General features: G+C 37.8%; 1 long non-coding RNA gene across 1 annotated transcript; it reads left to right on the top strand.

Moving 5' to 3' along the window:
- The first annotated feature begins 12228 nt into the window (after positions 1–12228).
- LOC147997987 (uncharacterized) lies at positions 12229–99955 on the top strand. Its single transcript, XR_015647433.1, has 4 exons — positions 12229–12371; positions 67826–67880; positions 92596–92734; positions 99723–99955. It is a non-coding gene; the product is annotated as an uncharacterized LOC147997987 (long non-coding RNA).
- The last annotated feature ends 44224 nt before the right edge of the window (positions 99956–144179 follow it).

Consider the following 144179-nt stretch of genomic DNA (forward strand, 5'->3'; position numbering starts at 1 on the left):
ATCTCTGTCTGTTTCTTCCCCATGATACGTCTGTACTTCAGTTTGACAACTTAATTGCTCATTCCAAGATTGACCCATCATGCTTTCTCTGAGTGTTTGCTTTTGATGACTCAAATTACACCTGTCTTAATCAATGCACCTGTAGCCAGAACTGTGTACCACTTGTCTCATAACAACCAGCCTCATGGCTAAAATAAGTAGTTTTCGAGGCTCTGAAGGAAGTTTTAACAGAATGTATGTTTTCTGTATTTTTTACCCCCTATCCAATCTGGTGTATACTGTGGATCTTCCCCAGGTCTTTGCTTAATTGTATTTATCTATGTACATGGCCTACTGGGAAGCCATCAACCCAAATTACCAATATTACTTAGCAGGTGGAGTAGATGAAGAATTTGGATAAATTACTCATTGAGCTACAGAAGATGTCCCCTGAGATGGATTAACTGTGTTGAATCATCAAATCACTGACAAACAGTCTGAACTATGTTTTCAGTTTACTTTCTTCTTTGTCATTTTGAGTGTGCTACCGAAGGTGAGGGCAAAAATTTGTGGGCTATGTTTGAAAATTGAGTCTTCTCTCTTCATGCATGAATGTGGTAAAAAATACAATAGATCAGTGATATCTCTGGGTAAGAAGGGACAGTGATAGAAAGTCTTCCCTTGTGTCTCAGGCAAAGATCCTTGAAAGGGCAACTTGGCTTGTTTATTTGGATAAGATCTAGTTAATGGGTAGTTTTGTGCTGTTGAAGGGGACTCTCGTCTGGATACTCTAATGTATGCTGGAAATTCCACGATATTCTCTGTGATGTCTCTAGTGTAATGGAAACAGAAACTGCCCTTCTGGCATTTAGTAAGTACTTATTGGTTTACCCACAAAAATGTTTTTCAGGATGATCAAGCTATTTACAGAGAAAACAGAGAGCATGGAGGGGCAAAAGAGAGAGGAAGAATAAATTAAGATACTTTCTTGTTATAGAAGTGAACACATAAATTATCTGGTGGAAAAGGGAGAGGGAGAGCAGTGGACTGGTTCTTAGGAGCTTCCTAGAGGAGGTGTTCTTGCCTCAGGCCTTCTAGGAGTAGGACTTATGACCTGAAGGCTCTGGATTCCTAAAGAAGAGACCCAGAGTCAGGAATATCTAATGAATTTTTGGCAGAGAGCCAGGAATTGTCAATCATGCAGCTGGTCTACTATGAGTTCCTTAATTTCATTCTAAATGAGGAAGAATACCAATAAGATATACAGGGATAAAAGCTTTGCCTCTCAGGGTACAGTATTAAATTTTATCTTCAGAGGATTTCTGGACATGCCTTTGGAATATTATGACAAGGGCTACTTCTCCTGACATGCATCAAGGTCTCTGACTCTTTGTCTTTAACATGCATGATTAAGTCTTGGTGGTTCCAAACACTATGGACTCCAGGACTTACCTGCATCCCATCAGATAAGAACTTAAAATGTCCTCAATTTCTTCATGTCTTGGACTGATTTTGTTGTTAAGTGCCAGGGGGACTGCAGAAAGGAGTGAGTCATATGTCTATCGATCATGGTTGGGAGAAAGAAAATAGCTAGTAGGTCAGCTTGAAGAGAGCTTTCCTCCTCCTTCAGCGCTTCAAGTGTCTGTAGATTTCCTCTTTCATCAGGCTTCATTGGGGGACTCAGCATATTCTCTCCTTTGTGTGGGCCTTTGCTGTGCATGTTCCCTGTGTTTATCTACATGATCTGCAGGAAAGCTATCATTCCAAACTTCCACCATCAATGAGCAAGTACAACAGATTAAGAAGTAGGAGAAACTGACTATTGAGCTCCAAAAGATGAACTGTGAGTTGCAAAACTCCCATGTATACTGAACAATTGCACGAACAGCATTTGGATTTAAGTTAGTCATTATGCCCACTTCTTTGTATACAGTCCTGACACCTCTGTGTTAACCTCAGTTTTCTCACACCACAGGAAAATTCAACTGTAATGTCCTCATGTACAAACTAATTTTATTATGTGCCTCTCAGAGCCAGGACATGAAGAGAGGATAGGGGTGTGATAAGAAGCTATTTAATTTCTCATAAAAGCAGAAGCTGTGTTTTGAATAACAGCCTAGGAATATGGCAAGTAATGTGTGAGCTCTCATCATGGATTTTAATAGACATGGAACACATTTTCTGTCCTCAGAGGAACACAAAAAGCTGGTCAGCTAAAGAAGCACAGTACTTAAACATAGATAAGTAAACTTTTATTTATTTCTCTTTAAAGATTTTTATTATTTGATTTTTGATTATTCTGTAACTTTCAGACACAACAGAAGTGGGCATCAGATGCCGTTATACATGGTTGTATGCCACGATGCTTTTGCTGGAAATTAAACTCTGACCTATGGAAAAGCAGTCAGTTCTCTTAAATACTGAATCATCTTACCAGCCTAAATTACTTTTGATGGTGATGGTGATTTTATTGATGATGCTGATGTTATTGATGATGATGATGGTGATGGTGATGATGATGATGATGATTAATATTATTATTATACTGCAACTCTAAATAGATCCAAACTTACCCTCCTCCCATGCTCTTCCCCCTATCCTGTCTCAAGAAGAATCTACAATAAGGAAGACACCATCAGAGCTGCCCATCCCCCCAGCACTAAAGAAAGAAAAGATTTTCTTTGACTTGGTTATGGAGATTTTCTTGTTGACTGGGCTCATAACTTCAGACCTGAAGTCAGGTAAACTATGGAAATGGGAGCTCTTTTGGAGGAATCTGTTTATCTTGGAGTAACTGAGAAATAATGAGTAAGCATAAGATGTTGGTCCACCACCTATCCCTTCCTGAGAATAAAGTCTCCTGAGAACTGGGTAAGCAGGGTAAGTACGCATGGTTAACAAGTCAATCCAGGTGGGTAAACGTTTGTCCATTAGGTATACAGGGGGAGCATTTCCTTGACTAAGCTCAATGTATCTCCTGTCCACTATGTCTAATCCCAAGAAAGGAAAGTATTGTTGATTTTGTCTATCCTGTGGCCCAGCAAGTGTTTTTCACATTCTGTGTGCAGTTTCTTCACTGATATGAACCTTGTGAGAATGGAGGGAGTCAAGGAAAGACACAGACAACAACATTCTACATTCTAGAATGTCTAGGCCTTCTCATACTTTCTTGTAGCTGTGAATTCACCAGGGAGGAAAATTACAACCACCCTCTGATCATGCTGCATAAAAATTAGCATGAGATAGAAAAAGGACTTAAAAATGAGTCAGATCTCTGATACATAGCAAGAAGTGGTCCCGGACAGTGTCACAAATAACATGAAGGTTATTTTATTGAGCAAGAGTTACTCTCCTGGAGTCCTCAAATGTTCATATGTGCTTGGAAATCTGTCACGGAAGATTGTATTGATATCATACTCTAATCCAGAGAGACCATACCCAAAAGTATATTATTTCTTCTGCAGTACTGGGTTAAAATTAATTCACTTCACACATTTGTATTTGAGGCTGAAATTAATGTTCTAAATAGATAAAAGCATTATCTCAATACTTGTCTTAGTAATTTGTTTTGTTTTGTTTTGTTTTGGTTTTTTTTTAATTTGGAAAACGACTGAGTATTCTTCAGTTCCACAACTGAACTGTAGTGACTGTCATAACCTTAGACGGTATACATAGAGGACATCTGAGTAGTAGCTGACATTTTTAGTCGGCACGTCTCCCCATGGATATATTTGGGCCTGAATAAGCATGCATAGACTTTTTTCAGTTACAGGATTCATGTAGTATCCAAAACATTACATAATCTGTCTGCTGTAAATATTTTCTTTTACACAGGTGAAGGAAGGTGTATCAAAGGCTGTGTATCAAGGGTTGTAGATATGACACCATCAATAGAAGATAATATATCAAGAAGAATTCTGTAGGACTACACAGATTGATCTAAGTATCCCCACCCAATTCTAAGCCAGGACGGAGAGAAAACACTGCATGTAGAAACTTAAAATAATCTGATGCTATGGTATGTGGACTGTTAATAGACAAAGAAAAATTTAAAAATTATCCGGAGGAATGCAAACTTCTAAAGCAACTTTAGAAATCAGTATGATGTTTCTTCATGAATGTAGAAATGGATACACCTAAAGGTATACCTCGAGGACATATATCTAAATGTTGATTTATTCTAGTATAGAGACACTTGATAATTTGGAAATATTCAAGTTGTTCTTTAACTTATGAATGCATAAGGAAAATATAGTGCATTGACAGACTGGAAGAGGAAAGCATGTAATTTTTTGGACAGTGACTGGATCTTGTGAAAGTCATCATTGATGACTTAACCCAGATCAAAAAGGTAAAATGGGATACTTATTCACTTGAACCATAATGTTAATTCAGAAGACTGTGTATCTGTGTGATCAGTTTAGTGCCCGCTGTCCTCATTTTGGGAAGTACCAGTGTACTTATGTATTGCTGAGGGACACTGTCAGGAACACGAATATCAAATGTGAAGAGAGAGAAGAGGGCGACAATGGAGGGAATATAGAGATGTACAACTAAAAGTGCGAGAAATTTGAGTCAGAGAATGGAAAGCAAATTGAGTAGAAATACTTTTTTTATAGTTTTATAAAGGTTAATAACAATTTATTATAGGTACAGGGACAGAGAATAAAATATTGATTGGTTTTATTTATGTAAATTTTCAATAATAAGTACATCTCAAAAATTATGGATTTCAGCTTTCAGTAAACCTGTAGTACAGATAATGACTGTACAGTCCTTAAGGAGTGAGATGTGAATGTCTCTGTTGGAAACATATATGTATTATATTATAAACACTATATGCGTACAATAAACTATTCATTTGTTTACATTTCAAATGTCATTTCCCCAATTTGTCTTTCTTTATTGAATCACCCAAGCAATTCTGATCCTCTCTGTTTCTAAGATGGTACTCCCCCATCTAATTGTCCACTTCCACTTTAGTCCTCTACCATCCCCCTTCTCTGGGATATGACGTCGCACAGGACCAATTGACTCCCTTCCCAGATATGGGAGATGAGGCAGTTGTCTTCTCCATATGCTCTATGATCTATGTAGTAGAAGCCATGGACTGACCCAAGTATGCACTTGTCTGTGGTAAATTTCCTGAACCTCTGAAAGGTAAACTTAATTGATAGTGTTGTTCTTCATATTGGGCTCCAATCCCCTTCAGATCCTTCAGACAATCCCCTAACCATTCTTTTCTGGGTCTCAGTTTCTGGCAAATGGTTATCTGTATGTGAAGCTGTCACTGTCAGTTGATGGCAGAGCACCTCAGAGGACAGACATATTAGAGTCTTATCTGCAAGCACATCTTGATATCAGGAATAGTCTGAGGATTTGGAGTCTGTGGATGAAATTGTTTTTCTGGTTGGTTGGTCTCTGGATTGCCTTTCCTTCATTCTCTGCCTCTTTTTTTGTCTTTGCAATTTTTTTGGACTTTGAACATTTATAGGTTAAAGATTTTGAACTGTGTGGGCATCACCTGGTCTTCACAGGTGGGCATGTCTAGCGACCGGAGGCAGACTCTTGTGGTTCTATTTCTTTGCTGCTTATTATTTCAACTACCATCATCCCAATAAATTTATGGGACCCTTTTGCATCCCTGGCATCTGTGACTTTCCTGGCAATACCCAAGTTCACCACCCACCACTGTTGCTTATTGTTATTTATTCCAATTTTCCTCCAGATTTCTCTCTTTTCTCTTTATATTGTTTCTACTCCCCCTATTTTGTCCATCCTTCTCTACTTCTAGCAAAGTCCCTCCATCCCTCTGTATTCCATTACCATTTTGTTCTCACTTCTTAGTGGGTTGCAAGAATCCACAGTTTGGCCTTCTAACATTTTGCCCTCCATGTGATAAATGATTTGTGTATTGGGTATACTGATCTTTGGGGCTAACATCTACTTCTCACTAAGTACATCCCATGTTATGTCCTTTTCGATCTCTGTTACTTCACTAATTTCCAGGTCCATCCCTTTGCTTAAAAATTTTTTGGTTTCCTCATTTTTAATACCCGAGTAGTATTTCATTCTTTAAATATAGCACACCTTCTGTATTTATTCCTCAATTGATTTGACATATATCACGATTTTTCCAGTATTTGACTAAAAAAAGTAAGGCTGTCCTGAACATGTTCAACCCCATGTCACTGATATATGTGGATCATGTTTGAGTATTTGCATTGAAGTGAGTGGTAAGGCCGGGTTTTCAGGCAATGCTATTTGCAATATTCTCAGAACCTTCACACTGACATACAAAGTGGCTGTATAGATACCAATCCCACCAGAAGTGGAGGAGTGTTCCACTTTCTCTACATCCTAGCCTACTCTGCTACTGCATTAGTTTTTTGTCTTAGTCACACTGGTGTAATGTAGACTCTCAAGTTCATTTCTCTTTGCATTTTTCTGATAACTAAGGATGTTGAACATTTTATGATGTGTTTCTCAGCTATTGAGATACCTCAGTTGAGAATACTAGGTTAGCTCTCTAACCCATTTTAAGAGTTGGGTTACTTGGTTGTGTGGGAGTTTACCTTTCTGAATTATTTCTACATTTTTATTATGCCACACTACCAGATATAGGGTTGGTTAAAGTCTTTTCCAAATATGTAGATTTCTGTTTTGACCTATTGGCAGTGTACTTTGCTTAAAGAAAATGTTCAGATTGATGAGATTTCATATATTGACTGCTGATCTTAGAGCTTGAACCATTGGTATTTTTTCTGAATTTTTTCTCCTGTGCAAATGTGTTTTAGGCACTTTCTGACACTTTGCCTTCTGTTGGTTTCTGCATATATGGTTTTATATAGGTTTCTTTGATGCACTTGGACTTAAACTTTTAAGAAAGATATAGAAATGGATCAATTGGAACTCAGCTATATACAGAACAAAAGCTAGGGTAGCATCATTTCTTAAAATGCTTTCTGTTATGTTCAACATACTTAGTCATCAGGTAAATGCAAATCAAAATAACTCTGAGATTCCACCTTACATTAGTTAGAATGGCTAAGATAAAAACTCAGGTGATAGCAGATGCAGGAGAGGATATGGAGAAAGAGGAACATTCCTCCATTGTTGTTGGGATTGCAAACTGGTACAACCTCTCTGTAAATCTGTCATGAGTTTCCTCAACAATTGGACATTGCACTGACTGAGGACCAAGCTTTAACTCCCCTGGGCATATACCCAAAAATGCTCCAACATACAACAAACAATCATGTTACACTATGTTCATATCAGTCTTATTCATAATATTCAGAAGGTGGAAAGAACCCAGATGTCCTTCACCAGAGGAATGGATACAGAAAATGACATATATTTTCAGAAAGCACTACTACTCCGCTATTAAAAACAATGAGTGCATGTAATTCATAGTCAAATGGATGGACCTAGAAAATATCATCCTGAGTGAGGTTTCCCAATCACAGAAAAACACACAAGGCATGCACTCATTGATAGGTCGATATTACTCCAAATCCTCAAATTACCTGGCATACAATGCCCAGACCAAATGAAACTCAAAGAGGTCCAAGATGGAGATGATTCACTCCTTCATTAAAAGGGTAACTAAAATGTCCATAATAGGTGTATGGCGGCATTGTTTTAGGAGACTGAAGGAATGGCCATTCAGAGTCTGCTGGACATGTGCAGGATATATATATATATATATATATATATATATATATATATATATATATATATATATATATATGTCAAAACTTGATAAGGTTGATGAAGCTAAGAAGTGCATGCTGGCAGGTACTGTTTATAGATCTCTCCTTAGAGACACAGCCAGAGCATTTGAAACACAGAGATGAATGTCAGCAGCAAATCACTGAACTAAACATAGGACCCCTTTGGAGGAATTAAAGGAAGGACTGAAGGAGCTAAGGGACTTGCAACCTCAAAAAAAAAAAAAAAACTGCCAGCTAACCAGATATTCCAGGTACTAAACCACAACCCAAAGACTATACATGATCTGATCCGGGGCTCCAACTGCATATGTAGTCCTTTTGGGGCACCATTGTGAAGCCCTTGGTCCTATTAATGTTGGACCCTTCATGTAGGGGAAAGTACAGATGGGTGCTTTAAGGAAGGGAATGGATGTGGAGAGTACAACCACATTATAGAAGGGGAGGGGGAGAGGATAAGGCTGATGGCCTGGAACCACAGAAAAGGAATAAAATTTGAAATGTATATAGTAAATACCCAATTTAATAAAAATGGGAAAAAAAAGGTGTAATCTTAAACGTCAAAAATCTTACTCAAATAAATATAGCTTTTGCGATTTTAACACATTAATTTCCTATGGAGATTAGTATTGTGTATGCACATGGAATACAAGTGATCAGCACTATATTAGCTAGTTATATGGAGCCTGAGAGTTGATCTCAGATATTCTAGAAATAAATTTCAGAATAATTTTAAAAAGTTTTTTAATTATTTCTACATTTATCTGACACTTCTTTATTGACTGTATCCAATTGCTATTTTAAAGATACAGAAAAGTACTTATTCTTATTACAAACATTATTACACATATTCCAGCACTGACTCAATGTTAATTAGGGTCGATATTATAAGGTATTATTTACCTACTGTCTTCCTATAAAAGTAAATTCTGTAACTATTTATTTATTGGATCTTTGATTTTTTTATTGTATGAAATATCAAAATCTACATTTGCATGCCATTGTCATTTACAAAGAATATTAAATTAATTGATTGTAATATGACCCACATGTAGTGGACTATGGGAGAAATGTAAGGATTGCTGAAGAGCGTACAGTCTGCTCTTTGTTAAGCTTGGTATGTATCAAAATCAGAAAAGTAAAGTGATTGATATTGATATGTAAAAACGAAGTAATTACATATGGTGTCTTATGCTGTTAAAATGATAAGCAAGCACAATATTCAAGATTTTTAATATTTAAAGGAAACAAAGTTGTGTTAGATTGCTTTTAATGGATATCCTTCTGAGGAGATAATGGGCATAAATAAGAAATGCCCACAAATATGATACACTGCTATGTTATTATTTTAAATTTATAATACCTGGAGGAGGCAAATGCTATATGAAGTTTCATCCACTATACCCCCGTTTAGAGATTGGATATGTCAGAGATGAAAAGGGTTATCTTCGGTTCCTTATTGAATTTTATTTAATTAAATAAATGTACTTAAAAAGAAATATTAATATAGTTTTCTCACTCCGTGAATTTCACTATAGAGTCAAGAAATTTTGTTAGTATATATGAGTCATTCATCAAATTTTTCATCCACTAACCTTCAGCATGTTCAAATTAACAACATCAATATTGAAACCTGTACCAACTTTAACTTTATTTCCTTTTCTGCCCTATTACTATTTGTTGCCATTTTTCTAGTATTTACCATGGATTTGTAAATAAACATATTTATGTAGTCCACTCAGAATCACTTGTAAATATTTTTCAACAACTTTCACTCTATATAAAAGTTCAGGTCTTTTACATTTTTTGTTTACAATTGCTTGACGCACTTCCCTGCATGAGGTCTTATACAAGCTCTGCTTTCTCTTCCAGAAGTGTTCTTCCTATTCTTCCTGTCACATGAAGCTATCTTCCACTCCACCCTCATTCTACCAGACCTCTCCACTCCCTGGGGTCTCAAGTCCCTTGACAGTTAAGATGCACTTGTTGTGTCCAGAACAAGCACCCCAGTTTTAGGGGCTTCATATTAGCTGGTGCATGATGCCGCATTGGTGGCTCAGTGTCTGAAAAATCACTGAGGTCCAGGTTAGTTAACACTGCTGGTCCTCCTACAGGGCTGCTCCCCTACTCAGCTTCGTCCAGTTTTTCCCTAGATTGACCACAGGGCTTAGCAGCTTCTGTTCAATGGCTGAGTGTAATTGTCTGCATGTGACTCTTTCAGCTGCTTGTTGGGTCTTTCAGAAGGCAGTCATGACAGGTCCGTTGTAGGAATATTGCAAAGCATGAGTAATAGTGTCAGGCTTTAGGGGCCTCTACTTAATCTGTTTCCCACATATGGACGGTCACTGGAATTTCTTTTATTCATGCTCTTCTCTGGTTTTGTCCCTGAAGTTCTTTCAGAGAGGAAGAAATATGGGTCAGAGTTTTGATTTGTGGATGGCAACCTTATCCCTCACTTGATGCTCTCTCTTCCCATGGAGGTAGTCTCTACAAGTTCCCTCTCACCACTCCTGGACATTTCACTGAGACCTGATAGTCTGTTACCTCTCAGGTCTCTGGAATATTCTAGAGATACCACCCACCCCCAACCTTTTAGTTCCTGAAGTTGCCTTTTTCCATTCATTCTGCTGGCACTCAAGGCTTCAGTCCTACTCCCCATCCATACCTGACCATGTTCTCCTCTTTCCCTTACTGTCTCCTTTCTCACCCAGGTCCCTCACTCTTCTCTCCTGGGATTTATTTCTTCTCCCTCTCATGTGGGATTGAGATTCGTCACTTTGGCTCTTCAGCTTGTTAAACTTTTATTTTTCCTGTTATAAAAATTGGATATTTTTGTTTAATTTCAAATATTATTCACTTTCCCAGTTTTCCAGTCATAAGACTCCTATCCCTTCCCCCACCAGTTCCTCTATAAAGGTGTTCCCCCTCAACAACTACTCCCTTTCCCAGCATCCCCTGACATTCCCCTACACTGGGGGTCCAGCTTTGGTAGGCCTAATTGCTTCTCTGCCCATTGATGTCCAAACAGGCCATTCTCTGCTACATATGCAGTTGGAGCCATAGAACTGTCTATGTACAGTGTTTGAATATTAGTTTAGTACCAGAAAGCTATAGGTCATTGTCATTGTGTTCCTATGGGCTTGAAAGCCCATTCAGTCCTGGTAATTCTTTCTCCAAATTTACTAACAAGAGGTCCGTTTGCATTCCAATGGTTTGCCAATAACCTTCACTTCTGTAATTGGCATGCTCTACCTGGGTCTCTCAGAAAAGATCTATATCCTTTTCCTGGCAGCATCCACTTCTTAGCGTCATCAATTTCATGTAGTTTTGTGGCAGATCTATCTATCTATCTATCTATCTATCTATCTATCTATCTATCTATCTATCTATCTATCTCTATCTCAATTTCCAATTTCTATATCTTTATCTATATCTTTATCTATATCTATATCTATATCTTTATCTATATCTATATCTTTATCTATATCTATATATGTATATATTTGGTGGGTCCTACAGCTATGTGGTTATGTGGAATTTTAGGATGGATTCTGTGCAAATGGGTAAAAATGTAGAATCAGCAAAGGCCAATGCCAATGAGACTCCCTCCTGTTATTATGAACCTATTAAATGTGAGGATTCTCTGGACATCAAGCCATTTCTCTTCCTGCTCATCCCCCTGAGTCTTGTGTTTGGCCTGAAGAAAGAATCATGGTAAAACCTCCAAAATCTTTAAGTCTGGCCCTTTGAACATAGGAAGGTAGATATTATAGAACTGATATCTAATGAGACTAGAGACCTGCATTCTATAGTCCATGATGTCCTTTGCTTTACTGATGTCTCATAAATTTTGGGTAAAATAAGGATTTAAGAGTTTATCTTTTGAATTAGGTATACAATATTTACACTGTTATATTCACTCTATTGCTAATTCATTTCAAAAAATGGAATTGCAAAACAGAATTTTTGAGTACATATTCAGGAAAAAAAATATATATACATATAGTCTATAAAGGAAAGGACAATGCAAAAATGAAATACTATTCAATCAATTAAAGGTCTGTAGGGAGAACACTGGACTTTTGGAAAGAGAGAAAACCTAGGAAACTGAAGTGTATGTCACAGGAATGGACCAGGGAATAGAATTATTATCCAGAATAAACTCCTCCTCCCCATGTTCCTAGATCTTTTCTACCTATGGCAAGTGCTTGAATAACTTTTCAGAGCATGAAACCACTAATGAAGCAAGAAGAAGTCTCTAGCTTTAGAGTGATGGAGTATGTAAAGTTTTCCCCTGTGTCACGGGAGACACTCCTGGAAAAGGCACTCTCAAAACTGGCCAATGTAAGGAAAGCTTTTAAGCAAGTAGGACAAGGCAGTTCTCAGAGACATCATCATTAGGCCTTCCTGAAAAATCTCTTTTAACCTGGAGATCCCTATCTTCTGTGATGTCACAAGTGTTGTCCTGACAGCAACTGCCTCTCAGATATTCCTTCAGAACCTCTAGGGTTTACTAATTGGCCTCTAATTCAGAGTAAACATCAATTTGGGAGGGTGAACAAAGAGGATGAAGAGATGAGAAATGGGGAGAATGAAGGAAGCTGGCCTTCTGTCTTGGTATAAAAAAAGGAAGAAATATGTGGTCCTTGGCACAGCTCAGTGAGTACTTGGTAGGGATTTAGTGGGATTGCTAAAGGAATAGCCTTGATCTGAGCCTCCCACCTATGGGAATCAGGAACTTGGAGTCTCTCAGAAGCATCTGGACTTCCCTGTTCTTACGGTTTCTGGAAATCAGAGAGTTTATATCATTAATTTCTTTACTCCAAAAGCCAAGTGTTGGGAAGGGCACAGTTGTTTTCCTGAGAGCTCATGGCCGTTACACTTTTTGAGAAGAAGAAAAAGGTCCTAAGGAAAAAGGGAGAGACCAGTATTGTGTCCATAGCTCAGAGTAAACTCTTCCATATTTTGGGTATCTATAGTACAGTCTGGGAAGCAGCAGTATTATTAGTTGTGACTTCATCATTTCAGTCTTTCAACTAATATTTCCACTGACTAACACTTTACTTTTCTGAGTCAATAGGTATGATTAGCTGTCAGTTTCTCTTCTTTCATTTCTTTCATTTTTTTATGTTTTAGCAATTTTTATTGCTTTTTTAACTTGACGTTTCTATATTTACCTTTAATGTTATTTAATTTCCCATTTTAATACCCATAAGATTCCTAACCGTATCCTTCTCCTTCTCTAACCCCCCTGACTGTGCCTTCACATTCCCTTGAACTGGGAGACAAACCTAGAGAGGAACAATAGCTTCTTCTTCCATTTGTGATGAACAATGTCATCCTGTGCTACATGCAGTTTGAGCCATAGCTCTGTCAGAGTACATTCATTGAATATTGGTCTAGTACCAGAAAACATTGACATCATTGTTCTTATGGGATTTAAAGCTCCTTTACCTCTTGAAATTCTTTCTCAAAATCTGCCAACAAGAGGTCTGTTTCAGTTCACTGGTTTGCCACTAGCATTAATTTCTGTAGTTGACATGATCTACCTGTCTCTCTCAGGAAATACCTATATCTGGTTGCTGGCAGAATGCACTTTTTAGCTACATCAATCTTATCTTATTTTGGTGGCTGATGTACATATATATTTCTGGTGGCTCCTACACCTATGTGATTAGGTGGAATGGTAACATGGATACTGAGCAACTAGGACAAGAATGTGGAGTTCAGAAATGACAATGCCAAATAGACTCCCTCAAGTTCTTATGAACCTATTGAAGTTGAGGTTTCACTGCTCCGCAAGCCATTCTTCTTTCTTCTCGTCCTCCAGTATATTATGTTTGTCCTTCAGAGAGAATCATGGTAAAACATCTGACCTTCAAGTCTAGCAATGGGAACCAGGAAGGTAGATAGTGTAGTACTGATACCAAATAGGACTAGAACTGAATTCTATAGTCATTTTGTCCTTTGCTTTGGTGAAAATGGAATTGGAAACAGAATTTTTGAGTACACATACAGGAATATTAATAAAGTCTCATATCATGGAATGTACAATGAGAAAGTGAAATACAATATTCTTTCAGTTAAGGTCTGTAGGCAAAATACTGTCCTATGGGAAACAGAGAAAAACTGGGATATTGAACTGTATGTCACAGGAATGAACCTGGGAATAAAATGTTATCTAGAAGAATCTCCTCCACTCTATGTTCCTAAATCTTTTCTAGCCATGCTAAGCACCTGACTAACTTTGTCCATTCAGAGCATGTAACCACTAATGAAGCAAAGAGAAAACTCTAGCTTTAGAGAAACATAATATGTAAATGACTCCACTGTTTCACAGGAGACACTCCTGGAAAGGGCACCCTCAAATCTGGTCAATGTAAGGAAAGCTGTTTAGCAGTTAGGCCATGGAAGTTCTCAGTGACATCATCATTAGGCCTCTCTGAAAAATTTCTTGTATCTTGGAGAGCCCTAGCTTCCTCTGTGATGTCACAAGTGTTGTCCTGACTGCAACTGCCTTTAAGATATTCCTTCAGTACTTCTAGGATTTACTAATTGGCCTCTAATGCCGAGGAAACAGTCATTTGGGAGGGAGAACACAGAGGATGAAGTGATTAGACATGGGATGTAGGAAGCTGGCCCTTTGTCTTGGTATAAAAATGAAGAAATTTGTGGTCAATGGGAAAGCTCCTTGAGTCTTGGGTAGGGGTTTAGTAGGTTCACTGAAGAGTTAGCCTTGATCTGAGTCTTCCACGTATGGGAATCAGGTATTGGGATCCTCTCAGAATCTTCTGGACTTCCCTGCTTATCATTTATCTTGGACGTCAGATAGTTTATATAATTCATATCTTTATCCCAAAAGCCAGGTGTTGGGAAGGGCACTATAATTTTTTCTGAGAGCTCATAGCTTTTACCCTTTTGCCAAGAAGGAAAAGGTCCTAAGGAAGAAAGGTAAGACAAGTAATGTGTCCTCAGCACAGAGTAAACTCCTCCATGCATTGGATTCTAATAAAGCAGTTCATGTATGGTACTGATATCGGAGACAGAGAAGTGCTTATAGATGACACTTCATCATCTCAGTCTTTCCACAAGTAATACTCTGACTACCATTCCCTGACAGCGACCCCTTAAAATTCTGAGTCAATAGGTGTGGTTGGCTGGTAGATTTCTTTTCTTTTATTACTTTCATTTTTTTAATTTTTAATAAATTTTATTGCTTTTTTAGTTGTATATTTCTTTTTTTTATTAACTTGAGTATTTCTTATATACATTTCAAGTGTTATTCCCTTTCCCGGTTTCCGGACAAACATCACCCTCCCCCCTCCCCTTCCTTATGGGTGTTCCCCTCCCAACCCTCCCCCCATTGCCGCCCTCCCCCCATAGTCTAGTTCACTGGGGGTTCAGTCTTAGCAGGACCCAGGGCTTCCCCTTCCACTGGTGCTCTTACTAGGATATTCATTGCTACCTATGGGGTCAGAGTCCAGGGTCAGTCCATGTATAGTCTTTAGGTAGTGGCTTAGTCCCTGGAAGCTCTGGTTGCTTGACATTGTTGTACTTTTGGGGTCTCGAGCACCTTCAAACTCTTCAGTTCTTTCTCAGATTCCTTCAACGGGGGACCTGTTCTCTGCTCAGTGGTTTGCTGCTGGCATTCGCCTCTGTATTTGCTGTATTCTGGCTGTGTCTCTCAGGAGCGATCTACATCCGGCTCCTGTCGGTCTGCACTTCTTTGCTTCATCCATCTTGTCTAATTGGGTGGCTGTATATGTATGGGCCACATGTGGGGCAGGCTCTGAATGGGTGTTCCTTCAGTCTCTGTTTTAATCTTTGCCTCTCCCTTCCCTGCCAAGGGTATTCTTTTTCCTCATTTAAAGAAGGAGTGAAGCATTCACATTTTGATCATCTGTCTTGAGTTTCGTTTGTTCTAGGGATCTAGGGTAATTCAAGCATTTGGGCTAATAGCCACTTATCAATGAGTGCATACCATGTATGTCTTTCTGTGATTGGGTTAGCTCACTCAGGATGATATTTTCCAGTTCCAACCATTTGCCTACAAATTTCATAAACTCGTTGTTTTTGATAGCTGAGTAATATTCCATTGTGTAGATGTACCACATTTTTTGTATCCATTCCTCTGTTGAAGGGCATCTGGGTTCTTTCCAGTTTCTGGCTATTATAAATAAGGCTGCGATGAACATAGTGGAGCACGTGTTTCTTTTATATGTTGAGGCATCTTTTGGGTATATGCCCAAGAGAGGTATAGCTGGATCCTCAGGCAGTTCAATGTCCAATTTTCTGAAGAACCTCCAGACTGATTTCCAGAATGGTTTTACCAGTCTGCAATCCCACCAACAATGGAGGAGTGTTCCTCTTTCTCCACATCCTCGCCAGCATCTGCTGTCACCTGAGTTTTTGATCTTAGCCATTCTCACTGGTGTGAGGTGAAATCTCAGGGTTGTTTTGATTTGCATTTCCCTTATGACTAAAGATGTTGAACATTTCTTTAGGTGTTACTCAGCCATTCGGCATTCCTCAGCTGTGAATTCTTTGTTTAGCTCTGAACCCCATTTTTTAATAGGGTTATTTGTTTCCCTGCGGTCTAACTTCTTGAGTTCTTTGTATATTTTGGATATAAGGCCTCTATCTGTTGTAGTATTGGTAAAGATCTTTTCCCAATCTGTTGGTTGCTGTTTTATCCTAACCACAGTGTCCTTTGCCTTACAGAAGCTTTGCAGTTTTGAAAGATCCCATTTGTCGATTCTTGATCTTAGAGCATAAGCCATTGGTGTTTTGTTCAGGAAATTTTTTCCAGTGCCCATGTGTTCCAGATGCTTCCCTAGTTTTTCTTTTTTTATTATTTTTTTTTCATATCTTTTTTTTTATTTTTTATTTTTTTATTATCTTGAGTATTTCTTATATACATTTCAAGTGTTATTCCCTTTCCCGGTTTCCGGACAGACATCACCCTCCCCCCTCCCCTTCCTTGTGGGTGTTCCCCTCCCAAACCTCCCCCCATTGCCACCCTCCCCGCATAGTCTAGTTCACTGGGGGTTCAGTCTTAGCAGGACCCAGGGCTTCCCCTTCCACTGGTGCTCTTACTAGGATATTCATTGCTACCTATGGGGACAGAGTCCAGGGTCAGTCCATGTATAGTCTTTAGGTAGTGGCTTAGTCCCTGGAAGCTCTGGTTGCTTGACATTGTTGTACTTTTGGGGTCTCGAGCACCTTCAAGCTCTTCAGTTCTTTCTCTGATTCCTTCAACGGGGGACCTATTCTCAGTTCGGTGGTTTCCTGCTGGCATTCGCCTCTGTATTTGCTGTATTCTGGCTGTGTCTCTCAGGAGCGATCTACATCCGGCTCCTGTCGGTCTGCACTTCTTTGCTTCATCCATCTTGTCTAATTGGGTGGCTGTATATGTATGGGCCACCTGTGGGGCAGGCTCTGAATGGGTGTTCCTTCAGTCTCTGTTTTAATCTTTGCCTCTCCCTTCCCTGCCAAGGGTATTCTTTTTCCTCATTTAAAGAAGGAGTGAAGCATTCACATTTTGATCATCCGTCTTGAGTTTCCTTTGTTCTAGGGATCTAGGGTAATTCAAGCATTTGGGCTAATAGCCACTTATCAATGAGTGCATACCATGTATGTCTTTCTGTGAGTGGGTTAGCTCACTCAGGATGATATTTTCCAGTTCCAACCATTTGCATACGAATTTCATAAACTCTTTGTTTTTGATAGCTGAGTAATATTCCATTGTGTAGATGTACCACATTTTCTGTATCCATTCCTCTATTAAAGGGCATCTGGGTTCTTTCCAGTTTCTGGCTATTATAAATAAGGCTGCGATGAACATAGTGGAGCACGTGTCTCTTTTATATGTTGAGGCATCTTTTGTGTATATGCCCAAGAGAGGTATGGCTGGATCCTCAGGCAGTTCAATGTCCAATTTTCTGAGGAACCTCCAGACTGATTTCCAGAATGGTTTTACCAGTCTGCAATCCCACCAACAATGGAGGAGTGTTCCTCTTTCTCCACATCCTCGCCAGCATCTGCTGTCACCTGAGTTTTTGATCTTAGCCATTCTCACTGGTGTGAGGTGAAATCTCAGGGTTGTTTTGATTTGCATTTCCCTTATGACTAAAGATGTTGAACATTTCTTTAGGTGTTTCTCAGCCATTCGGCATTCCTCAGCTGTGAATTCTTTGTTCAGCTCTGAACCCCATTTTTTAATAGGGTTATTTGTTTCCCTGCGGTCTAACTTCTTGAGTTCTTTGTATATTTTGGATATAAGGCCTCTATCTGTTATAGGATTGGTAAAGATCTTTTCCCAATCTGTTGGTTGTCGTTTTGTCCTAACCACAGTGTCCTTTGCCTTACAGAAGCTTTGCAGTTTTATGAGATCCCATTTGTCGATTCTTGATCTTAGAGCATAAGCCATTGGTGTTTTGTTCAGGAAATTTTTTCCAGTGCCCATGTGTTCCAGATGCTTCCCTAGTTTTTCTTCTATTAGTTTGAGTGTGTCTGGTTTGATGTGGAGGTCCTTATTCCACTTGGACTTAAGCTTTGTACAGGGTGATAAGCATGGATCGATCTGCATTCTTCTACATGTTGCCCTCCAGTTGAACCAGCACCATTTGCTGAAAATGCTATCTTTTTTCCATTGGATGGTTTTGGCTCCTTTGTCAAAAATCAAGTGACCATAGGTGTGTGGGTTCATTTCTGGGTCTTCAATTCTATTCCATTGGTCTATCTGTCTGTCTCTGTACCAATACCATGCAGTTTTTATCACTATTGCTCTGTAATACTGCTTGAGTTCAGGGATAGTGATTCGCCCTGAAGTCCTCTTATTGTTGAGGATAGCTTTAGCTATCCTGGGTTTTTTGTTATTCCAGATGAATTTGCAAATTGTTCTGTCTAACTCTTTGAAGAATTGGATTGGTATTTTGATGGGGATTGCATTGAATCTGTAGATTGCTTTTGGTAAAATGGCCATTTTTACTATATTAATCCTGCCAATCCATGAGCATGGGAGATCTTTCCATCTTCTGAGGTCTTCTTCAATTTCTTTCCTCAGTGTCTTGAAGTTCTTATTGTACAGATCTTTTACTTGCTTGGTTAAAGTCACACCGAGGTACTTTATATTATTTGGGTCTATTATGAAGGGTGTCGTTTCCCTAATTTCTTTCTCGGCTTGTTTCTCTTTTGTATAGAGGAAGGCAACTGATTTATTTGAGTTAATTTTATACCCAGCCACTTTGCTGAAGTTGTTTATCAGCTTTAGTAGTTCTCTGGTGGAACTTTTGGGATCACTTAAATATACTATCATGTCGTCTGCAAATAGTGACATTTTGACCTCTTCTTTTCCGATCTGTATCCCCTTGATCTCCTTTTGTTGTCTGATTGCTCTGGCTAGAACTTCAAGAACTATATTGAATAAGTAGGGAGAGAGTGGGCAGCCTTGTCTAGTCCCTGATTTTAGTGGGATTACTTCAAGTTTCTCTCCATTTAGTTTAATGTTAGCAACTGGTTTGCTGTATATGGCTTTTACTATGTTTAGGTATGGGCCTTGAATACCTATTCTTTCCAGGACTTTTATCATGAAGGGGTGTTGAATTTTGTCAAATGCTTTCTCAGCATCTAATGAAATGATCATGTGGTTCTGTTCTTTCAGTTTGTTTATATGATGGATCACGTTGATGGTTTTCCTTATATTAAACCATCCCTGCATGCCTGGGATGAAGCCTACTTGATCATGGTGGATGATTGTTTTGATGTGCTCTTGAATTCGGTTTGCCAGAATTTTATTGAGTATTTTTGCGTCGATATTCATAAGGGAAATTGGTCTGAAGTTCTCTTTCTTTGTTGGGTCTTTGTGTGGTTTAGGTATAAGACTAATTGTGGCTTCATAGAAGGAATTCGGTAGGGCTCCATCTGTTTCAATTTTGTGGAATAGTTTGGATAATATTGGTATAAGGTCTTCTATGAAGGTTTGATAGAATTCTGCACTAAACCCGTCTGGACCTGGGCTCTTTTTGGTTGGGAGACCTTTAATGACTGCTTCTATTTCCTTAGGAGTTATGGGGTTGTTTAACTGGTTTACCTGTTCCTGATTTAACTTCGATACGTGGTATCTGTCTAGGAAATTGTCCATTTCCTGAAGATTTTCAAGTTTTGTTGAATATACGTTTTTATAGTAAGATCTGATGATTTTTTGAATTTCCTCTGAATCTGTAGTTATGTCTCCCTTTTCATTTCTGATTTTGTTAATTTGGACGCACTCTCTGTGTCCTCTCGTTAGTCTGGCTAAGGGTTTATCTATCTTGTTGATTTTCTCAAAGAACCAACTTTTGGTTCTGTTGATTCTTTCTATGGTCCTTTTTGTTTCTACTTGGTTGATTTCAGCTCTGAGTTTGATTATTTCCTGCCTTCTACTCCTCCTGGGTGTATTTGCTTCTTTTTGTTCTAGAGCTTTTAGGTGTGCTGTCAAGCTGCTGACATATGCTCTTTCCTGTTTCTTTCTGCAGGCACTCAGCCATATGAGTTTTCCTCTTAGCACAGCTTTCATTGTGTCCCATAAGTTTGGGTATGTTGTACCTTCATTTTCATTAAATTCTAAAAAGTTTTTAATTTCTTTCTTTATTTCTTCCTTGACCAGCTTATCATTGAGTAGAGCATTGTTCAATTTCCACGTATATGTGGGCATTCTTCCCTTATTGTTATTGAAGACCAGTTTTAGGCCGTGGTGGTCCGATAGCACGCATGGGATTATTTCTATCTTTCTGTACCTGTTGAGGCCCGTTTTTTGACCAATTATATGGTCAATTTTGGAGAAAGTACCATGAGGAGCTGAGAAGAAGGTATATCCTTTTGCTTTAGGATAGAATGTTCTATAAATATCCGTTAAGTCCATTTGGCTCATGACTTCTCTTAGTCTGTCTACATCTCTGTTTAATTTCTGTTTCCATGATCTGTCCATTGATGAGAGTGGGGTGTTGAAATCTCCCACTATTATTGTGTGAGGTGCAATGTGTGTTTTGAGCTTTAGTAAGGTTTCTTTTACATATGTAGGTGCCCTTGTATTTGGGGCATAGATATTTACGATTGAGAGTTCATCTTGGTGGATTATTCCTTTGATGAATATGAAGTGTCCTTCCTTATCTTTTTTGATGACTTTTAGTTGAAAATTGATTTTATTTGATATTAGAATGGCGACTCCAGCTTGCTTCTTCTGACCATTTGCTTGGAAAATTGTTTTCCAGCCTTTCACTCTGAGGTAATGTCTGTCTTTGTCTCTGAGGTGTGTTTCCTGTAGGCAGCAGAATGCAGGGTCCTCGTTGCGTATCCAGTTTGTTAATCTATGTCTTTTTATTGGGGAGTTGAGGCCATTGATATTGAGAGATATTAAGGAATAGTGATTATTGCTTCCTGTTATATTCATATTTGGAAGTGAGGTTATGTTTGTGTGCTTTCATTCTCTTTGTTTTGTTGCCAAGATGATTAGTTTCTTGCTTCTAGGGTATAGCTTGCCTCCTTATGTTGGGCTTTACCCTTTATTATCCTTTGTAGTGCTGGACTTGTAGAAAGACATTGTGTAAATTTGGTTTTGTCATGGAATATCTTGGTTTCTCCATCTATGTTCATTGAGAGTTTTGCAGGATACAGTAACCTGGGCTGGCATTTGTGTTCTCTTAGGGTCTGTATGACATCTGTCCAGGATCTTCTGGCCTTCATAGTTTCTGGCGAAAAGTCTGGTGTGATTCTGATAGGTCTGCCTTTATATGTTACTTGACCTTTTTCCCTTACTGCTTTTAATATTCTTTCTTTATTTTGTGCGTTTGGTGTTTTGACAATTATGTGACGGGAGGTGTTTCTTTTCTGGTCCAATCAATTTGGAGTTCTGTAGGCTTCTTGTATGCCTATGGGTATCTCTTTTTTTAGGTTAGGGAAGTTTTCTTCTATGATTTTGTTGAAGATATTTACTGGTCCTTTGAGCTGGGAGTCTTCACTCTCTTCTATACCTATTATCCTTAGGTTTGATCTTCTCATTGAGTCCTGGATTTCCTGTATGTTTTGGACCAGTAGCTTTTTCCGCTTTACATTATCTTTGACAGTTGAGTCAATGATTTCTATGGAATCTTCTGCTCCCGAGATTCTCTCTTCCATCTCTTGAATTCTGTTGGTGAAGCTTGTATCTACAGCTCCTTGTCTTTTCTTTTGATTTTCTATGTCCAGGGTTGTTTCCATGTGTTCTTTCTTGATTGCTTATATTTCTATTTTTAATTCCTTCAACTGTTTGATTGTGTTTTCCTGGAATTCTTTCAGGGATTTTTGCGATTCCTCTCTGTAGGCTTCTACTTGTTCTCTAAGGGAGTTCTTTATGTCTTTCTTGAAGTCCTCCAGCATCATGATCAAATATGATTTTGAAACTAGGTCTTGCTTTTCTGGTGTGTTTGGATATTCCGTGTTTGCTTTGGTGGGAGAATTGGGCTCCGATGATGGCATGTAGTCTTGGTTTCTGTTGCTTGGGTTCCTGCGCTTGCCTCTCGCCATCAGATTATCTCTAGTGTTACTTTGTTCTGCTATTTCTGACAGTGGCTAGACTGTCCTATAACCTGTGTGTCAGGAGTGCTGTAGACCTGTTTTCCTGTTTTCTTTCAGCCAGTTATGGGGACAGAGTGTTCTGCTTTCGGGCGTGTAGTTTTTCCTCTCTACAGGTCTTCAGCTGTTCCTGTGGGCCTGTGTCTTGAGTTCACCAGGCAGGTTTCTTGCAGGGGAAAAGTTGGTCCTACCTGTGGTTCCAAGGCTCAAGTTTGCTCGTGGGGTACTGCCTAAGTCCTCTCCGCTGTGGCAGCAACCGGGAAAATCTGTGCCGCTCCTTCCGGGAGCCTCCGTGCACCAGGGTTTCAGATGACGTTTGGTGTTTTTCTCTGGCGCCTGGATGTGCACAGAGTGCAGTCTCTTCTGGTTTCCCAGGCGTGTCCGCCTGTCTGAAGGTTCAGCTCTCCCTCCCACGGGATTTGGTTGCAGAGAACTGTTTATCTGGTCTGTTTCCTTCAGGTTCCGGCAGTGTCTCAGGCGCAGGGGTCCTGCCGCTCCCGGGCCCTCCCCTATGGGAACCCAGAGGCCTTATACAGTTGCCTCTTGGGCCAGGGATGTGGGCAGGGGTGGGCAGTGTTGGTGGTCTCCTCCGCTCTGCAGCCTCAGGAGTGCCCACCTGATCAGGCAGTGAGGTCTCTCTCCCACGGGGTTTGGGAGCAGAGAGCTGCTGCGGTCCGGGATCCGCCGGTGTGGGACTTCCGGTAAACACAGGAAGTGCCCGGCCTTAGAGGAATTTTGCCTCTGTGTGTCCTGAGTTCACCAGGCAGGTTTCTTGCAGGGGAAAAGTTGGTCCTACCTGCAGTTCCAAGGCTCAAGTTTGCTCGTGGGGTACTGCCTAAGTCCTCTCCACTGTGGCAGCAACCGGGAAGATCTGCGCCGCTCTCTCCAGGAGCCTCCGTGCACCAGGGTTCCAGATGGCGTTTGGTGTTTTCCTCTGGCGCCTGGATGTGCACAGAGTGCAGTCTCTTCTGGTTTCCCAGGCGTGTCTGCCTCTCTGAAGGTTCAGCTCTCCCTCCCACGGGATTTGGGTGCAGAGAACTGTTTATCCGGTCTGTTTCCTTCAGGTTCCGGCAGTGTCTCAGGCGCAGGGGTCCTGCTGCTCCTGGGCCCTCCCCTACGGGAACCCAGAGGCCTTATACAGTTGCCACTTGGGCCAGGGATGTGGGTAGGGGTGGGCAGTGTTGGCGGTCTCCTCCGCTCTGCAGCCTGAGGAGTGCCCACCTGATCAGGCGGTGAGGTCTCTCCCACACGGGGTTTCTAGTTGTATATTTCTAAATTTACATTTAAAATATTATTTCCTTTTCTAGTTTCCTGATTATAAGATCCATTACCAGTCCCCTTATTCTTCTCTTATAAACCCCCTTACTGACCCTTGACATTCCCTTGAACTGGGAGTCAAACCTAGGCAGGACCAAGGGTTCTCCTTCCACTGTTGCCCAAGAAGGCCATCTTCTGCAACACATGCAATCGGTGTCATAGGTCTCTTCATGTACATTCTTTGAATATTGGTCTATTACCAGAAAGCTCTGTTTCGTTGGCATTGTTGCTCTTATGGGGTTGAAATCACCTTCACCTCATCTAATCATTTCTCAAAATCGACCAACAACAGGTTCGTTTTCAGTTCACTGGTTTGCCACTAGGGTTCATGTTGTGATTTGCCCTGAAGTTATCTGTGTTTGATGCTAATTCCACTACCCCAAGGTCAGCTACATAGTTCTCTATTCAGAACTCAGGTGAATTCACCAGAACCACCTCCCCATTGAATTTGTAAAGTATATGTGAGTGGAAGGAATAGGATAGAAGGACGGTTATCATGGAGGAGAAGGAAGAATGGGCAGGAGAGATATTTGAAGGAAGAGGAAGAGACAAGAGGAAAAAAAGAGAAAAAGGAATGTGACAGAGTGAGAAGCCATGGTAGGTGAATTTAAGATTCTGCTCTGTGTATTTACAGGTCTTTATTAATGTTCCTAAGTGATGGATAGTACCCGACGTTGTATGATTCAGTGGGCAACTATACCTAATCAACTAAATCAAAGATTATTGTGCTGTGTGTTTTTTATTTGAGGGTTTGAGGATAGGAGAGTGTGTGACGGCATGAAACACTCGGTAGCCGAGGAGCAGGGTGGTGTTTCTCCCAAGATATCTAGCAGAGAATTTCAGATTTTCAGTGCCAGAGTTAGCAGGGTAAAACAAAATTTTACTTTTTTTATTTTATTTTTATATTTTTAAAAGAACACATTCAGTTCTGTGTATAATATGCTCTAGCTGTGTCTCTCAGGAAATATCTATATCTGGTTCCTGGCAGAAAGCACTACTTAGCTTCATCAATCTTATCTAGTTTTGGTGAAATATATATATATATTCTTCTGCTACTTGGGTAGGGGGAATTTTCATATGGATTCTGTGTAATTAATTCAAGAATGTAGACTCCACAAAGAACAATGCCAAATCCCTCCTGTTCTTATGAACATATTGAAGTTGAGGTTTCACTGGACGTCAAGTCATTCCTCTCACAGTGTTTCGTCTTGTATCTTATTATTCCTCAGGACAGAATCATGGTAAAATATCCACAAACCTCAAGTCTGGCCACGGGAACACAGTGAGGTAGATAATGCAGAACTGTTATCAAATGGGACTAGAGAATCATTGAATTCCATAGTCCATGTTGTCCTTTGCTGTACTGATGTCTGGTAATTTTGGGATAAAAATAAGGATTTGGGAGTTTATCATTTCAAATAGGTACACAATATTTACACTGTTATACTCATTCTATAGCTGGTCCACATTTGTTGCCAAAATCATTGCAGAAAATGGAATTGGATAACAGAATTTTTGAGTACACATTCAGCAATATTTATAAAGTCCCATATCAATTAATGTACAATAAGAAAGTGAAATACAATATTCATTCAATTGACGGTCTGTAGGGAAAATACTGGCCTTTGGGAAATAGACAAAACCTAAAAAATTGTACTGTATTTTTCAGATTGTACCTGGGAATAAAATTAATATCCAGGAGAATTTCCTCCTTTCCATGTTACAAGATCTTTTCTACCCATTCCAAGCCTTGACTAACTTTTTCCATTCAGAGCATGTAACCATTAATAAAGCAAAGAAAAGTCTCTAGCTTTAGAGAGATGGAGTACATAAAGGTTTCCACTGAATATCAGGAGACATACCAGGAAAGGGCAACCTCAAATCTGGTCAATGTAAGGAAAGGTGTTGAGCAAGTAGGCCATGGCAGTTCTCAGTGACATCATCATTAGGCCCTGCCTGAAAATCTCTTGTAACCTGGAGAGCTTTATCTTCTTCTTTAATGTCTCAAGTATTGTCAAGTCTGCATCTGCCTCTCAGATATTCCTTCAGTACCTCTAGCGTTTAGTAATAGGCATCTAGTCAGAGTAAACCGCCATTTGGAATTTAGAACAAAGAAGATGAAGAGATCAGAAATGGGTAGAAGGAAGCTGCCCTTCTGTCTCGGTCTAAAAAATGGAAGAAATATGTGTGTGTGGGAAAGCCCAGTGAGTCCTTGGTAGGTGTTGACTGGTATTGATGGACAGATACCACTGATATGAGCCTCCCACATATGGAATCAGGAACTGGGGTTCTCTCAGAAGCATCTGGACTTCTCTGTTCTTATGGTTCCTGAAAATCAGAGAGTTAATATCATTAATTTTTTTATTCCAAAGCCATGTGATGGGAAGGGCACTGTTGTTTTCCTGAGAGCACATGGCCTTTATTCTTTTTGACAAGAAGAAAAAGGACCTAAGCAAGAAAGGAAGGAAAAGTATTGTGTCCCTTGCTTAGAGTAATGTCCTCCAAGCTTTATATATCCTTTGGGCAGTTTGTGTCTGACACTGATATCTGGGAGGGAGAAGGAGTTCTAGTAGAAAACTCACCATCTCACTCTTTCCACTATTATATCATTTATTTCTCATATTTTTTTATTTTTTACAAATTTTATTTGTTTTCTTAAACATATAAATTTCTATATTTACATTTAAAATATTATTTCCTGTAAGAGTTTCCACCCATAGGGTCCCTAACGGGTTCCTCTCCACTTCTTCTATAAACCACCTCACTCTCCCTTCACATTTCTTTTAACTGCGAGACAAACCAAGGTAAGACCAAGGCCTTCTACTTCCATTGGTGCCCAACAAGTCTATACTCTGCTACATATTCAGTTGGATGCATAGGTCTGTCCAATAACAGTCTTTGAATATTATTTTAGTCCCAGAAATCACTGTATTTTGGCATTGTTGTTCTTATGGTGATCAAAGCTCCTTCAGCTCTTGTTATCCTTTCTCAGAATCTACCAACAAGAGGTACATTTCAAGTCACTGCTTTGCCGCTAGTATTCACTTCTTGCTTTGCCGCTAGCATTCACTTCTTTATTTGAAATGCTCTAGCTGTGTCTCTCAGGACATATCTATATCTGTTTTCTGGCAGAATACACTTCTTAGCTTCATCAATTTATCTAGTTTGGGTGGCATATATATACATATATATATATATATATATATATGTGTGTGTGTGTGTGTGTGTGTGTGTGTGTGTGTGTGTGTGTGTGTATACTTTTGTTGCCTCCTACAGCTATTTGGTTAGGTGGTTAGGTGGAATGTTAACATGGATTCTGTGCAACGAGATCAAGAATTTAGAATTTACAAATGAAAATATCAAATAGAAATCCCTCCTGTACTTATGAAGGTATTGAAGTTGAGGTTTCACTGTTCCTCAAGCCTTTCTTCTCCCTGCTCATGCTCCTGTTTATTATATTTGGCCTTAAGAAAGAATCATGATAACATATCTAAAACCTTCAAGTGTGGCCATGGGAACACAGGAAGGTAGATAGTGTAGTACAGATATCAAATGTGTCTAGAGATCCGAAATGTATAGTCCATGCAGTCATTTGCTTTATTGATGACTGGTAATCTTTGGATAAAATATGGATTAGGAGTTTATTATTTGAGTAGGTACACAGAATTTACACTGTTATACTCACTCTGTATAACAGCCTATTTCATTGCCAAAATCATTGTGGAAAATGGAATAGGAAAACAGAATTGTTGAGTACACATTCAGGAATATTTATAAAGTCCCCTATCAAGGAATGTACAATAAGAAAGTGAAATACAATATTCATTCACCTAAAGGTCTGTAGGGAATATAGTGGCCTTTACAAAACAGAAAACCTAGAAAATTGAACTGTATATCACAGGAATGGACCTGGGAATAAAAATATTATCCAGAAGAATCTCCTTCACTCCAAGTTCCTAAACCATTTCTACCCATGCCAGGAACCTGACTAACTTTCTCCATTCAGAGCATGCAACAAATATTGAACCAAAGAGAAGTCTCTAGCTTTAGAGAGAAGGAGTACATAAAGGTTTCCCATGTGTTACAGGAGAAACTCCTGGAAAAGGCACTCTCAAAACTGGTCAATGTCAGGAAAGCTGTTTAGAGGTAGGCCTTGGCAGTTCTCAGTTATATCATCATTAGGCCCTCCATGAAAAATCTCTTGTATCCTGGAGAGTCCTAGCTTCTTGTGATGTTACAAGTGTTGTCATGTCTGCAAATGCCTCTCAGATATTACTTCAGTACCTATAGGGTTAACTAATTGGCCTCTAGTTCACAGGAGGCATCAATTTGGAAGTGAGATCAAAGAGGATGAAAGGCTCAGAGTTGGGGAGAAGGAAAATGGCCTTCTGTCTTGGTATAAAAATAAAGAAGAAATATGTCGACCCTGGGAAATCTCACTGAGTCCTTGGTAGGAGCTGAGTAGTTACATTGAAGAGATAGAATTGATATGAGCCTTCAACACATGATATAAGGAGCTCGGGGCCTGTCACAAGCACCTGGACTTCCAAGCTTCTAGTGGTTCCTGTAAGTCAGAGAGTTTATATCATTAATATCTTTATCCCAAAAGTCAAGTGTTTGGAAGGGCACTGTTCTTCCCTTAGAGCTCATGGCTTTTATTTATTTTTTTTTTCGTCCAGAAGAAAAAGGTCCTAAGGAAGAAGAGAAAGACAAGTAATGTGTCCTCAGCTAAGAATAAACTCCTCGATTATTTGAATACCTATAGTGCAGTTTGTGTCTGATACTGGTTTTGGGAGAGAGACGTGTTTCTAATTCATCATATCAGTCTTTCCTCTAGTATTACTCTGACTCCCATTGCCTGATAGTGACCCTTTAGATATCTCAGTCAATGTGTGTGATTAGATGGCAGTTTTCTTATCTTTAACTTATTTTTTTTTATTATTTAGCAATTTTTTAGACCAAGGGCATCTCCTTCCACTGGTGCCGTACAAGGCCATTCTCTGCTACATATGCAGTTGGAGCCATAGGTCTATCCATGTACAATCGTTGAATATTCGTACAGTACCTGAAACCTCTGCTTGGTTGGCATTGTTTTTCTTATTGGATTGAAAGCTCTTTCAGCTGTTATAATCCTTTCTCAAAATCTACGGACAAGAGATCTTTTTTCAGTTCATTGGTTTGCCACTACCATTCACTTCTGTATTTGACATGCTCAAGCTGAGTCTTTCAAGAAAGAGCTATATCCGTTTCTTCTAATCATGGAAGTCTATGCTTCATCTATTTTATCTAGTTTTGGTGGCTGATATATATATATATACATATATATATATATATATATATATATATGTATATATATATATATATATGTATATATATATATATATGTGTGTGTGTGTATTTACATATAACTCTATATCTATTTGTATATCTATATATATACATATACATATACATATACATATACATATATATATATACATATACATATATATATATATATATATATATATATATATATATATGTATCCTATAGATATGAGGTTAAGTGGAATTTTAGCATGGATTCTGGGAAATAAAGTCAAGAAAGTAGAATCCACAAATGACAGTGCCAAATAGACTCCTTCCTCTTCTTATAACCTATTGAATTTGAGGTTTCACTGGACCTCAAGCCATTCTTCTTGCTGCCCACCACCCAGAAACTGATGTTTGTCCTGAAGAAAGAATCATGGTAAAACATCCAAAAACCTCAAGTCTTTCCCTGGGAACACAGGAAGGTCGATATTAGAGAACTGATGTCTAATTGAACTACAAAACCACATTCTATAGTCCATGTTGTCCTTTGCTTAACTGATGTCTGGTAATTTATGGATAAAATAAGGATTTGGGAGTTCATCATTTGAAGGACCTAAACAGTATTTACACTGTTATATTCACTCTATAGCTGGTCCCCGTTTGTATCCAATTTTATTGCATAAAATGGAATTGGGAAAATGAAATTTTGAGTACACATGCAGGAATATACATATATATATATATATATATATATATATATATATATATATATATATAGTCCCTTATCAATGAATGTACATCCAGAAAATGTAGCAGAAAAGCCACTCAATTAAAGGTCTCTAGGGAAAATACTGACACTTGGAAAACGAGAACACCTAGGGAATTGAACATTATGTCACAGGATTGGACCTGGGAATAAAATTAATCTCCAGAAGAATCTCCTTCTCTCCACATTCCTAGATATTTTTTACCCATGCCAAGCACCTGACTAACTTTCTTCTTTCAGAGCATGTAACCACTAATGAAGCAAAGAGGAAGTCTCTAGCTTTAGAGAGATGTAGCTTATAAAGGTTATCACTGTGTCTCAGGAGACATTCCCAGACACGGAACCCTTGAATCTGGTCATTGTAAGGAGATATGTTCAGCAGGTAGGCCATGGCAGTTCTCATTGACCTCATCATTAGGCCCTGCCTAAAAAAACCCTTGTATCTTGGAGAGCCCTAGCTTCTTCTGTGACATCACAAGTGTCATCTTGACAGCCACTGCCTCTCATATATTCCTTCCTTATATCTATGGTTTACTAATTGGCCTCTAATTCAGAGTAAATAGCCATTTGGGAGGGAGAACAAATAGGATGAAGACATCAGAGATACAGAGAAGGAAGCTGGGCCTCTTCTTGGTATAACATTAAAGAAGAAATATGTGGTTCTTAGGAAAATACCCTGGGAAGATGACTTTAGTTCATAAAAATCTAGGTGCACCGAGCTCTTGGAGAAGTTGCTGAATATCCTTAAGACTTTTGGGCAGAAGAAGACTTTTGGTAAAGTTTGTAGATACCCCTTTTTAGATTTCAATTGTCCTGGGGATTGTATGGCTAATGGTAAATGTTTCCCAGGAAGAGTGCTAGAGCCCGATTGATTTTTAGATGTTTTAGAAGACATGTGATTTTTCTAGTATACTTAGGCTAATGGCATAAAGTCCAAATGATTTTCTTTTCGATGTGGACATTCCTTCAGACCTTTGAAAATATAAAAAAGTTTTGAATTTTTGAAGTGTAATTTGCACAATGAAAAAATCACTTTGAGCATCATTGGACGACATGGGATGTCCAGCATTCCCTTGAATTGATTGGTAACTTTTCACATTTCCTTCGTCATTTTTTGAAAATGCAAAGGCCCTTTGGACAGATGGAGAAGGTGTGGGACTGACCTGAAGAGTAGTTGTAGCTTTTGGTGTCTCTTTTGCAGAAGAAGATGGCACAAGATTCCTTTTGGCAGAAGGGGGAAGGTTGAAACTGTCTTCCTTAGAGGAGAAATTTTTCAAGACTCCATCAGAAGGATAAAATCTTCACCCTTTGTTTCTACAAACTGGATGCCTGTGGTCCACTTTGGTTGAGGGAGGATGTCGACTATTTCTCCACAGTGTGAACATGTGAAATAAATCTACTTGGGTAAATGGGGATAGTTGTAAAGAATGCTGTTCAGACTCAGTAGATCCTAAGACATCCTCCTCAGGTGAGGAAGGTCTTAATGTACTGTGTATATGTGGAGAAATCCTGACTGATGTCAGAATGGGGGTTAGGTATTAGAGCTACCTCTGAAGAGCTGACGTCTCCAATAGCATCATGGACATATGTGAGAATTCTGAGAGTCTCATGAGCAAATAAGGATGTTTCTATATATTGTTCTGATATTGAGGAAGTTCCAAGAAAAATTACTTCTGCTGGAAAAGAGGAAACAGACTTTAGTATAAAAGAGTCAGTTTATCTAGCCTGATTGATAGGCAAAACAGGTTCCAAGGCCCCTTCAGGAGATTAGGTAAAATCCAGAGACTTTGAGGTATTTGGCAGATGTTCTGGGTCCCCTTGTGGGTATAAAGAAGGACTGGAAACCCTTTTTGCACATTTGGAAGAGTGTGTAGCATCTTCTGTAGTTGAGGAAATGGCTGATCTTGAGGAGACAAGGAAGTTCCCATATCCTCCTGTGAAATTTGCAGAGGTCGTATGCATTATTTTGCACAAATTTAATCCAAGGAATTGGTTTCCTCAGATGTCGAGGATGCTACAGACACGGGTGTTCGCATATTATGTTCCACCACTACTCTTTCACATATGGTTGGATCCATAATGTTCTCTACAGATGGAATATGTCCAAGAAAATCTTTTGTATAGGTGTCACATCCACAAGCCGTTTCTTAAGATGTGGCTGTAGGAAGAATGCCTTTAGTAGATGTTTCTTGTCCCACAATCTCTTTATGAGATAGAGTACTACTCAGAGTATCCTGCTTAGTTTTGAGAAATTCTAGCATCTCTGATGTATATGTGGAAAATTTTGGAGCCTCTCCTTTTGGACAGAATGACCTAGAGTCCCCTGTGGAGAAAGGGGATATTTATTCTTCTCCATACATTGTGTAAATATGGAGTCTGCATGGCTCATTGACTGTATGTTGTGATACACTTGTCTCTTCCTGGTCTAATGACAAGTCAGGAGGGTCCTTTTGGGTGGTACAGGATATTTGAATGATTCTCTGATGTATATGGACATAGGAAGCACTGGGGGAGCTGGTGAGGGTAGTACATCCCATTTTTTTATATGCACAAGGCACAAGAGACCCTTGGGTAGACTGAGAATTTTCTACCACATCTTGCGTGTTGTGGAAATCTAAAGAGCCCCTTCTAATTGGCAATGGTCCTTGATCTAATGGTGTACATGCAGAAAGGTTTCTCTCTTCTTGGGCTGGCATGTGTCTTATGAGGTTCACTTGGGGATTCGTGACTGCATTTTGTCCCCCTTGGACCATAAGTGATGATTTAAGCCCATTTTTCATAGTGTAGTACATTGAAAGTCCTCTTTGTTTAATAGGAAATTTCTGAAATTCCCTTTGTCAGCAGAATCAGGTTTCAAACTCATTTAACCGAAAGCTGATTGCTTAAGACACTGTGGTGGAGATGGGGGACATCTTAGACTGTCTTTCTGAGTGAACATAGCTCTGCCCTGCTTTGACAGGTGGCAAAGGTATGAAGGTCTCTTGTGGAGAGGGGCAGGAATTAATCCATTTGTGGAATATGAGAAATCACTGAAATTACCTTTAAGAGAAGAACTTTTGCAGGCGTCTTTGTCTGATGGGGCCTGTTGTACCTACCCTTGATTAGAGGGGTCTTCTCCAACACACTATGGAGGAGAATTGGAAAGACTGGAGACCTGCAGGATAGGTAATGAACATTTGAACCTCCTTTGGAAACTCCGTGGGACAGAGAGCTGATCACCCAGAAGAGTGGGCAATATTGAGATCTCAGTGAAGGAGAGACTCCCACTTCTGCGCACCTGTGCCCACATCCCTAGTCCAAGAGGAAACTGCATAGTGCCTCTGGACAGATGAATATAGGAGCAGTCAAGCTGCAGGAGCCTTGCAGTCCAAACTGCTCCTTTATATGAACTGGTCCAAACAGTATTCTACACCCTAATCTCGTGTGGGGTGAGGAAGTCTTAGACCATGAGAGGGGAAGAAACTCCTGAGAACTCTGCTCACTTTCCTGAATCAAGAAAAAGAGACCTAGCTCAGTGTGGGCCTCCTGTGCATAGGGACCTAGGAGCAGTAGAGCCAGAACATTTCTGGTTGCAGCCCTCATGGAATGCTGCAAGTCAGCCCAATGAGCGAATTCAGACCTGCTCAAAGTGAGCTGACTCGTGCGCTCAGGACAAGCAAGAGAAAAACTACCTCGGGACCAGGCACTTCCAGTTTCTAGCTGGCTCCTGAACCTCCGTGATCCCTGCCCAGAGATCCTGATCCTAGATGCTGTGGAAGAGAGAGCTGATCACCCAGGATTTTGGGCAATACCGAGCGTACAAGGCACAGAGACTGCCACTTCTGCCCACCATTGCCCACACCTCTAGCCCAAGACAAAACTGCCTAGTGCCTCTGGACACAGCAATGTAGGAGGAGTAAAGCTAAAAGAGCACCATGTTCAAGACTGTGCCTGGATATGAACTGAACTGGTCAAACAGCTCCCTCTACCAAATCCTGAGTGTGGGGGAACTAGACCTTCAGAGAAGTAGACACTCCTGGGAATCCAGAGAGGACTACACTCTGCCCAGATTCCTGACTAAAGAGGAAAACATTTTGTGCCATCTGTGACCCCATCCTCTACAGAGGGACCTAGGAGAAGTATGGTAATTTTCTTCTGGTTCCCGCCCACAGGGACAGTTGAAAGCCAGTGGACAGGACCACCTACATGCCTGAGAGCAGAATAATCTTTTCCCATAACTAGGTTAAAAAAAAAAAACAGGAAAACAGGTCTACAGCAATCCTGACACACGAGCCTAAAGGGCAGTCAATCACTTTCAGAAAGACCAAGACATGCTAAGTCTAGAACTCTTCTCAGGAACACAAGCAACAGAAACCAAGACTATTTAGGCACAACAGAACCAAATTCTCCCATCAAAACAAACACTGTATATCTAAACACACCAGAAAAGCAAGATCTAGATTTAAATTCACATTTTATTTTAACGATGGACGATGTTAAGAAGGTCATAAATAACTCCCTTAAGAATATACAGGACAATAGAAAATTCAGAAGTAAACAAGTAGAATCCCTGAAAGAGAGTACTCAAAAATACTTTAAAGTACTTCTGGAAAAACAGCAAAACAGGAGAAGGAAATAAATAAAACCATCTAGCAGTTAAAAATAGAATTAGAAACAATAAAGAAAGCACAAGGAAGACAACCATGGAAATGGAAAACCTAGAAAAGAGAACAGGAGTCACAGATGTGAAAATCACCAACAGGATAAAAGAGATAGAAGACATAATCTAAGGAGCAGAGGATTCCATTGAAATCATTGACACAACTGTCAAAGATAATGTAAAATGGAAAAGCAGCTAGCCCAAAACATACAGGAAATCCAGGACACGATGAGAAGATCAAACCTAAGGATAACAGGTATAGAAGAGTGTGAAGACTGTCAACATCAAGGGACAGTAATATCTTCAACAAAATTATACAATAAAACTTCCCTAATCTTAAGAAAGAGATACCCATAAACATACACAAAGCCTACAGAACTCCTAATAGATTGGAACAGAAAAGGAAATCCTCCCATCACATAATAGTCAAAACAACAAAATCGAAAAAATAAATAAAAATATTAAAAGCAGTAAGGGAAGAGGTCAAGTAACATATAAACGTAAACTCATCAGAATTAAACCAGAATTCTCACCTGATACTATGAAAGCCAGAAGATTCTGGACAGATGTCCTACAGACACTAAGAGAACAAAAACGCCATTCCAAGCTACTGTATTCAGCAAAACTGTCAACTGGAGAAAGCAAGATATTCCATGACAAAACCAAATTTGCAGAATATCTTTCTACATATCCAGTCCTACACAGGACACTAATGGCATAACCCAAAAAAAAGAGGCAAGTAAAATTATAGATAAAGCAAGAAATTAATATTTTCAGAACAAAACAATTATAAGAGAAGCAGACAAATATTAACTAACCTCAAATTATGAAAATAAAAGAAAGTGACTGTCACTATTCCGTAATATCCCTCAACATCAATGGACTCAATTCCCCACTAAAAATACACAGATTGACCCACTGGATATGTAATGAGGACCCAGCGTTTTGCACTACAGGAAAGACACTTCAGAGACAAAGACAGACACTACCTCAGAGTAAAAGTCTGGAAAAAACTTTCAAAGGAAATGGTCTGAAGAAGAAGCTGGAGTAGCCATTCTAGTATCATATAAAATTGACATTCAACCAAAAGTCATCAAAAAGCATAAGGAAGGACACTTCATATTCATCAAAGGAAAAATCCACCAAGATGAATTCGAAATCATAAATATATATGCTCCAAATACAAGGGCACCTGCATACTAAAGTTCAAAGAACATATGGCACCGCAAATAATAAGAGTACGAGATTTCAACACCCCATTCCCACCACTGGACAGATCACGGAAAGAGAAATTAAACAGAGACATAGACAGACTACCAGAAGCTATAAACCCAATGGACTTAACAGATATTTAGAGAACAATCTATCCAAAACAAAGAATATACATTCTTCTCACCACCTCATGGCACTTTCTCCAACATTGATCATATAATCAGTCAAAAAGCAGTCCTCAAATGATATAGAAAGATAGAAATAATTCCATGCACTCTATCAGACAACCATGGGCTATCGCTGTTCTTCAATAAAAATTAGGAAGGAACACCTACACATACATGGAAGTTGAGCAATGCTCTACTGAATGATAACTTGGTCAAGGAAATTTTAAAGGAAAAAATTAAAGACTTCTTAGATTGTAATGAAAATGAAGGTACAGTATACCCAAACTCTTGGAACACAAAGAAAGCTGTGCAAAACGAAAACTCATAGCTCTGAGTTTGCAGAAAGAAACAGAAGAGAGCATACATCAGCAGCTTGACAAGACACCTAAAACCTCTAGAACAAAAAGAAGCAGATATATGCAGGAGTAGTAGAAAGCAGGAAATAATCAAACACAGGGCTGAAATCAGCCAAGTAGAAAAAAAGAGACTATACAAAGAATCAACAGAACCAATAACTGGCTCTCTGAGAAAATCAACAGGATACATTAACCCATAAACAGATTAGCCAGAGGTTACAGAGAGTGTGTCCAAATTAAGAAAATCAACTATTAAAAAGGGAGACATAACAGCAGAATCAGAGTAAATTTAAAAAAATATTATTTCACTACAAAAGCCTATGTTCAGCAAAACTTGAAAATCTGGATAGAAAGGAAAATTTTCTAGACAAATACAATGCACCAATGCTAAATCAGGAAAAGATAAACCATTTAAACAACCCAAAACTCACAAAGGAAAACAAGAAATCGTCAAAACTCTCCAAACCAAAAAGAGTCCAGGATCAGAAGGGTGTAGTGCAGAAATCCATCCAAAATTAACTGAAAATTTCATAACAATACTGTCCAAACTATTCCGTAAAATTGTAACAGATGGAGTACTACCAAATTGCTTTCATGAAGGCACAATTACTCTTATAACTAAAACACAGAAAGACCTAACAAAGAAAGAGAACTTCAGACCAATTTCTTTTATCAATATGGACGCAAAAATACTCAAAGAAATTCTTTCAAACCTAGTCCTACAACACATTAAACAATAATCCACTATGATTAAGTAGAATTCATCCCATGCTTGCAGGGATGCTTTAATATACAGAAAAACAACAACCTAATCCACTGCATAAAAAAAACAAAAAGATGAAAACCACATGATCCTTTCATTAGATGCTGAGAAAGATTTTGACAAAATACAACATCCCTTGATGATAAAAGTCCTGGAAAGGACAGGAATTTATGTCCCATACCTAAACATATACAGCAAATCCGTAACTAATATTAAACTAAGTGGAGACAAACTTGAAGCAATCACACTGAAATCAGGAAATAGACTAGGCTGCCCACTCTCTCACAACTTATTCAATATAGTTCTAGACATCTTAGCCACAGCAAGCAGATACTGAAGGAGGTCAAAGGGATATAGATCGGAAAGGAAGAAGTCAGAATAACACTGTTTTTGGTTGATATGATACTATACTTAGTGACCTCAAAAGTACCACCAGAGAATTACTAAGCCTGATAAAAAATTTCAGCAAAGTTGATGGGTATAAAAAAAATCTGCAAAAATGCTAAACAAGTGGAGAAAGAAACTAGGGATATGACACCCTTCATAATAGCCCCAAATAATATAAAATATCTCAGGTGACTTGATCCAAGTTAGTAAAAGATGTGTATGAGCAGAACCTCAAGTCTCTGAAGAAACTGAAGGAGATTTCAGAAGATGGAAAGATCTCCCATGCTCATGGACTGGCAAGATTAATACAGTAAAAATGGCCATTATACCAAAAGCGATCTACAGATTCTTTCCAATCCCCATCAAAATTCCAATCCAATTCTTCATGGAGTTAGACTGATCAATTTATAAATTCATCTGGAATAACAAAAAATACAGAATAGCTAACACTGTCCTCAACAATAAAAGACTTCCTTGGGAATCACTATCCCTGAACTCAAGCAGTATTACAGAGTAACAGTGATAAAGACTGTATGGCATTGAGACAGAGCCAGGCAGATAGACCAGATGAATAGAATTGGAGACCCAGAAATGAACCCATACACCCATGGTCACTTAATTTTTGAGAAAGGAGCCAAAACCATCCAATGGAAAAAAAAAAAAAAGATTTCATTTTCAGCAAATGGTGCTCGTCCAGCTGGGAGTCAGTATGTAGAACACAAATTGATCCACACTTACTGCCCTGTAGAAAGCTTAAGTCCAATTGGATCAAGGACCACCCCATCAAACCAGATACACTCAAAATAACAGAAGAAAAAGTGGGGAAGCATCTCGAACACATGGGCACTGGAGAAAATTTCCTTAACAAAACACCAAAGGCTCATGCTCTAAGATCAAGAATAGACAAATGTGATCTCATAAAACTACAATGCTTCTGGGTGGAAGAGGACACTGTTGTTAGGACAAAATGGAAACCAACAGATTGGAAAAAGACCTTTACCAATCGTACAACAGAGAGAGGGCTAATATCCAAAATATACAAAGAAATCATGAGGTTAGACTAAAGGGAGACAAAAAACCCGATTGAAAAATGCGATTCAGAGCAAAACAAAGAAATCACAGCTGAAGAATTTAGAATGGCAGTGAAACACTTAAAGAAATCTTCACCATCTTTAGTCAAAAGGGAAATGCATATCAAAACAACCCTGAGAATCCACCTTATACCAGTCAGAATTGCTAAGATGAAAACCCAGGTGATAAAAGATGCTGGTGAGGATGTGGAGAAAGAGGAACACTCCTCCATTGTTGGTGGGATTGCAGACTGGTAAAACCATTCTGGAAATCAGTCTGGAGGATCCTCAGAAAATTGGACATTGAACTGCCTGAGGATCCAGCTATACCTCTCTTGGGCATATACCCAAAAGGTGTCCAAACATATAACGAAGACACATGCTCCACTATGTTCATAGCAGCCTTATTTATAATAGACAGAAGCAAGAAAGAACCCAGATTCCTTCAACAAAGTAATGGATACAGAAAATGTGGTACATCTACACAATGGAATATTATTCAGCTATCAAAAACAATGACTCTTCTAAATTTATAGGCAAATGGATGGAACTGGAAAATACCATCCTGAGTGAGGTAACCCAATCACATAAAAACACACATGGTATGCACTCATTGGTAAGTGTTATTAGCTCAAATGGTCGAATTACCCTAGACGCACAGAACACATGAATGTCAAGAAGGATGACCAAAATGTGAATGCTTCACTCTTTCTTTAAAAATGAGACAAGAATACCCTTGTCAGGGAATAGGGTGGCACATTATAGAACAGAGGCAAAAGGAACATCCTCTCAGAGCCTGCCTCAAATGGGGCCCACACATATACCACCACCAAACGAGATAAGATGGATGAAGCAGGAAAGAAGTGCAGGCTCACAGAAACCAGATGTAGATCTCTACTGAGAGACAAATCCAGAATATGGGAAACACTTAGGCAAATGCCAGCAGCAAACCACTGAACTGAGAAATGGATCCCAGGTGAAGGAATCAGAGAAAGGCCTGAAAGAGCTGAAGGGGCTTGAAACCCCATATAAACAAAAATGCCATCCAAGCAGAACTTCCAGAAACTAAGCTAGTACCCAAAGACTGTACATGAACTGACCCTGGACTCCAAATTCATACGTATCAATCAATGCCTATTAGGGGCACCAGTGGAAGGGGATGTCTTTGGTCCTCCCAAGACTGAACACCCCGTGAATGGCATTTTTAGGAGAAAGGCAGTAATGTGGGGAAGGATCGGGAGAGGAACACCCCTATAGAAGAGGAGGGGGAGGGACTAGAAAAATGTTAACGGGGAAACCTGGAAAGGGAATAACATTTGAAATGTCCCAAGTTAATCATTCCCAAGTTAATAATGATTGAAAAAAACCACTCCATCTGGAAGAGGAGAATGTATTATTTTCCGTTCAGGATGTGTGGGAGGAATTTTGGACACCTTGACAAATGTGCAAAAAACCTATAGAACATTGGAAACATTTAGTTATTTCCGGAAAGTCTTGGGTGGGTAGGAACATCTTGGGGAAAAATGGGAGATCCAAGTTCTCCATGTCTAGATAGGGAAGGATGTTGGGAACCTGTAATGTGTGGGGAAATTACCTGTGCCAGTTTTTCAGTAGAAGAGTCAGCAGATGGTGGCCCAGGCACGGGGTGATCTTCTTTGAGACTTTCACTGCTCTCTCCACTACTGTGTTTTGTAGATGTTGCAGGCACTCTGGCTACCAACTCGTCATAGTCCACATGTTCTTCAAACCCAGTAGACATATTCTGCATTTTTTTTTCATCTTCCCAAGAATGGGCACTAAAAATGAGGCCACTCTTTTTCTAGTAGCAGGATGTAAAGCAGATGTTCTGGTATCCCTGGCCAGTGGGTTACTCAGTGATGTGCTATCCTTGGTCAGTGGATTACTCATGCCCTCAGGAACCCTCAAAGGAAGTGGAACTGTCCATTTCTTGTACTCCGTCAGTTCCCTTCTGGGGTTTAGGGCCCTCTTATTGACTGAAGCCTTTATATGATATTTGAGCTTCTGTAGCTTTTCTGTAACACGAGCATCAGGTTTTTTGAATCTCTGGTGTTCATAAGGTTTTGTGCATCTGAACTTGTGCCGAGTCCATCTAAGATGTCCCATAGGTGCAAAGTCCCTCGGGTTTCTGCTGTTCAAGTGTTTCCCCAGTTGGGATAGGATGTTGCAATCTTGTTGGTGGACACTGAAGGGGGTCCAGGCAGCAGTGGATGGGAACCCTTCAAGTGCTTCCACCATTGGAGTCCTACGTTATAATCATCTTGGAGGGCACTGAAGGGGTTCACAGGCTGTGGAGGCTGGGATATAGGCGGTGCCTGGTCTGAGGGTAAAGTCCGGTATGAGGCTCGCTGGCCCCTCTCCACACGTTTGCCCATTGAGTCATTAAGGAAATTGAACAAGAAATGTCAAATGGCCTACTACCCCGTGAAGGGGCAGTGAATGTGCTTTCCAATGGTGAGTCGTGGAGAACATCAGTTAAGCTGCACTCTTTGAGTATGGCTCTCTCTCCCAAGAACCATGGACACTTCCTGAACTGGAAGCAGGCCGAACTCGAGTGTCCATTGATCTCGAGAAACAAGCAAAGCTCGAGAGGGACTGTTCTCGAGACTGCACCGGCCGTCAGGAGCTGCCTCACTTGACAGTTCTGCTTATACTAGCGGGGCGATCATCCAAACTTTCTGAATAAGGGGGAACCCTGTCAACTATCTTCCTTTGAGTTCACCACAGGAGGGATCCGGGTCAACTCATTATTCTACAGGTGTCCTGGCAAGGGGACAAGCCTGCGCATGTGGGATAAACTGATTACTACCAGACAGGACTGGAATTGGGCACCATCTTTATTTTACCGAGCCGCTCCCTACACTGAAGGGTGGTTGAATTTTGACAAATGCTTTCTCAGCATCTAATGAAATGACCATGTGTCCTTATCTTTGAGTTTGTTTACATGTTAGATAACATTGATGGTTGTCTGTATATTAAAACGTCCCTGCATTCCTGATCAAGATGGATGTGATTGTTTTTTAGATTCGGTTCGCAAGAATTATATTGAGTATTTTTGCGTCAATATTCATAAAGGAAATTGGTCTGAAGTTATCTTTGTTGGGTCTTTGTGTGGTTTAGGTATAAGAGTAATTGTGGCTTCATAGAAGCAATTTGGTAGCGCTCCGTTACAATTTTGTGGACTAGTTTGCACAGTATTTGTATGAAGTCTTCTATGAATGTTTAATAAAATTCTGCCCGGAATCCTTCTGGTACTGGGTTTTTTTTTTTTTTTTTTTTTTTTTTTTTTTTTTTTTTTTTTTTTTTTTTTTTTTTTTTTGCTTGGGAGACCTTTAATAACTTTAATAACTGCTTCTATTTCTTTAGGATTCATGGGGTGTTGAGATACTTTATTTGATCCTGATTTAACGTTGCTATCTGTTTTCTGTCTAGAAAATTGTCCATTTCCTCCATATTTTTCAGTTTTCTTGTACATAGACTTTTATAGTGGAATCTCCTGATTTTGGGAATTTCTTCAGATTCTTTTTTCTGGATCCATTTCATTTCTGATTTAGTCAATTTTGATACATTCTCTGTGACCACGGGTTAGTCTGTCTAAGGGTTTATATATCTCAAAGAAACAGCTTCTGGTGTTGTTGATTTTTTTAAAGTCCTTTTTGTTTCTACTTGGTTCATTTCAGCTCTGAGTTTGATTATTTCCTGCCTTCTACACCTCTTGGGTTTACTTTTTTCTTTTTTCTTTTTTTTCTAGAGCTTTTAGGTGTGCTGACAAGCTGCTGATATAGGCTCTCTCCTGTTTCTTCTCCCAAGCATTCAGAGCTATAAGTTTTCCTCTTAGCACTGCTTTCATTGTGTTACATATGTTTGGGACTGTTGAATCTTCATTTTCATTAAGTTCTAAGAAGTCTTTATATTCTTTCTTTATTTCTTCCTTGACCAAGTTGTCATAAAGTAGAGCATTGTTCAATTTCCACATATATGTGAGTTTTCTGACATTATTGTTATTGTTGAAGACCAGTTTTTGTGTGTGGTGATCTGATAAAATCCATGTGATTATTTCTGGCTTCCTGCATATGTTGAGGCCTGTTTAGTGACTGATTATATGGTAAATTTTGGAGAAGGTTCAATGAGATTCTGAAAATAATGTATATCCTTTCATTTTTAGGATGGAATGTTCTATAAATATCTGATAAATAAATTTGGTTCATAACTTCTGTTAATTTCTCTACATCTCTGTCCAATTTCTGTTTTCATGATCTCTCCAGTGATGAGTGGAGTGTTGAAATCTCCTACTATTATCTATCATGAGAAGTCCAATGTATGCTTTGTACTTCAGTAAGGTTTCTTTTATGAATGCAGATCACCTTTCATTTGGAGTATAGATACATACAGTTGAGAGTTCATCTTGGTGGATTTTTCCTTTGATGACTATGATGTCATAATCCTCCTTATCCTCCTTAGAAAGCCATGTCCTTCCTTATCTTTTTCTTAAAGACTTTTAGTTGAAAGTCAATTTTAATTGATATTATAATCTAACTTCAGTTTGCTTATTCAGGCAATTTTCTTGAAATTTGTTTTCCAGTCATGTACTCTGAGGTAGTATCCGTCTTTGTCTCTGAGGTGTGTTTCCTCTCTACAGCAAAATGCTCAATACTCTTTATGTATCCATTCTGCGAGTCTGTGTCTTTTCATTGGCAAATTGAGTTCATTGATGTTGAGAGATAGTTATTTTCCTAGTCAGAGGTAGAATTATGTTTCTTTGTCTCTCTTTTCATTTCATTGCAAGGAAATTATATTCTTGTTTTTGGTATGATGTATTTTCTCTCCTTGTGTTGGAGTTTTCCATGTATTTTCTTTTGTAGGCCTAGATTTGCTGAAAGAGATTTCATAAATTTGGTTTTGTCATGGAATATCTAGGTTTCTCTGTCTATGATACTTGAAAGTTTTACTGGATACAGTAACCTGGTCTGGCAATTGTGCTCTCTTAGGGTCTATTTGAAATCTGCCCAGCATATTCTCACTTTCATTGTCACTAGTGAGAAGTATGGTGTAATTCTTATAGGTCTGACTATATATTTCACTTGGACCTATTTCCCTTACTGCTTTTAATATTCTTTCTTTGCTTTGCACATTTGGAGTTTTGACTATTATGTGATATGAGTAATTTCTCTTCTGCTCCAATATATTTGGAGTTCTGTGGGCTTCTTGTTTGTTTATGGGCATCACTTTCTTTAGGTTAGGGAACTTTTCTTTTTTAATTTGGTTGAATATATTTACTGGCCCTTCAAGTTGGGAGTCTTCTCTTTCTTCTATACCTATTAATGTCAGGTTTGAACTTTCATTTTATCCTAGATTTCCTGTATGTTTTGGGCCAGGAACATTTGTTTTCCATTATCTTCATCAGTTGTGTGGATGATTTCTATGGAATCACCTGTCCATGAGATTCTCTTTTCTATATCTTGCATTCTGCTGGTGATTCTTGTATCTACGGCCCTTTGTCTCCTCCTTTGTTTTCTATCTCCATCTTTGTCAACATTTTACTTTCTCTATTATTTCTATATCTATTTTCAAGTCATCTTCCGGTTTGGTGATGTTTCCTGTAATTCTTTCATGGATTTTTTTTCCTCTTGAAGGGCTTCTACTTGTTCACTTGTGTTCTCCTGCATTTTTCTAAGGGGATTCTTTAGGTTTCCCTCAAAGTCCTCCATCATTATCAACAAATGTGATTGTAAATCTAAGTCTTGCTTTTCTGGTGTGTTTAAATATCCAGTATGTTCTTAGGTGGGGTAACTGGGCTCTGCTGATGACAAGTAGTATTGGTTTTTGTTAGTTAGGTTTCTTCGCCTGCCCCTAATTATTGGGTTGTCTTTGGTGTTCGCTTGCCTTACTGCTTCTGTGAGTAACTTGACCCTGCTGTAGCCCTCTGTGTCAGCACTGTGGTAGAACTCTTTTCTTGTTTTCTTTCAGCCTTTCCTGCGAACAGGTGTTCTGTTCCCATATGTGTAGGCACTCCTGGAGACCTTCTTCCAGCTCTTGGAACAGGCAGGAATCAAATGATCATGACCCTGACTGTTCCTGTATGTACTTACCCTCCATGGGCAAAGTTGGCACTGTGCAAAACCCTCTTGGGTCTTTATGGTGGGAAGCTGGGTATTCTCCTCTGACTTCTCAGGATTATCCACACTCCTGAGGGTCCAGCTCTCTCCCCTAAGGGATTTGCGTACAGGGAACTGTTTGGCCATTCAGTGCAGGCCTTGGTACAGACCAGAATCGTGGGTACTGGTGGCTGACTGTTCCTGTATCCCAGTGTCCAGAAGTACTGTTCAATTTTTCCTTGCATCAGGGATGTGGGCGGAGGTTGGTTTTAATTTAATATTGAGAAATATTTACAGTACATCAAAATAGGTGTGAAATGCATCATAATGGAATCCTCTGCATTCCAGCAATTTTTATATAAGACCAGAGTCCACTGAGAGGTCTGTACAACAGACCTCCTGCTTTATAATTGTCAGAGCTTTAAGTCTGTCTCGTTCTCTACACTTAGATTTTTATAACTTTTGCATGAATGGGTGCAGATCTAATCTAATAGATCTAATAAGCTAGTATACCTGACTAAGTCTCCAGCCCCCATGAGGGACTATGGATTGTTTTGCTTTTTTGTTGTTGTTGTTTGGAGAACTGTGTTTTTCAGTATCCCCAATAGAAAATTAATCTAGTGATGAATTAGTGAATAGAAACGAAAATTATGAATGTTTATGAGGAATTCCCCAAAACAGAGTGAACACAAAGGTAAATCTGAAATGTGTGTGGGTAGACATGCACACATGCTCATGACCCATGTAGCTGACAAGCATTCAACACCAGACCAACTTAAGTGATTTGGGAAATTAACTTATTTCACACACAAGCAAACTCATTGGGAATACATTGTTTTCTCAGTCGCGTCTTTAAGTGACCAAATGGTGAAACAGTATGTAAACAAATACTGTTACCCTGCTTTGTTGTTTATACTAACATTTTAATTCATGTGCAATCTTCATGTGCTCTTTCTTTATTGTGTTTCTCTGTGTCTGTGTTTCTGCATGAATATATAGGAACACATGTGTATGTGGCATACATGTGAGTGTTTGTGCATGTGTGTGTGTATATGTGTGTGCGTGTGTGTGTGTCTTATATGGAATTTGTAAACATAGGTAACATGTGTATTTATAATTTGTAAATACTGAAACTCACATTTGATTTGTTGATCAACCATGCGACTGATCTCCTCACATATCTCTGAAATTCCATTATATCAAGTGAATAGAGAGAGAACTTAATAGGCTTGTGGTATCTCCAACTCTATACTTGTCAGGAAAAAATATTTTTTGGCAACAAAACCCAAACTTCAGCAAACACATATACACCCTACAAAACAGGAAAGATTATGTCATTTAAAGGGAAAAGATATCAGACTGGTATAAAAATGAGTAAGCCACATCTCCAATACTTGAGAGACATGAGATTGAACTTCAGAAGATATAACGGGAAGGGACAGGCAGAATCCCTAAGGAGCCAAAATAAGCTAAACACTGGAGCTTCTCATTACCTGACAGCTCATGGGTTGGTAAGGATGGTAGACCATACTCAGTCTCCATATAAGGCTACAATTTGAACAAGGTGAAAAGTCTACACAGTGCTAACAGCTACTTTACAAGTTACAGTGTGAAAAACAGAATGTAACTGTAGAAAGAAGGGAGGGATGATATCTGAAAAAGACCAGGCTGTGCTGGAATTGAACAGCTTTCCATTTAAGTAACCAAGCAACACAGCAGCTGCCCTATGCAAAAGTGAGCAAAGAGGAATGAACAGTATAGATACTATGTGTATATAAATACAGGCAATTTGGTAGATTTTTAAGATGTTGAGATGAAAGAATAGGAAGAAATTTCTATCAAGCCCGGCACAATGTCTTGCTCTTAGAATACTCACATTTAAGAGACTGAGGGTGAGGAATAAGGAATTTCAGGTTACCCTGGAATACATAACAAGACAACACCTCTTTTTTTCTCTTTTTTAAATTTAAATCACTAGTGTGATTGATAGAATATCATGAACAATTTTAAGAAAACAGAAATGTAATGTCTGTGCAGTGGTACTCTCACTAAGAAAACATGTTCTATAAAGAGACAGGTATTATTAAGTTACAGATAACAGCTGCATTATTGAAGGATGTAGCATGAAGGGTTATGATCCTGTTTGGTTAATCCTTCTTCTCTTTCATGGCTCAGCATCTCTGACCACGTCACTATTGTGCATACATCTAGATGTTCCCTGGCTTTAAATTTATGTATGTAAACCAGTAATCATTTATATATCCAATGATTTTTTGATTTTACTTTATCTTCAAAAACGATGAGTCTTTAGGAAATGATACCTTTATTGTGTGGGTTTGAATATTCATAATTGCAATCAGAGAATAATCTGGGCTCCACACACACACACACACAGGATGGTTGGAGAGACTATACCTGTGGCATCAGGAAAGCATAGAGATGAGTGTTTTGATCAGTTTTTCTGTATAATATTGATGACAGGTTAATGATAAGACTGGGTAAAAAATTGAAATACAGTCAAGGTTTTTTTTTTCCTTCCTTTGATTGATAGCTTGTACAGCATGTGAAACTGAACTTAAACCCAAGGTAAATCTTGTGCCTGAGCCTCATTAGTGGCAGGACTCCATGTTTCCACCTTCTCTTGTAAATATTTGGACACTTGGCTCAATGCTTAGCACACTTTAAAAAATCCCCTGGTGTTAAGAGAGAAAGTATTAGATATGGAATTATGTGAGAAAAAATCTTTTCTAAGCTTTGACTTTTGTTACTGCAGATGAAGACTTTGACTCTGATGTAACTGAGGCTCTAAAATACTAAAAAAAATAATATCTCTCATCTGCAAGAATCCTACTGATTTCTTACTGCTCTGTGTTTCCGGAGATGAGTGTCAATTGTGTCAACTGCTCTTTGTGGCAGGAAAAGGTCTTGTCTTTCAAATGCTTTGCAATTGCCAAGTTCTCTGAGGTCCCTGGAGAATGTTTCCTCCTGTTCGCCCTTATCCTGCTCTCATTGCCTTTGCTATCTGCACCAGTCCATCTCTACGCACCCCATGCACTTCTTTCTGCTCAACTTATGTAACCTGGAAATTGGCTACATGGGCTCTGTCATACCCAAGATATGGAGAGATTTGTCAGTGTGATCTGAGGGCTCTCTTAGGAGGGATGTACCACACAGATGTTTTTCTCCACACTTTTTAGTGTAACTGAGTGCTGTCTATTGGCAGTCATGGCCTTTGGCTACGGTATTGGCCAGATTAACTATGCAATCCAAATGAGTCATGGGGTATGTGTCCATTTATCAATTATTTCATGGTGAATAGGTTCCCTTGTAGGGTTTGGACAAAATTACTTGAGTCCCAAATATAACCACACATCAAGAGTTGATAAACTCTTGGTCTATACAGCAGTGACATCCATGCTGAACCTCATCATCTATAGCATAAGGAACCAAGAAATCAAGGAAGCACTAGGAAGAAATCTGGGTCTGAAAAAATTGTGACAATAATTATGTGCATAGTCTGTGAAAGAAAGAAAACAAAACACTGTGATCTTTCTGGCTGTTTTGAAAGAAACTTTAAGAAACACAACTTTGTTTTAGAGTGTTCTCTATATTCACCACCATTCTTAATTGTAAACAATATTAAAGTTTGCTTGCTATTAAATAACTTTAGTAGATTAGTCCAGTACTTAAAGATTTTCATATGGGCAGAGTTTAAACCACATGCTAATGTCTCAGGGGCCTTGAAAGTCCTCTGTATCCTTTCATACATATTTGGAAATCTTCCAAGAAAATACTTCTAAGTGAGTTCAGCACATTATGTTTCAATTCCAAACCCCTCAGTACATGTAAATTCAGTGCATTCGACTGGAACTGCTAAGTAGTTCTCAGGTCAGTAAATTGTTAGTCTCTGCTTTTTGTACTATTCGGTGAGTCCACATGTCAGATTTGGGCACGCAGGGCCTATTATTTTGGAACAGGAGTAATCTTTCCTCCCTTTTATGATTTCTAACAGGGCGGTGGAAAAGAATTTCAGCCAGGTGATTCTCAAAATCAACATCATTGTTTCAGATGAACACATACACACAAACACACACACACACACACACACACACATACGCACACACTCACACACACACACATACACATGCATTTATCTGCACATTATACAGAAAATTAAGTGGGTTTACAAGTGTCAGATAATTAGATTCTGGTTGTTATTCCCAAATAAAATAAAATAAAATAAAATAAAATAAAATAAAATTAGAATAGTGTATAATGAAAGAAAAATAGAATTCTTTTCAAGTGTGCAGAAAATATGGAAGACTTTAAAATATAAATTACAATGACACTAAATCTAGAGTATTATTTTAGGCATGAGTCACCCATACAGAAAGACAATGATTAGATTCTCCTCAGAATCATTGTTCTCAGTCTACTTACACGCAGTAAGTACCATTAAGGCCAGAGCGTTGAAAAAAAATGACGGAGAAGCTGAAAACAAAGCCTAAAGTTTTGAAGAGACACACAGTCTTTCCATAGTCTTTAAGTACTTCTCCTATAACTTCTATTACTTTAAAAGAAAATATAAAAGAAAAATACATTTAAATATTTTAAACTACAAAAGAAAAATAATTTAAAATAATTTCATTGCTCCTTAATTGGGTGTTATTAAGCTGCCAGTCATCCACCTAACGCTGAACTGAGATAAACAAAGCAGGAAACACTTTTTGGCATCTCTGCCAAGTACATAGAATCTCGACCTAAAAAAGAAAAAACACTAGGCAAATCCAAATTCAGAGACATTCTAGCAAAATAATTATTTCACTTCAAAGTGTAGTCACAGAAGATAAAAATAGTAATGAATTATCACAGAATAGAATAAACAAAGATATGTAATGATTAAGGGTCAACTGGATTTCTGGATTTTATATGGGCATAGAACATGTACAGTAGTAGAACCATTGCTTTTAGGATTTGCTCAAATCACTGTGGTACTTGTAATATGTTAATGTTTTTCAATTATCTGATTTTTGAGAATTACTCATTAGATGGATTATGGAATATAAAATTGAGGAATTAGATTACGATATAAAAGAGTACTGTTTCCTATCAATTAAATTTGATTTTCCTGTACATTTTGACTTCAGCTTTATTTTTGGTATTTATTCATTTTATTAATTTATATCTCAAATGCTGCCTTCCTTCCTGTCTTCCCCTACAGAGTCCTTTACCTCAACCCCCATCCCTTTCTGATTTATTCTTCTAATATGAGAGAACAACAGTAGACATAAGGCATGATTAGTTCCTGATTAGCAATTTTACATGTATTTGAAAATCTACAACAAAGATTGTACAGACATCAGGAAATAATTTCAAAAATGATCTTCAAAAATTAAATATTCTCAATCTATCAGCTATAAGCTATCAGCTTGACAATACTGGAAAGATCCAAGAACATAAGTATCTTTGTTATATACATAGATAAAAATGATCAGACAAGAAGAAAAACATATAGCAACCTTCCTAGATTCAACATAAGAGAGCCTTAACAGAGATTATGGGATAATACCTGGAAATGAACTCCTACAAAAACCAACAAAAAACTAACCACAAACTGCAATATTTATAAAAGTCAAACAAATAGGTGGAAAGTATTATTTTCAGCTCTATATGAGAATATTAATGTTTATTAATTTGTATATTAATAAAATTTTAATTTCATGACTGCAAATTTTTATTGCAAATTTTTAAATCAATTGATTTTAAGTGACTCGTGATCATTAACTTTAGTGGCTTTGATTGCATTATAGATTACTAAAGTGTTTATTTGACTGTGATTATCACTATGAATATTCACAAAAATCAAATTATGTCAAGCAGGAACTGCTCTTCTGTTTTTATACTTTTTGTTCTACATATGTAAGAGTTTTACCTGCTTGTTCACGTGTGCAACTCATCCATGCCTAGTGTCCAGGAGGTTGAAGAGCGTGTGAGTTTCCATGATGCTGAAATTACAGCCACTTGTGAGCTGTCACTCATGAGCTGTATATCGGCACTGGGTTTTCTGGAAGAACAGATAATGCTATTAATCACCCAATCATACCTTCATCTTCAGCAACGCCATTTTTTTCTTAATATAGTGCCTAAACTGTCCTGTCTTCTGCATAGACCACTATTTTCTCAATTGTGATAAGTTAATATTAAACACATAGCCACCTGCTCTTGCCATCATATATATATATATATATATATATATATATATATATATGTGTGTGTGTGTGTGTATGTATATATATATATGTATATGTATATAATATATACACACAGACACACACAGACACATGCACAACTGCTCTTACTTTCAAGTTTACTTATTTACACACATACACAGACACATGCACAACCGCTCTTACCTTCAAATTTACTTACTTACATACACACACACACACACACACACACACACACACACACACACACACCTGCTTCTTACCATCAAGTATACTTAGGTATTTTCAAAGCTATTTGTTTATGTATTCACTTTACATACTGCACACTGCCACCCTACCGTTCAACACCCCTCTCACAATCCTTCCTCTAGCCCTCTCTCCTCTGAGCAGGAGGGGACCTCACAGGTATCTCCTCTGCTCGCATATCTAGTCTCTGTGATCACATCCTCTGCTACAGATGACAGACACAGCAGTCTACATGGATAAGGGTGGTAAGGTAGATGTCATATCCAGAAAGAGGCAAAGAGCTGGGGTAAGAGATGCCCGTGAATCAATGGGTGTTTCCTTAGCTGAGACTCACAGCCTCAGTGATATCTACATGAAGAAGACATCTCCTGTAGCCAGAGATCAAATCAAATGGAATGATAGAGACACCAACTTTTGACCGAAAATTTATTCTGACCACAAGAAATAAAAGGGCAGTGCATAGAGCAGAGAGAGTGGAATGATTAACCAATGGTTAGTGCAGATTGAAAACCACCCCATGGATGAGCCCCAATCCCTGATACTATTAATGACACTCTGTTATGCTTGGAGAAAGGAGTCAAGCATGGCTTCCCTCTGAGAGACTCCACTAAGCTGCTGACTCAGTCAGTAGCAGACATCAACTAGCCAAACTATGGGTGGAGCTTGGAACTCTGATTGAAGAACAGAATGAAAAGGATTATGGCCTCTAAGGGCATAGGCACTCCACAGGCTTTGTCTTCATGTGGGTACCGAACAACTAGAATTGGGCTTTCCCAAACAAGTTGTCTATAGATGAGACATCTGTGTCTTTAAAATTCATTTATTTATTTTCTCACTTTACATCCCATCTTCAGGGTACACCAACACCCATTGTCGGGGGAACCCATAAAAAGAAAAAAAAAAAGCTACACATTTCCTTCCTATGTCCTAAGGGCTGAGGTTCAGTACAAGTTCACTCTCTGGTGGGTGGTTCAGTGTTTGGCAAACCACAAGAGTCCCTGTGAGTTGACTTTATTGGTCTTCCTGTGGAGTCCCTCATAATATCTGGGCCTCAATTCTTCACCTCTTTTTTTAAAGACTCCCCAAGCTCCAGCTAATGTTTGGTGGTGAATCTTTACACTTCTTTCTCTCAGCTGTTGGGTGGAGTCACTCAGAGGACAGTTATGCTAGGATTCTGTATGCAAGCATGATAGAGTATCTGTAATAGTGTCAGCGATCGGTGATTGCCCACGGGGTAGATATCATTCTGTGCTAACCATTGGTTGGACGTACCTACCATGTCTGCTCTATCTATCTTTGTTTCTGAAGGTCTTGTAGGTTGTGTTCATTTTGGACTGAAGGTTTTTTGGTTGTTGTTGTTGTTGTTTTTTTTTTTCTTGTCACATCACTGGTAGTCATGCGTGGCAACAGAAGTGGCATTTTAAGAATCCTTATCCCCATTGCTAGTGTCACCCCAATAGACACCCTGGGGATTTGCCTTTCCCAGGTCTCTGGCACTTCCTAGAGATGCACACCCCACACTTGTGATTTCCATTCCCTTTTCCCTTCATTCTCTATACCTAGTTCCTCCAAACCCACTATATCCAATTCCTCCTACACATTCCCTTCTCTACCTCACCTCCCATTCAGTTTCCTCCTTTCCTCCATCCGCCTCAATATCTATTCTGCTGAATGCATTTTAAAGTCAATATTTAGGAAAAATACTGAGTAAGTATAGGAAGAATTTCAGTAATTGTGGTCGATGTTTAGGCAAGATATGAACATATTAAATTTTATAGAGGCCATAATTACTACATATATTGATATAAGAGTCATTGTCTTTATTACATTCAACTTGAAGGAAAACCATTTATATATTCTATTAAGTTATACAAGGGAATCTGTTAAAAGAGTTACATACATCACACAACTTTATTACTTTGAATGCTCCTTTTATTGCAAATATTTACAAAATGAAAAGTACAACGGTTTAAACTCATGTAAGTGTACTTTGTTGTAAAGTTAAAGTTTATATATATACAGGTTGATGACAACAGTCATCTCAGATTCACAGGAGATAAATACATCAGGGAGTCATCTATTACCTTACCTGTCTTCTTTCATTTATTCCTGATAAAGACTCATCTCATTTGCAGCCCCTCATGTGAGAGATGGATCAGAAAATGCTGAGTGTCTACAACCCAGTATACAACGATAGAAAAGATAAAAGACAGCATCTCCAAATAGTATACACAATTGAAACTTTCTTGTAGACCTTGAAACAAAATGCAAAGAACAAACCCACATCCTAGGATATTACCACATATAGGAAACGGTAGCTGGAGGAAGCATTCTCAGGGTATTTTAAACATTTGCACCTAGGAATGAAACTGGCTCCGTGAACATGAAGATTTACTCCTTTGTCAAGAAAGTCAATCTGTCTCTTGGTAGTCATGTCATCTGTCCATCACTAGAGCGACGGCCATGCTTTATGAATGTGTACAGATAAACACATACTGGTTTCCACGTTTTCAAAGAATTACAAGAAGAACCTGAAAAAGAATAATGTTCCAGAGACGAAATATGGAATTTAAATTAGTCATCATACATATGTTGTTAAATTTTTCAGCCTACTATTATTTAATAATTTTGACTATTCCTGCTATGAATGAAGAGATGGTTATTTAATGTCTACCAATCCCCAAAGCCTGAAACATTGTGAAAAATTGTATTATTTCTCCCTACCTTGGGTCTTTGGTCACCAACCTTTCCATTGCTCGTCCAAATTCTCTTTCTCAAATAGATCAGAGGACTACGTGAGGGTGTCAGTCTCATGAAGAAGACCACAGAACTTTCTGTACTTGCATGTATTTGCTCTAGGGAACATGTAAATAAAACTTTCAGTTTCAAGAACTAAAACATGGCCGTCCATTGGGACCCACATGAACCATAATCTTCCTGGCATCAGTGAATATTAGCAAACTAGTAACAGCGCAGACAATAATATAATGGAATAATTCAGGAATAATAATAATAATAATAATAATAATAATAATAATAATGATATATAATGATAATAGTAATAATAATAATAATAATAATAATAATAATAATAATAATGGAATATTCCCCTCAAGGGATCACAGACTAAGGAAAGTAAATGTAGAGACGTGTTTCTCAAGGGTTATTGTATCCATTAAAGTAATTCTCTCTAGGACAGACTCCTCATACATGAAAATCACTCAACCTGTCATGTCTTCACAGAGAGTTGAGAACCAGGGTGGACTTTTCTTAGGACAAGAGAAAGATTTGCCAACCTTCCAAAAAGAAAAGCAAACCAGACAGTCTGTGTGTAAGGATGGTTAGCTTGTGCATGACTAACACACACACACACACACACACACACACACACACACACGCATGCACACATATACACACACACACAGGCACACACACATGCACACAAACACAAACAGACACACACACGCACACACAAAGTCACAGAGAGAGACACAGACTGATAGACAAACAGAGAGACACACACAGAGACACAGACACAGAGACAGACACACATACACACATATACAGACACACATAAACACAGAGAGACACACAAAGAAACACACACATACAAACTCTCTCACACATAAAAATACACACACAGACACACACACACAGACTCACAGAGAGACACACAGACACACAATCACACACAAACACTCACACACATAAAAATACACACACACAGAAACACACAGTCACAGACACACACACATACACACACACACACACACACACACACACACACACACACACACATCTCTGATGTATGCTTCCTAGAGTGTTTAGGTGCAAAAGGATGAAGTGGCCCCAGGAACTAGTCGGTCAACAGAATATTGGTCAGCCTGCAAGTGAGTTGGGGGTTGCTCCAAGGTATTCAGTGTCACAACTCTCTTAGAAGGTATTCAGGGACGTGCTGTGTGCATATATTTTACTCAGGTTGAACAAGGGCTACACAAATCTTGGAGAGGGGGAAGGGGTTTTCGGGTGCATTTACATCGATAAGAGGCTTAATGTACCAGGAAGGCATCATTTGCTTGAGCTTTTATAATCTCTGTCCCAGCATCCGTCTGTTGTTCAGGGATCTCCATTTGACTTCCTCAGAAACCCACTCGACTGAATGTGACCATCCCCAACCCTGAGGTCCTACTCGCTTGATTTCAAAGGATTGAAGGTTCGGACTCTGCGTTCTCTATCAGATTCCATCCTCGGGAGGTTGCCCTCTAGATGCCGTGAATAAACCAGTTCATCCATCAAGTTTCTGTACTAACCCGTATGTCCCCTAACTCTGGCCGGTTCTCTCTGCACCGTGCTATCTCTCCTTCTTCCCCTCTGACCTTCTGCTCATGTCCTCAGTCGCCCTCACTCATCCACAGAATCTGTTCCAGTTTTCCTTTCAGAAAAGTCAATGCTTTCCCCTCACCGGCCTTCACCTTTCCTGTGACCTCTCTCCATTTGTGGATTGTAGATAGAATAAGATTTATCTCACAGCTTATACTATCTATAGGTAAACGTGCGCCATGTTTGTCTCCCTAGGTCTCAGTTCACTCTCGGGGTGTTTTTTTTTCCTAATTTCAACTATTTTCCATGAAGCTTCATGATATCATGCCGTCATCACGATATCATGCCCCCACCTCCATAAGGTCATGTCCCACTCTCATGATGTCATGTCCCACCCACACGATGTCATGCCCAACACCCATGATTTCACGCCCCCATCCCAGTGATGTCATGCCTGCGCCCCTTGCTTGAATAGTTGCATATATTCAACAGGTAACATTCTGAATGCTGCCCTTTCACCACACTCCTCCAGGCTCCACCCATTTACAGTCCCTCCTTCTATTCACTCCCCTTCTTCTCTGACAGAGTGGAGGACCCCTCTTGGTGCAACCTCTCCCCTGGCACATCAAGTCTCTACAGAACTAGATTCATTGTCTCCCATCAGGTACTGAAAACGCAGCCCGAGTAGGAGAACAGGATCCACAAACAGGCTACAGGTTTAGTGAAGACCATTGTGCTCCTCTACCTCTGTCAGTCCTTCCTTCAGCTCTTCAGTGAGAATCACTGAGCTCCGTCCGATATTTGGCCGTGCGCCTCTGCTTCTGTGTCTGTCGGCTGCTTGGTGGAGCCTTGCTGAGGACATAACGCTACCCTCCCATCTGCAAACACAAGAAAGGACCATTAATAATGTCAGTGTTTGTCGTTTGCCATTAGGATAAGGCTCACATCCGGGCACTTATCCTTTGGCCATTCACTCATTTCCTTTTCTATTTCTGTCCATGTGTTTCTGATGGTGGAGGCAATTTTTGAGTCAAAATTTTGGGGGTGGCTTTGGGTCCTTATCCTTCCACTTTGGGTCCTCTCTGGCTGAAGAAAGTGACCATTTCAGTATCTGTATCCCCACTGTTAAGAGTCTCAGCTAAAGTCACTCTCATGGACGCAGGGGTAGTCTCACCCATCACAGATTGCAGGGAAATCACAGAGATAGCACCCACCCTGCCCAGTCTTTGATTTCAGTTTATTCTCTTGGCCCTCTGTCCCTCTTGCCCGTCTCTCCCAAGAAATGATTCTCAAACCCCATTTCCCTTCCCATCCCCTTAGGCACACAATCTTTTACTTCCATCTGCCTCCTCTCATTAGTTTATTCCTCATTCTGAGTGAAATTAAAGAATTTTTCTTGGCCCTTTCTTCTTGTTTATCCTCTTTGGTTCTGTAGATCTTAGTGTGTGAATTCTGTAGTTTATGGCTAACACCCCTTTAAGTGAATATGTACATGTTACTTTGGGTCTCAGTAACCTCATTCAGGATAATACTTTCTCATTCCATCTACTTGACTGCAGCTTCTCAATGTCCTTATTTTTCATATGTGTGTAGTATTCCATTGTGTAAAGGAACCACATTATCTGTAGCCATTGTTTGGTTGAGGGGCATCTGGCTTATTTCTATTTTCTGTTCATTATGAAGAAATCCACTATGAACATAATGGAGTACATGTCCTTGCGGTATGGCAGAGGTCTTTTCAGATATAAGACAAGATGTAGTATAGCCGGTTCTTTAGGAAGAATATTCCCCATTTTATCAGAATCCACTGGATAGATATGGAAAGCATTATAAGTATTTGCCCTTCCCCCAGCAAAAGCAATTTGTATCCTGATATTTATCTGCTTCCTCAAAGGAGGTTCCCCCCCGACTGGCCCTCTGTCATGGACTCAGGTAATTGCATATGAACCTTCTTCCCATTTTCACCGGTCAGTAAATGCTAGAGCCTATTACTGAGAGCCAGAGGGGAAAGTTGGTACTGGAGGTTTGACTGTGGGGTTAGGTAGAGAGGCAGAAGAGGGTAAGAGGGGAAGGCAGAGGACTGAAGAAAAAGAGGAGGAAGTAATGATGAAAAGAATCCATATGGCCTTGAGAAAGCACATGTAGCAACGTGTTTTCTGGTTGGGGAATACATTATGATAGCGTTAGATCTGCCCAATACACATTTATAGATAGTAATTATAATAACCAGATTGTGTGTTTTCTTTATGGGTTCATTGGGTTCAGAAATTCCAACAAGCTTTCCTCAACAGTATTTCTGGATTAAATTTTCTGTTAATAGAGATCTCCCCTTGTAGGGTCTCTAACCATTGCTCCATAGTCCAGTAGATAAAGTTGTTTCTTCTTCGGTCATGTCTCTTGTAATTTCTATGGATATCTGTGTCTTCAGTGACCCAGGCCCAGTGTTCCCTTTTTTCGAGGTCTTCAATGGTCTCACTCAGAGGAATTTCAGGTTTCTCAACTCGTTCCATCTAGTTGACTGCAGCTTCACAATGTCCTTATTTTTCACAGCTGCATAGTATACCATTTCAAATATTTCCTGATAATAGTGAACCGTAGCGAGCAGGCTAAAATTTCCCAAGAAAACATTAAACATTCAGTCTCTAAATCTAGATCTCCTCATCCAATGATGCTTGGGCTGATTGAATGGCATGGCATGAGCAGTTTGTTCTTACAGACACCAAATCCATTTCCTTCTCCAGTAATGGCTGCCATCCCTCTGTCAGAGATTTTTACCCTGGTTATTTTGGGTGACATATGTGATTTAGAAATTGTGACACCATCTGCATGTTAGAAAGCTAGAGATGTTTCAGGTTGACCCTGCCTCCACAGCCAATGAGGTAACATGTGCTCATTGGGCAACCATGTCACATCCAAATAGCAAGATGTCGTCTTTGACTCCACACATGACTGCAAGATTGCCTCTTGTCCTGCATGCACCTTGGCAACCATGTCACACCTGACAGTGAGATAGCAACTTTGTATCTTCACCCAAAAGTAAGATGGCCTCTTTGATTCTCTTAATCCTACCTGTCCGTGAGCATGGGAGGTCTTTTTGTCTTCTGCTACCTTCCTCAGTTTCTCTCTTCAGAGACTTGGAGTTCACACCAGACATGTTTCTGATGTGCTAAGTTAGAGTTATTTTATATTTCATATATATATATATATATGTATATATACACACATATGCCCATTGTGAATGGCATTGCTTCCCTAATTTCTTCTCAGCCTCTCTGTCATTTGCATGACAGATTATTTTCATTTAATTATTCATCCGTCCACTCGGCTGAAGGTGTTTTTCATATGTAGGTCATTTCTGGTAAATCTTTGGGATCACATATGTTCACTATTATATGATGTGTGAATGGTGATACACTGAGTTCTGATTTTCCAATATCATCCCCTCGACTTCCTTTGGTTGTCGTACTGCTCTAGCTGGGAATTTAAGGACTTTACTGAAAGGATGCTGCGAAATGAGCAGTCTGTTCTCATTCTCCAATTTAGTCGAATTGCCTTTTGTTTCCCCCCCATATTTGGTATTAACTGTTGGACTGCTTTATTTCATTTTATGTAATATTTTTTGTATTTATTTTAGTATTTTATTGCATAATGTATGTGCCTGTCATCCCTGGTCTCCCTGAGACCATAAATAGTGAAGGACGATTTATTCTGTCAAAGGCTTTTTCAGTATCTAAAGAGATAGTCTTGCATTTTTTTCTTTGTTTCTTCAATTCTGCTCCTTCACACCATTGTGTAATAGTGCATATTATAATTCATATTAAATATATTAATAATTAATATATTAATTTTGATATATTAATGTAATATGTAATTTAATTTATTATATCACTATTTATTAATTTAATATTGTAACATAATATATCAATATTAATTATATTTACCATATTAATATAATTTAATGTATAATACAAAATGTTAATATTAATATAATACATTAATATTAGTTATATATTATAATATTAGGATATAACAATTTAATATGTTACTAAATATATATATATTGCATGATATGCAACTACCAAAAAGTAACATCAAAGGAGAGCTCCTACGTTAATGTAAAGTGCTGAGGGCAGAATTTTTTTTTCAGTTCAGTTTGTTAATATGGTGGATCACTTTGATCAGTTTTCATCGACTGATCCACTCCTGCCTCCTCAGGAGCAAGCCTACTAAATGGCGCTGGATGGCGGATTTAAATGTCCTTGGATTTTATTTTCAAGCATTTTACCTAGTCTTTTTTCCACCAATGTTCGTCAGGGAAATTCGTCTGAAATTCTTTCTTTGTTGAGTTGATTTGTGATTTTGGTGTCAGGGCAACAATGCTGTCATGGAATCAGTTTGGCTATTTTCCTTCTGTTTCTGTGTTTAGGCGTAGGTTGAGATATCTTTGAAAATCTGGTAGAAGTCTGCGCTCAATCAATCTGTCCCTGGGAATTTTACAGTGGGGAAACTTTTAATTACTGTTTAAAGGTTAAATTACTCTTTAAGGGTTGTAGAGCTATTCACATAGTTTATCTGACCTCAGTTTACCTGTGGTCAGTGTTATCCTTCGATACAATCATCCATTTAATTCAGAGATTCTAATTTTGCAGACAGCAGGTTTTTGACACCTAATGATTCTGTGACTTTCATCAGTGTCCACCTATGCGGCTCCCTATTCATTTCTGAATTTGTTATTTGGATGCTGTCTTACCTCCTATTACATTATTTGTTTAGGGCTTTGTATGTCTGCTTGATTTTCCCAAGGAACTAGCTCTACTTTTTGTTAATTTTTGTATTCACTTTGTTTCTGATGGATCACTCTCACCCCGAGTCTGATCATTTCTTTCTGTCCCCTCCTTTAATATGTATTTGCTTCTTTTTATTTTAGAGATTTAGGGTACGCTGGGAAGTTGCTAGTGTGCGGTCACTCTGATTTCTTTATGAAAGCTCCCTGTGCTGCATATGCATGTTCCCCTTAACACTGCTTTCTTTACGTCCCTTCAGTTTGGGGAAGCTGGGCCTTCATTTTCATTAAATTCAAGGAATGCTTTTTCTTTTTCTTCTCTTCTCTGAACTTGTGGTTCTTCAGTTTGGAGCTATTGAATTTCAATGGGTTTATATACTTTTTCTTATTGTTGAAATCCAGTTTTAATCCCTGGTAATCTGAGAAGATCCAATGCTTAGCATAGTCTTTCTGTATCCTTTGTGGCTTTTTTAGAGTGGGAGAACAAGGTCAACTTAGGATAAGGTTCCATGAGGTACAGAAAAGAGAGTGTGTACTTTTGTGTTCATGTGAACTATTCTGTAGATATCAGTGTGGTCAATTTAATTGAACCCCGTGTTAGGGACATCATTTATTTATTTATTTATTTTTAGTTTAGGTTTCAATGGTCTGCCCTTAGTGAGAGTGGGACATTGATGGACCCCACTATTAATGTGTGAGCTTCGATGTGATATTTAAACTTCAGCAATATTTCTCTCACCAATATTGCTGCTTTTGTCTTTGTCTTATAGACATCCAGAATCGAGATGCCATTTTGGTGGATATTTCCTCTGATGCATAATAAGTGTCCTTCCCAGTCTCTTTTCATTACTTTTGGTAGAAAGTCTGGTTTGCTGGATGTTACAATGGTTACACCATCTTGTTTCTTGTGTCCATTTGCTTGGAAAAACTTTTCCAACCCCTTGGTCTGAGGTTGTGTCTAGCTCCGTACCTGGATTGTGTTTCTTGGGTGCAACAGAAGGATGTTTCCTCTTTTTAAATCCATTGTGTTATCCTGTGTCCTTTTACTGTTGAGTAGAGGACATTAATGCTTAAAGGTATTAATGACATGTTGAGGAAGCAGGGTTTTTTTGCTTGCATGTTTTTTGGTTTTTGTGTTTTCGATTGGGATGTTTGAGAAGGTATGTGAGTATTACTTCTCTTCAGTGGGGTGCATGTTTTTTTTGTTTGTATTTTTTGTTTTTGTTTTCTGGGGAGCTGTTGGAGTATGCATGTAACTGTGAGATACTTTCTGTAGTTTATGCTGTGTAATTATTAATTTCTAGTGGGAGGCAGGGATGGTTCAATTTCTGAAAATCCATCAATATAATTCACTATAAAATGAAACTGAAAGAGAAAAATCACATGATAATCTCATTATATGCTGAAAAAGCTTGCAAAAATATTCCAACCCCCATTCATGTTAAAAGCATGAGACCAATCAGGGATACGATTCCTATGCAGAAACATAATAGAGGCAATGGACAGCAGGCTGGTACCCAACATCAATCTAAAGGGAAAGAAACGTAAAGCAATTCCATTAAATCAAGGACAATGTAAGGCTGCCCACTCTCCCTATTCTTTATAGTATTTGAAATTCTATCCAGGGTAAAAGCATAGTTCAAAATTGATTCTGACATGGAGTATGGCCAAGGCCTGTGAAGGAGGAATGGCACACAGCTTTAGAACTCCTGGGGTATGTCCCACTCTTCAGCATAGTCTCCTTGGACCTTGGTGAGTCATGAACCCCACGAGAACTTCACACAGAGTGTCACTCAGTTATTGCAATCATTCTCTCTTAATCTAAGAAGTGCATGAAAATCCTCATGGAGCTTCCCACCACTCAGAGGGCAGAGCCATTGGCATTTGCAATAACCGTGGTCCAGGTCCTTTAGCAATTGCCCCTGGGGTAGATCAGTGCTTCTATTGTTGACCAAGGAAATGTAGAATTGTCACAATGCTTAAAAAGGACCACAACCCTTAAAAAGCATTTGGAAAAATAAAATTGATTGTGAAGCTGGCTAAGATCTTTTCCCTACTGCCTCTGTTATAAAAAACAGTGTATGGAACAATTGGTAGTTCAGAAAGGCTGGGACCTTTTAAGGTCAGGGATCAAGAACCATGGTGGCACAGACTAATGGTGTGACTGTCACAAAGGCTGCAGTGTTGATGACTGATTTCTGAACCAGTTTTACCCTCTGCTTCCTGATAGGATTTAATAATGATTCCCAATCACAGATGTGCATTCTGATCATTTGAAGCAGATGACATTTTTATAAAGATGTTTATATTTCTGTTTTTTTAAAGATTCTTATAAGAGTATTTTTGAAGATAAATAATACAATACTTAACCATTTCTCTGTAAATTCAAATTGCTTACTTATGAAGTTATGTTGGCCTTGGGAATAATTTGTTTTATTTAGGTGACTATGTAATATTTGTTCTAATACTGTATTGGGTATCACTTTTTCAACACTATGCAAGAGAAGAAAACTAAAACATGATCACATTTTTGTAATACAATATTCAATAAATTAATGGTCTATAGGGAAAATACTGCCCATTGGGAAACAGAGAAAACCTAGAAAATTTAACTGTATGTCACTGGAATGAACCTGGGAATAAAAATGTTATGTAGAAGAATCTCCTATACTTTATGTTCCTAAGTGATTTCTACCCATGTCAAGTCCCTGACTAACTATCTCCATTCAGAGCATGTAACCACTAATGAAGCCAAGAGAAATCTCTAGATTTAGAGAGATGTAGTATGTAATGGTTTCGACTGTTTCTCAAGAGATTCTTCTGGAAAAGGCACTCTTGAACCTGGTCAATGTAAGGAAATCTGTTCAGCAGGTAGGCCATAGCAAGTCTCAGTGACATCATCATTAGGCCCTCCATTAAAAATCTCTTGTATCCTGGAGAGCCCTAGTTTCTTCTGTGATGTCAAAAGTGTTGTGACATCATCTGCCTCTTAGATATTCCATCAGTACCTCTAGAGTTTACTAATTGATCTGTAATTCAGAATAAACAGCCATTTGGGAGAGAAAAAAAAAGAGGATGAAGAGATCAGAGATGGGGAGAAGGAACCTGGCCTTCTGTCTTGGTATAAAAAAGAAGAAATATGTGGTCCATGGTAAAGCTATGTGAGACCTTTGTAGGGGTTGAGTGGGTTCTCTTAAGAGACAGCCTTGACCTGAGTCTTCCACATATGGGAATAAGGAGCTGGGAAACTCTCAGAAGCATCTGGACTTCCCTGAATATTATGGTTTCTTGAAGTCAGAGATTTTCTATCATTAATTACTTTATTTCAAAAGTCAAGTGTTGGGAAGGGCACAGTTTTCTTTCTGAGAGGTCATGGTTATTATTCTTTTTGACAAGAAGAAAAAGGACCTAAGGAAGAAGGGAAGAACAAGTATTTTGTCCCTAGCTCAAAGTAAACTCCTCCATGCTATTTATATCTATTGTTTAGTTTGTGTCTGACACTGATATTGGGAAAGAGAAGTGTTTCTAGTTGAGACTTCACCATCTCAATCTTTCCAATATTATTTCTCTGACTACCATTCCCTGACAGTGACCCATTAGATTTCTGTGTCAATAGCTGTGTTTAGCTGTCAGTTTTCTTTTCTTTTATATCTTATTTTTTTAATTTTTACAAATTTATTTGTCTTTTTAAATGTTTATTTCTCTATTTACAATTATAATATTATTCCCTTTAAGAGTTTTCTCCCATAAGATCCCTAACCGGTCCTTCTCTACTTCTTCTATAACCACCCCTTACTGTCCCTTCAAATTCTCTTTAAGTGTGAATCAAACCCAGAAAGGACCAAGGGCTTCTTCTTCCACTGGTGCCCAACAAGGTCATTCTCTGCAGTTGGAGACATAGGTCTGTTCACGTACAGTCTTTCAATATTAGTCTCATACCAGAAAACTTTGTTTCATTAGCATTGTTGTTCTTATGGGGTTGAAGGTTCCTTCAGCTCATGTTACCCTTTCTCAAATTCTACCAAAATGAGGTCCATTTTCAGTTCACTGGTTTGGCACTAGCATTCACTTCTTTATTTGACATGCTGTAGTTGTGTCTCTCAAAACATATCTATATCCGTTTTCTGTCAGAATGCACTTCTTAGCTTCATAAATCTTATCTATTACTGGTGACTGATACACACACACTCACACACTTTTGGTGCCTCCTACAGCTATTTGGTTAGGTGGAATGTTAACATGGATTCTGCACAACTAGGTCAAGAATGTACCATTTACAAATGACAATGTTATATAGACTCTCTCCTGTACTTGAAGTTGAGGTTTCCCTGTTCCTCTAGCTTTCTTCCCCCTGCCATCTTCCTGTTTCTTATATTGGCTTTAAGAAAGAATCATGGTAAAATATCTAAAACCTTCAAGTCTGGCAATTAGAATACAGGAAGGTAGATTTTGTAGTACAGATATCAAATGTGACTAGAGAACTGAATTGTGTAGTCCAGGTGGTCCTTTGCTTTATTGATGTCTGGTAATATTAGGATCAAATAAGGATTTGGGAGTTGATCATTTGACGTATGTACACAACATTTCTACTCTTTAGTCACTCTATAGCTGGGCCAAGTTTGTTGTCGAATTCATTGCAAAAAAAATGGAATTGTAAAAATGAAATTTTTTGAGTACACATGCAGGAATATATATAATGTCTCCTGTCAATTAATGTACAATCAGAAAATGTAAAACAATATTCACTCGATTAAAGTTCTGTGGGGAAAATACTAGCATATGGAAAACTGATGAAACCTAGGGAATTGAACTATATGTCACAAGATTGGACCTGGGGAAATAATTAATCTCCAGAAGAATCTCCTTCACTCCTTGTTCCTAGATCTTTTCTACCCATGCCAAGCCCCTAACAAACTATCTCTATTCAGAGCATGTACCCACTAATGAAGCAGAGAGAAGTCTCTAGTTTTAGAGAGATGAATATGTAAAGGTTTCTACTGTGTCACAGGAGACACTCTTGGAAATGGCACCTCCAAATCTGGTCAATGTAAGGAAATCGTTTAGCAGGTAGGCTATGGCAATTCTCAGTGACATCATCATTAGGCCCTCCATGTAAAATCTCTTGTATCCTGGAGAGCCCTAACTTCTTCTGTGATGTCGCAAGTGTTGTGCTGACAGCAACAGACTCTTGTATATTCCTTCAGTACCTCCAAGGTTTCATAAATGGCCTTCAATTCAGAATAAAGAGCCAATTGGGAGTGTATTTGTATAAAAAAAATACTTGGTCCAGTGGAAAGCTCAGTGAGCCCTTTTTAGGGGTTTACTTGGTTTGCTGAAGAGATAGCCTTTATCTGAATCTTAACATAAGGGAATCAGGAACTGAGGGCTTCCCAGAAGCATCTGGACATCCCTGCTTGTTATGTTTCCTTGATGTCAGAGAGTTTATATCATTCATTTCTTTATTCCAAAATCCAGGTGTTGGAAAGGGCCCAGTTGTTCTGTGAGAGCTCATGGCTTTTATCATTTTTCCCAGAAGAGAAAGGTCCTAAGGAAGAAGGGAAAGACAAGTATTGTGTCCTCAGCTCAGAGTACAGTCCTCCTTGCTTTGGATTTCTATAGTGAAGTTTGGGTCTGACACTGATAACTGGGAGAGAGAAGTGCTTCTATTTGAGATTTCATCATCTCAGTCTTTCCACTAGTATTACTCTGACTACCATTCCCTGACAGTTACCATTTAGATTTCTGAGTCAATAGGTATGATTAGCTGGCAGTTAACTTTTCTTTTTTTTTCTGTCATACTTTTTATTTTTTAAGCAATTTTTATTACTTTTCCTAATTGGATATTTTTATATTTACATTTCAAATGTTATTTTTTGTCCCAGGTCCCTGTCCATGAGATCCCTAAACAGTCCCACTAACCTTCTTCTATAACCCCTCTTACTGTACCTTGACATTCCCTTGAATTGGGAGGCAAACCTAGGGAGGAGGAAGGGCTTCTCCTTCCATTGGGGCCCAACAAGACCATACTCTGTTACCTATGCAGTTGGAGCCATAGGTCTGTCTATGCCCAATCTTTGAATATTGGTTTAGTACCAGAAATCTCTACTTAGTTGAATTGTTGTTCTTATGGGGTTGAAAGTCCATTCAGTTGTAATCCTTTCTTATCATCTTAAAAGAAGAGGTCCATTTTCAGTTCTCTGGTTTGCCACTAACATTCACTTCTGTATTTGACATGCTCTAGCTGGTTCTCTCATGAATGATCTATATCCAGTTCCTGGCAGTATGATCTTCTTAGCTTCAATCATCCTATCTAGTTTTGGTGCCTGGTATATCTATATATCTATATCTATCTATATCTATCTATATCTATCTATCTCTATCTCTATCTCTATCTCTATCTCTATCTCTACCTCTACCTCTACCTCTATCTCTATCTCTATCTCTATCTCTATCTTTATCATCTCTATATCTATATCTATATCATCTATATCTATACCTATATATATCTATATCATCTATATCTATAACTATATCTATATCATCTATATCTATATCTATATCTATACCTATTTCTATATCTATCTATACCTATATCTATATCTATATCTATCTATCATATATATACTTTATATATACTTTTATACTTATATATACTTTTGGTGGCTCCTACAACTACGATTTTTGATGGAATATTTACATGGATTGTGCCTAACTACGTCAAGAATATATGATCCACAAATGACAATGCCAAATAGACTCCCTCCTGTTCTCATAACCTACTGAAGTTGAGGTTTCACTGGACCTCAATCCATTCCTCTTGCTGTCCATCACCCAGAAACTAATGTTTGGCCTGAAGAAAGAGTCATGGTAAAACATCCAAAATCCTCAAGTCTTTCCCTGGACAAACAGGAAGGTTGATATTAGAGAAAAGATATATAATAGAACTACAGAACCAAATTCTATAGTCCATGCTGTCCTTTGCTTAACTGATGTCTGGTAATTTATAGATAAAATAAGGATTTGGGAGTTGATCATTTGAAGTAGGTACACTATATTTCCACTCCTATATTCACTCTATAAGTGGGCCCCATTTGTTGACAAATTCATTGCAAAAATGGAATTGGAAAAATGAAATTTTTGAATACACATGCAGGAACATAAATGATGCCCCCGGTCCATGAATTTCCAGTCAGAAAATGTAGCACAATATTCACTCAATTAAAGGTCTGTAGGGAAAATAGTGGCAAGTAGGAAACAGATTAAACCTAGGGAATTGATATTTATGTCAGAAGGTTGGAAATTGGAGTAAATTAAATCTCGAGTAGAATCTCCTTCCTTCCTTGTTCCTAGATCTTTTCTACCCATGACAAACCCCTGAATAACTTTCTTCATTCAGAGCATGTGATCACTAATGAAGAAGAGAGAAGTCTCCAGCTTTAGAGAGATGTAGCATGTAAAGATTTCTACTGTGTCACAGGAAACACTCCTGGAGACGGCACCTCCAAATCTGGTCAATGTAAGGAACGCTGTTCAGCAGGTAGGCCATGCCACTTCTCAGTGACATCATCATTAGGCCCTCCATGAAAAATCTCTTGCATCCTGGAGAACACTAGCTTCCTCTGTGACATCACAAGGTTTATCTTGACAGCAACTACCTCTCAGATATTCCTTCTATATATCTATGGTTTACTATTTGGCCTCTATTTCGGAGTAAAGAGCCATTTGGAAGGGAGAACAGATAGGATGAAGAGATCAGAGATGGGGAGAAGGAAGCTGGACTTCTGTCTTGATATAAAATAAAAGAAGAAATATGTGGTTCTTGGGAAAATACCCTGGGAAGATGACTCTAGTTATTTTGTTCTCTAGGTGCACCAAGCTCTTGGAGAAGTTGCTGAACATCCTAAAGACTTTTGGGCAGATGGTAAAGTTTCTAGATACCACTTTTTAGATTTCAATTGTCCTGGGGATTGTATGGCTGGTGGTCAATGTTTTCCAGGAAGAGTGCTAGAGCCAGATTGATTTTTAGATGCATGGGCTAATGGCATAAGGTCCAAATGATTTTTTTTGATGTGGACATTCCTTCAGACCTTTGGAAATATAAAAGGGTTTTGTATTTTTGAAGTCTAATTTGCACAATAACAAATCACTTTGAGCATCTTTGGACAACATGAGATGTCCAGCACTCCCTTGAAAGGATTGGTAACTTTCCACATTTCCTTCATCATTTTTTGAAAATTCCACGGCCCGTTGGACAGATGGAGAATGTGTGGGACTCACCTGAGGAGTAGTTGTAGCTTTTGGTGTCTCTTTTGCAGAAGAAGATAGCACAAGGTTTCTTTTGGCAGAAGGGGAAGGTTGAAACTGTCTTCCTTACAGGAGAAATTTTTCAAGACTCCATCAGAAGGAACAAACCTTAAACCACTGTTTCTAGAAACTGGATGCCTGTGGTCCATTTTGGTAGAGGGAGAATGTTGAGTATTTCTGCCCAGAGTGGACATGTGAAAGAAATCTATTTGTGTAGATGGGGATAGTTGTAAAGCATGCTGTTCAGATGCAGTAGATCCTAAGACATCCTTCTCAGATGAGGAAGGTCTTATTGTACCTTGTACATGTTTAGAAATCCTGACTGACATCAAAATGGGGTGTAGGTATTAGAGCTACCTCTGAAGATGAGACCTCTCCTACAGCATCATGGGCATATGTGAGAGGGTTGAGAGCCTCATGGGCAGATAAGGATGTTTCTACATATTGTTGACTAATTGAGGAAGTTCCAAGAAAAATTTCTTTTGCTAGAGAAGAGGAAACAGACTTTCGTATAGAAGAGTCAGTTTCCCTAGCCTGCTTGATAGGCAAAACAGGTTCCAAGGCCCCTTCAGAAGGTCAGGAAAAGTGCAGAGCCATTGAAGTATTTTACAGATGTTCTGGGTCTGCTTGTGGGTAGAAAGAAGGACAGGCAACCCTTTCTGCATATTTGGAAGAGTGTGTAGCATCTTCTGTAGTTGGGGAAGATGGCTAATCTTGAGGAGATAAGGAAGTTCTATAGACTCCTGTGAAGTTTGCGGAGGTCATATGCATTCTTTTGCACTAATGGAATCCAAGGAATCCCTTTCCTCAGATGTTGGGGATGCTACAGACACTGGTGTTTGCATATCATGTTCCCCTACTACTGGTTCACATATGGTTCGATCCATAACCTTCTCTACAGATGGAGTATGTCCTAGAACATCTTTTGCACATTTGTCCAATCCACAAGCCAATCCTAAAGATGTGGCTGTGGGTAGAACTCCTTTTGTAGATGTTTCTTGTCTCACAGAATCTTTAGGAGATGGAGTACTACTCAGAGAATACTGCTCAGTTTTGGGAAATTCTAGCATCTCTGATTTATATGTGGAAAATTTTGGAACCTCTCCGTTCAGGACAAAATGACCTAGAGTCCCCTGAGGAGGTAGGAGATGTTTTATCTTCTCTGCACATTTTATAAATATGGAGCCTGCATGGCTCATTGACTGTGTGTTGTGATAAACCTGGCTCTTTTGAGCCTAATGACATGTCACGTGGGTCCTTTTCAGTGGTAGAAGATATTTGAATAATTCTCTGTTGTATAGGGACATTTGCAGTACAAGGGGAAATGGTGAGGGTGCTAGAACATATTTTTTATGTTCGGAAGGCATAAGAGTTCCTTGGGTGGACTCAGAATTTTTTTTTTTGGTTCTTTTTTTCGGAGCTGGGGGACTCAGAATTTTCTAACACATCTTACATGGGTTTGGAATTCTCAAGAGCCCCTTCTGAAACTGGCAGTGGTCCTTGAACTAATGGTGTAAATGCAGAAAATTTTGTCTCTGCTTGGGCTGGTATGTGTGTTATGAGGTTCACTTGGGGATTTTGTCCCCCTTGGACCATAAGTGATTATTTAAGCCCATTTTTAATAGTATAGGACATTGAAAGTCCTCTTGGTTTAATAGGGAAGTTCTGAAATTCCCTTTGTCAGCAGAATCAGGTTTCAAACTCATTTTACCCAAAGCAGATTGCATAAGGCACTTTGTTGGAGATGGGAGGCATCTTTGTCTGTCTTTGTGAGTGGACATGGCTCTGTTCCCTGCTTTGGCAGCTGGCAAGGTAGTAAAGTCTCATGTGGAGACAGGACAGGATTTAATCCATTTGTGGAATATGAGAAATCACAGAGATTACCTTTAAGAGAAGAACTTTTGCAGCCCTCTTTGTCTGATGGGACCTGTTGTACTCCCCTTGAACAGAAGGGTCTTTTCCAATACATTTTGGAGGAGAATTGGAAAGACTGGAGACCTGTAGGATAGGGAATGAACATTTGAAACTCCTTTGGAAACTCTGTGGGACAGAGAGCTGATCACCCAGAAGAGTGGGCAATACTGAGACCACAGGGAAGGAGAGATTGCCACTTCTGACCACCGGTGCACACATTCCTAGCCCAAGAGGAAACTGCAGAGTGCCTCTGGACACATGAATATAGGAGTAGTCAAGCTTAAGGAGCCCTGCAGTCCAAACTGCACCTGGATCTGAACTGGTGTTAACATTATTCTACACCCTAATCTCGTGTGGGTTCAGGAAGTCTTAGACTGTCAGAGGGGCAGAAACCCCTGAGAACTCTGCTCACAGTCCTGAATCAAGAAAAAAACACCTAGCTCTATCTTGGCCTCCTGTTAATAGGGACCTAGGGGCAGTAGGGGCAGAACATTTTTGGTTGCAGCCTTAATGGAAATCTGCAAGTCAGCTCAACGAGCGACTTCAGGCCTGAGACAAGAGGTGAATCAAACTTTCCTGCTCGAAGTGAGCTGAGTGGTGGTCTCAGGACACACAAAGGCAGAACTGCCCTGGGACCAGGCAGTTCCAGTTTCTTGCAGGCTCCTGAACTTCTGTGGTCCTGGCCCAGAGCTCCCTGATTCTAGATGCTGTGGGAGAGAGAGCTGATCACCCAGGAGTTTGGGCAATACCAAGCGTACAAGGAACAGAGACTGCCACTTCTGCCCACCATTGCCCACACCTCTAGCCCAAGACAAAACTGCCTAGTGCCTCTGGACACAGGAATATAGGAGGAGTAAATCTAAAGGAGCACCATGTTCCAGACTGTGCCTGGATCTGAACTGAACTGGTCAAACATCTCCTTGTACCAAAATCCTGAGTGTGGGGGAACTAGACCTTTAGAGAAGCAGACACTCCTGGGAAACCAGAGAGGACTACACTCTGCCAAGATTCCTGACTCAAGAGGAAAACATTTTGTGCCATCAGTGTCCCCACCCTACAGTGGGACCTAGGAGAAGTATGGGAATTTCCTTCTCGTTCCCGCCCACAGGGCAAGATGAAAGGGAGTGGACAGGAGCAACTACATGCCTGAGAACAGAATACTTTGTTCCCATAACTGTGTAAAACAAAACAGGAAAACAGGTCTACAGCAATCCTGACACACAAGCCTACAGGGCGGTCAACCACCGTCAGAAAGACCAAGAGAAGCTAGCTCCAGAGACAATCTGATGGCTAGTCAGGAACACAAGCAACAGAAATCAAGACTACTTAGGCACAACAGAACCCAATTCTCCCATCAAAACAAACAGTGTATATCTAAACAAAAGCAAGATCTAGATTTAAATTCACATTTTATCATGACGGGGGAGTGTGTTAAGAAGGTCATAAATAACTCCTTTAAGGATATAAAGGACAATAGAAAATACAGAAGTAAACAAGTATAATCCCTGAAAGAGTGAACTCAAAAGTACCTTAAAGAACTACTGGAAAAACTGCAAAACAGGAGAAGAAAATATACAAAACCACCCTGGAGTTAAAAATAGAAATAGAAACAATAAAGAAAGCACAAGGAAGACAACCCTGAAAATGGAAAACCTAGGAAAGAGACCAGGAGTCACAGATGCGAGAATCACCAACAGGATAAAAGAGATTGAAGACATAATCTAAGGAGCACAAGATTCCACAGAAATCTTTGACACAACTGTCAAAGATAATTTAAATGGAAAAGCAGCTAGCCCAAAACATAAAGGATATGCGGGGCACAATGTGTAGATCAAACCTAAGCTTACCAGGTATAGAAGAGAGTGAAGACTGTCAACATCAAGGGACAGTAATATATTCAACAAAATTATAGAAAGAAACTTCCCTAATCTAAAGAAAGAGATGCCCATAAACATACACAAAGCCGACAGAACTCCAAATAGATTGGACCAGAAAAGGAAATCATCCCATCACATAATAGTCAAAACACTAAAATCGAAAAACAAATAAAAATATTAAGAGCAGTAACGGAAGAGGTCAAGTAACATATAAAGACAGACCTATCAGAATTAAAACAGAATTCTCAGCAGATACTATGAAAGCCAGAAGATCCTGGACAGATGTCATACAGACACTAAGAGAACAAAAACACCATCCCAGGATACTGTATCCAGCAAAACTCCTAATTAACATAGATGGAGAAACCAAAATATTCCATGACAAAACCAAATTACAGAATATCTTTCTACATATCCAGTCCTACAAAGGACCCTAACTGGCAAACCCCAAAACAAGGAGGCAAGTAAAATCATAGATAAAGCAAGAAATTAATCTTTTCACAACAAAACGAAGATAAGAGAAGCACACAATCATTTTCTAATCTCCAATTATGAAAATTACAGAAAGCGAAGATCACTATTCTTTAATATCTCTCGTCATCAATGGACTCAATAACCCACTAAAAATACACAGATTGACACACTGGATATGTATTGAGGACACAGCGTGTTGCACTTCAGGAAACACACTTCAGAGACAAAGACAGACACTACATCAGAGGAAAAGACTGGAAAAAAACTTTCCAAGGAAATGGTCTGAAGAAGCAAGCTGGAGTAGCCATTCTAATATCATATAAAATCAACTTTCAACCGAAAGTCATCAAAAGCATAAGGAAGGACACTTCATATTTATCAAAGGAAAAATCCACCAAGATGAACTCGAAATCATAAATATCTACGCTCCAAATACGAGGGCACCTATATACAAAGAAGAAACCTTACTAAAGTCAAAGAACATATGGCACCACAAATAATAAGAGTATGAGATTTCAACACCCCATTCTCACCACTGGACAGATCACGGAAAGAGAAATTAAACAGATACATAGAGAGACTAAAAGAAGGTATAAACCAAATGGACTTAACAGATATTTAGAGAACATTCTATCCAAAACAAAAGGAAATACATTCTTCTCACCACCTCATGGCACTTTCTCCAACACTGATCATATAATCAGTCAAAAAGCAGGCCTCAAAGGATACAGAAATATAGCAATAATTCCATGCACTCTACCAGACTTCCATGGGCTAAGGCTGTTCTTCAAAAACGATCGGGAAAGAACACCACATATACATGGAAGTTGAATAATGCACTACTCAATGATAACGTGGTCAAGGAAAAATTAAAGGAAGAAATTAAAGACTTCTTATAATTCAATGAAAATGAAGCTACAATACACCCAAACTCTTGGGACACAATGAAAGCTGTTCTAAGAGGAAAACTCATAGATCTGAGTGCCTGCAGAAAGAAACAGGAGAGAGGATACATCAGCAGCTTGACAGCACACCTAAAACCTCTAGATTAAAAAGAAGCAAATACACCCAGGATTAGTAGAAGTCAGGAAATAATCAAACACAGAGCTGATATCAACCAAGTATAAAAAACGGGACTATACAAAGAATCAACAGAACCAATACCTGGTTCTCTGAGAAAATCAACAGGATATATTAACCCACAGCCAGACTAAACAGAGGATACAGAGAGTGTCCAAATTAACAAAATCAAATATTAAAAAGGGAGACTTAACAGCAGTATCAGAGGAAATTTTAAAAAAAATCAATCTACTACAAAAGCCTATGTTCAACAAAACTTGAAAATCTGGAGAAAAAGAACAATTTCCTAGACAAATACAAGGTACCAAAGCTAAATCAGGAAAAGATAAACCATTTGAACCACTCATAACTCCCAAAGGAATACAAGCAATCATCAAAACTCTCCCAACCAAAAAGAGTCCAGGATCAGATATGTTTAATGCAGAAATCCATCCAAAATTCACTGAAATTTTCATAACAATACTGTCCAAACTATTCCATAAAATTGAAAAAATGGAGTACTACCGAATTGCTTTCAGGAAGCCACAATTGCTGTAATAACTAAAACACAGAAAGACCCAACAAAGAAAGAGAACTTCAGACCAATTTCTCTTACCAATATCGACACAAAAATACTCAAAGAAATTCTTGTAAACCTAATCCTACATCACATTAAACAAAAATACACTATGAATGAGTAGGACTCATCCCATACTTGCAGGGATGCTTTAATACAGAAAACCAACAATCTAATCCAATGCCTAAAGAAACTCAAAGATGAAAACCACATGATCCTTTCATTAGATGCTGAGAAAGATTTTGACAAAATTCAACATCCCTTGATGATAAAAGTCCTGGAAAGGACAGATATTTAAGGCCCAGACCTAAATATATACAGCAAATACATAGCTAACATTAAACTAAGTGGAGAGAAATTTAAAGCAATCACACTGAAATCAGGGACTAGACAAGGCTGCCCACTCTCTCACAACTTATTCAATACAGTTCTAGACGTCTTAGCCAGAGCAAGCAGACACTAAAGTAGGTCAAAGGGATATAGTTTGGAAAGGAAGAAGTCAAAATAGCACTCTTTGTAGATGATATAATAGTATACTTAGTGACCTCAAAAGTTCCACAAGAGAATTACTAAGCCTGATAAACAATTTCAGCAAAGGGCCTGGGTATAAAAATAACTCTGCACAAAAGCTAAACAAGCGGAGAAAGAAACTAGGGATATGACACCATTCAAAATAGCCTCAAATAATATAAAATATCTCAGGGTGACTTTATCCAAACAAGTAAAAGATATAAGCATATGAGCAGAACATCATGTCTCTGAAGAAAGTGAAGGAGATTTCAGAAAATGGAAAGATCTCCAATGCTCATGGACTGGCAGGATTAATATAGTAAAAATGGCCATTATACTAAAAGCAACCTACAGATTCATTCCAATCCCCATCAAAATTTCAGTCCAATTCTCCATGGAGTTAGACAGAACAATTCATAAATTCTTCTGGAAAAAAAAACCCAGGATAGCTAAAACTGTCCTCAACAATAAAAGGACTTCCCTGGGAATCACTATCCCTGAACTCAAGGAGTATTACAGAGCAATAGTGATAAAAACCGTATGGCATTAAGACAGAGTCAGGCATATAAACCATTGGAATAGAATTGAAGACCCAGAAATGAACCCATGGTCACTTAACTTTTGAGAATGGAGCCAAATCCATCCAATGGAAAAAAAGATAGCATTTTCTGCAAATGGTGTTGGTTCAACTGGAGGTCAGCATGTAGAAGAAGGCAAATTGATCCATACTTACTGCCCTGTAGAAACCTTTAGTCCAACTAGATCAAGGACCTCCACATCAAACCAGATACACTCAAACTAAGGGAAGAAAATTGGGTAAGTATCTCAAACACATGGGCACTGGAGAAAATTTCCTGAATAAAACAAAAAAAGCTCATGCTCTAAGATCAAGAATTGACAAATGTGATCGCATAAAATTGCAAAGCTTCTGTATGGCATAGGACATTGTTGTTAGGACAAAATGGCAACCAACAGATTGGAAAAAGATCTTTATCAATCCTATAACAGATAGAGAGCGTATATCCAAAATATTCAAAGAACACATGAAGTTAGCTGGCAGGGAGACAAAGAACCCTATTGAAAAATGGGGTTCAGAGCAAAAGAAAGAATTCACAGCTGAAGAATATCGATTGGCAGGGAAATACCTAAAGAAATGTTCAACATCTTTAGTCATAAGGTAAATGCAAATCAAAACAACCCTGATATTTCACCTTGCACCAGTCAGAATGGCTTAGATCAAAAACTCAGCTGATAGCAAATCCTGGCGAGGATGTGGAAAAAGAGGAATACCCCCCATTTTTGGTGGGATTGGAGACTGGAACAACAATTCTGGAAATCAGTCTGGAGGTTCCTCAGAAAATTGGACATTGAATTATCTGAAGACCCAACTACACCTCTCTTTGGCATATATCCAAAGATGCCCCAACATGTATCAAAGACACGTGCTCCACTATTTTCATAGCAGCCTTATTTATAATAGGAGAAGCTGGAAAGAACCTAGATACTCATCAACAGAAGAATGGATACAGGAAATATGGCACATGTTCACAATGGAGTGTCATTAAGAGATACCAACTAAATAACGATGGAGAAACTTTACTGGCTCTTTATCTGATGTATGGATCATATCTATAAGACACAAAATAATTTATTCATCAGAAATAAAGTAATGCAATTAAATAGGCAATATGGTTGATTAAATGCTTAAAATAATGGCACAGTAATTATCAAAAATTACATGAAAATTACTAAACCCACAAATCGTTGATGAAGTACAAATACAAATGACAGTGTTTGTATAGTGTTGCTGGAACAAAGAACCCTGGTATATGTTTGTTGGATCTAAAATTTAATATAGCTACTAAAGAAATTAATATAAAACTGAAAACTGAAATTATTTGTGATTCAATAGTAACACTGAAGGAATATGGACCTTGAGGAATATGTCTATTCCAGGTATAACTCCATGACTGTATTTACCTTCTCACTGTTCAAAATATCCATGTTACAAAATTGGAAAAATAATTTATATAGGCACCAGACCTTTTTTTTAACTATCAAAAGAGCAAAATTATATCATTGGCATGGATATTGATGAAACTAGATATCATTGTGCCAGTTGAAAATCCAGAAATATGAAGACAATTATATAAATTTTATGAAAATGGCCAACTGCTGTTTGTTTGACTTTGAAGCCTATACTATAGAATGAAAGTCAGATGTCATGTTGTAAACACAGTCACATTTTCCCCATGGCTCACATGGCCATAGAGAGGATCCTACTATTCCTGTTTTGCTAAATGGCCATGTTGTTAAACTGCCTTCCAATACTAACTGTTTTTATCCATACATTACTACTTTTATGATCTGTGGTCAGAGAAATGTATAGGTGTACTGTGCAGTAATTACTGTTGATTTGTATAACTTATATAAGTGCTAAGACCGTATAAAGAAGAAAGCTGAGCATAAGGATGGGGAAACAGCAGAAAAGGAGAAGGCCAAACTTGGGGAGTGATAGGATCCAACCGTGAAATCTAGAGATGAAATAGTTGTTGGACCAATGGAACTCACTGCATCTACAGTCGTATGCACAAGTTCTGTACACAATTAAGACAATGAATTAGGGAAGATCCCCACAGGCAGTAATCAGTAAACCGATAGATTATAAAGAAAATAAAACAGGAAAATATAAAGAACATGAAGCTGGAAATGGAATGTATCCAGAGAGAGTAGAACCAAGTTAAGGATCGGTGTGATCAAGGTACATTGTATATGTGTGTGAAGAATAAATAAAATTCTAAACTAAGGAAAAAGTTCTGAAAATATATTAAGGATTTTTATATCCTATGGAAGTCATTTTTCCCAAAAATAGAATGGAGAATCCTAACTTTTTGTAATATGCAGAAAATTCAGTGAAAAAATGTAGTTACATTAGTTCAGTGCATGGTGTCTGCATTATGGAAATAACAAACTTAGGCTCATTAATCTGTACAGTTAACTTATATCACCTGTTCAAATAAAATAAAATAAAACACTGTGTAATGATCCACCAAAACCAAACTGCACACTAGAGGTTGAAACGCAAACCTAAAAATGCCCTGTTCTTAACCTCAACAATTTTACTCTTTGAAACTCCAAATACTTATGAATATAAAAGTTCTTACCTGATACTCAGCATATATTATGGTGTCTCTGTGACTTATATGGTAAGACTTTTAGACTTGCACATTGCCATCAATTATGTCATTCACTTTTAAAATCCTAGGACAACAAGATCTAAAATTCATGGGCTTTGGTCCTGACAGCCAGGGAGTGCACTCTGTACATGATCACTTTATATTAATTAGCTAAACTCTGAAAGGCAATTTGCTGCCTCACAAAATTAAATTGATTCATTGCTTTGGTTATGGTAAGGGTTTCATGTGAATATATATATATATATATATATATATATATATAAATTTCTCATGACAAATTTGCTTTCTCTTGTAATTGATAGTGGGCTATAGATGAGCTTAAACCTCTTCCTTCCCAACATAGCACTTACAATAGATTATTTTTCACTCTCGATCCTAGACACAATAAAGATAGGAAAAACACTGAATATAGTATGGGCTTTGTTCTCTGTCCCATAAGGTCGTTTTTGACTTCTTCATCATATTCACCACCACTACCAACACCACCACCACCACCACCACCCCCTCCACCACCATCATCAACATCAACAACATCATCTTCATCTAATTTACATGAAATTGAATTTGGAATCTTGTTACACCAAAGGATGAAATGAGAAGTATTTTGCTTGAAGAAGAGATGTTGATTAACACTAACACCTGTACAGTCATTTTAATGTTATAAAGACATTATCAAGGTTTCTTCAGATGATTGATTGAAATGCTAGCGTGCTGTACATCAGGGTTTGAAATTCCTGTTGAGAGAGAATGATCTTTTACAGCAAGGCCTTCATTATCAGACTTTAATTTAACCCATCTACCAACGAAGTGAAATTGTCCCAGAAATAAAATAGTGCCTCTCCAGAAAGAGCTTTTATCCACTGATACACATCTACTTCTATTTCTTAATTGTCATGCTGATGTGGGCTTAGGATACAATATGTTCTGAATTATTAATGGTATTTTAGTATTATTTGTGTTAATTGTGAAAATTTCAAAGGATCATACCTCTTCCATGATTGTATCCCATACATTTAATTTGATCTTGAAGAGTTGCATGAAAACTGAAGTATCGAAAATGTATATCTTCCCATTGAAAATTTCTAATATCCATCATGTGAAACTCACACTGGACTTCAGTGGATTAATATCTCTGAAAGCATTTAAAGAATTTCCTACTGCAATATTGCAACTCTACAGAAGCTTCACTCCCATAGTGGCAGTTCCAGATTGGTTGTAAACAAATAATTTTCCTTGCCTTGGAAAGGGTTTAAAATATTTTCATTAACTTTTAATATGAAATTTGTTAAGACTTTGAGAAAAGTGGGCAGACAGGCACTAGAAAGTATGTTTTTAAAATTCTTTTCTTAAAATTTGACTTTTTCATGCAATATATTTGAATTATGATTTCCCTTTCCTCTATTCCCCCCTTCTTCTATTCCTCTCCAGTCATCTGTATCTACATTCTTCTGACTCTCACTAGAAAACAAACAGTCATCTAAGGGATAAAAATAAAATGAAAGTTAATGAATTTGAATAGAACAAAACAACAGATAGAAAAGAGCCAATGCAGGCTACAAGAATCTGATACAGACACAGAGACACAGACTTCCATTCACACAATCAGGTATTTCATGGAAACAGAAAACCAGGAAAAAATATATACACAAAACATACAGAGTAAAAATTAATAGATAAATAAATAAATAAATAAATAACAAAAGGAAAAAGACATTCCGAATAAAAACTCCTGTCATATTATGAGACAAGGATCCCCCAAAGATGTTGTTCAGTTCCCTTATTTATTTATACGAATTCTACCCTTAAAATTAGTTTGGTTACCCAGTGAGATATCCTTGGAGAAAACTATGTTTTCATTTTCAAATGATTACCCACCGGAGATAACTTCCAGTGTAGAGATAAGGTGATGTGCAAGGCTTGGCCTCTTTCAAGGGCTAATTAATAGGTAAGGAGATCTGTGAGGTGCTGTCTTCTGAGATTGATACAGTTGTGGCACTCAGCAACTCAGAATACTTACATCTATCTGAACAGACCCTATATAATATTGACCCTGCCTATTCAAAGGAAATAAGCGAAGTGTTGGAGAATAGAAAATGATGTAGCCACTGGTGTCTTACCAGTTGTTAAGTGTATAGCTTCATGGTATTTTTCACAGAAGTGACTCAGGTTAAATCCAGGGGGTCATGAAGGAAAAATAAAAGACATGCATGTGCTGAGGGGATTTGGTCTAAAGAGGATATGTTGGTTGGGGAAGATAAGAGATTGGGAGTGTAGTGGGCTTCCATACATGTGTTGTGCATGAATGGAATTGTCAAAGAATAACTTGCTTTCTTAAAACTTCCAAATGTAACCACTAAGATTGGTTTTGCAGATATTCTTTCAAATCAGATCTATTTGTTTTTAAAATTGGATCTCATTGTGTAGCTCAAAATGACCTAGAACTCCCAGTGTTCTGTCTACTGCCTCCCATGCTCTTGTATCAGGTTTACTCTACATTGACAAAATTATAGAATATATGTAAATCTTCTGTTTATAAAGTTTAATTACATAATGCAATATTCTGTCATTTGTTTTTCATTTAACAATATATCTTGAATACATGTGCATGAGGAATTTCTTCATGGAATATCATGCATTTAATAAATGGTAGATTACTCATTTGTTTAAATAATAACCTAATTGTGGCATTCAGATTATTTTCATTTTCATTAAGTAAAGTTCGCTACAGAAAATCAGCATGGACACTGACTCTGGCACTGTACTCAGTGGTGATTATTTACAATATTTTTTGTTTAAATTACAAAACACATTGTTGGAATGATCTCAATGCTGTAAAGTAATGAAATACTTGTATAAAAACTGCCAAATTTCCATCTCTGAAGACTATAAAAATACATAATGCTATCAATTTTTTGTGAAAGAACCCATAGTATAGCATTCAAAATTAAAGGATACATATATTTTAAAACGGTATCAGTCTCTGATTTCTGTCAGTTGTTGGATTAGGGGAAGGATTGACGAAGTTGAAGTGGGGGGCAACCTCTATAGGAAGACCAGCAGTCTCAACTATTCTGGACCGTTGATATCTCCCAGACTCTGAGCCACCAACCAGGCAACATACACTATCTGCTCTGATGCCCTGACACATGTATAGCTGAGGACTGCCTGGTCTGGCCTAATCCTTGAGAGTTTTGAGGCCCCAGGGATTATGGGGCCTGGCAGAATCTGGGGAACATCGTCCTGGAGTCAGGGAAGGAAGAGGTGGAATGGGATGAGTAACTGTGTGAGGGGACAAGGAGATTGTACAATGGAAGGAATGTATTTAAATAAAATAATTTATAACATAGTTTTACTCATAAATTCAAATGCTAGATTTTTTTAACATCCACATTGCAATTCAATAGTGAAGTTTAACATTTTATCCTTACTGAACTATGTAAGCTTTAATCCTTAATTTACTCTTCATACTATTTGTGAATTGTCTTCTTTCTTATTTTATTTGTAGCAATTGTGTTTGCATATGTAGAATGCTTACTATTCATAATATGTGCAGAAAATACATTCATGAATCTTTTTTATTTGAATGATCTGTTATGTGTGAATGCGTATGAATAGATTTGTGCACATGGACACAGGCACCTGGGGAGACCAGGAGATGTCAGATCACCTGGAGCTGCTTTTACAGCTGATTGCAAGTGGCTTCGTGGATGTTGGAAACTGAATGTGTTTGCTCTTAAGAGTATAAGTGCTCTTAACCACTAAGCTAATATTACAATACTTATTCCATAATAAAATCAACCTATTTAACATTTTCTCATGTATTTCTGGTGTCTTTGTATTTGAGACATCTTGGCACATTCTAGGTGCTGAGACTACACTCAGCCATTATTTTTTCCAGTTTTCTTTCCTTTATCATCGTAAGATGTGTTTGATTAAATATGTTAATATTATACAGTAGATCTTTCAAATTTTTCTTATAGAACCTTGGATAAGTGTCTGTTTCTGTCCTCTGCACAATCGATCTCATGTGTTTTTGCTTTCATATAGAATGAAGTAAAAGCCTGTTAGTTTTCCTTTGAATAGTTAATGTACTAAGAAAATGTGTTTAATTTCCTATTTTAAGACCAATACAATATATTATTTATTTAAAATGTTCCTATAATTTTGTTTTTTTTCTTTTTCTTATTATTATTGTTCTCATTAGTCTCATTATTAATATTCTGTGTAGCCTTTTATGTGTGCAGGTGTTGTGGTGAATATTGAAGTCTTCAAAACATATATGTGTAGGTATCAAATTTAGGTTCTTGGTTTTTTCAAGGCATGAAATTTTATCTGCTGGGACATCTCACTGGAACACACTATAAAACTTTAAGGTGACATATAGCTCCAGGCTGCTTTTATGTAAACAATATTTTCATCATTTTGCTTTTAATAAATATTTTTGGTTATTCTAATATATTTTATTTTCCATTTATACTCGGTAACCCAAGTATGCTTATTTTAATATTTAATTAATAATTTAATCAAAATTATTATGCACTTGAAACCTAGCTAATATGATATAATCTTATATACAATTGAATAAATGCAATTATTTACCTAAAGCATGAAGCTTGGTACATAATTTTGTTCATTATTCCTATGTATTTGCATAAAGCAGGCCAATTTTACAAATTATGACAGCTACCAACTACATGTGACTTTTAATCACTTAAAAGGTGTTTGGATTATACTCTTAAATTATATTTCCCCAACATCAAGTAAATATTTTTTTTGCTTCAATTAAAAAACGCTCTATAGCAGGAAAAAGTTTAATTTCCTTTTGTTAGTTTAAGACTAAATTTAACTTTTACATTCTCCTGAGTATCAGAAAGTAACTATTAAAGAGAAAGATGTGCCAGGCACAGGTCTAATTTCTAGTATAGCATGTAATTACAATCACCAGTCTTGTCAGTTTCAAGTGATTGTTCACAACATGCCTGTAAAACACAATGTTCAACATGACAGGATAAACATAAGGGCAGTGCAGTGGCATAAATAGCTTGGTGATAGCCAACAGCTCTCTAATTTTGCTTAAGTCCTGTTTAATGAACATGGATGGTACTGGTAATTTAGCCACATATATAAGGGTATTGCAGCTGTGACTATGGGGGAGTATATACAGTCCTTACTTACTTAAGCCAGTATCATACCTAACATCAATCAAAGTCATGTGTCCTTATATACAGAATTAATTACAGTCTCTGCAACAAAGATCACAGTAAAAATCCCAGCCTTTCAAAATGCAGGATAGAAATTTCAGGTGTAGTGCCAATGCATCTATCTATAAAACGTCACTTGATTCAAGGCTGAGGAACATTACAGAAGAGGGGAAAGAAGATTGTAAGAGACTAAAATACACTAGGAGATGGTGTTCCAAAGTAACACCAGAAATTACACTTATAGCATCTCACTAACATGACTGCCTAAACAACAGCTGAGGAAGAGAGGGAATGGGGAAGAATGGAAGTTTATTTTTCTTTCTCTTTCAATTCCTTCTTCTTCTTCTTCTTCTTCTTCTTCTTCTTCTTCTTCTTCTTCTTCTTCTTCTTCTTCTTCTTCTTCTTCTTCTTCCTCTTATTCTTCCTCTTATTCTTCCTCCTCTCTCTCTCTCTCTCTCTCTCTCTCTCTCTCTCTCTCTTTCACTCTTTCTCTCTCTCACTGTTGGATATTTCCTGTTTACATTTCGAATGTTATTCCCTTTTCCAGGTTTCCAGTCCATAAGCCCCTTAACCCTTCCCCCTACCCTTCTATAAGGGAGTTCACCTCTCCACCCACAGCCTCCCCACACCTCCCCACATTCTCATACACTGGGGTACAACATTGTCCGAAAAAAATTGTTTCTCATTCCATTGTTTCTCAACAAGACCATCCTTTGCCACATGCAGTTGGAACCATGGGTCAGTCCATGTATAATCTTGCTGTTGGAAATTTGGTCCCTGGAAGCTCTGTTAGGTTGAGATTGTTATTAACTTCAGTTCTTTCAATCCTTTCTCTAATTCCTCCAACTGGGGTCTGATTCTTGGTTCAGTGGTTTGCTGTTGCCATTTGCCTCTGTATTTGACATATTCTGGCTGTGTCTCTCAGGAGGGATCAATATCCAGTTATCGTCAGCCTGCACTTCTTAGCTTCATACATCTTATATAGTTTTGGTGACTGTATATGAATGGGCTACATGTGAGCCAGGCTCTGAACGGCAGGTCCTTCAATCTCAGTTATAAACTTTGCCTCCTCATCCCCTCCCATGGGTATTTTGTTTCCACTTTTAAAGAAGGATTGAAGCATCTGCATTTTAATCATCCTTCTTGAGTTTCATGTGGTCTGTGTATTGCACGATGGGTAATTCAAGCTTTTTGGATAATATCTATTTACCAATGAATGCATACCAAGTATGTTTTTCTTTGATAAAATAACCTCATGTAGGATGATATTTTCTAGTTTATTCTATTTGCCTATGAATTTCATGAAGTCATTGTTTTGATAGCTGATTAATATTCTACTGTGTAGATGTACCACATTTTCTGAATCCATTCCTCTCTTGAAGGGCATCTGGGTTCTTTCCAGCTTCTGACTATTTTAAATAAGGCTGCTATGAACATATTCGACTATATTGCACTGTTGTTTGTTGGAACATCTTTTGGTTATATGGCCAAGAGAGGTATTACTGGGTCCTCAGGTAATGGAATGTCCAATTTTCTGAGGAAACTTCAGATGATTTTCAAAAGGGTTGTACCAGTCTGTAATCCCACCAACAATGGAGGAGTGTTCCTCTTTCTCCACAATCTTGCCAGCATCTGCTGTCACCTGAGATTTATATCTTACCCATTCTGACTGGTGTGAGGTGGAATCCCAGATTTGTTTTGATTTGAATTTCCCTGATTACTAAGGATGTTGAACATTTATTTAGGTGTTTTTTGGCCAGTTGAAAACCTTCAGCTGAGAATGTCTTGTAACTCACTCTACCCCATTTTAATAGGGTATTTTTGCTTTCTAGAGTCTAACTTCGTAAGTTCTTTGTATATTTTAGATATTATCCACTGTCAGATATAGGATAGAAAAAAATCTTTTCCAATCCGTTGGTTGCAGTTTTGTCCTAATGACAGTGTCTTTTGCCTTACAGAAGCTTTGCTGTTTTATGATCTCCTATTTGTCAATTCTTGATCTTAAAGCATAAGTCACTAGTGTTTTTCTCAGGAAATGTTCTCCAATGCCCATGTGTTCAAGATTCTTCCCCACCTTTTCTTCCATTAGTTTGAGTGTATCTGGTTTTATGTGTAGGTCCTTGACTAACTTGTACTTAAGCTTTGTACATGGTCATAAAATTGGGATTATTTGCATTCTTCTACATGCTGACTTCCAGTTGAACCAGCACTATTTCTGGAAATGCTATGTTTCTTCATTTGGATGGTTTTATCTCCTTTGCCAAATATCAAACGATAGGGTGTGTGGGTTCATTACTTGGTCTTCAGTTCTATTCCACTGGTCTATCCATCTGTCTCTTTACCAATACCATGCAATTTTTTATCACTATTGCTCTGTAATACTGCTTGAGTTCAGGGGTGATGATTCCCCCAGAAGTTCTTTTATTGTTGAGGATAGTTTTAGCTACATGGCTTTTTTATTATTCAGAATGAATTTGCAAATTGCTCTTTCTAGCTTTATTAAAGAAGTGAGTAGGAATTTTGATGGAGATTGCATTGAATCTGTACATTGCTTTTGGCAAAATAATCATCTTTACTAAATTAATCCTGTCAATACATGAGCATGGAATCTCTTTCTATCTTCTGAGATCTTCCTCAATTTCTTTCTTCAGATACTTGAACTTCTTGTCATACAGATCATTCGTTTGCTTTTTAAACTAACACCAAGTTATTTTATATTATTTGGGACTATTGTGGAGTGTGCGATTTCATTATTTTTTCTCAGCGTGTTTATCCATTGAGGAGTGGAAGGCTACTGGTATGTTTGAGGTAATTTTATACCCTGACACTTTGCTGTAGTTATTTATCAGGTTGAGAAATTCTCTGGTGGAACTTTTGGGGTCACTTAAGTAAACACAATCATATCATCTGCATATAGTGATATTTTGATATCTTCTCTTCCAATTTGTATCTGGTTGAACCCCTTATGCTGTCTGATTTCTCTGACTATGGCATGGAGTCCTGTTTAGAATGAGTAGGGAGAGCGTTGGGCAGCCTTGTCTAGTTCCTGGTTTTAGTAGGAATGCTTCAAGTTTCTTTCCATTTAATTTGATGTTAGCTACAGGTATGCTGTATATTTCTTACACTATTTTTTTTTTGGTTCTTTTTTTTTCGGAGCTGGGGAAAGAACCCCGGGCCTTGGACTTCTTAGGTAAGCGCTCTACCATTGACCTAAATCCCCAGCCCCACACTATGTTTTGATATGAGCCTTCATTTCTTGATTTTTCCATGATTATTATCCACAAGGGTTGTTGAATTTTGTCAAATGCTTTCACACCATCTAATGAAATGTTCATGTGCTCTTTAATTTTGAGTTTGTTTACATGATGGATTACATTCATGGATTTTCCTATATTAAACCATCCTTCCATCCCTGGGTTCAAGTCTACTTGATCATGATGGACGATTTTTTTGATGTGTTCTTAGATTCGGTTTGCAAGAATGTTATAAGTATTTTTCGTCAATATTCATAAGGGATATTGGTCTGAAGTTCTCTTTCTGTGCTGAGTCTTTGTGTGGGTTAAGTATAAGAGTAATTGTGGATTCATGTAAGGAATGTGGTAGTTCTCTGTTTCAATTTTGTTGAAGAGTTTGGATAATATTTGTATGAGGTCTTCTAAGAAGGTCTGATAAAATTCTGCACTGAACCATCTCTACTTGGGCTCTGTTTGGTTGGGAGACTTTCAATATCTTCTTCTATTTCTTTAGGAGTTATGGGGTTCTTTAGATAGTTTATTTGTTCCTGTTTTAACTTTGCTACCTGGTATCTGTCTACGAAATTGTCCATTTCCTCCAGATTTTGTAGTTTTGTTGAATATAGGCTTCTATAGTAGAATCTGATGATTTTTTTTTTACTTTCTTCAGATTTCCTTGTTATGTCTCCCTTTTCTTTTCTGATTTTGTGAATTTCTATAAAGTCTCTTTTACCTTTAGTTGGTTTGGCTAAGGGTTTGTCTATCTTATTGTTTTTGTCAAAGAAACAGCTCCTGGTTTTGTTGATTCTTTGTATGGTCCTTTTCATTTCTGCTTCATTGATTTCAGCTCTGAGTTTTATTTCCTGCTTTCAACCCCCTTGGGTTTACTTAGTTCTTTTTGTTCTAGAGCTTTTACATGTGCTATCAAGCTCCTTATATATGCTCTCTCCTGTTTCTTTTCGCAAGAACTCAGATCTATAAGTTTTTATTTTTAGCTCTGCTTTCATTGTGTCACATATGTTTGGGAATGTTGTGTCTTCATTTTCATTAAGTTCTAAGAAGTATTTAATTTCTATCCTTATTTCTTCCTTGACCAATTTGTCATGGAGTAAAGCATTTTTCAACTTCCATGTATACGTGAGCATTCTGACATTATTGTTATTGTTGAAGACAAGTCTTAGTGTGTGGTGATCTTATAGAATGCATGGGATTATTTCTATTTTCCTGTATCAGTTAAGGTCTGCTGAGGGACCGATTGTGTGGTCAATTTTGAAGAAGGTTCCCTGACGTTATGAGAAGAATGTATATCCTTATATTTTAGGATGGAATGTTCTATAAATATCTGTTAAATCCATTTGGTTCATAACTTCTATTATGTTCTCTACATCTCTGTTTAATTTCTGTTTCCAAGATCTCTCCATGATGAGGATGGGGTGTTGAAATATCCTACTATTATCATGCCAGGTGCAATGTGTGCTTTTAGCTTTAGTAAGTTTTCTTTTATGAAACCTCAGGATTTCTCGTGAGTCATTTCTATTGCACAAATCCAAATTTAAATACAACATTCTAGTTCTTGAGTTAATATTCTGGAAATTTACCTGGGAGAAGAAAGGCCTCACTCTCTAACTAGAGAGCTAACTATACAAATACAGAAAATACTAATAAATAGTAAGTTGCTTTAAAAATATTTCAAATTAAAAATATAGTCATTCTCTGTGTTGGCTGTGGGAAGGTTGTTTATTTGTTTTTGTTTTTTGTTTCTTTTATTTTAATATGGACAAATATTTACACTACATCAAAATAAGTTTGAAATGCCTAACAATAGAATCCTATGCATTCCAGCATTTTTTTTCTACAAGAACAGAGTCCACTGAATGGTCAAGTATGTTCAACAGCACTCTCGCTTCATAACTGTCAGAGCTTTAAGTCTACCCTATGTTCTCTACACTTAGATTTTTATAACTATTGTATGAATGGGTCAGATCTAATCTAATAGATCTAATAAAGTATTATACCTGACTATGTCCCCTGCCCCCACAAGAAAATCATGTACTGTTTTTCTTTTTTTGTTGTTTTTGTTGTTTTGGAGAGCTGTGTTTTTTCATTAACCCAAATAGAAAATTAATCTAGTGATCAATTATTGAACAGAAATGAAAATTATATATTGTGGTGAGAAATTCCCCAAAATAGAGTGTACCCAAATGTAAATCTAAAATGTTTGTGGCTAGACATGCACAAAGCTCATGACCCATGTAGCTGACAAGCATTCCACACCTGATCAACTTAAGTGATTTGGGAAATTAACTTATTCCTACAGAAGCAAACTCATGGGGAATGCTTTTTTTCTTAGCCGTGTTTATAAGTGATGAAATGGTGAAGCAGGATGTAAACAAATACTGTGATCCTTCATTGTTGCTTATACTAACATTTTAATTAATGTACAACCTCTACGTGCTTTTTTCTATTGTGTTTCTTGTGTCTCTGTCTCTGCATGAATATATAGGCATACAAGTGTGTCTGTGAGTGTGTGTATGTGTGTGTGTGTGTGTGTGTGTGTGTGTGTGTGTCTTATATGGTATTTATAAACATAGACAACATGTTTATTTATTTAAAATTTGGAAATACTGAAGATCACATTTGATTTGTGGATTAACCATATGCTGATCTACTCATATACCTCTGACATTTTATTATATCAAGTGAATAGAGAGAGAGCCTAAGAGGCTGGTGATATCTCCTACTCTACACTTGTCAGGAAAAAGTGTTATATTTTTTGTCAAGAAAACCCAAACATCAGCAAAGACATATACACTCCACAAAACAGGAAAGGGCAACTCATTTGAAGGGAAAAGTTGTCAGAGTGTGAGAAAAATGAGTTTGCCACATTCCAATATTTGAAGGACATGAGACTGAACTTCAGAAGATATAATGGGAAGGGACAGGCAGAATCCCCAAGGAACCAAAGTATGTTTAGCACTGGAGTTCCTCATTACATGAGAGCTCAGATATTGGTAAGGATGGTAAACATAATGATAAGAACTTTGCAGTCCATACTCAGTCTCCATATAAGGCAACAATGTGAACAAGATGAAAAGTAGTCACCACCACAGTGCTAACAGCTACTTTAGCAGTGACATTGTGAAAAACAGAGTATAACTATAGAGAGAAGAAAAGGTAGATATTTGAAAACAGACTAGGCTCTGCTGGAACTGAACAATTTTCCATGAAAGTAACCAAGCAATCATGCCACAGGTGCCATATGCAAAAATGAGCAAAGAGGGATGAACTGTATAAATACTATGTGTACAGAAATACAGGTAGTTTGTTGGAATTCTACGATGTTGAGATGAAAGAATAGGAAGGAATTTCTATCAAGTCAGGCACCATATCCTGTTCTTAGAATATTCACATTCAAGAGACTGAGACAGAGAAATTAGGAATTTCAGGTTAGCCCAGACTACATATCAAGACAATACATCTTTTATTCTTTTTTCTTTATTTAAATCAAAAGTCTGGTTGATAGAATATCACGAACAATATTAAGAAAATAGAAATTTAACGCCTATGCAGTGATACTCCTGCTAAGAAAACATGTTCTATAAAGAGATTTTAATTTTACAAATACCAGCTGTCATATTGAAGGTTGTGGCACGAAGGGGTATGGTGTTGTTTGGTTGATCATTCTTCACTTCCATGTCTCACTTTACACATCTTAAAAAGCTTCTCTGATGACCTCCTTACTGTGTAGACATTGATATGTGCCTTGCCTTTAATTCTATGTATTAAAACCAGTAATCATTTATTTATCAAATGATTATTTGATTTTGCATCATCTTCAAAAATAATGGGTCTTGAGGAATTTATACCTTTATTGTGTGGGTTTGAATATTCATAATAGCAATCAGAGAATAATCGGGGCCCAACACACACACAGGGTGGTTGGAGAGACTATACCTGTGGCAATACGAAAGCATAGAAATAAGTAGGTTGATCTGTTTTTCTGCATGACATTTATAACTAGTTACTGATTAGAATGGGTTAAAAGTTGAGATACAGTCAAGGTTTTCTTTTCCTTAATTTCAATGATTGCTTATACAGCATGTGAAACTGAACTCACCCATGGTAAAATTTCTGCCTGAACTGCATTAGTGCAAAGACTACAAGTTTGCACCAGCTTTGTAAATATTTGGACACTTGACTCAATGCTTAACACACTTTGGAAAATCCCCTGGTTTTAAGAGAGAAAGTATTAGATATGAAAATCTGTGAGAATAAATCACTTCTAAGCTTTGATTTTTGTGACTACAGAGAAAGACTTTGACTCTGATGTAACTGAGTATCTAAAAGTATTAAAAAATCAATATCTCTTATATGCAAGAATCCTTCTAATGGCTTACTGCTCTGTCTTCCAGGAGATGAGTGTTAATTGTGTCAATTGCTCTTTGTGGCAGGAAAAGGGCTTGTCTGTCAAATGCTTTTCAATTGCCAAGAAGTTTGAGGTACCTGGAGAATGCTTCCTCCTGTTCACCCTCATCCTGCTCTCATTGCCTTTGTTATCTGCACCAGTCCATCTCTACACACCCCCATGTACATTTTTCTGATGAACTTATGTATCCTGAAAATTGGTTACACTAGTTCTGTCATACCCAATATATGGAGAGCCTTGAAAGTGAGATCTGAGGAATCTCTCAGGAGGGATGTGCCACACAGACGTTTTTCTTCACACTTTTTGTATAATTGAGTGATGCCTATTGCCAGCCATGGCCTTTGTCCACTGTATGGCCCTGCTTCATTCTGCAGCCCAAATGAGTAGTGACGTATGTTCCCACATGGCAATTGTTTCATGGGGAATAGGTTGCCTTGTAGGGTTGGGAAAAAACTACTTGAGATCAAAATCTAACCACACACAAGGAGTTGAAAAATTATTGGTCATCTTCCATACCACAGTGATATCTATGCGGACCCATCATCTTTGCTTAATGTACGAAGAAGTCAAGACAGGACTGAAAAGAACTCTGGGTCTGAAGAAAGTTCTGATAATAAATAGGTAATTAAGGATCCCAAAGTGCTCTTTCAAAAATGTGCAAAGTCTGTGAAAGAAAGAAAAAATAATAATAACTGTGCTTTTTCTTGCTGTCTTGAAACAAACTTTAAGAAACATAACTTTTTTTTAAAGTGTTCTCTTTATTCACCACCATGCTTAATTGCAAACAATTGTAAAGTATGCTTGCTACTAAATTACTTTAGTAGATTAATCCAGTACTTAAGTGGTTTCCTCTGGACAGAGTTTAAACCACATGTTAATGTCTCAGGGTCTTGAAAATTCTCTGTATCCATTCTTAGCTATTTGGAAATCTTTCAGAAATTGTTTGTACATGATCTCAGCTCGGTATGATACAATTCCATATTCCTCAGTACATGTAAATTCCTTGCATTGGACTGGAACTGCTAATTAGTTCTCAGGAGAGTGAATTGTTAACCTCTGCTTTGTGTACCATTTGATCAGTCCATACTTCAGTTCTGGTCACCCAGTGTCTATTATTTTGGAACAGGAGTAGTCTTTCCTCTTCTTTTTGATTTCTAAAAGGGCTGTGGAAAAGAATTTCAGCCAGGTGATTCTCAACATCAATATCATAGTTTCAGATAAACACACACACACGTACACACACACACACACACACACACACACAAGCACACACACATACACACATGCACAAACACACACACACACCCACACACACACACAAATATGCATTCACATACAGGAACTGAAGTGGGTTTACAAGTGACCGAATACAAATATAAAAGTCAGCTAGAGTTATATAATTAGATTCAGGTTGCTATTCAACAGGAAAATAAAATAATATAAAATAGAATCTTGAGACTTTATGAGTATAATGAAACAAAAATAAAATTCCATTTAAGTGTGCTGAAAATATTGAAGACATTGACAAATTACCATGACACCAAAACTACAGTATTGTTTTAGGCATGAGTCACCCATACAGAAAGACAGTAATTATATTCTTCTCAGACTCATTGTTCTGAGTCTACTTACATGGAGTAAGGACCATTCAGGTCAAAATGTTGGTAAAAAAATGACCGAGATGCTGAAAACAAATCCTAAAGTTTTGAAGAGACACAAAGTCTTTCCATAGGCTTTAAGTGATTCTCCCATAACTTCTATTACTTTAAAAGGAAATACAAAAGAAAATACATTAAAATATTTTAAATATCATAGGAAAATAATTTAAAATAATTTCATTGCTCCATATTTGGTTCTTGTTAAGATGACAGATATCCTCCTCATGCTTAACTGCGATAAGCGAAGCAAGAAACACTTTGTGGTATCTGTGTCAAGTACATATAATCTCAACCTAAAAGAGGAAAACCACTGGGCAAATCCAAATTCAGAGACATTCTTGCAAGGTAAGTAGTTATCTTCAAAGGTGTGGTCACAGAAGATAAAAATAGTAATGAATTATCACAAAACTGAATGACTTAAGATATGTAATAAGTAAATGTTAACTGGATTTCTGGATTGGATATGGGCATAGAAAGTGTACAGTTCTAGAAACATTGTTGTTATGATTTGGTAAACCTACTATGTTACTTGTAACAATTTTTTTCAATTTTCTGATTTTTGAGAATTAGTCACTAGATTGCTTAAATTATATAAAATTCAGGAATTAGGACACGATATAAAACCATACTGTTTCCTAGCAATTAAATCTGTTTTTCCTGTATAGTTTGAATTCTTCTTTATTTTTTGTATTTATTTATTTTATTAATTTATTTATGTCTCAAATGCTGTCCTCCTTCCTGTTTTCCCCCCAGAGTCCCTTAAAACAAACAGCATCCCTTTCCGATTACTTCTTTCAAAAAGACAAAGCAACAGTAGTTAAAAGTCATGTTTAGTCCCTTGATAGCTGTTCCTTTCGCCACACATTTGAAAATCTATATCATTGATAGTGCAGACATTAGGAAATATCTTCAAAAATGATCTTCAAAAATTAAATATTCTCCAGTTATCAGCTATCAGCTATCAGCTTGACAAAAGTGGAAGAACCCATGAACAAAAATATCCTTGTAATGTACGTAGAGAAAATTGATCAGACAAGAAGGAAAACATAAAGCAACCTTCCTGGATTCAACACAATAGAGCCTACGTTCCTGTACTGTATTCTTCATGAGTTTATAGAGTTTATGGGCTAATACCTTGAAAAGAACTCCTACAAAAACCAGCAGCAAATTAACCACAAACTGCAATATTTATACAAGCCAAAGAAATATGTGTAAAGTATTATTTTCAGCTCTATATGAGAATATTAATGTTTTTAATTCGTATATTAATAAAATTTTAATTTCATTTCTGCAAATTTTTATTGCAATTTTTTTAATAAATAGATTTTAAGTGACTCGTGATCATTAACTTTTAGTGGTTTTGATTGCACTATAGAACAATAAAGTGTTTATTTGACTGTGATCATTACTAGGAATATTCACGAAAATCAAATTATGTCAACCAGGAACTGCTCTTCTGTTTTTATACTTTTTGTTGTACATATGCTTGTTCACATGTGCAACACATGCATGCCTACTGCCCAGGAGGTTAAAGAAGGTGTGAGGTTCCGTGATGCTGAAATTACAGCCACTTGTGAGCTGTCAACGGGTTCTCTGGAAGAACAGATAATGCTATTAATCACCGAATCATTCATTCATCTGCAGCAAACACCATTTTTTTGTAAATATAGTGACTAAATTGTCCTGTCTTCTGCATAGACTACTGTTTTCTCAAATGTGATAATTTAATATTAAACATACACCCACCTGTTCTTAACTTCATATATATATATATATATATATATATATATATATATATATATATATGTGTGTGTGTGTGTGTGTGTGTGTGTGTGTGTGTGTGTATATGTATATATATACATATATATATATACATATATATATATATATATATATATATAACATACACACACAAATACATACACAGCCACATATACACTCACACACACACACTGCTCTTACATTCAAGTTTACTTACTTACTTACACACACACACACCTGCTTCTTACCTTCAAGTAGACTTAGTTATTTTCATAGTTATTTGTTTATTTATTCACTTTACATGCTGCACACTGCTGCCTCCAGTTCACCCCTCTCACAATCCTTCCCCCAGCCTTTTCTCCTCTGAGCAGGAGGGGAACCCTCGGGTATCTCCTCACCTTGCATATCTAGTCTCTGTGATCACACCATCTGCTAGTTGGACAGACACAGCAGCCTAGATGAATGGGTTGAGGAGGTAGAGGTCATATCCAGAAAGAGGCAGAGAGCTGGGGTAAAAGATGCCCATGAATCAATGGGTGTTTCCTTAGTTGATACTCACAGCCTCAGTGATATGGACGTGAAGAAGCAATCTCCGGTAGCCAGAGAGCAACCCAAATGGAGTGATAAAGACACCTACTTTTGACCCAAAATTTATTCTGACCACAAGAAATGAAAGCGCCGTGCATAGAACAGAGAGTGAGGAAATATCAACCAATGGTTAGTGCAGATTGAGACCCATCCCAGGGATGAGCACCAATCCCTGACACTATTACTGACACTCTGTTATGCTTGGAGAAAGGAGTCTAACATGGCTTCCCTCTGAGGGACTCCACTAAGCTGCTGACTCAGACAGAAGCAGACATCCATTAGCCATACCAGGGGTGGTGCTTGGGGACACAGATGGAAGAACAGAATGAAAAGGATTATGGCCTCTAAGGATATAGGCAGTCCACAGGCTTTGTCTTCATGTGGGTACCGAACAACTAGAATTGGGTTTCCCCAAAACATGATGTATGTAGATGGGACATCTGTTTCTTTAAAATTCATTCATTTATTTACTCACTTTACATCCCAAGATCGGTGCTCCATCTTCAAGGTACGCCAACACCCATTGTCGGGGGAACCCATAAAAAGACAAAGCTATACATTTCCTACCTATGTCCTGGTGGCTCAGGCTCAGTCCATATTCACTCTCTGGTTGGTGGTTCAGTCTTTGACAAACCCCAAGGGTTCCCATGAATTGATTCTATTGGTCTTTCTGTGAAGTCCCTCATATTATCTGGGACTCAATTCTTCACCTGTTTTTTTAAAGACTCCCCAAGCTCCAGCTAATGTTTGGTGGTGAATCTTTACACTTGTTTCTCTCAGCTATAGGGTGGAGTCACAGAGAGGAAAGTTATACTAGGAATCTGTGTGCAAGCATGATAGAGTATCTTTAGTGTATCAGAGATAGGTGATTGCTCACGCGGTAGGTCTCAATCTGTAATAACCATTGGTTGGACATTCCTTCCATGTCTACTGTTTCTATCTTTGTCTCTGAATATCTTGTAGGCTGTGTTCACTTTGGATTGAAGGTTTAATGGGTGGGTTTTTTTTCCTTGTCACATCACTGTGAGTCATTCCTGGCTACAGAATTAGCAAATTAAGGATCTGTACCCTCACTGCTACAGTCACCCCAATAGACATCCTGGGGACTCGCCTTTCCCAGTTCTCTGGATCTTCCTTGAGATGTGCACCCCACACTTGTGATTTCCATTCTCTTTTCCCTGCTTTCCCTCTAACTAATTCCTCCAAAGCCCACTCCCTTCCCTACCTCCCCTCCCATTCAGTTTCCTCCCTCCCTCCATCCTCCTCAATATTTATTATGCTAAATGCATTTTAAAGTCAATATTTAGGAAAAAACATTGAAAAGTGTAGGAAGTATCCCACTCACATGTTGCTAACAGTGGACTGTGATAGTGGAAATTTGTCTCTACAACCTCTCAGTACTAGAAGTCGTCTTAGGCTTCCTATGTGTATAAATATTTGGTCTTTCTCAGATTTCTGGCACGGTTGGAGACTGATTATATTCTCATTGCTTATCAGGCCGTATAACTCTGGATATACATATTTTTTGGATAGTTATAAGATAGTATACAAGCTAGCCAAGACATAATATAGATTTTAAGACTTTCTGAAGCTGAAATGAATAACTAAATGTTATTTCTAACTGATATAGTGACAGACTGGGTGTTGAGTATGTCAAATGCTTTATAAATTGTTGAATGGTAATAATCTTACTCAATTCATATATAAATGAAATGTCTGTTTAACTGGACAAGAAGGGGGAAACATTGTTTACACTGAAGTTATCTGTATTTTGATGCTAATCCACTGCTCTAAGGACAGCTGCCTTGTCCTGTACTCAGAACTCAGGTGAATTCTCCAAAACCACTTTCCCATTAAATTTGTGAAGTACAGGTGAGGGGCAGGTCCAGGATAGAAGGAGGCCTATCATTGGAGGAAGGAAGGATGGGCAGGAAAGAAGGTTAAAGGCAGTAGAACAGACTAGAGGAAAACGGAGAGACAGGAAGAGGAGAGGTGAGAAGCCATGGCAGGTGAAGTTAAGATTCTGCTCTGTGTATTTACTTGTTGTTATTAATGTTCCAAAGGTATGGATGGTACCAGGCTTGGTATGCTTAAGTGGGCTATTATATCTTATCAATTGGGTCACAGATTATTTTGTTGTGTGTTTTTTTATGTGAGGATTTGAGTGTAAGAATGTGTGTGGCAGTAAAAGACACTGGGTAGATAAGGAGTAGGGCTGTATTCAACCAAGATATCTAGCAGAGGCTTGGGAAACTACGGTGACAGTGTTAGCGGGGTAAAAGACTACTTTTTTATTTTTATATTTTTGCAACAGCACATTCACTTCTGTATTTGACATGCTCTAGGTGTGTCCCATAGGAAAGATCTACATCTGGTTCCTGACAGAATGTGCTTCTTAGGTTCATCAATCTTATCTAGTATTGGTGGCTGAATATACATACATACATACATACATACATACATATATATATATATATACATATATATATATATATATATATATATATATATATATATATATATATATATATATATACTTTTGGTGGTTCCTAGAGCTATGAGATTAGGTAGAATTTTAACATGGATGCTGAGCATCTACGTCGAGAATGTAGAATCCACAAATGCCAATGCCAAATAGAATCGCTCCTGTTTTTATGAGCCTATTAAAGTTGAGGTTTCACCGGACCTCAAGTTCTTCCCTCCCTCTCAATCCTCCTTTATCTTATCTTTGGCCAGAAGAAAGAATCATTTTAAAACATCCAATATGCTGAAATATCACCCTTTGGAACACAGGAAGGTAGATATTACAGAAATGATATCTAATGGGACTACAGAAACATTTTTGATTTTCCCTGCTCTCCTTTTATTTACTCAGGCAGCTATGTATATGCATAAAATAAAAATTTGATAGTTTATCATTTTAATTAGATACACAATATTTACACTTGCAAATTCACTTTATAGCTTGGCCACCTTTGTTGCCAAAATCATTGCAAAAATCTAGAATTGGTAAACAGAATGTTTGAGTACACATACAGGAATATCTATAAAGTCCCCTATCAAGGAATGAAAATTAGAAAATGAAATACAAAATTCACTCAGTTAAATGCCTGTAGAGAAAAAAAATGGCCTTTGAGAAAGAGGGAAAATCTAGAAAATTGAACTGTTTGTAACAGGAATGGACCCGCTAATAGAGTTATTATCCAGAAGAATCTCCTACAACCCATGTTCCTAGATCTTTTCTACCCAATACAAGCCCCTAACTGACTTGGTCCATTAAGAGCCTGTAACCACTGATGAAAAAAAAGAGAAGTTTCCAGCTGTAGAGAGATATAGTACATAAAGGTTACCACTGTGTCACAGGAGACTCTCCTGGAAAAGGCACCCTTGAATCTGGTCAATATAAGGAAAGCAGGTAGGTCATGGCAGTTCTAAGTGACATCATCATTTGGCCCTCCCTGAAAAAATTTCTTGTACCCTGGAGAGCACTAGCTTTTGTGATGTCACGAGGAACTGCATCACAGATATTCCTGCAGTACATCTAGGGAATACTAAATGGCCTCTATTTCAGTACAAACAGTCATTTGGGAGGGAGAACAAAGAGTATGTACATAACAGAAATGAGTAGAAGAATGTTGGCCTTCTGTTGAGTTTAAAAAAATGAAATATGTGTTACAAGGGAAAGCACAGTGAGTGCTGTGTAGGGGTTGTGAGGGTTCACTGAACACATAGCCTTGATCTGAGCCTTCCATATATGGGATTCAGGATGTGCGAACCTCTCAGTAGCATCTGGTTTTCCTTGCTTGTTATGGTTCCTGGGAATCAGAGATTTTATCATTAATTTTATTATTCCAAAAGTCAGGTGTTGGGACAGGTATAGTGTTTTTTTTTTTTTCTGAGAGCTCATGGCTTTTATTTTTCCCCCAAAAGGAAAAAGACCTAAGGAGGAAGGGAAAGACAAGTATTGTATGCTCAGCTCAGAGTAATCTCCTCCAGCTTTGGATTCCTATAGTACAGTTTCTGTCTGACACTGATATCTGGGAGAGAGAAACGCTTCTATTTGAAACTTCACCACCTCATTCTTTCCACTAGTGTTATGCTGACTACCATTCCCTGACAGTGTCCCTCTAGATTTCTGAATCAATATGTCTGATTACCTTGCAGTTTTATTTACTTATATTTCTTTGATTTTTTTTAATTTTTAAGTTAATTTTAATATTTTTTGGATATTTCTATATCTACATTTTAAAAGTTTTTTTCCTTTCCCAGTATCCTCTCCATAAGAGACCTGAACGTTTCCCTTCCTTTACATTTAAACCCCCTTACTGCCCCTCAACATTTCCTTGAACTGGGAGTCAAACCTAGGGAGAACCAAGGGCCTCTCCTTCCTTTGGTGTCCAACAATGCAATCCTCTGCTACATATGCAGTTGGACCCATAGGTCTGCCCATGTACAGTCTTTGAATATCTGTATAGTACCAGAATGTTCTTGTTCATTGTCATTGTTCTACTGATGGGGTAAAGCATCTTCAGCTCTAGTAATCCTTTCTCAAAATTTACCAAGAAGAGGTCCATTTACAATTCTCTGGTTTGCCACTGGCACTCACTTGTGTAAATAACATGCTCTAGCTGTGTCTCTCAGGAAATATATATAACCTGTCCCTGGAAGCATGCACTTCTTAGCTTCATTAATCTTAATCATATCTAATTTTGTGGCTGATCTATCTATCTATCTATCTATCTATCTATCTATCTATCTATCTATCTATCTAGTTATCTATCTAGATATCTATCTATCCTTTTCTCTGTCTCTGTCTCTGTCTCTGTCTCTGTCTCTGTCTCTCTCTCTCTCTCTCTCTCTATATATATATGTATATATATATATATATATATATATATATATATATATATATATATATATATATTCGGTGGCTTCTACATCTATGAAATTATGTGAAATTTTAATATGGATTCTGTGCTCCTAGGTGAAGAATGGAGTTTCCACAAATGACAATACCAAATATACTCCCTCCTCTTCTTATGAGCCTATTGAAGTTGAGGTTTTACTGGAACTCAAGCCATTCTTCTCCCTTCCCATCATCCTGTATCTATTGTTTGGCTTGAAGAAAGTATCATTGTAAAACATCCAAAAGCCTGAAGTCTCACCCTTGGAACACAGAAGGTAGATATTAAAGAAATGATATCTAATGTGACTACAGAACTGCATTCTATAGTCCATGCTGTCCTTTGATTTACTGATGCCAGGTAATTTCTGCATTAAATAAAAATTTGGGCGTTTATCATTTGAAGTAGGTACACAATATTTACACTATTAAATTCACTCTTTAGCTTGGCCAGCTTTGTTGCGAAAATCATTGCAAAAAACTAGATTTGGAAAACAGAATTATTGAGTACACATTCAGGAATATCTATAAAGTCCCCTATCAAGGAATTAACAATTAGAAAATGAAATACATAATCCACTCATTTTAATATCTGTAGGGAAACAATGCCCTTTGGGAAACAGATAGAACTTAGGAAATTGAACTGTTTGTCACAGGAATGGACCTGGTAATAAAATTATCCAGAAGGCTCTCCTACATCCCATATTACTAGGTATTTTCTACACATGCCAAGACCCTGAATAACTTTGTCCATTCAGAGCAGGTAACCACTCATAAAGCAAAGGGAACTCTCTAGCATTAGAGAGATGTTCTGCATAAATGTTTCCACTGTGTCAAAGGAGACACTCCTGGAAAGGGCACCCTAGAATCTGGTCAATATAAAGAAAGATCTTTAGCAGGTAGGCCATGGCAATTCTCAGGGATAACGTCATTAGGCCATCTCTAAAAAATCTCTTGCAACCGAGAGAGCCCTAGCTTCTTCTGTGATATCAAAAGTAATGTCGTGACTGCAGCTGCCTCTCAGACATTCCTTTAGTACCTCTAAGGTTTATTAATTGGCCATTATTTTAGTTTAAACAGCTATTTAGGAGGGAGAACAAATAGGATGTAGATATCAGAGATGGGGGGAAGGAAGTTGGCCTAATGTTTTAGTTAAAAAACGAAGAAATACATGGTACATGGGAAAGCTCTGGGTACTGTGTAGGGGTTGTGAGGGTACACTGAACACATCACCTTGATCTGAACCTTCCACATATGGGATTCAGGAGGTGAGAGCCTCTCAGTAGCATCTGCATTGCCTTGCTGGTTATGGTTCCTGGAAGTCAGAGATTTTTTATTATTAATTTCTTTATTCCAAAAGGCAAGGGTTCGGAAGGGTTCAGTTGTTCTTCTGAGAGCTCATGACTTTCATTATTTTTCTCCATGAGAACAAGTTCCTAAGGAAGGAGTGATGACAAGTATTGTATCCTCTGCTCAGTGTAAATTCCTCCTTGCTTTGGATTCCTATAGTGCACTTTGTTTCTGACACTGATATCTGGGATAGAGATGTGCATCTAGCTGAGACATCATCATCTCAGTCTTTCCACTAGTATTACTCTGATTACAATTCCCTGACAGGTACCCTTTAAATTTCTGGTTCGATACGTATGATTCCTTGACAATTTTCTTTTCTTTTACTTATATCATTTTTAAGCAATTTATTGCTTTTTTAATTGGATACTTCTATATTTTCTTTACAAATATAATTTCTTTTCCCAGTTTCCTCTCCAAAAGAGATGTGTATATATATATACACACACATTTGGTGGCTCCTACAACTAGGTGGTTAGGTGGAATGTTAACATAGAATCTTCCCAAATAGGTAAAGAATGTAGAATTCAGAAATGACAATGTCAAATAGACTCCATCCTGTATTATGAACATATTGAATTTGAGGTTTGACTGGTAATAATGCCATTCTTCTCCCTGCCTATCCTCCAGTATCTAAGGTTTTTACTTAAGAAAGAATAATATTAAAACATCCAAAACCCTCAAGTTTGGCCATGGGTACACAGGAAGATAGGTAGTACAGAATTAATATCAAATGGGACTAGAGAACCGAATTTTATAGTCCATGTTGCCCTTTGTGTTGCTGATGTCTGGTAATTTTTAGATGAAATAAGCATCTAGGAGTTTATCATTTGAAGTGAGTACACAGTATTTACACCGTTATTCTCAGTCTATAGCTAGGCACAATTTGTTGCCAAAATCATTGTAGAAATTGGAATTGGAAATCAATATATTTGAGTACTATTTCAGGAATATTATGAAATGCCCTGTCAATGAAAGTACAATAAGAAAGTAATATACAACATTCATTTAATTACAGGACTGTAAGGAAAATACTGGCCTTGTGATACATAGATAACCAAGAAAATTGAACTCTATGTCACTGGAATGAACCTGGGAATAAAAATATTATCTAGAAGAACCTCCTACACTAGATGTTCCTAAAAGTTTTCTACCCATGCCAAGGCCCTTATTAACTTTCTCCATCCCAAGCATGTAACTGCTTAAAAAATCAAAGAGAAATCTCTAGCTTAAGAGAGATGGAGTATGTAAAGGTTTTCACTGTGTCACAGGAGACATACATGGAATGGGCACCCTCGAATCTGGTCTATGTAAGGAAAGCTGTTTAGCAGGTAAACCATGGCACTTCTCAATGACATAATCATTAGGCCCTCCCTGAAACATCTCTTGTAACCTGGAAAGACCTAGATTCTGTGATGTCACAAGTATTGTTGTGACTGAAACTCCCTATCAGATATCACTTCAGTACCTCTAGTGTTTACTAATTGAATTCTAATTCAGAGTAAACAGCCATTTTGGAGTGAAAGCAAAGAGGATGAAGAGATCAGAGATGGGGAGAAGGATGCTGGCTTTCTTTCTTGATATAAAAAAAAGGAAGAAATACATGGTTCTTGGGAAAGCTCAGTGAGTCATTGGTACAGATTGAATGGGATGGCTGAAGAGACAGCCTTGATCTGAGCCTTCAATATAAGGGTAACAGAAGCTGGGAGCCTCCCAAAAACATCTGGACTTCCCTGTTATTATAGTTCTTGGAAGTCAGAGAATTTATATCATTTATTTCTTTATTTCAAAAGCCAAGTGTTGGGAAGGGCACAGTTGTTTTCCTGAGATCTCATAGCCTTTATTCTTTTTGTCAAAAAGAAAGTGTCCTAAGGAAGATAGGATTGACAAGTATTGTGTCCTCTTCTCAGAGTAAACTCCACCATGCTTTGGATACCTATGCTGCCATTTGTGTCTGACACTGATATCTGGGAGAGAGAAGTGCTTCTGTTTGAGACTTCATCATGTCAGTCTTTCCACTAGTTTTACTCTGAATACCACTTTGGATTTCCGAGTCAATATATGTGATTAATTGTCAGTTTTCTTTCATATCTTTCATTATATTTACTCTTTAGCAAATTTTATTGTTTTTTTAACTGGTTGTTTCTATATTTAAATTTGAAATATTATTTCCTTTCCCAGATTCCTGCCCTTAAGATCCACATCTGTACCCTTTCCTTCTTTTCAAACCCCCTTTTCTGCCAATTGACATTCCCTTGAACTTGGAGACAAAGCTAGGGAGGACAAAGGGCTTCTACTCCCATAGTGCCCAACAATGATGGGGAGAAGGAACCTGGCCTTCTGCCGTGGTATTAAAATAAGAGAAAAATATGTCATCCTTAGGAATGCTAAGTGCATACTTCATATGTGTTGACTGGAGTAACTAAAGAGATAGCCTTGTTCTGAGCCTTCACCATATGGGAATCAGGAGCTGAGAGCTCCTCAGGAGCATCTGTACTTCCAAGTTCTTATGGTTCCTGGAAGTCAGAGTGTTTATATCATTCATTTCTTTATTCCAAAAGCCAAGTTTTGGGAACAGTACAGTTGATTTTCTGTGACCTCATGACCTTTATTTTTTTTGTCCAAAAGAAAGACATCCTAAGGAAGAAGGGAAAGACAAGTATTATGTCCCTAGCTCAGAGTAAACTCCTCCATGCTTTGGATTCCTATAGTGCAGTTTTTATCTGACTCTGATATTTGGAAGAGAGATGTGCTTCTAGTTGAGACTTCATCATCTCTGTCTTTCCACTAGTATTACTCTGAATACCACTTTAGATTTTCTTATCTTTTATATCTTGAGTTTATTTATTTTTTAGCAAATTTAATTGCTTTTTTTAAAACTAGATGTTTCTTTATTTACCTGTAAAATAATATTTTCTTTCTAATTTTCCTTCTTATAAAATCCCTACCTATTCACTATCCCTTCTTTAATGACACTTTCTGCCCCTTGACAATCCCTTGAACTAGAAGACAATCCTGGGTTCGATCAAGGGCTTCTCCTTCCATTGGTGTCCATTAAGATCATCATCTGCCACATATCCATTTAGAGAAATTGGTCTGTCCATGTAAAGTCTTTGAATATTGGTCTAGTACCAGGAAGTTCTGGTTCATTGGTACCGTTGTTGTTATGGTGTTGAAAGCACCTTCAACTCTTGTAATCCTTTCTCAAAATCCACCAACAAGAGGTCTGTTTTCAGTTCACTGGTTTGCCACTAGCATTCACTTCTGTAATTGACATGCTCTAGTTATGTCTCTCAGGAAATATCTACATCCAGGTCCTGGTACAATGCACTTCTTAGCTTCATCAATCTTATTTAATTTGGTGGCTGATATATATACTTTTGGTGACTCCTGCAATTATGAAGTTAGGTGGAATTTTAACATGGATTCTGCGCAAATAGGTCAAGAAGGTAGAATCCACAAATGGCATTGCCAAGTAGACTCTCTCCTGTTCTTATGAACCTATTGAAGTTGACGTTTCACTAGTCCAGAAGCCATTCTTCTTTGTGATCATCCTCCTCTACCTTCTGCTTGGCCTTAAGACAGAAACATGGTAAAACATCCTAAACAATTAAATCTGGGCCTGAGACACGAGAATGTAGATATTTTTGCAGATGATATCAAAAGTGACTAGAAAAGAAAATTCTATGCTCCATATGTTCCTTTTTTAACTGATATCTGGAAATTTTGGATAAAATATAATTTTGGAGTTTATCATTTGATGTCGCTACACCATATTTACACTGTTATACTTAGTCTATTGCTGTGCGCCTTTGTTGAGAAATCATTGCAAAAAAATGAGTTGGAAATTAGAATGTTTGAGTACACATTCAGGAACATTTATAAAATCACCTATCAAGGAATATACAGTAAGAAGTGAAATACAATATTCATTAAAACTAAAGGTCTGTAGGGAAAATACTGGCCTTTGTGATACAGAGAAATCCTAGAATTTGAACTGTATTTCACAGTAATGTACCTAGGAATGAAATATTATCTAGAAGAATCTCCTACACTCCATGTTCCTAAATCTTTTCTACCCATGCCAGGTCCCTGACCAAATTTCACCATTTAGAGCATGTAACCACTAATGAAGCAAAGATAAGTTTGTAGATTTAGAGAGATGGAGTTCGTAAAGGTTTCCATTGTGTCACAAGAGACATACCAGGAAAGGGCACCCTTGTATCTGGTTCATGTAAGGAAGCTATTTAGCAGGTAGGCTTTTTCTGTGATGTCACAAGTGTTGTTGTGACGGCAACTCCCTTTCAAATATTCCTTCAGGACCTCTAGAGTTTACTAACTGGCCTGTAATTCAGAATAACGAGCCATTGGGGAGTGAGAAGAAAGAGGATGAAGAGATCAGTGATGGGGAGAAGGAAGCTGGTCTTCTGACTTGGTGTAAAAAAAAAGGAAGAAATATGTGGTCCTTGGGAAATCTCAGTGAATCCTTGGTAGGGGTTGAGTAGGATCACTGAAGAGATAGATTGGATCTGAGCCTTACACATATGGGAATCAAGAGCTGTGAGCCTCTCCGAAACATCTGGACTTCGCAGTTATTATGGCCGCTGGAAATCAGAGATTTTATATCATTCATTTCTTTCCTCCAAAAGCCAAGTGTTTGGATGGTCACAGATGTTTTCCTGAGAGCTCATGGCATTAATTATTTTGGTAAAATATAAAAAGGTCCTAAATAATAAGGGAGAGAAAAGTATTGTGTCCTCTGCTCAGAGCAAACTCCTCCATGCTTTGGATAGCAATAGTGCTGTTTGTTTCTTACACTAATATCTGGGAGAGAGAAGTCCTTCTAGTTGAGACTTCATCATCTCAATCTTTCCACTAGTATTTCCACTGACTAACACTTAAGTTTTCTGAGTCAATTGGTGACATAAGCTTGTAGTTTTCCTTTCTTTTCTTTCTTTCTTTTTTTAATTTTTTTAGCAAAACTCTCAAATATCATCCTGGGTGATGATGTAGATTAGACCCATCAGATGAAATGAAGAATTGAAAAACTCTCCTGAGGATGAAAATGGTAAGGAAATTACATTGATGTATCATAAATGCAGTGCCAAGAGCAATATTCAGACTAGTCTGGGGAGATGCTGCCTTTATCAGAGACCACAGACCTTTAGTTTAGAATGATTCAGTACTAAACTGGGAATGGAAAATGATGGTTGATATGGTTCTAACAGATCTCATAACATTAAAAAGGTTCTCTTCCAGATCAGAGAATGATTATTGTAAAGCAACTACCAGAATAAACTTATGGGACCCACCATCACCCTGTGAAATAATGTGCAAAAGAAGAAATTAGTGTCTCTTCAGGGACAAACTGTTGCTTTCAAACAAACAATAAAGTGTCCATTCTATGAATGATACATAGATATATACACATTATAGCAGGATGAATACAGAGTTTCTTCAGGTCCATGAAAGAAGTATTCAGGAGTTGACCTGGCTCAGCAATAAAGTTATTTTTTGCCAACTCTTGAGACCTGAGCTCCTTCACTAGGAGATCCATGATTGAAGGAAAGAACAAACTTCAGACAACTTGTCTCAGATTTCTATGTAGTTCAGATTTCCTGGTCTTGGTCTTCAGAAGGAAGGACATCTTGTTTTTCAATTCTTGTTCATCCTATAATCCTTCTCTCTGATGCACTAATGCAAATAAATTAGGGTGCATTTCATTGATAGATTACAATTGATATTTTAATTCTGTTGCCAAGAACTATAGAAAATAAGAAGGGCTGTATCAAAGCATCCTTTGAAAATCAGACTACGGGAATGTGTCCATTGGAAATTTGTAACTGAGCTGAAACTCTTACTAGAGACAAACTGCCATAAAAGGTCTTCTCATGATACCTGGTGTAGTAGTTGTTGTTCCCCAACAGATAGTAAAGGATGAATCTCTCTGTACAGAGGAATCTGATTGGTCAAAATGGTCACAGACTATGGACCACATAATTTAACAATGGCTGACTATTTGTAAACTCCTAGAATCCATTAGTTTATTAGTCCAAAAGGCTTGGTGTCTCATCTGGTCATAAGTATATGGATAAATTTTCAGTATGCAGGTTCTAATGTATGTGAGGGTTTGGTAGCATTGTGAGTGCAAACATGAAAGAGTAAAAGCTTCTTTCTTCCAAGTTTTCTATGGGGATTCAAATAAAAGGCATAATTAAGAATAGACTGGGATTGCCATTCTCAAACAGACCAGTATCTTCAACTGAACATTCATTTCTGGGAAGCTGCACGCTGTCAGAATGGCTCAGGTGTATGTGAACTGCAAGTTCTAGTCTGGGAAGGCAGTCCTGTTCATCAATCACACCTGCCCCTACTAGAGAAACACCCAAGACTTCCTCAATCAACTTTTTTGGACACATGGTCTTCTGGGATTCGAAGAGATTAGATCTACTAACAACAACAATGCGATTCAAGATTACTTACAACAGGTCACTGGAGTGAGAATAGTTCCTTGGATCTTTAAAGGTAGAGAAAGACTGCATAGGTAATCACAGTGATCTAATCTCCCTGCAACAGAAAGAGGATATAATGATGTTGGTTAAGCAGTTTTGAGCTCTGCAGTTATAAAAGGGATGGGTGTAAAAGCCCATCCTGACAGCAGACATTCAACCATGCTGAAACCATGCTGAGAGTTGAAGTGCATCACAGATGATTTCAGTATTTTCTTAGGATTGGGATTTAGAACAAATTGGCTTTTATTCTATTCCTCAGTGCAAAAAATCTGTTGCTGTTTGCCTCAAACCATGGTGTAGGGAAACTTAAGAGACAACAGAGGTTTGATTTTCCAGTCTTCATGTGCTGACATGTCTCTACCTCTATGTCCATGTTTCACAATCCAGATCATTTAAATCTTCAGAGAATCAGTTACTGTTTGCCTACCATGCTGGTCTTCTGAAGTCATTTTACAGAAGTCCACTTCCTAGTAATTATTAAAGCAATGAATATTATGAAGTTGTTTATGATCTACACACAGGCCTTTCATGCCCCAAGCATGTACCATCCCACGTCTGCCTTGGCAACTCTCAGCCAGTGATTTAACCTATTCATCCAACAACCCACAGAAGTCCACACTTGTATGAGGATGTTGTTTGAAAAACAGATGAATAGCTTTAGCATGGTTGTTCTTTACTCTAGCCATATTAACACAGACGGCAGAGCATATGATGCATTCAGCTCTGTTTGTCGTGTTTAATTGCCCATAAAGTCCCAAACAGTTCTGAGTTGATTGTGTCAGAGTACGAGCAAAGTCAAATATAAAATGCAAAATTTCAGAATTCTCCTTCCAACGCTGTTTGTGAAAGAAGTTGTTCGCAAAACACTGTCCTAATAAATTTATTTCATTCTCACTTTGATATTTTGATTTGATGTCTTGAAGTGACATTTAATTATCATTGAAATGCAGGTTCCCTCTATGGTCTCTAGTGAGAACGATTCATTTTTCAAAGGGATGTATCTGCAGATGCCTGAAAAAATAAATATAAAGAATAGATCTTGATAAAATTCTAGGGTAAAGATGCAACATCCTACTCCAAAGATCCATATAAGAAGTACATTTGACAATGACCTTATATTATTAAGAAATTCTTCACATATTCCCTCTATCATTGGGGATTAAATAATCTCAGATGAATAGTTGACAAACAAGAATAGCCTTTAGAATCATTTTACCCTCTTCACTAACAGTTTTGAGCAAATAGAACACTAAAAGATCACATAGAAAAAATGGTTATAATCAAAAGATACATGTGGGTCAGCTCTAACTCTCATGGTCAAGGTCAATTTGGACACGCTCATTGTGGTCATGGATTGCTCTCATAAGACTGCAGAAGGTTTTTCCTATTGCCTCAGTGTAAGCTCCAGGAAGACCAAGCTACCAGAGCTGATCAGGTTCCCTTAGAATGCACTTGAAAGCCACATACACTGAGGAACTTTTGATGTGCTTTAGCTCTATTGTCAAGTTTTTTTAAGCCTCTAACAAATAGCAAGCTGTCCTTTTTACTCCCTCCTCAACACCTCTAAATGAGCCCTAGGTCAATTGCTCAGTTTCATTGGTCATAGCTCAGCACCCCAATATGCCCTCATCTTACTGTGTTTCTAACATCCTGCCTGCTACACCAATGGCCACTCCATACTAGATCTCACATGACTGGTAGCTATTACTCCACCCTTAAATCCTTTCTCCACCCCTGTGTCTACTAGCCTGTTTGCAGGAATACTAGATGTCCACACAACTGGTTGGCCAAGAGCATCTTTATTGAACTATACAGAATCAATTTTGGAACAGGACTTTCAGTGTTTGCAGGAAGATTCCCGATCTAAGAATCAAAACGTGACCAAACAAGACTCAATCCATATCTCTGGTTTTGGGAGGGAGATAGAGCAATTAGAATTTCAGAGTTGAAATTCAAATAATTATAATATATTTATAGTAGTAATTATGCCAGGATAAAAGGATCCAAAAAGTGGAAATGGGCAACATTAAAGGCAAGAGAAATTCCCTAGTACAGCAAACAATGTGGACCTGTTAGGAAGACTGGGCTCTTCCCAGCCATCTGAATTTGAACTTGAAATTCTTCTGACCACTTCTTGATCTCTGTATGTACAAATAACAAAAAGAAAAAGAAAACATAATAAAACAAAAAAAAAAACAAACAAAATGAAACAAAAAGCAAAAGCAAAACCGATTCAACCCCAATCCTAAAAGAAGAGGACCGAGTGAAGATTGTTTGAGGTCCTCATTTTTTTTTGGTTCTTTTTTTTTTTTTTTTCCGGAGCTGGGGACCGAACCCAGGGCCTTGCGCTTCCTAGGCAAGCGCTCTACCACTGAGCTAAATCCCCAACCCCGAGGTCCTCATTTTTAACTACACTACAAGCTACCAATAGCTTTCAATGCAAAAATTTTTCATTATTTTATTTGAAACTTCTCTTTGGGTCCAAGGAACAAGGTTTATAAGCTGCAAAAACAGGAAACAGAAACAAATAATACTGTAGAGCTCACCACTGGTATTACTATGGTGACTGTGGGCAATTCGGAGAATACTGCTGTTTGACAATGGGTCTTATGGTTTTCTATATGCTGGCAATATCTATGACTCTGAAATGAGTTAGAGTCATCACCAAATCATGAATAAATGAACTGTTCCTTTTCTTTGGAGCACAAGATATGGCAATCAGTTGACTGACTATGATTTGTATTTTGTACCTAGCCTCTGTGGTAAAGCTAAGGTTTCTGATGGAAAATCCTCCACCAAATACTGGATGTTCAATGGTGCTGCCAGCCAAAATCCATTTCCTGAGGCTACCTTTCAATCTCCAGAAGAGGTTTCAAAATGTCAAACTTAACAATATTTTATTTGTAGCTTTGTCTTGTTGTCACTTTTATTTTAAATAATGTGTGATTTCTGGCATAATTCCTTCTAATTTCTTCCTCACATAGAACTTCACTTTTGACCTCAAATTCCATTCATGAAGGGGTACTCTTACCTTGCATTGACTAAGTTTTCTATTTTCCTTTTATGGCTTACTGTGATTGCTTATTGTGGCTGTCTATGCAATGCATTATTGAGCAACTGACTCCATCACAATGGCTTGTACGCATCAGTGTATTGTATTTTCTTGATGGCTAGTTTATGTATGGGGACTTTGCCCACTGTGGATGGTACCAGCACTAGTAAGCTGAGGAGGATATAGAGAAAAGGTAGCTGAGCAGATTAATAAGCAGAGTTCCTCTTTAATTTCATGCTGCTGCCTTGTGTTCTTTTCTTGGATTCCATTGATTATGAACTGGAACTTGTGCTGTGAATAAAACCTTCAATTTCCCACATTGGCATTTTATATTTACTAAATCATAGTAGTACTAACTAGAACGTTTGGCATTTTCTTGAGATCTGATCTGATAGTCCATCCTCCTGCTGGTATGTAACCTCACTTTTAAAACAATAAATAAATCCTGGACGCTCCAATCTTTTGAAATATTTACTCTGCCAACAACATCATATGTATGTAACTCTTACTTTTTTTAATCTCAAGATATTTTTCCTCCCTCTTTGTTTCTCTTTAAAATTATCTCCCTAGACATGTTAGCACTTTGTATTTTAAAGTTGTCCTCTGTCCCATAGTAGAATAATTATAGTCAAATTCTTGAGTTTCGTAAAAGTGGGTGATTTATTGTAGTAAAATTTTCTAATCAATATTTATTGCATTAACTTTTTAATTAATCAAAAATTGACATTATTATATTATCTACTTATCCTTAAAACTATAAAAGATTTGATTTATTCAAGTCTTTAAGGTTCTTCAGAACATCAGCTGGAACGTTCTTATATATATTCTGGATGGATCATGGTTACTTCATATGTCTTCTAACTAATATTAAGCTTTATAACTATGCTAATCTATGGTATTTTGTTATATACTTTAAGAGTGTTTCAAGTGGAATATTTCCTTGATTTCCCTCCTATGGTTTGAAATTGGAAAACAGGAAAGATAACGTGTTTTCTGTGTTCACTTTGAATTCTACTATTTTATGAATGTATTTTCAGCTTTAAGAAACTTAATCTTTCAGAGAACAATTGTCTCTATTCAGGATCACTTCTAGCTAATTCATAGTGGTCTTTGCATTTTAAATATTTTTATCCACAATATTTTATTTTATATTTTCAGATTATTGTGAGGGGAATTTTACCCATATTTTCTCACAGTATGGTTTGGATTGGCATAAATGAAGGCTCAGGAATTATGTGTGTTCGTATGATATTCTACTTTTATGACCATATTTTTCAGTCTTAAGAGACTGACACATTTTTAGAGTTTTTAAAATGGTATCATGACATCTGCAAATGAGACCAATTTGATTTCTTCATTTTTCCTTTGTATTCCTGGATCTTCTTCAGTTGTCATATTGTTCTAGCTAAAATTACAAATACTGTAATATATAGGTATGAAACCAGTGTATATACTTGTCTTCTTCCTGCTTGTAGTAGAACTGCTTTGAATTTTTCTCTCTTTAGCACGATGCTTGTGGTGGGCTTCTTGTACCTTGCCTTTACTATGTTGAACTATATCCTCCATACTTATAGCTTCCCCAAGAATAATCAAACTTGTAAGTCTAGGAATTGGAGAAAGCTTACCTGGTTGAAGATTATTTTTTAATGTTGTCTTGAATCTGTTCACAAGTATTTTATTGAGAATATGTGTGTATAGGTGCAAATTAGTGTGTGATATCTTCCTCTCTTTCTGCCAGTCTTCTGTAACTCTTTTTTCCTGTCGCTTCCAACCTTGACCAGCAGGAAAGGTGTGACACAATGTTCTTCTTCCCAAAGAAGTTTATTCAGGAACCCTTTGTCTGCAAGCCAGAACAATGCCTCCATCCAGCCCCTGAGCCCACTCCCTTATATGTGCCCTCAACCACCTCAACCGTCCAGTCTGCATAACCTCCATTCATAGGTCCATGTCACATGGTCTGATCAATCGTCATGGTGCACCGGTGCAGCTCTCATGATGGGGCGTGGCTTAATTTCACGTGCTGGTCGGGAGACAGGGTAGCAGTCCCAGGCTCCATCTTGGGATTTCCGCTAAACTCGCTTCCCACAGTAAATCACGAATGCTTTAAAAAATATTCTAGATTTGGGACTGTAAATCAAAATAGTCTGTGTTTTCTTCATGTTTCCTATATTCTCTTTCATTTTATTAATTCAAACCTTTCATTACCTAACATGGCCAGAGGTTATGACGATCTTGTTAATACCTTCCAAGAGTGACCTCTTCCTTTCTTTCATTATATAGTTGTCTACATTTTATTGATTTCAGCCATAATGAGTTGGATACACATGTTATAACCCTTCCCCAAGGCTAAAAAGCCATCCTGAAACAAGGTGCAAAGAGAGTGTAGGTGCCCAAATTGTGGATGGGATCAGACATGAAGCGTCTTCTGGATACAAGACGTGCTGCCCTCATGTCACATAGCAGCTGTGGCTTCCTACACAGCTTCAAGCCAGTCAACAGTCAAGAATCCAGTGAAAAGACCTGAAAGCTGCTATAACTACCTGACATACTATGGACAGTTAGTGTCTTTGTTGGAGGGTTGAAAAAATATTTGTAAGTGTTTATCATAGAGTTATTAAACACTATTTTAATGTAGAAGATATACACAGGTACGATTCAAAGAAATAGAGTGATATGTGTAAAATAAATGGCAAAATATCAAAATTCATTGGTGGAAATTCTCAGAGTAAAATATATAAACTATATTCCTCAATATTATGTATATAGAAAATGTTTTATTATATAGGGATATTTAATGAAGCTACCTTATGGTTTCTGTTGGTTACAACAGATCTGCCAATTCTGTAAGTTTAATGAGTGCATTTTGTAATTTTATCTTAATAAGTTTAAAGTGGCTTTTTTTTCAAAAATAGTAAGCATTATTTCCATGTACATGTTCAACAACGGGCTTCTATAAATCATATTATAAAAACCAAAACACTATATATCAAGAAAACATAATTATATTGGGCTACATATTCAAACACAATATTCAAAGTGAAGAAATTCAAGTGACTAAGAATCGAAAGTGAAATATTTATAATCCTTATACATTACTGAAATACAAATCAAAATTATTCTGAGAGTTTTTTTCCTCCCTTTCTGAAAATTTAGCTTTATAACACATGAGTCAACTTTTGTTTATTGTGTTGTGGAGGGAGTGGAACATTTCTATTCTCCTGGAGGGAATGCAAACTTGTACAGCAACTTTGGAAATCAATATGATGTTTCTTCAGGAATGCAGAAATGGAAATAACTCGAGGAAAATATATCCAAATGTTGATCCAAGTATAGAAACCCTTGAATATTTGGAAATGTTCAAGTTGTTCCTTAACAAATGAATGCATAAAGAAAATGTGGTGCTTTTAACAGATTGGAATGGGAAAGCATGTAATTTTCAGGACAATGAATGTATTTTGTGAGAGTCATCATAGATGATATAATCCAGATCAAAAAAGAAAAATGGGATACATTTTCACTTTAATCAGAATGTTAAGTCTCCACACTGTATTGCTATGATTAGTTTAGTGTAAATGTCAAGGGATGTGGTCCAGACTGTCCTCACTTTGGCATTTACAAATGTACTTATGGATTGCAGAGGAACACTGTCAGGAACGGGAATGTCAAATTTGAAGAAAGAGGGAAGAGGATGACAATGGAGGGAATATAGAGATGTACAGTTAAATTAGGAGACATTTGAGGCATTGAATGGAAACCTAATGAAACAGAAATAAAAAATATTTTTTTTTGTCGAGGTAACTAAAGATTTATAGCTATAAGGACAGAAAATAAAACATTGATTGGGTATATCTATGTGAATTTTCAATAATAAGAAACTCACAAAAATTATGGATTTCAACTTTCAATAAACCTATAGTATAGATAATTAAATATATATTCCTTAATGAGACAGATGTGAATATTTCTGTTGTAAACATAAATGTATTATATTATATATATTATATGTGTAAAATAATCTATTTTTTATTTACATTTCAAATGTCATTTCCCAAATTGGTCTTTCTTTCTTGAAACCCCTAAGCTATTCTGATCCTCATTTTTCTAATATTGTGCTACCCCATCTACATGACCACATCCCCCTTCTCTGGGATATGAAGTCTCCACAGGACCAATTGCCTCCCTTCCCAGATATGGCAGATGAGGCAGTTGTATTCCACATATGCTCTGATATCTCTGTAGCAGAAGTCTTGGACTGGACAAAGCATACTCTAGGAAGTGGAAAATTTGCTGAACATCTGAAGAGAAAACTTAATTGATACTTTTGTTCTTCATATTGGGTTCCAATCCCCTCCAGATCCATAATTCATTCCCCTAACTCTTCTTTTGTGGCTGTCAGGTGTTGTCAAATGCTTAGGTTTTTCTGCATCGGTCACAGTCAGGAGATGGCAGAGCCCCTCAGAAGGGAGACATATTAGGGTCTTATCTGCAAGCACATCTTGACATCAGGAATAGTCTTAGGATTTGGAGTCTGTGGATGAAATTGATCTTCTGGTTGGGTGGTCTCTGCATTGCCTTTCCTACAGTCTCTGCTAATTTTTGTATTTAGATTTTTTAGATTTGACATTTATAGATAAAAATTGTGAGCTGTGTGGGCAGCACCATCCCTTCACTTGTGGGCATGTCGAGCTACAGAAGGCAGTCTCTAGTTGTTCTATCTATTTTCCTGCTCGGTATTTAAACTACCACCATCACAGTAAGTTTCTGGGAGATACTTGCATCCCTGGCATCAGGGATTTTCCTGGGGACCCAAGTTCACCACCAACAACTGATGCTTATTTTTATTTACTCCATGTTTCCTATGAATTTCTCCACTGTCTCTTTTAATTGTTGCAACTCCCACCACTTTGTCCATCATTTTCCACCTCTAGCTAGGTACTTCCACTCCTCTGCCTTCCATGTTTATTTTGTTCTCCCTCCTAAGTGGATTGCAGGCATCCACAATTTGGCCTTCTAACATGTTTCCCTTCATGTTATAAAGGATTTGTATAGCGGGTATTCTGTTAGCAGGGCTAAGATCTACTTGTCACTGAGTGCATCCCATGTTAGGTTTTTTTCGATCTCTGTTACTTCACTATTTTCCAGTTCATCCTTTGTCTACAAAGTTCTTGGTTTCCTCATTTTTAATACCTAAATAATGTTCCATTGTTTAAATATAGCATATTTTCTGTATTTATTCCTGAGTGGAGATGAGGTATACCATGATTGTTTCCAGCATTCAAATATTATAAGTAAGACTGCTGTGAATATCTTCAATCACATGTCCTTGTTATGTGTGGATCAAGTTTGAGTCTATTTGTTTAAGTGAGTGGTAAAGCTGGGTTATCAAGTAAAGCTATGTGCAATTTTCTCTGAACCTGCATTTAGACATCCAAAGTGACTATCCAGCTACTAATCCCACGAGCATTGTAGGAGTGTTAAACTTTCTCTACATTCTAGCCCACTATGCTACTGCATTAATGTTTTGTTTTAGCCATCCTGATTGTTTTAACAAAGACTCTTGTGTTCATTTTGATTTGCCTTTTTGTGAACTAAGGATGTTAAACATTTCTCGATATGTTTTTCACTTACTGAGCTACCTCAGTTGAGAATTCTTTGTTAGCTCTGTAATCCAGTTTAAAATTTGGGTTGCTTGATTGTCTGGGAGTTTACATTTCTGAGTTCTTTCTATATTTTTGGTTTTGGCCCTCTCTCAGATGTATGGTTCGTAAAACTCTTTTCCAAATGTGTAGGTTGCTCTTTTCCTATTGTCAGTGTACTTGACTTTAAATAAAGTTTTCAGAATGATGGGATTTCGTAAATTGATTGGTGCTCTTAGAGTCTGAACCTTTGGTGTTCTGTTCTGAAAATTTTCTCCTGTGCAAATGTCTTCTAGGCACTTTCTGACATTGTCCCTTCTATTGGCTTCTGCATAGCTGATTTTGTGAGGATTTCATTGATGTTCTTGGCCTTTAACTTTGAAGGAGAGAGAAATGGATCAATTGGCACAGAGCTATATCTAGACCACCAGTTAGGAGAATATCATTTCTTAGAACGCTTTGTGTTATGTATAACATACTTAGTCATCACTGAAATGCAAATGAAAACAACCGTGAGATACCACCTCACATCAGTCAGAATGACTAATGTCAAAATTCAGGTTACACCATATGCTGTCAAGTATATGGAGAAAGGGGAACACTTCTCCATTGTTGTTGGGATTGCAAACTGGTAAAACCTCTCTGTAAATCAGTCCTGAGTTTCCCCCAAAATTGCACTTGCTGAAGACGCAGCTATACCTTACCTGGGCATATACCCAAAAGATGCTCCAACATATAACAAGGACACATGTTACACTATGTTCATAGCAGCTTTATTCATAATATCCAGAAGCTGGAAAGAGCCCAGATGTACTTCACCAGAAGAATGTATACAGAAAATGGCCTATATTAACACAATGGACTAGTACTCAGCTATCAAAAACAATGAGTGCATGAAATTCATAGGCAAATGGATGGACCTACAAAATATCATCCTGAGTGAGGTTACCCAATCACAGAAAAACAAACAAAGTATATAATCATTGATTATTGAATATCAGCCTAAATGTTGTAATTAGCTATGATACAATGCACAGACCACATGAAACTCAAGAAGGAGGAACAAAATGCACATGATTCACGCCTTCCTTAAGGGTAAATAAAATATCCATAAGAGGGGTAGGGAGGCATTCTTCTTAGGAGACTGAAGAAATGGCCATTCAGAATCTGCTGGACATGTAGCACACACACACACACACACACACACACACATACACACACACACACACATACACACACACACACACACACACACACACACACACATATATATATATATATATATATATATATATATATATATATACATATATATATATATGCACCAAACTATTTTGGATTAAATAAGGATTTGAGAGTTTATCATTTGAAGTAGGTCCACAATATTTACACTGTTATAGTCACTCTATAGCTGGGCCCCCTTTGTTGCCAAAATCATTCCAAAAAATGAAATTGTAAACCAAAATATTTTTGAGTACATAATTAAGGAATATTTATAAAGTCCCCAATCAAGGAATGTACAATAAGAAAGTGAAATACAATATTTATTCAATTAAATATCTGTACGGAGAATACTGGCCTTTAGGAAACAGAGAAAACCTAGAAAATTGAACTATATATCACAGGAATGAACATGGCAATTAATTATTATATAGAAGATTCTTCTCCACTCCATATTCCTAAATCATTTCTATCCATGCCAAACCCTGAGTACATTTCTCCATTCAGAGCATGTAACCACTAATGAAGCAAAGAGATTTCTCTAGCTTTAGAGAGATGGAGTACGTAAAGGTTTGCACTGTGTCACAGGAGACATACCTGGAAAGGGCACTCCAAATCTAATCAATGTAAGGAAAACTGTTTATCTATTAGGCCATGGCAGTTCTCAGTGACATCATCATTAGACCCTGCCTCAAATATCTCTTGTAGCCTGGAGGCCCTTAGCTTCTTCTGTGATGTCACAAGTATTGTCGTGGTTGCAACTGCCTCTCATATATTCCTTCAGTACCTCTAGGGTAAACTAATTGGTCTCTAATTCAAAGTAAACAGACATTTGGGAGGGAGAATAAAGAGGATGATGATATCAGTGATGGGGAGATGAAAGTTGGCCTTCTGTCTTGGTGTAACAAAAAAAGAAAGAAATATATGATACTTGGGACAGCTCACAGATACTTTAGTAGGGGTTGAGTGGGATCTCTGAAGAGATAGCCTTGATCTGACCCTTCCACATATGGGAATAATGAGCTTGGAGCCTTTCAGAAACATATGGACTTCCCTGTTCTTTTGGTTCCTGGAAGTTAGAGATTTTATATCATTAATTTCTTTATTCCAAAAGCCAAGTGTTCGGCAGGGCACAGTTGTTTTCCTGAGAGCTCATGGCCTTTATTCTTTTTGTCAAGAAGAAAAAGGTCCTAAAGAAGAAGAGAAAGACAAGTATTGTGTCCTCCCCTAACAGTTAACTCTTACATTCTTTGGATTCCTATAGTGCAGTTTGTGTCTGACATTGATACCTCAGAGAGAGAGAATGATTCTAGTTGAGATTTCCTTATGTCAGTCTTTCCACTAGTATTACTCTGACTACCATTCCCTGACAATGATCTTTTGATTTCTGAGTCAATAGCTGTGATTACCTGGCAGCTTTCTTTTCTCTTATTTCTTACATTTTTTTAATTTTTTAAGCAAATTTTATTCCTTTTTTATTGGATATTTTTATATTTACATGTCAAATCTTATTTCCTTTCCCAATTTCCTGCCCAGAAGATCTCTATCTGGTCCCCCTCCTCTTATATAACCCCCCTTACTGTCCGTTTTCAGCTCATTGATGTGCCACTAGAATGCACTTTTGTATTTGATGTGCTCTATCTGTGTCTCACATGGAAGATCTATATACAGTTGCTGTCAGCATGCGCTTCTTAGCTTTATCAAACTTATCAATTTATCTATTCTAGTGACATATATATATATATACATACATACATATTTCTGCCACATGTTCGGCATGATCTGAATGGGATTCCGTCAGTCTCTGCTCTTAATTCATAGATAGTATTGTTCCACTTTTTAAAAAGGAGTGAACCATGCACATTTTGTGTATTCTTTTCTTAAGCTTCCAGTTGTCTGTGGACTGCATCTTGGGTAACTTGAGCTTTTATGCCAATATTCACTTTCAGTGATTTCAAACAATGTGTATTTTTCTGTGATTGCATTACCTCAATCAGTGTGATATTTTCTAGTTCATTCCATTTGTCTATGTCTTTTTTGAGATCATTGGTTTGATACCCTATTAGTACACCATTGCGTAGATGTACCGCATTTTCTGTATTCATTCCTCTGATGAATGCCATTAGGGTTCCTTCTAGGTCCTGGGTATTATAAATAAGGCTGCTATGACCATAGTTGAGGTTGTCTCTTTTTTGTATATTGGAACATCTTTTGGTTATATGCCAAGAAGAAATATATCTGGGTCCTCAGGTCGTGCAATTTCTAATTTTCTGAGGAATCTCAGACTGATTTCTAGAGTGTTTGAACCAGTTTGTAATCCCACCAAAAAAGAAGGAGCATTCCCCATTTTTGACATCCTTATCAACATCTGCTATCTCCTGAGTTTTTATTTCAGCCTTTCTTACATGTGTGAGGTGGAATCTCAGGGTTGTTTTCATTGACATTTCCTAGATGACTAAAATGATGCACATTTCTTTAGATGCTTCTCATATATTTGATATTCCTCAGTTGAGAAATCTTTGTTTAGTTTGGACCACAATTTTAATAGGGTTATTTGTCTCTCTGAAGCATTACTTCTTCAGTTCTTTGTATGTATTAGGTAATAGCCCTCTGTCAGGTGTAGGATTGGTGTAGACCTTTCCCCAATCTGTTTCCTGCTGTATATATATATATATATATATATATATATATATATATATATATATATACATATATATATATATGTGACAAAGTTGTTCTGAACCTTGACACCCACTAGCAAGTAGTCCAATAAGGTGTACAACAACAAAGAGTTGGTGAGCAACATTCCTCTATTAGGGGCTTTAGCAAGCTGACTGAATCCTCCGGCCTCCGTATGTGCTGGGTCAGGAATCTATATGGATGTCACACTGTTATTTAGACAGACTACACCAAAAGCATCATATTATTTACACAGTACAGTATTGAAGCCTCTCCATATCGCATAAATGGGATACTGATGTTAATATTCTACAGAGATGACAGCAATCTCTCCCTACTCTTGTCAGGAATTTATTCTTCCATAATGAAAATCAATGTGTATTGTTATGTTTCAAAGCCCGAACTAAAGATCTGATCATGAAAAATCGTTTTTAAAGTTCATCCTGGTTTCATTTGAGATTTTTGGATAGGCAGATGTTTCCCAATAGTGTTTGCGATATCTAATAAGTACACAGTGAAATGTGTTGGCTGAAAGAATAACATAGTGGACAACAGAGTACACGATGCCTGCTGTATAGGTTATTCTTTCTCACAGGAGAAAGTTTATGTATCACAGGATGTGTGGATTAGTACAGCAGCTGCTGACATGTTTTGAAGAAGCATTGCTGAGTGCTACAATGGATTTTCAACACAGTGTTATGCCATGGCCAGGAGGGACTAGCAATTACTTGGCTTGGAAACATCAGATAATGTGATGTTTGACAGCTAGGTTGAATGATTCTGGATTATTGTTAAATTAGCACAAAAGCATGTAAATACAAGATGGCATTCCAGAGCAATGAAGAGTCATTGTGGGGACCTTCACCCAGAACAAAGAAGTTGATTCCCAGATCCATAGATTGTGATCAAATCCAAACTACTATAAATAAAGAAATATGGGAATCACTTGTTCATCAAATTTGACACTTTATTAACTATTTCCGTTTTGTCCTACTGTTCTGTGCTAAACCTTAGCTCTTCATTACTTGTTCTTAAACAAGTGTTAATATGTGTTGATTACCACATGCTATTTAGCAGAAGGAATTCAGGAAAAATATTTATTCCTGCTTTCTCTGGCAAGTCAGCCAGGAGCCTCTCCCTGATTGGGGAGCTCCTTAACTGTTATTGAAACTCATATAAAAGGGAAAGAAAGACATCACTCCCACTGATATATATCAGATGAACCAAAAAAAAAGCTGCACAACCTTTTGTTTAGTGCTTTTACATTTTCATAGATTTTAGACAATATTCTCTCTATGCAAAAAAGAATTCCATCTAGGTAAAATGTTCCAAAGGTTATTGTTAAATACTTTACATAGGATAATGTGCTTAGACTGGTGTACATTTTATATATAGTCATTCAGTCCAACGGCTGATTCATCCACAGGTGTTCTGCATACTTAAATGCATACAAATATACCTCCATGTATGTGGATAATAAACGTAGAGGACCTACCAATACATTTGGGTGGATCGATGGATCGATGCAAGGATTGATAGGGTAGAGAAAGAGTCCCCCAAAGCACAAAACTTATTTCTTTTCAATGGCATTTTTATGTCTCCTTAAACAAATGATCTTAAAAATTACATCAGATATAAAACATTACAAATCATGGGAGTTATAGAAGGATGTTGTTCAAAGGGTTGTTTCATTCTATATGTTCTTTATAATTTGAAAGAAACAGTGTCCTATGGCATTGCCTAAACTTCATGCACAGTTGTGACTTAAGCCGTAGTCCTGAATATTTACCTTGAATACAAATTCGTCCCCAATTTATTTCTCTTTTTAGTGTAATAATGAAATACATTTGTATTTATCATTATATAGCCTTTATTTACTATTAAGTGGAATGGTCTCATTCTATCCTTTAGTTTTGCTTTATTACATCTTTCTAGCAAACAACTAAAATCATATCTTTAATCCTAATTTCTAAGATTATCTGAAGCAAACGAGGAAGTCTATAAAATCATTAATTCATCAAAACAACATTATTATATGAAAGCTCATCTTTATGTTGATCTGCAGGACAGATACTCAGTGGGGACTGTTGGGGGACAGGGCAATGCACAGCAATTCTTGTGCTTGTGAGTCTGAGAGGAAAGGCAAATCAGGTGCAAGAAGCAATCCCCAGATGAAGTCTCTTGACCCTTTGGAATTCTAGCTCATGTATCTTAGTCCACACAAATGGTCAGAGACATCAAGGAGGGTCACCTGTTAGCCTGAGCCTTTCCTAGATTGCTCCAGACAAAGGGCCACTTATGTCTGTTTGTCTGTCTGTGTGTTTGTTTTGTTTTCTTAAACAGCGTTTTATTTGTATTGCCCTGGGTATCATGGTACTCACTACATAGACCAGGCTGGCCTTTAGTTCACAGTTACACCCACCCATTATCAGGTACTTGAATTAAAGGCATGAACCAACACTATCAGGCATCTGAGGACTCTTAAAAATTTCTAAGCAACCATACAACTTGTATTTAAACAGGCAGGATCTGAATCGATAACTAACATATAGAGTAAACCTAAGAAGCTTACAAAATTCAAATGTAATTTGTTCGACTGACGTCATATTTGGTGATTTCATTGTCATGCAAATATGAGGACCTGAGTTTGAATTCCCAACATGTATGTAAAAAACCACCAGTTGATAACAGAGATAATTTTTTTTGATGATTGATAAACACATCTAAGAGCGCTGTTTCAAATGAGTTATGAGTTCTCTTTTTATGTTCAAAGTTTGTTTGTGTTTTAACCATGTGAATATGTGCATGCATACACCCACACACACGCACACACACACACACATACACACACACAAACTCACAGGCACATGCATATGCCCATGCACACACACAGGTATGTGTGATGTTTGAAGAAGCCAAAAGGGATCATTGGAAGACTTGAGGCTGAATTTACTGTCAGGGTGGGGGAGGAAGGCAGATTAGACCCAGAAGAGAAAACAGAGTGAAAGAGGAGGAACGTGCAATGGTTGATGTTTCAAAAAAGCATGGACATACCATCTGGTTAATTGGACTTAAGAGAAGGCCAGAGAAAACATACTAATAGTGTGGAATTATAGATAGACAATCGATTTTAATGAGATAAAGTGTAAATATCTGGCCAGTTCCATTCCTCATAATAGCTTATCTAAATACAAATTGTGTATGTATGTTTGTTGTTGTTGTTGTGTGTGTGTGTGTGTGTGTGAGTGTGTGTGTGTTGTGTGTGTGTCTTTTAACAGGGAATAAAATGGACAAAGACAGGGTAAAAACACCAGATTGGGATTAAATTTTTTTCTACAACAAATTACCTCTTTGCTGTTTTTATTTTTTTGTTTGTTTGTTTTTGTTTTTCTTGTTGATGGTGGTGGTGGTGGTGTTGGTGTGTGTGTGTGTGTGTGTGTGTGTGTGTGTATGTGTGTATGTGTGTGTGTGTGTGTGTGTGTATGTGTGTTTTGCGCTATGTCTTCCTATTGTCTCAGTGCTCCAAGGTCACTCCCCTGACACCTTATAGAGATCAGGATTAGTGTATAAAGAATCGTATGTCTCAGAGGTCCTCTGGACAGTCAGGGTTCCGCAATTGTCACATACAGACAGGCTCCCACTGTGACATAAGAAAGAGCCCTAAATGGTGATGTGTAGTATGCATTAGTCAGACATACTTCCAAGACAATGGACTCTTACAAGGCTCTTTGGTGATTTCTTGCCTTCCTAACCACCCTTTCCCCTGGTGGCCCTGTTGCATACAAACTAGATTACAATGTCCTAGTACGCCAGGAAAGCACTCTTGCCTGGTTCTTCCCTGATTTACCAGAAAGCAAGTAGAAGGAACTCCACACAAAGCTTTCACTTAGGATTCAGAAGGCTTTCTCACCTAATCCCAGCTTTGCATTTTCTCCCCTTAAAGTACTGAAGAAACTTTCTGTCATCTACAATTGGTCGAAATCACCTTCCATAAGTGTCCTAGAAGGTTGCTAGTTGGCGAAAATCAAAATATGAGAGGAGGTGTGTTCTACAGCTTGCCCTCTTCTCAGCAGACAATCAACAAATATTTCTCCAGGCTCTTCTGTGTGACAGCTCTGTGCCCATGTCTGAGGGGCCCACAGGTGTGTGAGACAAGGAACATAAGTTAGGGAAAGGAAGACTGCAACACAGTAAGGAAAACTGCGGGAGAGTTAGGTCATATGGCCAGTAATTCCTTTGTTTTAATTCCCTTCGAAAATCAAAATATGAGAGGAGGTGTGTTCTACAGCTTGCCCTCTTCTCAGCAGACAATCAACAAATATTTCTCCAGGCTCTTCTGTGTGACAGCTCTGTGCCCATGTCTGAGGGGCCCACAGGTGTGTGAGACAAGGAACATAAGTTAGGGAAAAGAAGACTGCAACACAGTAAGGAAAACTGCGGGAGAGTTAGGTCATATGGCCAGTAATTCCTTTGTTTTAATTCCCTTCATCTCTTCCCTTTGCATCTGGACTACATCCTTTTCCAAGTCCTCTCATCCCATTCCCACTCTCACATGCTCCTCTTCCATTGCTCCCTATCCTTTGCCTCAGAGATGGGGGATTCTTACATGTGTTCCAATCTGCCATACTCTACACCCCCTTTTTTAGTTGGGAGACTTTTAATGATTCTATTTCCTTAGGGCCTTTACCTCCATTTAAGTTGTTTCCCTTGATTAAAATTTGAAATTGACTATTTTGTTCTGATTTTTTAATGTTAAGGCATATATGCTTTTGTAGTAAACCTAAAGATTCTTTGAGTTACGTCATTGTTCCTCGTTATGTTTCCCTTCATTTCTCTATTTTGTTAGTTAGGATAGTGTCCCTCCATGATTGAATGAGATTAGCTAACTTGTTAATTTTATCAACTCTTGGGATCCTTGATAATATTATTGTGTTCCTTTTTTCTAATTTACTGATTCCAGCCTTGAGTTTGATAACTTCCTTCTGTCACCCTCCCTTTTTCTTTTTCTTTTTTTTTTCTTCTAGATGTTTCCCCTGTGTTTTTAAGTTGCTGGTACGTGATCTCTCCGATTGGACTGGAAAGGCCCTTTTTGAAGTGAACTCTCCTCTTTGCAATTCTCTCATTGTTTCTCATGAGTTTTTGTATGCTACTCCTTCATTTTCACTGAATTTTAGAATGTTTTTAATTTCTGTATGTCCTCTCGAGGCCATCAGTCGTTCGGTAAAGAGTTGTCTAATTTATATGAGTTTGTAGAGACTTTTCCTTGATATTTAATCCTAGCTTTAATCCATGGTGATCTTTTCCTATATCTGTGTTCTCTTATTGTATGTAAGATGTCTGGCTAGGCCTTTCTGGCTTTTAGACCTTCTGCTGAAAATTAATATAATTTTGTTAAGTTTGCCTATGTTTGTTTCTTGGGCTTTTTGCCTTGTACCGTTTAATATCCTTTTTCTGTAGATTAAGTGTTTTGATTATTATGTGGACACATTTGTTTGATTTCTTTTCTTTTAGTCAAACATATTATTTGTTCTGTAAACTTCATGTACATTCATGGACATCTTTTCCCTTAGGTTAGGAGAGTTTTCTTCTATTACTTTGGTGAAAATAGTTCCTGGAATTTTGAACTGAGAATCTTCTCCAACTATTACTATTGCACTTAGGTTTGTTTGTTTGTTTTTTACTTTTTTCATAGTGTCCCATATTTCCCGGAGGTTTAGATTTACTATTTTTCTTTACTGATAGATTAATTCCTTCTGTCTTTTATGCCTGCGATTGCCACTCCCATCTCTTATATTCCCTTGTTGATGTTTGCATCTATAGTTTCTGTTCTCTTACCTAGGGTTTCCGTCTCCAGGGTTTCTTGATTTTATGTTTTTATCATTTCTTGTATTTTTCTTTTCAGGCCTTGTACAATCTTATTCATTTTCTTCGCTCATTTGATCGTGTTTTCCTATATTTATTTACAGGTCTTATTCATTACTTCTTTAATGTTCTCTACCATCTTCATAAGATTAGATTTAAGGTCATTTTCTGCTGCAGCTGTGATTTAATATTCATGACAGGCTGCTTTAGGATAGCTAGAACATGGTTTTACCAATTGCCCTGGAGTTATTGATTGTGATCTTATGTTGGCCTTTAGCTCTCTTGGTTTTGCAGTTATTATTGATTTACATGATGATTTCTGAGATTATCAGTGTTGGAAAAGTGCTTTTGGATGCCCCACACCATTGATTCCTGTTTTTTCTCTAACTTCTAGTCTGAGTGTCCCAGAGCACCAGTTACTTGCAAAAGTTCAAACCCAGTAGGAGTCTATCCACGGATGTTTATGGCCTATGTGGCCTATTGGGTTTTGTGTGCTTAACTTGTTTCTATGATACCTAGTATAGGTTTTGATTGGGGACCCTGTTACCAGATTAATCTAGAGCAAAGAGGTGGAAGTTGTTCTCCAGATAATGGACCCTAGGGATTGGGATGCTATTTAAGGTTCCTGGGTGTGCTTTAAGGGGTCTTGTTACACAAGGAATTGGGGCAGGACCTTATGTGGTTAGTCCTAGTCACAGCTGGTCTCCATGAAAGCAGTCAGAGTTGTGCATCAGAAAATGGAGTGCAAGATTGAGGGTGTAGTTTACTCCTGCAGAGTGTGCTTTAAGGGGATTTGACTGGCAAGTGCTTGAAGCAGTGTCTTCCTGGTTGTCCATTGTGCATGTGGGCCTCAGGGAAAAAAAGTAGAGTTGTGAGCCGTGAAACATAGTGCTATAGACGGAGTCTAAATGCATGAAGTTTAATTGAAACCAAAATTCTTTATTGGCATTCTTTATCTTTTTTCTTAAGATACCTATAAACTCTCGCAAAGTTTTGTTTATGTCCTGTTTAACTGAGTTCTAATTTATGGAGGAAGTTTGCTTCCACAGCAGTAACAGATATCTTGGATTGAGAAGAATTAAGCACCAAATCCCTGTGACATGGTTGGAGGCACCTACTCTATCCTGGGTCTATACCAATTTGACGCAACCTAACATTAATGTTTGTGTCTATTTATATGTCTAGGTATCTAGGTATCATGGTAGGCAGATGAACAGATAGAGAAGTATAGATCTGAGATATGTATATATATATATATATATATATATATATATATATGTGTGTGTGTGTGTGTGTGTGTGTGTGTGTGTGTGTGTGTGTGTGTGTGTGTGCCGGTATTGGTTTGTGGACATATGGGGTGAGGAGAGATTTATTTGAGTGACTTACAGTCTCTGGTCCAGTTAATCCAACAATGACTGGCTGTGAAAGTTAAGTTCAAGAATCTTATAGTTGCTCCATCACCAAGAATGATGTCTTAAGTTGTCTTCTGTGGTTTTGGAATTCTTTTAAATTAAGATTTAATGCCAGTAATGAAATAAACTTTCTATCAAGACAGAGCAAGCAGGATAAGAACAAAGTCCTCTTTCTTCCATGTCCTCATATAGGCTTCCAATAGAAGGAATTGCTCACTTTGTAGCAGAATTAAATATCTGGATTCAATGTGTGTTTTTGTATTTTACATATTCAGACTAGAAGTAGATCTTTTCACATTGAATGAAAGCAGAAGTCCTTCAAAGATATGCCCATTATTTTATTGTTTTATATAATTCCTGTTGTAGTCAAGTAGGCAACCAAATTAGCCATCACGAGTCTACTTCTTGTCAACTTGAGACAACATCATACTTCCTTATATTGTGAATAATTTGTGAATGAAATTAATGACCAGATTATAATGGTACCTTGATATAATAGAATGATGCTACATACAAATCGAAACGAATTATATATTTACCCAGGTCATAGTTATACTGAATGAGATATAATTATCAATTCCACAATGTCAAACATGTTATAGATTTAGAATAGGTGAAATGGGATTTAGGGCACTTTATTATCTCAAATTTGAAATGAATATGAAAATGATTGTATTGTCTTAATTGTTATTATATTGCATGGTACAGTAATTGATGAAAGAAAACACAAAAATCTATAGAAACACTTTGTTAACAAAATACGAAGGAATTATTTATTTCAATTATTAATCATTTTCTACAACTAGTTATGGTTATTTAGACAACCATGTGTAAATACAACCTTAGGTTATATTTATAAATACCTTCTTCACTACCCTGTTTTATTTTCTTCTCCCATTAGAAGCACCTCATTAGATACCAATCTCCATGCCTGGTGGGTTTGCACCCTTTGTCATTCTGCATTACTTTGTCTATTTTCTTTTCACATTGGCTATGAGGACAAAGATCCCTCCATCTTTTCTAAGCTCAAGCTGTTTCGTGATTCTACCCCCTGGCCTGATAAGTTTTATGGCAGAACACCCAACTTTCTTTTAGAAACTGAGAAGATGACATAGCTAACCACATGTTCTTGACTCTTGTTAGACTGCTTTCTTGTTTCCCCCTTCAATAGCCAAACAGGATATGTGTCTTTAAAACTCAATCTGGCAATTTGCATTTGGAGTTAGTCTATTGAAAATGTTTCCCTCCAAGCTTTGGTCATTCTGAGTTGTCTGTCGATTTTACCCTGTAATATCGGGAAGCCTTAGATTTATCTTTTTGAAATTGTAACCAGTTTGAGCAACTTATACATTTCATCATGGACTATGACCCTGATATCTGTAGATATCTTTCAAAGTGCAACCTGAGGCATTCAACAGGGAACCAAGACAAAGAAACTAAACAGAGTTGTCCATTCACCTGTGATACCCTGGTCTAAATTGCCTATAGAAATTGTCATTAATCTTGCCACTTCACTACTCGATATAACACCTTCTGTTGAACATAGTGATGGCCATTTTTTTACTTCTGGTAACAGACATCAAGATTCTAGTGAGATGTCTCCAAATGACCCTTTTTGGAAGTGTATGATTGTGTTGTAGCCACCATTAATTGTCTCCTTATATACATTTGTTTATGTGTTGTCTATCTCTGTCTCTTCTGAACATTCTGTTGTTTGTCATTGTGAATTGAGAATTTTGTATTAAAACTAATAAGCAGTTCTCTCCTTGGGGATAATATCTTTATTATTTCCTGAAGACTTATAAAGACAAGGATGTGTGTATGGATTCTTTGAGTTAGAATGGCCTTCCTTTAATGTTAAATGGCAGAGTTCAGTGACAAAAAAACACTGGAAATCTGGAGAAGTATGGCTGGGCATCATAAGAACTACTGGACATTCTAATTAGTTTCCTTCCATAGATGTGTGCTTATGTTTATAACAACATGTTCCTCTCTGCTTTGCACCTGTTTCCTTAAAATTATATCTGTGACAACTTTAAAAATATCCTTCCCCCAGGAAATAACAGGGAACAAACTAAAATCCCAAGATTACACAGGGATTGACCTATAACTCTAGCCATATATGTAGCAGAGGATGGACTTGGAAGGAGAGGTCCTTTGTCCTGTCAAATCTCAATGTCCCAGGGTAGTGGAATGTCAGGGAATGGAGGTTGGAGGGAGTAGGTGGTAGGTGTATAAGGAGCTCCATCATAGAATCAGGGGAAGAGGGATGGGATAGTTGGTTCCTGGAGGTGAAACAGGGAAAGGGAATAGCATTTAAAATGTAAATAAAAATAAATAAATTATGTCAATCTTTCCGTAACCATGCGTGGAGAGAAAAAACTTTAAAAAATTCTACACATTTATTAAGATGAAGAAGAACTACACCAATCCTCTTTCTTTTTAGTATTGATGACCTCATGCTGTGCATCAGCCATGCCCAAGTGCCCTTTCCTCTTCTTCTCCCGAAGTATCTCATTGCATACCTAGGATTGATCCAATTAAGTTCCTTGTGTCCTCAACAGTCGAATATGGCTTCATAATGTGCAGCTCCTGCAATTATTTTCCTACAGGTAACCTCTGATCTTTCTCCTTTGGGAAGAAAAGATCTGAGTAAAGAGCCTCTATCCAGAGTTATGATAAGCGTTTCCTTAAGATCCAGTGAACAATACAAATAGAGCACAAAGAAACCCTCTTCCTCTGAGAAAACTCAGACACTCATCTCTATTTTATAGAATGTTTTTAAAGTTAATCAACCCAAAGGCAATGCATGCAAACTGTTACTGGCCACCCTGTTCATATCAAAAAAGAGGGACTGAATAATTTTGGAAAATAAAAACCAAGTTCTGGGTCCATTTATGGAACTCTGACTGATAACAATAATAGTATTGAGAGTCAGTTTCCATTCCACACACCTCCCTTAGGATTCTGACCTTGACCAAGGTACTGTGGTTCTGGGCATCTAATTCCAGACTTTCTGGCTGGGCTACAAGCAGCAGCTCAGAAGCCAGAAAACCTATAAAAGTAAGTGACTTCACCCAGGGTACCTCAGAACATCCTTCTTTTCTAAAATAGTTTTTTATGGACTTATCATATCTCTACTCCAATAGTGCTAGATGCTCTGGACCTAGACAGATGTTGAAGTGTGCTTTTGTCACTCAGTTCGCACAAGATATTTGATTTAAAAGGATTAGAGGGATGTGGAGGTATTGATGAGTCTCAGTGGTTAGTAGTAGTTTAAATTAGTGTGAAAATAGAAATCTGAATGAAAGCCAGGAAGACAGGAGATTTAAGAAGGCCATTAGTGGTAATCTGAAGAGTAAATCTGAATAATAATAATCAAGTCTGTTAAAACAAATATGAAAAGGGCTAGAAGAGAGCAAGTAACCGTTGGAGCAAGACAAATATGCCTCTTGAAAATGAAGTGAACATTGGAAAATTAGTATTGTAATTGGAAGTAAAAGGTACAGAAAGTCCTACAGTTAGAACAGTGATGGGGACCAGGGAGCTGTACTCCAGGAGCCTATGGAAAAACTTAAAATTGTGACAGAGCAATTGATTTCATAATGGTCACTGTATCTACATATTCATTCCTCAATAATGTACTATGACAATTTCCTGATCAAAAGATAGCATTCACAGTAGCAAAAGTAAAACTCCCTTAATGTCTCTAAAGCAGCAAACATGCCATTGACATAGTTTGGCATGATGTTACACACTATGATCCTGGCACTTAGGCAGGAGAATTTCAAGTTAGAGGTCAGCCTGGGCTACATAGTGAGTTCTGTCTCAACCTACTCTCCTTAAGAGAATTGTTATAAGAATTGAGCTATACCATTCAATAAACTCTAAGGGAATATATTGAATGAGTTAGTTGCTTAAAAGATTTATCATTATATTCAGAATAGTGGTCAGATGTGATTTTTGTGGAAATTTTAAGGCGAACACAGACATTACCATTTCATTAGTGAAATCAATATTATATAGCCTGTGGGTGCAGTCAACTGGTAGAGTGCATTCATCATATGCATAAGACCCTGGGCTTGAAACCCAATGCTCTAAGAGTGTCATGTAGGTTAGAGAATGCAACAGTCCTCAGATGATCACACTCCCTGCCTGTTTTTCTCTCCCTGATTTTCTGAGACAGGGTTTTTCTGTGCAGCTGTCCTACAACTCACATTGTAGACCAGGCTGGCCACCAATTCAGAGATCTGCCTACCTCTTCCTCCCTGTTTTGGGATTAGAGGCATGAGCCCCCACTGTCTGGCCCTTCCTGTCTTTTATAGGCAAAGCAGAGATTTGTAGTCAACCAAGTGCTCCCCTGTCCAGCAAATGCTTTGTAGCCTAACAACAGGTTGCCTATTGTGCTTCCATCACTTATTTTTTCTTGAAAGGGTCTTACTCTGTAGCACAGACTAGCCTCAAACTTGTTGCATTGCTGCCTCAGCCTTCTAAGTGAAGGCCTACAGGAACGAACCACTATGGCTAGCATATTCTCCCTCCCCTTCCTTCCTGCTTTCCCCAACAACAACCACACACTCATCCACTGTTTACCTTCCAATTTTGCATTCAACTCCTTCCTACTTTACTACTTTACCCACCCTCGTTGTCTGGGCTTTGTGTATCTGTGTGATTTATTGGTTTCCTTTTTACCAGCAGTCACTCTGAATGATCAGCATTGAACTAGATAACTGTTTCTATGTTTTCTCATTTTTTTCCTTTATTTTTCTCAGTTTCCAGTATTTACTGCTCCCTTACATTAGGTAGGCTTTGAAAATTTCTGGTTGGCTGATCAGATGAACAGCCTGTCAGTGATTCACATGGACCTGGAATATATGATCTGTTTTAACAATTTGAACTAAAATGGGATGAGAGGCGGGCCGGTTGCCAAATGATCCACAAGTTAGTGTATAATTTTGTATTCACACTAGTGAATTGCCAGCATAAACAAAGAACTATTGGGAATGATAACTATGACAGTAAAGGTCATGATGAAAACTCATCCAACAGCATTAAACATCTAATTAAATGTGTTTGGCACCCTGTTAGCAATCTCCTTATCTGAAATCATTTATTTGGCTTTTAGGTTGTGTTAGGATTTTAGTCAACCACTTGCCAATATATCTAAAACTTACACTTAAAGAATTCAGCAGTAATCTCTCAAACTTCATATGTGTTGGTAGCTGTATCACAACTGCTAGAGTGCCAGCGACTTGTCCTCATAGAAATGCTCAGGATGCCATTGTAGGTGCCAGTGGTCCATGTATTGATTGCTTAGAAAGATGTCAGATGCTGTGAGAAAGGACATCCTGGTCAATTCAGAAGTCTTGACCTTCTTCTGGCTCTTTACCCATGCTTAGGTGATGCCAAGTTCATTTAGTTAGGAATTCTGCATTAATAACAAAGATCTAATGGAGACAGATCTAGCATGTACTCAGAAAAGATCATGATAAATTGGGTGCGGCAGGCCACACGCTCCTGCAATCCCAGCAAGGGAGGCTGAAGCCATAGGATGGTCGGTCATCCTGGGGTGAATAAATGTAATCCTGTCCCCAAAATAAAAATTACTGCAGAGCAGCAATAAAAAACAATAATGAGCCATAAGCATTCTATGATTATGAGGAGGCCATAGAGCGCGGGCTCTGGGTGTATGTTTATAGTAACTTGCCACTTACAAAGTTGTCTCAGTACCTGTGATATTTCTACATTTTCCGATGTTTAAAGTCATAGAACAAAGCATGTGTTTTTCTATCTTTTATTCATAGACTCTTTTCCTATAACTTTATTACAACTGAAAAAAGTAAAAAATTGTTTGAGTTGGTTCTAGGATATTCCGAAATCAAAAAAACATTGCCCAGTAATCACCTCAGCTTCTCCGGTTTCTCAGCCACTAAAGAGGTCGAGCGAGTGGTGTCTGCATAGGAGAAAGTGACTGTGAACCCACGGGTTAGGGTTTTACGGATATGTTGATGGTTAGCTGTACTGTGAGACTAAATGGTATGAACAGTTAATTTATTTGAAATGTGATATTGTTTTCCTTCTTCTTTGAAATCTTCACAGAACCAGAATTTTGCCACAGGTATACATACGGAGTGCGAGCCACTGTTCAGTGCATTCCTGCTTGGCTTTATTTCATCCAGTGCCTGTGCTAGTACTGTGACACAAGAAGAGCCTTTCCTCATCCAGTAAATGCTGCCTGGCAAATACTCTACGACTTTCTTCATCGTGACATTTCCAGCCCTTTACAGCACCCACAAAGTTAGGCTGAGGTCTCCCATCTGAGCCCTTACTACTGCAATCTGTTGCCCTGGACTCTGCCATCCCTGCTGTTGGTTCTGCTGAGGATCCAGACCCGGGTTATCTCAGTTTAGCCTTGAATACAGTTTTTATCTCATTTCAATTAGCAGTTATTATCAGTAAGACTTGCAGTCAGTTGGTAAGAATTGTGATGCTGTTTCAATCCTGTCTGTTGCTCAGTGGCTGTAAACCTATAGCTGCCTGGGGTTTTAATTTAGTTCATTAGAGTGTTTTTTTTTTTTTGTTTTTGAGCACTTTGTTGTTAATTTTTTCTTGGGGTGTTTGGGGAGGTTGAAATTTCCTTGTTTATTAATGAGGTTAAGAAATGGTTAGGTGCATAAAAATCCCTCTCGCAACCAAGTTTATTTTTAATCATTTTCTTTGATGAACTTGTAAGAATTGTTTACAGTCCATTTAATTGCAAATTGAGTTCTCTGATCGCTCCTGTTTCTCATCTCCAAGGCATCCTGCTATGACTTGCTACTGCTCTTCTGTTGGGAATAGAAAAAAAAAAAGCTTTTAAGTTCAGAACCAAATGCAGACGCTCCTTTTGAATTTTTAACCTTTTTCCAAGAACTGTCAATCAGTGATATCCCATCCTTGCACTAAAATGCATTCCTTCTTTGTCTGCTGAGTACAGGGCCTCAGCCCACAACTTACACAGTGCAAAGAGCTGTGACTAATGCAGATTAGTAAAGTGCTTTTAAATACTCACGTAAATTGTTCTCAGTAACCTTTTCTGTGCGGCTCTATTCGGAGACATATTCAGAAGTACAAAACTACTGTTGCTCTAACATGTATCTGATGCTATGTCAGATGAGGGCACTGTTAGTACCATGATATTGGTGTCCCTGAACATTCATAGTATGACATAGGGTCTATGCTAGAATAGTATTGAAAATGTATCCATTCTTGTTAAGTGATAGAATTTAATTGAGTACCTCAGTGACGGAAAAACGTCCCCATGAATTCCATAATTTTAGTTCCTCCTAAGGAATGCCAGTAGTCAATACCAGTATGCACCATGATTTATAGAATTGACAGTTGATTTGGTAAAAGATGCTATATGGCTTCTTTTACTAAATTATCAGAAACATCTGCCTCCTGTCTCAGATATAAATGAGTATTGGGATAAATTATACTAGTAATATATCCATTAGGGAGTTAAAATTGCTGGTAGGTGCTATTGACACAAAATACAGCACTCACCCCAAGAAATAAGAGATAGTTAATTCTTGAGGAAAACCTAAGTGCTCGTAGCCTGGGAGCACAGACTCAGGTTATAACCACTGGAGGTGATCACATAATATTTTATTTGATACAGAAAAAAAACATAAATCAGTGCATTTATCACATTGGTGGTCACTGCAAATAAGCAGGCTGAGGCAAAACAAGGGGAACTCTGTGTAGATCTGTGATGTCTGGTCACATGTTTAGCTTTCAGATTGGTAAGGGCTGGTGCCCTGCTAAGCATACATTTTAGGGCTGTAGTGAATTTCGTCCCTAACACCCATGTAAAGGCTGTGGAAGGCAGCAAACACCTACAACTCCAACTCTGGGGAGATAGACAGTGTGATTTGCTTTCCAGTCATATTATGGTGTCATTGAGCTGCAGGTTCAATCAGAGACCTTGTCTGAAAAAATAAGGTAGAAAATGCCTGGGAAGACACTGATGCCAAGCTCCCCACACTCAGAGAACACATTTGACAGATTTGGATAGTCACAGGCATGTTCAGACTCAGGCGTGAACAGTGAGTGACTTTCAAAGGGACAGTCTAAGGGAGTCGGCTTAGGGTCTTCACACCATTTACAATCACGAAGCTCATCATTGAGACTCAGCCTTGAGGAACTTATGTTTACATAAAGAACTTTAACAACACAAAAGGATTACAAGTCAAAGGCCTGTCTTATTTACAGAGTGAGTTCAGAAAAACTTGGCAACATAATAAGATCCTGTCTCAAAATAAGTAATATAGCTTACCTGTCATTCATGGAGCTCTGTGGTCATTCCTTAGCACGATGTAAGAAGAAACACAATGAAGGTTGGGATGGGCCATCAAAATGGCTTCACAAGTAAAGGCACCTGAAGCAAAACTTGACAGCCTGAGTTCAGTCCCTGAGCACCCATGGTAGAGAAAAAAGACCTTCCTCCATCAGGTTGTTTTCTGACCTCTGTGTTTGAACAGTTGGCTTATGAGGAAATGGATGCTTTGTCCCCAGTATCACAGGGGGCTAGGGAATGTGAACAGAAGTTTGAGCCAGCAAATTTATTTATAAATGAAGCAGTTCTGTACTAATAAATATATCTATTTCCTATTTAACTATAGTTTAATGTGGTAGTTTTACATTAATATATTTGATGCATTGATTACTTATCTACCACATATATATGTAAACTGATAGTAAATATATTCTTTTCTCAAAAACAAAACAATGTGAGATTACATTATTATTATTTCCTTATATCTGATTTAAAATAATAGAGCTTTGTTTAACTGTATATCCTAAGGAATGGTTAAAGTGGTAAATTTGTGGAGGTTTAAAACCAAATATTTTTGAAAGGCTTCTATTATACTATTTTTTGTGAGCAGTGATCAGTAAAACCCTTAGCACAAATCTCTCACACATCCTGCAAGACCACAGATAAAAGATGACATTCAGACGACATGCAGCTGAGAATGACTGTGAAGGTCTGGTCCTCCTGCCATAACCACTCAAGTTCTGGGTTGACAGAAGTGAGTTACCCTGTCTCGCTCCTTATTTTTATTTTTTGATACCAGGCTCGTGCTCAGGGCCCTGAGTGTGGTGTGCCATGTGGTCACTGAGCCACAGGGCTCATCCAGTCTCACCTGGGAGTGTAAGGGGTAATTCTGTTTCCTTCTTCTGTTTCCCTTGACCCGATTTGTCACGGCTGTTTTTGTCTTACACATAGCTATATCTTTAAAGTGGAGATAATAATACCTATATCTATTTACTTCACAGAATCATTGTAAGAATCGTCCTGAAAACATAGTATAGACTTTATAGGTGTGCTTGCTGCATGAATGCCCTGGAGAGAAAAATGGAGTAGCCGTTTATTAATTTTGTTGATCATATCAAAAAGTTTTTTAAAAAATTGAATATTGCTGCATATCGGACACATAAATAATTTTTGTACCAAAAAGTCTAGAACTTGGCATGGCAAAATTTTGACATTGAATTGTGTTCAGGTTTCATTTCCTTCCTTCTTTTCTTCCTTCCATCCTTCCATCCTTCCTTCCTTCCTTCCTTCCTTCCTTCCTTTCTTTCCTTTTTTCTTTCTTTAAGATTGGGTCTCATGTCAGGATGTATCAGTACATCCCTTTAATCCCGACAGAGGCAGGTAGATCTTTGAGTTTAAGGCCACCCTTGTCTATAGAGTGAATTCCGGGATAGCCAGAGTTACACAGAAAAGCACTGTCTTGAATGAGAAAACAAAAAGCAGAACAGAACAGAACAAAACAAAACAAAAACTACAAGTCTCACATAAAAATTAAAATAAGACAGGGCTAGGCCACACATAGGTCTGACTAGCTTCAAATTCATTATGTAGCAAGCTTGACTTTGAACTTCCTACAACTTTCTTTCTGTTTCCCTCTTAAGTGCTGGGATTACAGGAATGTGCAACAACAACAACCAGTATTATGTGGTGATGGACATCAAACTCAGGGCTTCAGTTTGCTAGGCTGACGCCTACCAGTTGAGCCATTGCCCCAGACCTAGTTAGGTTATTTTATTGGATAGTGTCCTAAAAAAACAAAGTCTTTAGAAATAATTACTGGGACAAAAGAAGCTAGACAAAATGACTAATTATGTAGATATTGTTCTATTGAGGCTTTTGCAAAAGAAACATTCGTGAGGAAAGAAGAGTAAAAGACCATGACATGATCTTGTTTAGACTCTGATGTGATTCTTTTAAAGAACTAGTCTGCCTGGGTTACCATAGTAACAGCACTGTATTAAGTGCACTTTCAAAATTGATACAGTGAAGTGGTTGTTTTTATTTTATGCTGCATGATTTGTTAAGATAGAGGTGGATTCATTAACTCTGCACTTAGAATCATTGTGGGTGAGCATTTAGGCACCCTATTTAGGAAGATTAATTATGATAATATTTATTTGGCCTCTTTTGTTATATTAAAAAATAAACATATTTAAAATTAGTTATTTGCTATCATTGATATTTGGAGACAAAAGGATTCAGCTAGCAGCCAAACTCTGTGTTCAAAGATTCATATTTCATTCATGATCACATTTGAAACACTCGTACAAGTGTTTTCTTGGAAATTTGGATAGGAAAAGATGGGAATTATATTAAATGGGTTCTGGTTTCCTTAAGATTTTTTTTTTTGCTTTGTAAAGAAAGGAATATGGGAAGTATAGGAGCAGAAATGTGTGACATTAATGCTTCAAGCAAATTGTAAGGAATGAATATTTCATTATATTCTATGGCATTTGTAGCTTCTGACTTTTTTTTTCGGAGCTGAGAACTGCACCCATGTTCTTGTGCTTTCTAGGCAAGCGCTCTACCACTGAGCTAAATCCCCAACCCCAACTTCTGACATTTTGTAAAACACATAAAATCCTAGTGGAATTAGAAGCTTACTGTTCACATAAATAATAGGGATTGGTGGCAAGTGAGGGGAATTACATGTCATGTTTCCTGAGACTTCATAGTTTGAGGTAGGATTAGCTATTACATTTTTGAAGAAGACCCTCTGTAGAGCTCACTCACATCCATGTTATTGGTACCCATTCTTGTCTGGGTCTCTTTGTGCCCTCTGAACGCTAATCCTCTCAGAGAGGTTCTCTTGGCTCCAGTCTGGACCTCTACAGAAGTAGCTGCTTCATTATTCTGAGTGAGTACACATTGTCCTGATGTGCTGCTTTTCTGGGGTTCAGCCAGTTGCTTCTCTTTTGCTGCCCTGAAAAAAAAGGCTTCTGGTCCACATTTTAATCTGCTTATGCTATAATGAAAATGGTAATTGTGGCTTTTAATTCTCTAGGGGAATTTTTGTTCTATTAACATTAAAAGATATATGTGGTATTAGCAAAAAAAAAAAAAAAACCTCATTTGGTTAAATGTTCTCATTTTTGCCTTACTATTGAAAGTAGCTCAAAACATTAAGTCTTTTGGAAGTTATTACATTCTGTTGTAATGCCTTCACATGGGAAGAAACTGATTTACAATCTGTCTCAAAAAAATTGGCTGAAAACCTGTTGATACAAGGAAATCAAAATATAAATATACTGGGTTTTTTTCCTAATTAGTAATTGCAATTTCTGCTGTTATTATGCTGATTTTTAAACAGGTATAATTGTTTTTATATATAAATCATGTATACATAAATTATTTCTCTTTAGAATATGAATTATAGCTTTGAAAAAATTAAACCTTTACCTTCTTCTTTACTGAAGACTTGTAAAAAGTAACACCTGTGTTGACATATTAATTCGGTTTTGATTCTTTTCTCTTGTCACATTGATTTTCTTAATTGTTGTTATAATAAAAACAGCATTTCAACTGGATAGTGGTGGCACATACCTTTAATCCCCACACTTGGGAGGCAGAGGCATGCTGGTCTCTGTGAGTTCAAGGCTGGTCAGAATAATCAAGGCTACACAGAGAAACCCTGTCTCAAAAAACAAAACAAAACAAAACAACAACAACAAAGAAAACATAATTTTGAAGAATAAACACATTAGCAGTGATTCAGTTCACTAGTAGCAGAATAATGCAAGTTAAGGTAATATCTGCTGGGTTATGGTGTCACTGCAAGCAGTTACAGGGAGGTGAGCATTTATTCTCAGGCAGTTGTTATTTTAAAAAATATATCTTCTATGCAGGTGTGGTAGTTCATGCCTTTAATCCCAGCACTTAAGAGGCAGAGGCAGACACATCTCTGAGATGGAGGCCAGCAAGGTCTTCAGAGTGTGTTTGACACAGAGAAACCCTGTCTCAAAAAACCAAAATATATATCTTTCAATCTAGTAAATCCCTTTCCATAACTAGAATAGGATGAGAACTTGGGGAAAGCTAAGACATGCTTATGGCATTCTACACTAAGAAAATGAAAGCGTGTAAAACATTTAGAGTCGATTTAGCAGCTGCAAGACATGATACATTACATAGTAGCCTGACAGAGGATAATGTCTTCCCCTGGAATGCATAGTGCAACCAGTCCTACTTGGCAATTAAAGGGTAAGAGAGGCCCTATCTCAGTGGGTAAATGAAGACGGATGTCTCTGAGGAAAGACATCTAACATTGTCCTCTGGCCTCTATACCCACAGAAGAAGCACAAAAAATACTGATGTCAAATGTGGAATTTATGGACTGTGTCATTGGCTAGAAACAATTGGAAGTATTTAACATGTACTAATTAACTTTGCTCATAGCAGCCCTGGATTCGAAAACCAGAGCTGGGCAGGTCTAAGGGTGGCATTTTATTTACAAGCATTTCAATTGTGGAAAAATGATCATTATTCTTTCTGTGTTTGAAACTCTACTTACATCAGTAACAAAGAAATGAGGTTTTATAGACAAGAAGGTAAGGAAAGAAAATCCCTAAAAGGAAACATTGGATTAGAGACCCTGGCTAAGCCAAACTGTCAGATTCTTACTGTAGACAGATGTAGGAGCCCCAATGTATGTTGGGTTTGCACAGTCTAGACTTACTTAGCAAGATGCTTGTTAGGGCTAGGGGATATAGACCCCATGTATAAAGTACAAGAGCTAGGACTGAGGACTGGAGATGTTAATGAAACTTAGCTAAGCAAATCAAGGAGAGAGTCTTTGAGAGAGATAAACAATTGATTTTCATTTTATAAGAAATTGAATTAAAGCAGTGGTTAAGATATTTACCCAAGCCCCCCTTTTAGGAAGTAGAAGAACCAAGGGGATGAATATGCATAAGAGATTGAACTCCTGGGTTGGGGATTTAGCTAGGTGGTTAGAGCACTTGCCTAGCAAGGCCAAGGCCCTGGGTTCAGTCCCCATATCTGAAAAAAAGGAAAAAAAATGATTGAACTTCAAAATCTGCACTACCAAATGGATAACAGTGCTAGAATTCACTTCAAGCCCTTGTGATCATTTCTGTTGCACTAGTCTTCTTTCTAAGTTTGCTGAATACCCTGAGTACTACCCAATGTCACAGTGTTAAAATCTAGGTAAACAAAACAGAACCAGTCAGATAGGGTGTTGTGCTGTCATTCCATGTTACAGAGCAGTGTTTGAGAAAGCACAGAAGTACAGTAAGCAAGAATAATGCAAGGTGTGTTTATAAGAAGATACACCCATTTCCTGCTTCCTTGTCCTAATCACCACATCAACTGAGTGCCAAGCAAGGAACTTCCACGTCTCAATAATGGCCACAGCATTGGTTCAGGCAGTGTGGAGTCAGCTTCTGCCAGGGAATAAGTTATCTCTGTATTAGGAAAAAAAAAAAAAAACGGAGACATTAATGCTATTTCAAGTGGGAAATGTTTTAGCTTGTATGTTTAATTTGCCTAGCACTATGTTCTTTGTACATTTTTATTTCATTATTAATGTATATGTAATGGGGGCTCTGTGCATGCCATTATGTGCATGTGATATGAGAAGACAACTTTTTGCAGTGTGTGTTCACCTCCCATTTATGTGGGAATGGAGATACATACATATGTGTGTGTGTATCTATACCCCTCTCTCTCTCTCTCTCTCTCTCTCTCTCTCTCTCTCTCTCTCTCTCTCTCTCTCCATGTTCTTCTGGAACTGGAGCTGCACACAGCTGTGAGCTGCCATGTGAGTCCTAGGAATTAAACCCGGATCCTCTAGAGGAACAGCCAGTGCTCTTAACATCGAGCCATCTGTCCTGCCCCAACAAAATACATTTTAAAGGAAGTATTGAAAAAAATTAGGAAGTTGGCTATTATGCTAATAAATAAAACATGTCATATATATATATATATATATATATATATATATATATATATATATATATATATATATATATATATCTTAAAATGTAGTGGACAAAAATGTGCACACATTGCACATACACATGTTGGGGATTTACAACAAAGCCTTGAGCATGCTAGCATATACTTATACTCCGCTACACCTTGGCCTCCTCAGTGATACCCTGAATAGTATGCAGTATATGGTTTTCATTGAAACATGGAAAGAAAATTTGTTTCATACAGTAAAATATTGCTTCCGTTCTATTTAGTGGAAAGGAAAAGAAAAATCTAGTCATCACCTAATATTTCATCGAAACAGCATTTGCATTTGAGTCAGGCAGGCTTCTCAGTGCTTGGTACATATTATTTAATGGTTTTAAAGGAGATCAAAGAGCTTATCTTCTTTAAAGGCAAAAATTTTACGTGTTTACACAAGGGGAATCAACATTTACCAAATAAATTGAAATATTATAACCTACTCAACATATCTCATTTCTGGTACAGAAAGACTAAAGCAAAGAAAACTGTACAAAGTGCAGAAACTGCTGGGTGGTCCTTCTTTTCCCTGACACTTACACAAACACTATTCTGTTTCCTATATCAAGAACCTCACAGCTGGGTGTGCGGGTATAGCCCAGTAATCCCAGCACTTGAGAGCCTGAGTCAGGAGGATTTTGAGTTTGAGGACAGCCAAAGTTACACAATAAGACCCTGTATCAAAAACCTCCCCACCCAAGTCTTCCTCTTCAAACAAACACTACTTAAAGATTCTAACTGTTTTCTTTTTAATCCCCCACCTAATTTTTCATTGCCTACAGTAAGGTTTCATTACCTCCCTCTTTCAATTTAACCAAGTCCTCTGCCAGAAAGAATTTTAAAGAAACATTTGAGTGAAAACCCTTGGTATGTCAAGAGCGGGAACATGGCCTTGGAAATATAGTCAGAGTAGGACTGGCTTACTTTACTACCGTATGAACTGTGCTACACTGAAAGAGGCGCTCATCTAAATTATAGGTTTATAAGTGTAAAATACAGTTCCTTTGTTACCTGTAAGGTTTACCTTCTGTGTAAGACTCCTGTGTCTGAGTTTGGTTGTTTGAGCTACATGGTGTGACAGAAACATGTAGAAAGCACAAGTGAAATACTAGAGAATGTCTCTCTCTTCCTCTTAATATTTTTATGAATGTGAACATTGAGCATGCATGTATGTCTGCACCATGTGTGAGCCTGATGTCCTTAGAAGTCAGAAGTGGGTATGGAAACTTCTGGAACAGGAGTTTTAGGTAGTTGTGAACAACCATATGGATGCTGGGAATTAATCCTGGGTCCTCTGGAAGAACAGCCAGCCATCTCAAACACTGACCCAGTCCCAGAAAGGAGCTTTGTCTAGTTTTTAGCACACTTCTGGAGAACTTCAGTATATCAGAGGTCGCTTCAGTTTTCATCTCTCACTCTGTAGAGCAATTTGCAAGCACATGTGCCACTCTACTAGATGATTAAATTGGAATTTAGTCGTTTCATTTGGAATTTCTTGTTTCTTGATGAATTATCAGTGTATGTTTTCAATCCACCCTTGGTTGAATTTCCTATTAGTTTTTTTTTTTTTAATTTGTTGAGTTCTTTACATATTAGGTAGAATTCATCTGGTAGTTTTTAAAATCTGGTAGTTTTTATAAAAAAATATTACCCCAGTCATGCAGTCATGGCCCATCCTTTAATCCGTGCACTAGGGAAGCGGAGGCAGGTGTATCCCTGAGTTTCAATTCAGTCTGGTCTACAGAGAGTTCCAGGTTGGCCAGGGCTACACAAAGAAGCATCTGCTGCAGCTTTTCCTCCTAACATGGCCTTTAACAATCAAAGTTTAGTTTATCAATATTTCCTTGTATGAAGACTCTTTACCAAGGCCTTGTTCTGAAGTTTTCTTTTTTTTTTTCTTTTCTTTTTTTTTTATCTTGGTCTTCATGTTTTTATTGGTGTCCTATTTTCTTGTTTTACAGGTAAGTCCATGATCTATTTTGGTTGAATTTCTATGTAAGTTTTGAAATAGTCAAAGTTTCTATTATATCTGGCTGTCAGGTTTGAGTAACACTAGTGTTATTGAAAAGAGCTGTCTCAGCTCTATTGAACGTCAGCTTTCAAGATCAATTAGGCATTTTGGGGGCTGTGGGGTCCATTCCTAGATTCTTCATTTGTGTTTTGTGTTTGCCAATACTGGAACTGCATATTACATCTCAATTTGGTAAACAGATTCCCCCTGCCTTCCTATTTGTTTCCTGGTTGTTTTGCCTCTTTTAATTTCTTTTCCTAATTTTAGAATTATATTGAACCCACTTATCACTTATATACTGCCTGCCTCTGCCTCCTAAGTGATGGGATTAAAGACATGTGACACTACCACTTAGGTTTTTTCCCCCTTTATTATTATTTTTTTTAACTTAATTCACTTTACATCCTGCCCACTGCCCCCTCCTAATCACTGACTCACACATTCCTTCTCCGCATTCCCCAATCCCTTCTCCTC

Source organism: Rattus norvegicus, chromosome Y (assembly GCF_021556685.1).
Source record: "Rattus norvegicus strain SHRSP/BbbUtx chromosome Y, alternate assembly SHRSP_T2T, whole genome shotgun sequence".
Taxonomy (NCBI): domain Eukaryota; kingdom Metazoa; phylum Chordata; class Mammalia; order Rodentia; family Muridae; genus Rattus; species Rattus norvegicus.